General features: G+C 43.8%; 1 protein-coding gene and 1 pseudogene across 1 annotated transcript; both read left to right on the top strand.

Moving 5' to 3' along the window:
* Positions 1-41,441: 41,441 nt before the first annotated feature.
* LOC132581917 (myosin-3) lies at positions 41,442-117,439 on the top strand. The gene is made up of 41 exons (XM_060253385.1): positions 41,442-41,485; positions 41,795-41,850; positions 44,379-44,590; positions 45,848-45,991; positions 46,072-46,228; positions 46,424-46,451; positions 46,545-46,656; positions 53,929-54,021; positions 54,277-54,340; positions 54,416-54,514; positions 55,681-55,784; positions 55,896-56,034; positions 69,177-69,295; positions 71,296-71,445; positions 72,252-72,422; positions 74,839-75,148; positions 75,311-75,387; positions 76,158-76,245; positions 76,337-76,454; positions 79,687-79,810; positions 79,894-80,030; positions 80,913-81,168; positions 82,755-82,997; positions 83,791-83,967; positions 85,214-85,359; positions 85,448-85,538; positions 89,607-89,996; positions 90,304-90,430; positions 91,232-91,350; positions 95,822-96,018; positions 98,289-98,472; positions 105,685-105,850; positions 110,019-110,143; positions 110,507-110,815; positions 110,894-111,097; positions 111,372-111,497; positions 113,836-114,006; positions 114,108-114,212; positions 114,298-114,393; positions 114,519-114,656; positions 117,285-117,439. The coding sequence occupies exons 3-41, from the start codon at positions 44,387-44,389 to the stop codon at positions 117,306-117,308; spliced, it is 5,832 nt and encodes a 1,943-aa protein (XP_060109368.1). The 5' UTR covers positions 41,442-41,485; positions 41,795-41,850; positions 44,379-44,386; the 3' UTR covers positions 117,309-117,439.
* Positions 57,854-64,955, top strand: LOC132581809 (E3 ubiquitin-protein ligase RNF166-like; annotated as a pseudogene).
* Positions 117,440-144,179: the final 26,740 nt, after the last annotated feature.

Below are 144,179 nucleotides of genomic sequence, written 5' to 3'. Positions count from 1 at the left end.
GCGTCTTGATCTGATACTATTAAGTTCTGCACCATACTAGCTCTCAATTTGGAGTAGTTGTAGCATCCTGGAAGCAGTAGTTAACAAAGCATCTTTAGTTGTATTCTCTGTCTAGAGCACTTAAAGTAGCATACAGCTGAATCAGGGAGCCAGTCTTTTGTTGCTGAGAGCTCCTAACTGAGGTAAGTGAGCCTCACAGCTATGGGGGAGAGGGATGCAGTGCCAAACAACTGAGGAGACCAGCATTCATCTCAACACAAAGAGTCGTAGGGCATGCCCCTGGTTGTATTTGCTGTTTTATGCTGAATGTGAAATACCCGCTCCTATCAGATGAGGGAGTGTTGGCCAGAGCACTAACAGCCATTTATAGAGAGCTGGTGGGCTGCTGGAATCTCATCATTTACTGATGACCACTGAATTGAAATATTAGAAACAAAATGGCACACAAAATAGCCAGTCTACATAGCAGTATAACATTACAACTACTACCAGAAAATAACTTTCAAAAGGTTTGTCTTGTTGCCAGTAACAAAATTAGTGGACCTCTGTGTCCAAGGCCCTCCATAGATGACATGCCAGCACCCAGCATGTTTTACAAATTTAATTCAAGGTGGGTGAAAGTGTGTTCTGATGATGATTATTGTTTCTGCTAAAGCTGGAACAGCAAGAGTGGCTCTTATCAAAACCATTCAGGAACTCTGTGAACTGAAGTTGAATGTTAGTATTACTTTTAAGTTCAAGTCCCAACTGCACTGGCATGCATGGCGTGTAATTTTTATAAACATATCTGTATGTGCCAATGGGCTTACTGGTCTTACCTGCTTTCTTATGAGGCTTCAACACCAAGAAGCAAAACTGACCGTAGCAAAAGTAATTTAAAATTTTTGTAGTGGTTTTATTGGAGGAATTTGATCTATATTTTCTAACAATGTCCTTTTATCCAAAAAAGCCTGGCATCTTGAACCTCTTGGTAAAACAGTAGAAAGATAAGAGGAAAGGAGAGGGATTGTGTGAAACTTTGGGTGAGACTGCTACATATATGAAAAACATCTGAAAATGTTGAAAGAAGATACAGGCTCATTGGTGTGGAAAGGTATTAAATACTCCTACGGCCTGTTGTAGAGGAGAAAAACCTCTTTCCGTGATTATGGCAAGTTTGCATCACCAAGGCTGTGCCGATATCTGGAACAAATACTTCATCATAACAGGTGTTATCTATGACAGGTGTGTATAAAGTGCTGTTCCAAAAACAGTTTGAGCCCACTGGCACTCAGATGCTCTTAAAGAGTTCTGGTCGTATAGAGAGACATATGAATCAAAATACTACGCACATAATAACCATGTATGGTAGATCTCTGGCAGTTAAATGGAGAACAAGAAGCTTTCAATCAGGAGTGTCAAACATGCTGCCCGGGAGCTGAATCAGGTCCCCGGAGGGCTCCTAACAGGCCCCCGAGCAACTGGCTCTTGTCTGCTTCCTCCTCCCTCTCTTTTGCTTCCTTCTGCATAACAGTTTGCTTTACAAGGCTTGCTCAATCACTCAGGAGCTACAGAGCAAAACCTCAATTTTCTCCATTGGTTGAGGCTCCTCCCCCTCCTGGTCCCCTGGAGAGGGAGGGAAAGAGCCAGAGCTTCCTTTACCCAGTTCCCTGGATCCCATGGGAGAAATACAAAACACCTTTACAACCAAAGAGTGCTAATGTTTTAAGCATGTTTTAGGGAAAACACCTTTAGTCATGTTTGGCTGTGTCCTTTAAAAAGTTTATATCTCTGCTACCTAATCTTAAATAGGTACACATATGACCCAGCCCAACACGACCTTGCCCAGCCCAGCCCAGCCCGACAAGGTCTTATTTATGTCGGATCCGACCCTCATAACAAATGAGTCTGATACCCCTGCTTTAAATGCCAGACTTAGTGCTGGAACGGGGAAACAGCCGCATGAAGTGTAATCCGAAAGGCACATTGGCAGATGTGTTTAATATTTTAAAATATATCCTCTAAAATGGTAGCTTGTGCTGTTCAAGATGAGAGCCTGTTGGCACCTGACAGTGGTGGGCACAACCACAAAACGCCTGTGACGGGAGGTAGAGCCAACTGCAAAATGTCAGGCAGTGAAGGTGATGCATAACTCCGGTGGGCAGCCATGTTGGTCTGAAGCAGCAGAACAGTTTGAGTCCACTGGCACTTTTAAGACCAATGAAGTGTTATTCAGGGTATCTGAAGAAGTGTGTGCGCACGAAAGCTTTGAATAAAACTTCGTTGGTCCAAAGGGTGCCACTGGACTCAAGCTTTGTTTTAATAGTAACTCTTCAATATTGCATGCGTAAACTGTTTAACAGGATGCCTTTTGAAATCATTGTTTTAAAATGTTTTCTTCTCTACACACCTCTCGCCTCCAGTCACTGTGAAGATTCTTGTGCTGTGGTGGCAACTGTTGTCAAAGCAATTTTTTTAAATAATCTCCACAGTCAATCAGAAGTCCTGCTGGGCAAAAGCCAGTCTGGCCCCACCCACTTCCTAAAAACACTTTGCAGGTGCCAGGTAAGGTTTTGGGCACCCATGGGCACAAGGGAGGCCCTGCTCAAGAGGGTGATCCTAGGGAATGCATGGCGTTCATGGGGCCCATTTCAGTATTATTAAACTTATAAACAGAGCAGGGAAGTCCGTGACGTGACAAGGTATCAGAGATTCCTGTGCAAGATCAGTGCACAGATCTTTTTGAACCACCTTTTGGATTCTTTTGGGGCTAGCTGTAGTAATAGCATTCAGGAACAAATGCGAGTCTGATAAGGCAGAATATTAGTTCTGGAAAACTCAGACCTGACATTACTGACCTGGACATTAACACTATGAAACGGAGTCCAGTTTTGGTTTCTCCCTTACCTATGAGCAGGGAGACATTTTAAAAAGATGAATGTTCATGCCTTTCTCATCTATACCATGATAGGAGGGAGAGAATGTCTAAGTGCAAAAGAAGGCACTATCAACAATGTGACTGTCTTGATAAAGAACGGCTACTTCATCGGGTGTGAGATGAAGTGGAGCCTGTTCTTAAGCCAACCACCTAATTCCTGCTCTCTGCCCTTTAGAGTTTTACTTTTGTCAGCACTTTCTTGGCTTGGACCATTGGGGATCTTCTTACACTAAGGAACAACTGCTGCATTCCAAGGGGAGAAATGAATTCTTCTGGCACGCCTTCCACTTTCCATAAAGTACTGCAAATAACTAGGGAGTCAAAGTCAGTGGGAAGGAGACAGCTCCTTTTCCTGTTCTTTGTCTCCATGTGTCATCCCCTAATCAGTCAGAAGAGGACACTCAAAGCCACCCAGCTTTGCTAATAACAATCTGTTAAAAGTACAAAAGATTTACTTCCTTTATTTCTGCCACAAACCAAGTGAAAAAGTGGAAAGCCTAGAAATTTTCTTAGTATGCCCACCAGGCTGAATTGCTTGGCAAACACTGTGATGTCAGAATACACTGGTATTATTTCTAAGGAATGATAATACCTTGCTACTATTAAACTGTAATCATAAGCAATTCTTGGTATTTTATAAAAATATTTGCATGTATCTAATCTATAATTTGAGCAGACTTTGGAGGATGGTGGAAGACAGGAGGGCCTGGCATGACTTTGTCCATGGGGTCACAAAGAGTCGGACTCGACTGTGCGACTGAACAACAACAAAACCTCTATAAACTTTGTCTTTGAAGCACCACTGCATTAAGAATTCACGAGAAGTTCTAACTCAATTTATGCTAATAAAACTTGTTTTAAAGGCCTCTTATCAGTTTTGTATTTGAATGAGTTCAAGTTACATTTTTTAAATTATCTTTTTAAATGTATCTGAGGGTGAAGGATGAAGTTGAAGAAAGGTAAGGGTAAAGGATGGGGTGAAGGTGGTGGGGACCTTAGGGGGAAGTGACCATGTCCTTCTGGAATTCCTTTAGCTGGATGCGGGGGGGGGGACTCTTTTTTAAAGAATAAAAATCAACATGGAGTGGACATCAATTATAATTAATTTCCAATCAGGGAGAGCAGCAAGTGGATATCAGAGAAGCTTGTGAACTCTTAAAAGCATAAAAATTGGATTATAGAAACTGTCATGATGATATCACCATTTTGACTTTTTAAAGAACTAGAATTAACACCAGTAAACCATCTGAATTGTTGCATTGTGATATGGGACCACCTTTCCCCACATGTCCCCCAGAGAGCACTGCGTTTGGGAGGGCAAAGTCTTCTCTCTAACTCTGGACCAAGGGAGGCCAGACTGAGCTCTTCAAGGAGCAGGGCCTTCTCAGTAGCAGTGCCAGAGGCTATACAAGCCCTGTGGGATCTTTCCCAATTCCATAGGGCCTGTCAAACAGAACTATTTTTATTAACTTATGACATCTGAGTGGGAGAGTGTTGCCACCCTTATAACTGATAGACTTGGGTGTCCCAAGGACCACCAACTGATAATAATCAAAATAACAATGCTGGTTTGCATAGCAATGATGAGCATGAATCAAATATGGATGAGGAAGAACATCAGCCTTGCAACTACATGCAGATTGGACTGTGCTATTGTGTTCCCCATAGCAACCTGTGACTGCAAAAGTTGGCCCATGAAGAAGCAAGACAGGAGGAAAGTCAGCTCATGAGCTGTGGTGCTGGAGAAGGCTCCTTGGACAGCAAAAGTGACAAGCGGGTCATTTCGTAGAAAAAGAGGTGCCGGAGCTCATTAGCACAACTCATTTGCATATGCCACACACTCCTGACATCACCAGAAGATGTACTAAATTATATCAGCTCAGCATCTATCTTAAATTGCTTCTTGAATTATAATTATAATAAAACCTTACTCCCATCATACCTTTTTAAATTACTTTCTCCTACGTGGGCACAGTGGCACGATGATTTCCATCTGTTTGCTTTATATGTTTTGGTTATTTTCCCATTTTTTTGTGGGGGGAAATATTAGAATTTGTCAAAATTTAGAGTTCAGTAAAATTCTCACGGGGTTTAAGCAGTGACGCTCGGAAGCGATTATTTGGGAGGTGGGGAGAAAGAAAGAGCACAATAAAATTTAGAGGTTCGGCAGCTCTGCTCCTGTAAGTTCCTGCCCAGAATGAGACCTGCAAACAAGCAAGTATTGGAGCACATAAAACCAGACACGCCACTGGAAGGAAAAATCACAAAACTCTGACTGACTTATTTCGGCCATGTCACGTGGAAGAATTCACTAGAAATAGCAATTATGCTTGGATTGGTTAGTGGCAAAAGGAAACCAGGCCATCAAAAACACTGGCCTGAGTATGGAACAGCTAAAAAAAACCCAGTACAAGATCAGAAAGTGTGGCGAGAGCTGCTCCATAGAACTGTCAAGAGTCGAACATGTCTGAATGGTTAACAACAACATCTTGTTCATTGGTGGGCTGGAGAGATGGTAGCCCTTCTCCAGTAGATTGTGGGATGGTATATTGTGAAGATGCTGCCTGTTCTTTCTTTCCTGCTCTTGAGTGTGTTAAAACTACTCCTTCAGGTGTAGTTCAAAGTCTTCAAAGTCAAAGGCTTCAAAGTCTCCACTGAACTGGATTATCTGTGTGGATTTGATGGGGACAAATGACAGCCCATGTGAGAGAACAAGATTGAGTCTGTGCAGTGAAACGTTGTTGCTGGACTGAGTACGTACTGTGGAAGGTTGACAATATTGTTGGATGAGGTCTTGTTCCTTTGATGCAGATTAGAGACTTTTTCTGTTGTAGGTCAGAGTTAGAGGCCAGTGGCACCTTCAAGACCAACAAAGTTTTATTCAAGGTGTGAGCTTTCTCTTAAAGGTGCCACTGGACTCTAATTTTGTTCTGTTGCTTCAGACCAACACAGCTGCGCACCTTGGTCGATCTTTAGGTCAGAGAGTGTTTCTCTTTCTGCTTTTTCAACCAATCCAGTTGAGAGCAGTAGATGGTTGTCTTTTGTGGAAATTTTGCCAAGTAGGTTGGTTCCTTATAGAAATGCCCAGTTCAGAGAGTGTCACCTTGATCAGCTTCTGTTTGTAGTACCAGACTGCTCCTGAATCTATATATTTGTCATTTATAGAAGAATTTGTTATCATGAAAATATCTATGGTTCTTCCCTTATATCTTTTCCTGTTCTACCAAGTAATTGTTGAGACAGAATGACTATAATTGCACTCATGTCAGGTCTGACTTCAAGTTCAATCTACACAAGGTCTTATTAAAATACCCTGTATTTTCTGTTCCATTCTTGGTTACCCTTTGTATTATATCTGTATGTGGGTCTTGGTCAGGGATTTAATTAACAATTATCAAAAGTTTTCCTCTACATGAACAGCAAAATCTTTAACTGTCTATTTTCTCCAATATGTGTCCTCCTTGCTTTTTCAATATCTTATTTGTTTCTAATTGTTTAAAACGTCCAAGTGATTGTTCTGTGTTTACCCACCCAAGGCAGCTTATAAATAATTACAAAACAGCATTTTACTTAAATGTGAACAGAATGTCAGTCTTAACACATTAAAATCTGTGAACCATTGGTTTATAAATATTTTCACTGCCTTTCTAAAACTAATGCAATGGTTGGATCCTACAGCAATTTCTGCAGATAGAACAGTGCAACTTCCCTAACTACTACTCCTCATTGTCATCTTAAGTGTTATTCTTGGGGAACAAGTGGCCCCCACAGATCAGCAAGAGGGAAGAACAGGGTATCTGCAGTGGGAGGGGATATTGCAAAAATCACACCCCCTCCACAGAAATCCTCCATGGGATCCAAGCCATTAAATTCAAATGTTGCTGTCTAGAAAGGAAGTAAAGTGCTGCCATAGAGGAGTGAACAGTGTTTGCTTTGCCAGTCTGATGTCCCTTGAAGAGTAGCAAATGAAGAGAGATTCATGGTGGAGAAATTATAACAAAGCAAAACAAAAGTCCATGAATGTAAATAACTAATGCACTGTAATAACATTTCAAAACTAAAGCATCCCAATAATATTATACAATAAACTTGTCAATAGCACAGAGAGCAGAGTCCAGGTAAAGTGCAAAGCTATTCAAATCTGTTAAAGTCTTTATCATAACAAATTCAACACACAACTGTAACCTCTCAAATGAGTAAATGCAACAGTGCTTGTCTGATCCTGTAAAGTTCCAATAAAGTACATGCAATAAAGTGCTTCAAGTCATATGTTCTTAATCATTTCCTCAGAAATTATGATTCCTAGGTGGATTGGATATATTGAAGCCTCTAACGAATACCGCCGGCTTGTGAAGTTGTTTCCATGTAACTCTTCCACAGTGAAGCATTATCTCAATCCATATCATTCTAAAGTGGACAGCACAGTCTCAAGCACCTGTCTTCTGGAGAAAAGTGGCAGATCTGCAACACCCTCTCAAAAGAGTGGGGTTTTTTATGTGAATGTTTATTTACCAGCACAAGTCAAAGAATTAAGAGGGAGATCTTGTTGCTATCTGATACCAAATGAGTAAAAGAAAGAAAGGCTGGAGATTGGACTGGTGGGTAGCAGCTGAGAAAAGAATATTGATTTGTGAATAGTTAGCTTTCACAAAAATGGGCTTGGAATATCTTCCCTCATATAAACTGACTTTGCAGAAGGTTAAACCACATAGTCATTCTTGTGAACTCTGTGTGCAGTTCCATTTCAGCAAGTTTATTGTTTAGTCGATAGTTGATTTATAGGCCACCTTTCCAAGCATAATGTAGCTTAATAAATATAGTACATATCATAAAAAATTTAAAAATTGTACAGCTCCAGAAAAAATATTAACTAGAATACACTGGTTAAAATTACAATCTGTTACCTCGACATTGACTTGTAAGAACCATAAAATGCAATTTGATTGCATGGGAACAAAATTTGGCAACTTTATGCATGGTCTCTGTATTTATATCAGTTTCAGTAGCATTTGTGATGGTATACAGAGTACTCAGGCATTTAAGAAAAGATAAAATACAAGCTTGGAAATATTAAAAAAAACAGTCAGTTCAGGACCCCTTCTTTACATAATCCTCACGAATTCTCCTAGCTGCAGCCATAAATTTGGCACAATTAATTGTGAATTGGGGGTTAAAATTTGATAACAGCGTATTTCTGATTTTGAAATCAGAAAACCCGAGACATCCCTCCAACAAAGAATAAATGTACCTGGCTCATATGCCAGGGTATAGGCCACACCCAAACAAAACATGGTCAATCATTTCAACTTTATCTGCACCACAAGGACAAACCCGCTCAGACATAGGCACCTTTCTAAAGCGGCCCTCAACGACTGCGGAAGGAAAGATTTATTTATTTATTTATTTATTCTATAACTTATACCCTGCCCGTCCCATAAAATGGCTCAGGGCGGCTCACAGCAAACGATAAAACAATAAAACAAAGTACAGAATTATTACAATTAAAAAGTCGAAGCATTTAAAAACCTAAAAACCTTAAATTCTTAACATTAAAACTATTCAATATAATTCACTGAAGTCTAATAAGCTACATTTATCCAGTCAGGCGTAGGCTAACCGGAAGAGGGTTGTCTTACAGGCCCTGCGGAACTGAGTAAGATCCCGCAGGGCCCTCACCTCTTCCGGTAGCTGGTTCCACCATGTAGGGGCCATTGTAGAAAAGGCCATGTCTCTAGTTGTCTTGAGATGGACTTCCTTAGGCCCGGGGATGGTGAGAAGGTTTTGAGTCCCAGACCTCAGTACTCTCTGGGGAACATGTGGGGAGAGACGGTCCCTCAGGTAGGCAGGTCCCAGGCCATATAGGGCTTTAAAGGTAATGACCAGCACCTTGTACCGGACTCAGTATGTTATTGGGAGCCAGTGCAAAGCCCGAAGACCCGGCCGAATGTGCCCCCACCTTGGGAGGCCCAATAACAGCCAGGCCGCGGCATTCTGCACCAGCTGCAATTTCCGGGTCCGGCACAGGGGCAGCCCCATGTAGAGGGCATTACAGTAATCCAACCTCGAGGTGACCGTAGCGTGGATCACTGTTGCCAGGTCGTCGCGGTCCAGGAAGGGGGCCAACTGCCTTGCCCGTCTAAGATGAAAAAACGTGGACTTGGCAGTGGCCGCTATCTAAGCCTCCATCTTTAGGGACGGCTCCAGTAGCATCCCCAGGCTCTTGACCCTGTCCGCCGCCATCAGCGGCGCACCATCAAAAGCTGGCAGGGGGATTCCCCCCCCCCCCCGGTCCTCGACGGCCCAAACAAAGGACCTCTGTCTTCGCCAGATTCAGTCTCAGTCCACTCAGTCTGAGCCACTCAGCCACGGCCTGTAGTGCCCGATCTAGATTTTCTGGGGCGCAGACCGGCCGGCCGTCCATAAGTAGATAGAGCTGGGTGTCATCAGCATACTGGTGACACCCCAGCCCATACCTTCGGGCAATCTGGGCAAGAGGTCGCATATAGATGTTAAATAACATCGGGGAGAGAACCGCTCCCTGGGGCACTCCACAATTAAGTGTGTGCCTCCGAGATAGTTCCCCCCCAATTGCGACCCTTTGTCCCCGACCTTTGAGGAAAGAGGAAAGCCACTGCAAGGCCAGCCCCTGAATCCCCGCGTCGGCGAGGCGGCAAGTCAGTAACCGATGGTCGACCATATCGAACGCCACCGATAGGTCCAACAGCATCAGCACTGCCGAGCCACCCCGATCCAGATGCCGTTGAAGGTCATCTACCAGGGCAACCAACACCGTCTCCGTCCTGTGACCTGGGCGAAAGCCGGACTGGAGTGGGTCAAGGATGGAAGCGTCCTTCAGGAAAGTCTGTAGCTGCCTCGCCACTGCCCTCTCAATAAGTTTGCCCAGAAAGGGCAAATTTGAGACCGGCCTATAGTGTGCCAATTGGGCCGGATCTAACAATGGTTTTTTTAGGAGGGGACGGACCACAGCCTCTTTAAGCGGCGCTGGAAAAAGCCCTTCCGTCAGGGATCTGTTTATGATATCCCATATAGGATATCTGAGATCCCCCTTGCAAGATTTAATAAGCCAGGAAGGGCATGGGTCCAATTTACAAGTTGTTGGGCGGGCAGATAAGAGGATCCTGTCAACTTCCTCCAGGCTGAGGGGGCTGAAACCGTCCAGAATATAATCCGCAGACCTGCTCGGAGCCTCGGTTGCGTTAACTGTCTCAAAGTTGACGGGGAGGTCGAGGCGGAGTGATGCGATCTAGTCCGCAAAATAGTTCGCAAAAGCCTCACAGCCTATCTCCAATTCAATAGAATTTGGTCTGCCCTGGGGCAGCGTAGTAAGATCCCGAATTATATCAAACAATTGTGCCGGGCGCGAAGTTGCGGACGCAATCTGGGCCGCAAAGTATGTCTTCTTTGCGGATTTGATTGCCATCTCATAGGTCTTCAAACTCTCTCTATAAGATGTTCGGGTCACTTCGTCTCGAGTACGCCGCCATTGCCTCTCTAGTCGTCTGAGATCCCACTTCAATTGCCGCAATTCCTGGTTAAACCAGGGAGACGGCTTAAGGCGGGGGCGCAGAGGACGCCTAGGCGCGATCTCCTCGATGGCCCTGGAGAGTCCATCATTCCAGAACTCTACCAGATCATCCAGGGAGTCGCCAGTGGGCCAGGTATCCTGCAGGGCCATCAGGAACCGTTCCGGGTCCATCAGACTCCGCGGGCGAGCCAAAATCCGCTCTCCGCCTAAACAGGTTTGGGGTGACATATCCATACGAGCCTTGAGGGCGAAGTGATCTGACCATGGCACTGCTTCCATTGCAATATCGTTCACTTGTACTCCTGCCGCGAAGACCAGGTCTAACATGTGTCCCGCCTGATGAGTGGGCGTTGTAACAACCTGGGAGAGTCCTAGTGTCGCCATGGATGACACTAGATCCATCGCCTGGCTGGAGGCCGTGTCGTCGGCATGAACATTGAAGTCACCCAAGACCAATAGCCTTGGGCACTCCAGCGCCCAGCCCGCCACGGCCTCCACCAGGGATGGTAAGGCGGCGGCTGGTGCATTAGGCGGTCGGTACACCAGCCAGATCGCCAACCCCTCCCCAAAGTCCCACATCAGGCCGGCACATTCGATGCCTGGGATCTCCGGGGATGGGAGAGCCCTAAAGGAGTAAGCCTCTCGTATGAGTAGTGCCACTCCTCCCCCCCGCCCGCTAGTCCAGGACTGGTGAAAGACCGAGTAACCTGGGGGGGTCATCTGGGAGAGAGCCACGGTCTCCCCATCTCGTACCCAGGTCTCGGTCACGCAAGCCAGGTCCGCGTCCTGCTCCAGCAAGTAATCCCGAAGGGCAACGGTCTTATTGTTGATGGACCTGGGATTGCATAACACCAGTGTTGGAGGCGGGTAAATTTGTCTGGTCCCACTACCTGTCACTATCGGGATGGGATGCAGGCTGGAAGGTGGTCGAGCACTCTCATGTCTCAGCCTCCTTCGCTTGTAAGTCTGCCTGCTCCCACCGTCATACCTTCCCCTCCCCAGGAGTAACGGAATCCCCAGACCAGTCATCTTCTGTGGTGGGCACCAGTTCGTCAACTGATGGTAACAGTAGTTCGGGAAGTAAAGTGCTGCTGTATACAAAATACGGAGTAGAAGGTGCAAGATGCTAAAGTGCAAAGTTCTTCTTTTTATGTTGTAGAGGCTCTAAAAGCTAAAGTGCGGTAGTGTCCAAAGGTGCAAGGCGGTAAAGTCTAAAGTGCGATGGTGTCCAACAGGTGCAAGGCGGCAAGGAGGTGGAGATTGGGTCTCAGTCTTGATCTTATTCTTAGATGGTATAGCTGCATAGTTATTATAATTGCTGGTATTGATGTTCCCATTAATGTTCCTATTGGGGGGAACATTGGGGGAGGGTGGGAGAGTCTGAGAACCCAGGCAGCCTCCACCCAGCTCTAGGGCTCCAGGGGGGTGCTAGTCCTCCCTGTTTCCCACAGCCGTGCGGCCGCTGCCCTAGTATTTCAGTTGCTGGGTGAGGTGTAGTTCACCCTTTCTCCCACTGGGCGTCCTCAGCTCACTCTCCACCCTATGTGCGGACTCCAGGTGTTTACAATTCCGCTAGGGAAGAGAGGAGGAAAGAGGAAGAGGGGGGGAGAGGAGGGGCCGTCATCCCACTGGTAGCCTATCTACCCCGGTACTTCGCCCCCCGGTACTTCGCAGAAGATATTGCAACGAGCCATAGAAAAGTCCCTTCTGTGGGATGGTATTGTTAGAGTTGAGAGATAGGGTGCTGGAGCTAACACATATCTCCTTTGAGGGGTAGCTAGATAATCCGGGACCTTGGCAATATCATTCTGTCTCTCAATGTTATTTATTTATTACTTTCCATTTATATCCCGCCCTCTCCGCAAGCGGACTCAGGGCGGCTCACAACATCATAAAAACAATCAATCCAATAAAACATATAAAACCATAATTTACATATATCAACTTTAAAACCATTCTATAGCGCTATTTCAGTCCAGTATAGGCGGTATTGACTTCTCGACTATGATCGCCAGCATTCTGTAGGATGTCCGGTGGCAGCCCTTTCTCAATCAAACCGCAAAAGCCTGTTTAAACAATTCGGTCTTACAGACAAATCCCGCAGGGCCCTTATGGCTTCTGGGAGGGTGTTCCAAAGTTCTGGTGCTGCCACCGAAAAAGCCCTGGATCTCGTCATACACAGCCTGGCTTCTTTTGGGCCAGGGGCAGACAACAGATTTTTTGTCCCTGGTCGCAGTGCTCTCTGGGGGATATATGGGGAAAGGCGGTCCCGTAGATAGGCAGGTCCCTGACCATAGAGGGCTTTAAAGGTTAATACCAACACCTTGAAGCGAACTCGGAACACAACAGGCAACCAGTGCAGCTCTCTCTTTAACCAGAAAGTATGATCTTTCTCCAATGTGGAGAATTTGGGTTTTACCAGCTTTGTTTATTTTCTGTCTCTCCAAGGCCATTTTTGTCCTTTCCAAGATGATTTCTGTTCTTTTCAAGAAGGTTTCTGTCCTTTCTAAGAAGATTTCCATTCTTTAAAAGTCCCCACCACTCATCCTTCAATTGGTACCCCTCATCTAGCACATCATGGCATGATGGCAGGAAGGAGCCCTGCCCTTTCACTCACTCCATGCATGGGCATGAGGAAGGGGTTTTACCTTGCAATGTGGAAGCACTCCCATGTTTCCCCCTTGGCCTTTCTGTCCATTCACTGTCAACCTGATAACTGGGCATTGCAGAATTCCTGTTGAGTCCATTCTGTGCAGACATACCTTTCCAATGACATTCACATGGTATCCTGTGCCACAAAATGTGCACCGTGGGAAGGAACACCCTGTGTCTTGGGCTCAGTTCTGAAAGGTTAATTGTCTGATAATAATGCCAAACCTTTCTCTGTCGATTAAGTATTTCATTTACAAGAATTTCATTTTGATTTTTTTAAAATCTGTTTTATGATGTTAATTTAATCCTGATGTTTTGAAATTTGCTGTTGTAAGCTGTCCTGAGCCCACTTCCGAAATAGGGCAGGATATATATTTAAAAATTAAATGAAATTAAATTCAAGTGATAATTTGTACCACCGTGCATGGTGATTTTTTTGCTTTCTATTTCATTTTGAAATTTTAGAAACACAATGTTTTCTGCACTACGGCTGTTGGAATGCTGGTTAAAACGGGCCACCTCTCAGGAGCCACCGGGGAGCTGCTGGAGTGTGGACAGACCTGAAACCAGGTCCTGGAGTGTGACTGGGAATGGGTCAGGGGAGGCCTGAGAGTAACACTGCCACCAATGCCCCTCCAGCCAGCTGTGTGGTAATTGTGCAGAGCTAATCTCTCCAGGTGTGGGAGCAGGTCCAGAACTGGGTTCACATGTGCCAGGGAGAATGGGTAATGGTTGATCTGATGAAAACACTGCCGCTGATGCCTTTCCATCTTCCTGCCAGCTATGTGAGAACTGTGAGAGCCAGTCCATCCTAGGGTACCAGGTAGAATGGGCCAGGGGATGCCCGAGGGGAACACTGCCCTTGATGGCCTTTTGTCCTCCTGCTGGGTAGGTGATAACCATGCACAGCCAATCTCTCCTAGGGTGGGGATGTACCCAGAATCAGATCTGTACATCCCAGTGTGTCAGGAAAGACCCAAAGTGAACTCTGTCACCAATGCCACTTCGTCCTCCTGCTGATTAGGTGTCAACTGTGCAGAACCAATTCCTCCTGGGGTGGTTGCAGGACCAGAGTTGGTTCCACACATGCCATGTGGAGTACATCAGGGAAACACTGTCACCAATGCCGCTTTGTCCTCCTGCCAAGTAGGTGTTGTCAAGTGCCTTACCATGAATCCCTGCGCATTGTTGTTCTGATGTTCCCTTGCTCTTTCGCTTCGCTTGCCACTATCTCTTTGCAACAAGTTATCAGAAGAAGACTCCGCCGGCCTGGCGGTTGCCTAAGAGACCAAGGCCAACCACCAGGCTAGATGCACCTGGGAGAGTATGGGCCAAGGGGCTTCCCGCGTTTATTTCCCGCTTGAGCTTCTCGCTTTCCCTTTGGAATTATAACGGCTATATTGAATGTATATAAGGGAGCCAAAGACTGGCCCTGCCAGTCTTTGCAAGACCAGCCATGCCTAATACAGTTATCAAGGTTCAATAAACAGCTATTACACCAATGGTCTGTTTGATGTGCCTGGGAGACTGAGGACTGAGGACTTGACAGGTGTTGACTATGCAGAGCCAATCTCTCCTGGGGTGATTGCGGGGCCAGAACCAGGTCTGTATGTGCCAGGTGGAGTGGGTCAGGAGAGGCCTGAGGGGAACACTGTCCCCAATGCCACTTTCTTCTCCTGCTGGCTAAGTGTTAACCATGCAAAGCAAATCTCTTCTGGGACTGCTGTGGGCCCAGAACCAGGTCCACACATGCCAGGGGAACAGGTCAGGGAGGCCTGTGGAAACACTACCACCAATGGTGTGGTGACAACTGGAAGACCTTCACCCTGGGTTGGCCCTTACATTGGTTTTCCATGGCCTTTCTCCTCCTCAAGGCCGTTGCCCCTTGGCTGCTGCCACCCCCTGTTACTCTTCCTGCTGGCAATGCTACACTAGGGAAAGGAGAAGATGGCAGACACTCCAGCATGCTGCAAAGACAGAGATAAGTTTTCATTTCCTAAACTCCCTTTTTTCTACATTCCTACAATGAAAGACTATTGAATTTACTTTATGAGATTCTTTGCTGGTGGGGGTTTGGTTTGTTTGGTTTAGTGGTGACTGATACTGAGCTTGCGCATGGGAAACATTATCAGTACTGCTAAATAGGAGGAATCCACATTGGCTTAATGACTCAGAAATGTAACTCAATTTGATTGGTGCTAATAAGAATCTAAGTTGGAGCAAGAACAACTTTTATTCTGCCCCCTTCTTGCTGCAATTCCAATGGTCAGATCTTGCTTTTCATTCAGAGGTGGATACTCTTTGGATAGCTTACCAGTTGGCAGGGCTTTCTCAGGTTTTTTAAAGAATCTCCACAGCTACACAAAGGTTGGTTGTTGATGGAAAGTCAATTAACATTTTCTCCTCCTTTTCCTTTCGTTTGTCCAAAGAGGTTCCCACTAGGAATATGACCTTGGGTTCCAAATGGCCAGAAGTTTTTAAAATATCTTCTTTATTCATTTTAATTAGTGGCTCTTTGGATGGAATCAGGGACTTACGGTAACTTCCCCATATCTAGAGAGGGGAATTCCGAATTGCTGCAAAAACTGGCATTTTGCCACTATTAATGAAGGGAGCAATGAAGTATTAAAATACAGTAGAATATGGTCATGATGGATTGTTCCATATATTCTAACAGATCTGATATTAATACAAGACTGCCCCAGCAAATAGGACAGATGTTCTCTCACTTTCCCTTTAGAGGACCAATCCATCCATTGCCCCTGATATTTATAAATATCCAAAACTGTAGCTTTTGGTTCTAAAATCAATGCAGATGCCTCAGGGGCACACACTGTCTTAAATCTAAAGAGTAGAAAGGTTGATTCCAATGTTTGTTTATAAAACATTTGCCATAGATACCAGGAGGGGGGGAGAGCCCAATTCTGCACCCCCCCAGTGCTCTAGGCAAATGCCTAATTTGCATAGTGTGTGAGCTGGCCCTGTCCAGACCTCATAACTGTTCCTGATCTGAGCCAATTCCATTTACAGCAGTATTTCCTCCATCTCACAGATCAAAGATGCTCAAAAAATGACCTGAGAATGGACCTCTATATAGTAGCAGCCAGGGAAGCCTGGGCAGAATAATCCTATCCCCTTGTTGACTGCTGAAATCAGGCAGTCTGTCCCATATCTTTAGTTAGTTGCTCATTCTGTTTGTTTAAGTTGGTTGACTAGTGATGGATTTGGGGGGGGGGGGGAGGGCTATGGTACCCTAAGGGTTAATCTCCTCCTCTGCAGGAGAGATGCCAGACAGTTGTGGGCAGGGTTAAAACATTATTAAACTTGGTTCCTACCAGAATTATGCCTGGGCTCAGTTTTGAGTACTTCTTGTAAGCTATGTCCAGTTTACAACATATATGCTACTTCAGAACTCTTTTTTAAATTAATCATTATATTGTATGGTTGAGTGGGATTGTGTGTATGGAGAGGGGTTATAAATGATGAAAAATGTGTTATAAATGATGAAAAATTATTCTTGATTCCTTAACATTTAGCAGAAATACTGGCAAATAGTTCCAGGACAAAGAACTGAAGTTGACCAGATCCTTTGGAAACCTATAAAGACCAACAAACTCATGGAGGCAAGCACTGGAACAACAAGCTTACAGTCCACAGAAACTGTCATGATCAGGCCCTTCTCACTTTTGCATCTATGACATTTATGCAGCAGCAGAGCCATCCTATGTCGGCAGCACCTTGTCTCACCCTCTGAGCAAATAGACTGTCTGGACACATGATGTCTTGGGTTACAGCAAAAGTGATAAGGTGTGCTCGCCACTTGAGAGGACTTTAAGGAATAGGAGATTATGAGGTGTAGAGCTGCAAGGCAAACTGTCCTAAGTAAAGCAGGATCAAATATGATTATGAGAATCTTCCAGGAGCCAGACAGCATGGGGTAGCTGTGGTTACTTTTTCCAGACAACTGGGAAAGAACAGTGATATGGGAGCCTGCCCTGGAAGTGGGAACAAAACAGTTATGAAACAATATATTGTTCTGTTATTAACAGCCCTTTTTATACTACTGTGTTAATAGTTGTGAATTGTAATGTTCTGTCATCCTTTCTATCAGTTCTAGATCTCTGTATATCTTCCTCTAGTCTATTAGATATTACCTATCATTCATTTGGCTTTTTCAGGTTGCTGGGTTGAATTATTTTTTTTAGTGCAGAAATTTCCATTATGCGCTCTTGAAGGCATGCTCTGTGTGAAAAATTCACACAAATACAGTTGTAGGAACTGATAAGTGGGGACCTGCAAGAAACTTGTAGGACTGGCTATTCCCACTCCCCCCACCTTTGTTTCCTCCCCTCCCCCAACATCTCTGTCTCTTTCCCCCTCCCACCACCCTTTCTCTTACTTTTTCCCCTGATGCTTGTTGGTTTCTCTCTCTTTCTGCCCCACCTTTCTTTCTCTTTCTGCCTCCTCTACACCATCATTCTTTCACTTTTTTCAGCCTCCCACTCCATCACTCTCTCTATTGCCCTCTCTCCCTCTTAGCTCCCTTCTCCCCCCTTTGACAGCTTCTTCCTCCCCAACTGCTACTGTCATTGCTGGAGCTGCCCTGCCTCCTGGCCACACCCCTATTGGGCCTCCCTGTCTCCAGCACCAGGCCCACCACAGCTTCACCCTCTCCAATTGCCAGTCCCCCTCCTGGCCATACTGCTCCTTGGTGTCAGGCCTGGCTCACCTGCCAGTTTCTATCACCAGGCCAGTTGCTGCTTCTCCCTCAGTCAGTTCTGCTGCTGGCCGCACCACCTCCTACCACCCTTATCGCCTGGAGGTGGCAGGTGCATTGTCTGCCCATGCACAGACAATTATTTTGTTTGAGGGGAGATTAAACTCCCCATATATATCTTAATTGTTTTTAGATGCTCCCTCAAACCTAGGGTGAGGTCACACTTACATTAAATCCATCAGCAACCCATCTTTAAAGCGCCGTCATTTCATATGTCAGATAAACTGCCGCATCCTGTTTCCTGATCAGACAGATGCTGCTCCGATGGCATGCCGTGTGGATCCCGTCCCCTGTTCGATCACACAGTGCCCTCCAGAACTTCTTTCAGATGGCGGCAATCCGCATTAGCGCAGGCGCAGTTGTGTTTGTGCTGGCTGGCCAAATTTAAAATGGTGCCAATCCAAAGTAGCGCAGGCGCGGTGCTGCATTCTATGTTTCTTTCTGGTTGCATGCGCATTTGTTTTACCTGTTTGCGCAGGCGCACCGCTGCCTGCTGCAGAGGGTGTGTTTCTGCTGAACGCATGCGTGTTTGCAGTAGCGGGGTTTCCGGCTATTTAAACCTTTTTTTTGTTTGTTTCCCCGGCAGCTCTATCGATATATCGATATATCGTTGTGTCGAAATGGAATCTGATGGCCTTGTCACATTGGCGTGCGCGGTATCAAATGCCATGGCTCTCATTGCCATGCTGCTTTGTGCGTTGCTTTTAAATGTGCCGATTCACACAGATGTGTTGCAGATGTGTTTCTCCGTTTGCACTACTTTTCGAAAAAGATCGCCTCACATACTGGAAATCTCGATACTCACATATCGAAATTTCGATATATCGCTATTACGCAATAAACTAAAACATTAAAAAAAAAAAGCCGGCCACGCACGCTAATAAGCAATTTTTTCGAGTTCCTTCCTTCGATGGCGCAGTGATATGCATTTTGTTTGTGGCGGGAAGCTGGAAGCGGGAAGCGCTGTTGCGACTCAGCGACGATTGCCCGTTCAGATGCTCCAGAGCGCTCAGGAAGCGTCTTGTTCCGGATTAAAAGCGGTAGCAAATTAATCCGCGAGCAAGGCGCATCAGCGTGGGACGGGCACGGGCTAAGCACGCTTGACAGATGCGGACGTGTGAACGTCCGGGTAAAATCCGACATGCTTGCGGGCTCAACTCATGCCCGTAGCGGGGTTTTTGGGACGTCTGACCGCACCCCTGGAGAGTTTTCTAAATTTGGAGGGAAAATTTCCTTTCTGCCATTGCGGGCTTGAACCATGGACTTCGATATCCACAGATGAGACCACAGGTGGCTGCTAGAGATATAGATTAGACACAACAGGCTGCATGGTTTTCTGAGTGATCGATGGAACAGAGAAGCAATTTTTAATTTTAAAAATGATTAAAATATCATTTAATGATACATGGTTATTTGAATTTGGCCAGAGTTCAGTCAAGAGTAAGTGTAGTATCAAGATGGAAGGTATTGACATCATAATAGAACTTCCCTAGGGCATCCTTTTTAAGGGAACAAATGTTAGGAGATCATTTATATATTTGTTACATATGAAATGTGTAGCTCCAGGACCGTAGCTATGAGGGGGCCTGTGGGGGCACAGCCCCCTGACTGCTAGGCAGGGCCCCCTAACTTGGGGCCCCTAACCAGCCTCCAGTGCTTTGGCTGCATCCTTCTCCATTCTGCTGTCATCATACACCGTTGCTTCTGCTTGCTTAGGGGACGTGATCGTACACAGTTGCTTCTGCTTCCTTAGGGGCTGGAAGAATTCTCTGACCCCTCAGCAAGCAGAAACAACGGGGCACTTTCGGAGCCCAGGACAGAAACTTAAGCTCCGTGTTGTTTCTGCTTGCTTGGTGGTCAGAGATTTCTTCCAGCCCCTAAGCAAGCAGAAACAACAGGACTGAAAGTTAAGCTCTGTGTTGCTTCTGCTTGCTTAGGGGCTAGAAGAAATCTCTGACCCCTCAGCAAGCAGAAACAACGGAGCACTTTCAGTGCCCAGGACTGAAAGTTAAGCTCCGTGTTGCTTCTGCTTGCTTAGGGGCTAGAAGAAATCTCTGACCCCTTAGCAAGCAGAAACAACAGGGCACATTTGGAGCCCAGGACTGAAAGTTAAGCTCCCTGTTGCTTCTGCTTGCTTAGGGTCTGGAAGAAATCTCTGACCCCTCAGCAAGCAGAAACAACGGGACACTTTCAACACCCAGGACTGAAAGTTAAGCTCCACGTCGGGCTGATGTTGGGCTGGAGGGCGCCTGCAAGAAGAGGCTGTTCTGGCCCTCAAGTGGGATGGCGGAGGTAGGGGGCGGATGGCTCCATTGCATACAGGGCAAGGTAGGCTGGTGCACACAAGTGGAGGTCCCAGCTGCAGTCCAGGGCAGGGAGGGCGGGGTATAAATCCAATAAAATAAATAACCACTAATCTGAAAATGTAGCCTACTCTGAAATCTGTAGTAATCGTAGAAGAAGACATTGGATCCAAGATCATTGTCTGCTAAGTGATGTCTTCTTCAACTTGGAGGATGGCTTTCCCTGTTGAATCCAATGTTTCTACACCCATGGCTTACAATGAGGGTGGTCTTTTTGTTGTTGTTCAGTCGCACAGTCAAGTCCGACTCTTTGCAACCCCATGGACAAAGTCACGCCAGGCCCTCCTGTCTTCCACCATCCTCCGAAGTCTGCTCAAATTTGTGCTTGTTACATCAGTAACACTGTCCAGTCATCTTACCATTTGCCGCCCGCTTCTTCTTTTGCCTTCTGTCTTTCCCAGGATCTTCTCCAGTGAGTGCTCCCTTCTCAATTGGTGGCCAAAGTATTTGAGCTTCAGCTTCAGCATCTGATCTTCCAGGGAACAGTCAGGGTTGATTTCCCTGAGGACTGACTGATTTGATCTTCTTGCAGTCCAATGAACTCTCAAGATTCTTCTCCAGCACCACAGCTCAAAAGCATCTATTCTTCTGTGCTTAGCCTTCCTTATGGTCCAGCTCTCACAGCCATACATTACAACTGGGAATACCATCGCTGTCAGACAATGAAACTTCAAATTAAGCAGACTTCATTTGTTACAATGTTAAGACTTTATTTGATAGTTCATAGTTTCTGAGCACAGCAAGATTGGAACTGATACTTTCCCCTAGAAGCATAGATATTTTAACTAGTTGCACATCAAAGGTTTTCAAACAAATCTACATTCCCACACTGGAGTGATACATTTCACACATTTGATTTCTCTTATCTCGTTGTGGTTCTCATTCTCACAGGAACAACTCTGCTGGCTTTCCCTGGAGCATTTTATCTTCAAAGGGATGTTGCCTTTGTTAGTATCAAGGACAGGAATTCACACTAATGTTAGTAGCAGCTTCATTTCTACTTTGATATGCAAGGTTTCTACTTGGGGTTAGTAGCATGTTAGAAAGATGGAGTCAGTTGAGCTAAACAGTTCATGACAATTTAGACTTAGCATCATATCATATCATGATAACTTTCCAGTGTCTCACAATTGCTTTGACTATATGGACTTTTGTTGGCAGGGTAATGTCTCTGCTTTTTATTATACTGCCCAAGTTCACCATAGCTGTCCTCCCAAGGAGCAAACGTCTTTTAATTTCATGGCTACAGTCACCATCTGCAGTGATCTTGGATCCCAGAAATGTGAAGTCTGTCACTACTTCCATGTCTTCCCCTTCTATTTGCCATGGTGTGATGGGGCCAGATGCCATGATCTTAGTTTTTTTGTTGTTGAATTTCAAGCCTACTTTTGTGCTCTCCTCTTTCACCCTCAACAAGAGGTTCTTTAGGTCCTCCTCACTTTCTGCCATTAGAATGGTATCATCTGCATATCTGAGGTTGTTGATGTTTTTCCTGGCAATCTTAATTCTGGCTTCTTCTTCATCCAGGCCAGCATTTCGCATGATGTACTCTGCATATAAATTAAATAAGCAAGGTGACAATATGCATCCTTGTCGAACTCCTTTTTCTATTCTAAAGCAATCAGTTGTTCCATATTCCATTCTGACTGTTGCTTCTTGACCCTTATACAGGTTTCTCAGGAGACATGTGAGGTGGTCTGGTACTCCCATATCTTTAAGGACTTGCCACAGTTTGTTGTGATCCACACAATCAAAGGCTTTAGCATAGTCAATGAAACAGAAATAGACGTTTTTCTGATACTCCCGTGCTTTCTCCATAATCCATCGAATGTTGGCAATTTGAACTCTAGTTCCTCTACCTCTCCGAAACCCAGCTTGAACTTCTGGTAGTTCCCGATCGACATACTGCTAAAGCCTAGCTTGTAGGATCTTTAACATGACTTTGCTGGCATGTGAAATGAGTGCAATGGTGCGATAGTTTGAACATTCCTTGGCATTACCTTTCTTTGGAATTGGAATATAAACTGACCTTTTCCAATCCTGTGGCCACTGTTACATTTTCCAAATTTGCTTACATAATGTGTGCATCACTTTAACAGCATCATCTTTTAGGACTTCGAATAGCTCAATTGGGATACCATCATCTCCGCTTGCTTTGTTGTTAGTAATGCTTTCTAAGACTCATTTGACTTCACACTCCAGAATGTCTGGCTCAAGGTCAGCGATTTCACTGTCATGGTTATCAAGGACATTGAGATCTTTCTTGTATAATTCTTCTGTGTATTCTTGCCACCTCTTCCTGATCTCTTCTGCTTCTGTTAGGTCCCTACCGGGAGTGATTCAGGTGGTTAAAGGTGGCGTGAAGGAAGCATGGCTGAAGGCAGCATTCCTGGACCAGATGAATGTGGGTTCAACCACTTATTTTTAGGCAAGGATAATATAATCTAGTATTTCAGTATTCATTTTTCCTGGCAGGAAAATCTAAGCAGATAAGAGACAGTGGATTGGATCCAGACTAAATTTTCCACTCACTCAAGCCGCTTCTGTCAGAGGAAAAGCAGGCTTCTGACTCCACCATCCCATTGCAGGCCACTGATCTCCCCTAAATGCTGCTTCTGAGGGAACAGGGGACCCCCAGGAACAATATAAGAGGCAAATTTGAAGCAGAAGAAGGTACTGGTGGAAATTACTCTTTCCCTTCTATTCTACAAAATGTAATCTGGGTCCAGCTCTGTACTTCTGAGTTCCCTTAAACTGTCTGACAGGGAAAATGGCTTATGCATTTGAAACAAAAATAGTACTTCACAAATATGCAAATATTCAGAAGATAGGCAGATACCCTTTCTAAGATCAAGGATATATCTCAGATGACATGCTGGTGAGGTTTATTTGGTCTGAGGATTTCGATTGGTAAACATTCAAGTTTTATAAGCTAAATACTTGATACAGACAAAAACAAAATTGTATGAAAAAGTTGCTTAACAATGCAGGAGCATTAGAATCTCATCAGCTCAAGATCTTCTGCTGTAAAAAATTGCCAAAGTGGGTGGGGGGGATGGTGGATCCATTTATGAGTTATTTCTATTAGTTTAAAGTTAGGGCTGCTAGGTTTAATAATTTTAATTGTTAGACTAAACAACAAAAGCTTTGGAATGACTGATTAGGACTATGAGACCAAAACCCCCTCACGCATGTGAATACACATTTTCCGAGGCATGAGTACAATTAAAACTGGCAGAGTGTCAGCCCTACCAGTTTGGTTGCCAGCTTTGTGTTGGCAATGCCTGGAGATTTGGAGTGGAGACTGGGAAGGGGGGGGGGTTAGGAGAGGGGGGGAGAGGAGAGGGCCATTAGCAGGTTATAATGCCATAGAGTCCACCCTCCAAAGCACTCATTTTCCCCAGGGGGAACCGATAACTATAGGCTGAAGATCAGCTGTAATTCTGCAAGTTCTCCCGGCGTCACCTGAAGACTGGTAGCCCTAATTCCTGAAGAAGGTGTGCCAACAAATAATGTACACTATCAAAGGAAACTCTTCAAGCAAAACCCCTGCAATTTTATATAGTCAGGCCTCAGATTCAGTGGGAGCTCACAGGAGCACAGCTCCTGAACCTTTCTGAGAGTTCCACCTCCTTGTCCATTGAATAGCAGGTGCAGCTGCATAACAATCCCTGCATGAGCTCCACCACCTATTTGTCTACAAATTGACTCCTGCATATAGTTAAACTGTGCCTAAAATAGTAAAGATCTGACGATGGCTCTAGCAACAATAGTAACACAAATAAGGAGAAGGAACTGAGCATTATCCAAGTGTTTTCCTCCTTACTCTATTTCAAAGCTATTTTTAAAAATCTATTTTGAAGCATCAAAATATTCATGCAAAGTAGCATCTCTTTTGAAAAGCTGGCTCTCACACTCCCCATATCTCGCCTATGCCATCTGAAGCCAGGGCATCATGACAGAGACTCCTCTGGAATGAGATGTTGCTGTTCCATTTGTCTCCTTGAGAAGCAACTGCATTCCTGGTATGCAGTGCAGAGAGCCAAAAAAAGTGCCTTCTCCAATGGAATGACAATGCTCCAGCCCCAGACTAAAGGCTCGAGACATTCCAAAGGAGAGGGACAGCACAGGTGGGCATCTTTGCAGCCAGTCACCCCAGAGGGAGTAAAGAAAAACACTTTTATGGTCATTCCAAAATAGATTGAAGAGGGAGTGCCAGAACTAAATGCTTTGTGCTATATACAACTGCCAAGACAAGGCCTGAAGTGCAGAGTCTAATAGGAAATAGTATTAATTACAACTGGACTGACTAGTTGCTGTGAAAGCAAGAAGTGTAAAAGGCTGAAAGAGCCTAACATTGATGATTTGAGATCTTGGCTTTTACTGTTCTTATGGAAGATTGCTAAACTAAATGACGGAAAAAAAGAAATATTGGAAAAAAAATTGGCTTGGTTGATAGCATCATGTGGCAAGGTCATGTGTCTGTAGATTCCCAAGGGAATAACATGTCTACAAAAAATACTCAGGAAAGTTGCCATGATTGTAAAGAAATATTGGAGATCTTATCACGTACTAAAGATGCTTTAATTATTTCTAAGTCTCAGAGATCTTCAGCACAGATCTGGAGCAAGAGTGACACATCTTCAGCGTTATCTGTAATGGAATCATTCAGGAATTCCTTCAGGTTCTCATGAAAATCCAGCCCTCAAGAAAATTTAGAACTAAAATATTCCTGACAATTACCTCTCCAGCCTTTAATTTAAAACTTCCAAGTAAGCAAGTTATATTCCTTACCTTCTTGTGTTCCTTTGTTGAGCAGCTTTTGGAGTTGGTTTTTTTAACTAGAAGTTGTATCTTATCCTGTTTAAACACTTGCTTTTACAAGAAAAGATAACATATTCTACCTATACAATGGACTGGTAACATAATCTAGGCACCTGATGCTACTTCTGTTGATGTAGAAAATGGCTGCTTTGGAGAGTGGACTCTATGGAATTATCCCCTGTTAAGGTCCTTCCCCTCCCTCAAACCCATCCTTCCCATCCTCCACCCCCTGAATCTCCAATAATTTCTCAACCCAGAGCTGGCAACCCTAGGAGCATGTAAACTATGGATCTCGAAGATTTGTAGAATATGTCTGGGGTTACTAGTATAAGTGATGTCATTTGGAATACAGAGTACAGAACCCAAAGACTAGGGTTGCCAAGTCCCCAGCTTCCTGTAGCTGGGGACATTCACATGAGCGCGACACAATGACGTCACCCGGAAGTGATGTCATCAAAATGGCAGCATGCATGCAGGCCGCTCTAGGCATTTCCGGGGAAGCTATATGGTTTTCCTGGACGCTCTAGTCATTTGGGAGGTACCTATTGTGCCATAGAGTTTTTCCTCCCAAATGGCTAGAGCATCTGGGAAAACCATAGAGTTTTCCCGGAAACGCCTAGAGTGGCCCCATGCCATGCGTGCTGCCATTTTGATGACATCACTTCTGGGTGATGTCATTGCACCAGCGACGTAGGGGGAGGTGGGCCGGCGAGTTGGGAACTTCCCGGGTGGGGGAACCCCCATCTGGACCAGGGTCTTGGCTGCCCTACTAAAGACACAGCAGCACTCCTTTCCTTCAGGCTCTCTTCTGTTGCTCAACATGCTTATTAGCAGAGTTATAATCCAATTCCATATTTGCAGAATTGCTTCCAGTAAAATTTAAAAAGGTAAAGGTAATGGCGAACGCCAGTCATTTCCGACTCTTGGGTGATGTCACATCACAATTTTTCAACAGCAGACTTTTTATGGAGTGATTTGCCATTGCCTTCCCCAGTTACCTAAACTTTACCCCCAGCAAGCTGGGTACTCATTTTACTGACCTAGGAAGGATGGAAGGCTGAGTCAACCTTGAGCCGGCTACCTGAACCCAGCTTCTGCTGGGCTTGAACTCAGATCGTGGACAGAGCTTGGACAGCAATACTGCAGCTTACCACTCTGCACTACAAGGCTCCTCCAGTAAAGTTTAGGATATGCAAAAAGCATTAACTAACTGTAGGCCTTCCAACAATAGAGAGACACTTAGAATATAAGTACTTATTTACAGAAGAAGAGCAGAAGCACAAGCGGCAAGGGAAACAAGAGAGCCATTAAGTAAGCTTTGAACAACAGAGCACATCAAAACTCCCCCTAGAACTGGAATGAACTAAACACACCCAGTGTTAGTGCTTACATTAATGAAAATGCACACACACTGTCACCTGGCCAACAACACTTTGGACCTCTTGTCCATTGTTCCACTGTCCCCCCAGTCGAGATAACCTGTTGCTTGCAAAACTTTTTGTTGCAATGTCTAGCCCAGGGGTGTCAAGCATGTGGCCCATGGGCCACATCCAGCTTGCACAGAGCTCAAATCCATCCCTCAAGCAACTTTGTCCTGCTTCCTTCCCAGGGCTGCTGTTGCAGACACACCATCGCTTGCTTTTCCCCAGCTCCCTCAGTGGCTTTTGGCTTCCTGTTTCTTGGCTCCAAATAAAATTGCTTCAAGAACTAAGGCTTGTGGTGCAGGACCACAAGTTACCCATCTTTGCAATAAACAAACCAGTAAGGGAATAAGATTTTTTAAAACTACACAGAAAACATATGGAAATTGTCAGAGCAGAAATCATTTCCTCTCTCAATCTCTCTCTCTCTCACACACACACACACACAAACACAAACACACACACCTCTGTGGCTGTGTTATGTATGGGAAGTGATGCTATGGTGCTTGCTAGTTCCTGCCAGCTCATTGGAGCCTTGAGGACCGAGCTTGGGGACACAGAGATAATGGGAAGCAGGATCCTAGTCCTCGCTTCCTTGGACCAATCACTAGCCCCTACTGGTTCAAATAATCCAATGGTATAATAGTGCGGGAACTTGAACTGTATATAGCTGGCCTGATTGGCCCCGTTCTCCAGCCTTAGTTTTGGTCTCAGTATGCCATGCTGTAATCACAGAGAAAGTATGCTGATCGCTAAGCTGAATGTCTCCTCATGTACTGAACCCATTATTTAACAGGCTGCTTCCTGCTTTGTGTGGAAGAGAGACAAAGACAAGCCCCTTCCTGTCTCTCTAAGACAGAGAAAGAGAGAGAGCGTTTTCGCTTTCCTTCTCCAGGGCTTATTTTGGCTTATTCTGAAATATTTTTAAAAGATCAGATTTCTTTGTTCCTGCCTGGATTTATTTTCTTTCAAAAAGACCCTGATTAGAAATTAGAACACTTGGAATGGTCCTTATATCTTGGAGAGCGGAGTAATTTCAGATGCCAAATAAACATAGCACACATTGGTGATGAGATAGGAAAAGTAGCTCTCAATTCAGTCCAGGAGAATGCATTGTCTTGAACTTTATTATCAACTGCAATTCAGCAGCCTCTCTTTCTCATCTCCCTTTGAAATGCCTTTGTAAGAGCACTGTTACACTTAAGTAAGCAACTAAATGTTGTAGTTTCTAATATCAGACTTATATCTATTTATACTTTGCATCCTTCTGGACTGAATCCTCCTGGATGGAATTGAGACCTAGGTTTTCTGTCTCAGTACCAACACTGGTCTCCCCACGGCTTCTACCCTCTGCATATCACACCTAATCCAATCAAGCCTGCTATTGTCATTCACCTGCTATTGCCATTCAGCATCTGAAATCTCCTTTATAATGTTTGTATCTCCAATACCAAACATTATATTTTATGGCATGAATGGCCCAGCCCATCAAAGGGATATTTATGTCAGATCTGGCCCTCATAACAAATAAGTTTGATACTTCTGTTCTAACCTAAGATGATTATCACTTCAAGGATACTAAGTACAGTATTGGCAGATCCCATGAAATGTAAAGAGGAAATAATTTATCAGAACTTCAGAGCCATCCTGCATAATATAATGTAGAATTACATTCTGTCCCAGTATATTTTTGTTTATTTAGTTTACATTTTGTTTATTTAGAATAGAAAAATTACATTTTGATCTTCTAAAATGTAGCTAAATGATAGTAGCATGTTTTCATAAAAGATATTCTTGAAAACTTGCACAGGATAACATCAAGAAGTAAACACATTGATGGATACCCTGTGTTCTGTTAATATCTAGGATTGTGGGACCTGGAGTTCTCCTAGAGGAAACGGCAGCTTTGGAGAATGGCCTTTATCTCATCACATCCCTGCTGAGCTCAGTCACCTCCTTGGGGCGGCTTGTTGATACCCCACTTTTCCTGCTGGCGCCTCAAAAGCTGGTGGGATTAAAAATGGGAAATGGTGTGTGAAAATGGCAGGAGGTAACAGACATGAAATGAACGATTAGTGGGAAGTCCCCCACTTCCATGAGGGACCTGGTAACCCCCATGAAATAAATGGTCCAAACTTGTTTATAGTTCCAGCCATCATAGTTTATTTGAGGATGGCAATTGTAATAGCTCAGTGCTGTCATCTACACAAGCGTATCAGCTGATGAGCAAGCCAGAGATGCTTCGCTAAATCCCACGATGTCATTTGTCAAAGAAAGACATGCAATAATTTCTGCTCTGACAATTTCCATATATTTTCTGTGTGGTTTTTAAATATCTTATTTCCTTACTGGCTTGTTTATTACAGAGTTGGTAAACTTGTGGTCCTGGACCACATTTAGTCCTCGAAGCAATTTTATTTGGCCCCTGTAAAATACGCATTTTTTTTTTTTGTCAAAGTACATAAAAAAGGTTTCCCAATTTTATCTGTATGGAAAAGATTTCACACTGGCAGGCAATTTCTCTGTTTCTTTTAGTTTTAGATGTCCTCTTTGGATTTGAAATGTAAATGTATATATTTTATATAATGCAAATGAGTGTGTATGCACTAAGTAGGGTTGCCGGCCTCCTGGAGACTTCCCGCTTTTAGAACTGATCTTCAGCTGGCAGAGATAAGTTCCCCTGGAAGAAAATGGCTGCTTTGAAGGGTGGACTCTATGGCATTGGACCATGCTGAGGCCCCTCCCCTCCACAAACCCTGCCCTATCCCAGATCCACCTCCAAAGTCTCCAGGAATTTTCTAACATTGACCTCTGAGGCTCTGTAAAGTCTGTACAGCGAAACATACCTCCAGTTTTTAGACCAGTGTCCAAAAAATAATAAAAATCAGAAATTGTTCACCTCTGTTTTCTATTAACTACATGATTGATGGTAGAAGAAGAAGAAGATATTGGATTTATATCCCGCCCTCCACTCCAAAGAGTCTCAGAGAGGCTTACAATCTCCTTTACCTTCCTCCCCCACAACAGACACCCTGTGAGGTAGATGAAGATATTGGATTTATATCCCGCCCTCCACTCCGAAGAGTCTCAAAGCGGCTCACAATCTCCTTTCCCTTCCTCCCCCACAACAGACGCCTTATGAGGTAGATGAAGATATGAAGGCTCCTCCAGTAAAGTTTAGGATATGCAAAAAGCATTAACTAACTGTAGGCCTTCCAACAATAGAGAGACACTTAGAATATAAGTACTTATTTACAGAAGAAGAGCAGAAGCACAAGCGGCAAGGGAAACAAGAGAGCCATTAAGTAAGCTTTGAACAACAGAGCACATCAAAACTCCCCCTAGAACTGGAATGAACTAAACACACCCAGTGTTAGTGCTTACATTAATGAAAATGCACACACACTGTCACCTGGCCAACAACACTTTGGACCTCTTGTCCATTGTTCCACTGTCCCCCCAGTCGAGATAACCTGTTGCTTGCAAAACTTTTTGTTGCAATGTCTAGCCCAGGGGTGTCAAGCATGTGGCCCATGGGCCACATCCAGCTTGCACAGAGCTCAAATCCATCCCTCAAGCAACTTTGTCCTGCTTCCTTCCCAGGGCTGCTGTTGCAGACACACCATCGCTTGCTTTTCCCCAGCTCCCTCAGTGGCTTTTGGCTTCCTGTTTCTTGGCTCCAAATAAAATTGCTTCAAGAACTAAGGCTTGTGGTGCAGGACCACAAGTTACCCATCTTTGCAATAAACAAACCAGTAAGGGAATAAGATTTTTTAAAACTACACAGAAAACATATGGAAATTGTCAGAGCAGAAATCATTTCCTCTCTCAATCTCTCTCTCTCTCACACACACACACACACAAACACAAACACACACACCTCTGTGGCTGTGTTATGTATGGGAAGTGATGCTATGGTGCTTGCTAGTTCCTGCCAGCTCATTGGAGCCTTGAGGACCGAGCTTGGGGACACAGAGATAATGGGAAGCAGGATCCTAGTCCTCGCTTCCTTGGACCAATCACTAGCCCCTACTGGTTCAAATAATCCAATGGTATAATAGTGCGGGAACTTGAACTGTATATAGCTGGCCTGATTGGCCCCGTTCTCCAGCCTTAGTTTTGGTCTCAGTATGCCATGCTGTAATCACAGAGAAAGTATGCTGATCGCTAAGCTGAATGTCTCCTCATGTACTGAACCCATTATTTAACAGGCTGCTTCCTGCTTTGTGTGGAAGAGAGACAAAGACAAGCCCCTTCCTGTCTCTCTAAGACAGAGAAAGAGAGAGAGCGTTTTCGCTTTCCTTCTCCAGGGCTTATTTTGGCTTATTCTGAAATATTTTTAAAAGATCAGATTTCTTTGTTCCTGCCTGGATTTATTTTCTTTCAAAAAGACCCTGATTAGAAATTAGAACACTTGGAATGGTCCTTATATCTTGGAGAGCGGAGTAATTTCAGATGCCAAATAAACATAGCACACATTGGTGATGAGATAGGAAAAGTAGCTCTCAATTCAGTCCAGGAGAATGCATTGTCTTGAACTTTATTATCAACTGCAATTCAGCAGCCTCTCTTTCTCATCTCCCTTTGAAATGCCTTTGTAAGAGCACTGTTACACTTAAGTAAGCAACTAAATGTTGTAGTTTCTAATATCAGACTTATATCTATTTATACTTTGCATCCTTCTGGACTGAATCCTCCTGGATGGAATTGAGACCTAGGTTTTCTGTCTCAGTACCAACACTGGTCTCCCCACGGCTTCTACCCTCTGCATATCACACCTAATCCAATCAAGCCTGCTATTGTCATTCACCTGCTATTGCCATTCAGCATCTGAAATCTCCTTTATAATGTTTGTATCTCCAATACCAAACATTATATTTTATGGCATGAATGGCCCAGCCCATCAAAGGGATATTTATGTCAGATCTGGCCCTCATAACAAATAAGTTTGATACTTCTGTTCTAACCTAAGATGATTATCACTTCAAGGATACTAAGTACAGTATTGGCAGATCCCATGAAATGTAAAGAGGAAATAATTTATCAGAACTTCAGAGCCATCCTGCATAATATAATGTAGAATTACATTCTGTCCCAGTATATTTTTGTTTATTTAGTTTACATTTTGTTTATTTAGAATAGAAAAATTACATTTTGATCTTCTAAAATGTAGCTAAATGATAGTAGCATGTTTTCATAAAAGATATTCTTGAAAACTTGCACAGGATAACATCAAGAAGTAAACACATTGATGGATACCCTGTGTTCTGTTAATATCTAGGATTGTGGGACCTGGAGTTCTCCTAGAGGAAACGGCAGCTTTGGAGAATGGCCTTTATCTCATCACATCCCTGCTGAGCTCAGTCACCTCCTTGGGGCGGCTTGTTGATACCCCACTTTTCCTGCTGGCGCCTCAAAAGCTGGTGGGATTAAAAATGGGAAATGGTGTGTGAAAATGGCAGGAGGTAACAGACATGAAATGAACGATTAGTGGGAAGTCCCCCACTTCCATGAGGGACCTGGTAACCCCCATGAAATAAATGGTCCAAACTTGTTTATAGTTCCAGCCATCATAGTTTATTTGAGGATGGCAATTGTAATAGCTCAGTGCTGTCATCTACACAAGCGTATCAGCTGATGAGCAAGCCAGAGATGCTTCGCTAAATCCCACGATGTCATTTGTCAAAGAAAGACATGCAATAATTTCTGCTCTGACAATTTCCATATATTTTCTGTGTGGTTTTTAAATATCTTATTTCCTTACTGGCTTGTTTATTACAGAGTTGGTAAACTTGTGGTCCTGGACCACATTTAGTCCTCGAAGCAATTTTATTTGGCCCCTGTAAAATACGCATTTTTTTTTTTTGTCAAAGTACATAAAAAAGGTTTCCCAATTTTATCTGTATGGAAAAGATTTCACACTGGCAGGCAATTTCTCTGTTTCTTTTAGTTTTAGATGTCCTCTTTGGATTTGAAATGTAAATGTATATATTTTATATAATGCAAATGAGTGTGTATGCACTAAGTAGGGTTGCCGGCCTCCTGGAGACTTCCCGCTTTTAGAACTGATCTTCAGCTGGCAGAGATAAGTTCCCCTGGAAGAAAATGGCTGCTTTGAAGGGTGGACTCTATGGCATTGGACCATGCTGAGGCCCCTCCCCTCCACAAACCCTGCCCTATCCCAGATCCACCTCCAAAGTCTCCAGGAATTTTCTAACATTGACCTCTGAGGCTCTGTAAAGTCTGTACAGCGAAACATACCTCCAGTTTTTAGACCAGTGTCCAAAAAATAATAAAAATCAGAAATTGTTCACCTCTGTTTTCTATTAACTACATGATTGATGGTAGAAGAAGAAGAAGATATTGGATTTATATCCCGCCCTCCACTCCAAAGAGTCTCAGAGAGGCTTACAATCTCCTTTACCTTCCTCCCCCACAACAGACACCCTGTGAGGTAGATGAAGATATTGGATTTATATCCCGCCCTCCACTCCGAAGAGTCTCAAAGCGGCTCACAATCTCCTTTCCCTTCCTCCCCCACAACAGACGCCTTATGAGGTAGATGAAGATATTGGATTTATATCCCGCCTTCCACACCGAAGAGTCTCAAAGCGGCTCACAATCTCCTTTACCTTCCTCCCCCACAACAGACACCCTGTGAGGTGGGTGGGGCTGGAGAGGGCTCTCACAGCAGCTGCTCTTTCAAGGACAACCTCTGCCAGAGCTCTGGCTGCCCCAAGGCCATTCCGGCAGGTGCAAGCTGGAGGAGTGGGGAATCAAACCCGGTTGTCCCAGATAAGAGTCCGCACACTTAACCACTACACCAAACTGGCTCTCGATATAGTGTGATATAGTGGTTATAATGTTGATTATAGTGGTTATAATATAGATAGTGTGATATAGTGGTTATAATGTTGGGTTAGGAATTGTGAGAACCATACATTCCCATGCAGCCATGCAATCTTTGGGTGACCTTGGGTTAGTCCTTAACTTTCAGCCTAACCTAACCTCACAGTAGGGTGATGAGGATAAAATGGAGTTTCGGAAAGGGTAAGATTAAAATGTGAAAGATACACAGGTAAGTAAAAAGACTCTTAAATTACGCAGAATTATCAGAATTTAACATACTAAAAGCAATTGGTTGTCCTGTAATGCTTATAGAGAGGGCATAATGTAGTAAGTGTTTGTGACATAGATCTGGTTTGGATGTGTCTTCATTAGCCTTAGGCAGCAGAATCAGTAACTAGAGAAAAGGGGAAAGCCAAGATACTCACCTAAAGCAGTTCTTTTGCATGTAGAACTAGAGAGACTGCTTCCTTATTCTGTATGTGGTGGGAACCCCCCCCGCCCTTTCCCATATGCCCTTCATACCATCAAATACCATGGCAAAGTTCCTCATGTTTGAAGTCTAGTGTAAAACTGATGCTTCTGGATCATCTCAGCTTTCTGGGGACACCTAATACAAACATGGCAGTACATTCAAAAAGTGCTTAACCAGAGAAGATTGCTGCTAAAAAAAGACAGAGCACATCCTCAGGGCTTAAAGAGGATTCTAAGAATTCATCTTTCATGGGAGATGTGACTGTTTATGACCATTCTTGAGTGACCTGAAGGGAAGGGAAGGACAGGCTGCTTATCGTGCTATCTGGAATCAAACGAAAGCAACTCTCTGGGAATCAGCCATCAGCTCCAGAGTTTCTGTCACCTTCACCTCAAAGATGAAGCCAAGATACAGGGGCAGTGAAACATTCCCGAGACGGGTGAATCACTACCCTAGGTAGGCAGTGATTCACCCTTCTCAGGAATGTTTCATTTGCCATTTGTGATTTTCATTTAATAGATTACAGATTATTTTAAGAATAGCTATATTTCTGGGGCTTTAAAAAAAAAAAACAATAACCACCGCCACCTGTGGCAGCCGGTACCTCCCACCTCCACTCTGAGACATCTTCAGACTTCACCTCTTGGCTCTTTCTAACAGCCTTGGATTTTTCAAAAGTGCTATACTTAAGTGATCCTAAAACAAATCCTCTTTTAACTACTTTGGGGATATAGGAGGGTGTTTGAACAGGATAAGGTATAATTTAAGGAGGGTATTTCATTATGAAAGGAGCCCCGCGGTGCAGAGTGGTAAAACTGCAGTACTGCAGTCCAACCTCTCTGCTCACAACCTGAGTCCAACCTCAGGTAGCCAGCCCAAGGTTGACTCACCCTTCCATCCTTCCGAGGTTGGTAAAATGAGTACCAGCTTGCTGGGGGGAAGTGTAGATGACTGGGGAAGGCAAGGGCAAACCACCCTGTAAGAAGTCTGCCGTGAAAACGTCGTGATGCGACATCACCTCAGAGTTGGAAACGACTGGTGCTCCCACAGGGGACTACCTTTACTTGTATTTCATTATGAACAGCTTCTGAATGTCAAAATCATTGTTCTTATTCTGCTTATTTGTTCTAGCACTAAGAATTAATAGATACACAACAGAGACACGGACTGGTGGTGAGAGGGGTTATGTAAATTTCTGCTGGTTATGAGGAAATTGGGAGGGAAAGCGCAACGGTATAGTGCAATCACAGATGTCAGAAAGTAAGCAGGGTCTGAATTTGGAAGGGAGGCCTCCAAGGAAGGCTCTGCAGAGAATGGCAATGGCAAACCACCTCTGCTTCTCACTTGCCTTGTAAGTCCCTTGCTGGGGTCGCCATATGTCAGATGCAACTTGATGGGACTTTAAAAGGTAAAGGCAAGCTGTGCAAGCACCAGTGGTTTCCGACTCTGGGGTGATGTCGCATCACGATGTTTTCGCGGCAGACTTTTTACGTGGTGGTTTGCCATTGCCTTTCCCAGTCATCTACACTTCCCTCCCACCAAGCTGGGTACTCATATTACCGACCTCGGAAGGATGGAAGGCTGAGTCAGCCTGGAGCCGGCTACCTGAACACCCAGCTTCCGCTGGGATCGAACTCAGGTCATGAGCAGAGAGTCTGGACAGCCGTACTGCACTTTACACACAGATATATGGAAAAAAAAAATCACTGAATCAGTTTGTTTACAACTTGTATATTGTTTACAACTTGCATATTGCATATTGTCTACATGGAGAATTTTAGGCTTTTATGATGATATTGAATAGAATATAATAAAACCTTAAAAAAACAGCAAAAGTTAAATGACATAAAATAGCAGTAGGCTATGCATGAGTAAAAGCCTCTCTGATTTGGATCGCAACCTGTAAAAAGCAAGCAACGTGAGTAGTGACAAAGTTGTGTTTCCTGTGGAGTGAAAAACGAACCTTGGCATTGTCAGAAAGGCCTTGATGATATTGTATTTATGTTTCTAACCTGCCCTGAGCCTGCCTTGGTGGAATGTGTGGGATAGAAATCCCATCAAAATAAATAATAAATTTGTTGGGTTTTTTTTTTAAAAACCACCCACCTCTAAATATGCCAGCTCCTATTTGAGAGGAAGGCTAGCTGCAGCTCTCCCTCCCCCCCCCGCCCCCCTGGTCAAAGCAGAACTGCAGTCCAAGTGCCATTCTGGCTTCAATTTAAGGCTGGAATAAGGAATTGTGTTGTGCAGTAAAGTAGGAGCTCCTGAAAGTTGGAAGTCTGTATTTGAAATGGTTCATTAACCCATGATGGGGCCCTGGGGGTTTGTACCAGGATAACATTTTTACTGGGGATATCCTATTATTCATAGCTTGCATTATAGTTAACAGCTTTAGCCTAAACAGGAATTGTGTGTAGCTCTATCAGTCTACACAATATATGCACACACAGGTCCAATGTATCCAGAAAGGCAGTGGGATTGAGCATTCCGGCTCTGCTTATCCTCATGATTGAGCATACTGGCCCTGCTTCTAGCCTGTACATGTAGACTTCATATGGATACATGCCTATGTGTGTACAAATTGGACATACATTGGCTCCATCCCCGTGACTGGATCATTTCCTTGTGAGTTCTGAGATCATGACAAAATAATAAGAGAAAACAGTGAAGGCATTTTTAGTGAAAATACAATGATAAATGTTGCTTCAGTTTTGTAATAGCGGTGCTTCGGCTGACAGATGTCTGTGACATGGAACAGCACAAATCTAGAAATACTGATCCTCTGCCTATCAATGCTTAATCCTTTCTGACCAGCTGTTATTCAGAACAGCAGCTACACTAGAATGAAGAAGGAAACTTCAGTGTTAAATTGAAAGTCCAAGGAACAGCATTCCATGTGATGGTCATAAGATAAATAATGTCATGCCAGCAGTAAAATGAAACTTAAGAATAGTTTACTAAAATCAATGGGCATTCTGGGCTCTGTTTAGTTTTTAGATGATTCTTTCACTCACTCATTCACTCATACAAGAGGTTCATGATTCAGATGAGGACTGAACTATTTTCAGGTCTAAAAAAAATGGCACAGAATCCCCTTTTCTGCAAACCACACAGTCCCAAAATGAATTAGGCACCCCACATATGGGAACAGAAGAGTCTGATTATTACATAGGAAATGGATTCCAGCTCCAACCTGTGCATTTGATAATAATGTGAAATGGCCTCATGAGAATTTTTCCTTTTAGTAGAAATGGAGAGATGCCATGGCAAGCTTACAGTATATAATAATATTTTAATAAATATACTTGAGTCTTGAAGTTCTACAACCTCTGGGAATTTTCCTTGTTTAATATTTGCCCTTTGTTTCTATGATGGACTCCTGGCACTTCCCCACTATCAGGCAGGTTTTTCTGCCAAAAATTGGTTCCTGTGACTGAGCAACAGCAGCCCCAAGTAATGTGGATTTACTTATTGTTTAAAAAGACTTTGTCTCACCCCCTCATGAAGATCTAATCTGTCTTTTAGCCCAGCCCAGAAACTTGATGGAATAAGCAGGAGCCCTCCTGTTTTTCCCTTTCAAATGGCACTTGAGATAGTATAACATTCAAACAGAAATAACAATTTTATTTAACAGGCAGGGACTGAATAGGTGTAGTCAGGGGTTGGAAGTGCTGAGATAATAATTGTTGATAATACAGATTATACTTCCTTTAACAATCCAAATAGTATTACTGAAGTTTATTTTCATATATTCTTAGACCTTAACAGGGAGAGGTGTTGACTGAATAATTTAATTACAGTTACGTTTCTTCATATAGTTTCCTATGACTCTTCAGGTTTCCTGGAGATGGTCTCTTTATTTGTGTACCTATATGCTCTCCCTTTTGGAAACCACAGCTGATTTTAATATCCTGAGGCATTTAAATCTGATTCCCTTCACGACAGACCAGGGGACTCCTCAGAGCAAACCCGCTCTGCGTAACTGGGCAGGAATTATTCTTCTCCTCAGAAAATATAACTATTTTCTTTTTACCTGAATAGGAGTTTCAGCATACTACCCTATCGCCCTTGCCAAAAATCTCAATCCCAGTTCTGGTGTCTGTATAAAACAGACTTCAACTTTGGCTGACTCTTAGGTGTTCAGTTCTGATACTGAATTCTTCCTCAGAATAGACAGAAAACAGTTAAGCCAAGGAGTCATTTCCTTTTACTCCAAAGGTGAACCTGTCTACTGACTCTGTCAGACTCACTGACTCCAACCACTTCTGTCAGAAGCCAACTCACTGACTGTCTAACTTCCCAAAGATTAAATGGCTGAAAAGACTCCAAAAAAGACCATGCCCTCAGCATTCAGCTAATCATACAGTTCTCCTCAGCTGGCTCTCAATTAGAGGGAAGGGGGAAGGAAGGAAGCAGCCTGTCACTCCAGCTCTTCTTTCCATTGAAGAGTTAACTTTTCACTTCCTAGATCTCTGAAATTATGCAGTAGAAAATCTGTTGTTATGGGCAGTCTGTCACGGTTTCTCATTAGAATGTTTTGCTTTATATAATGGCTGCTTTCATCAGCTGTTACTGATTTCTCTTTGGTATTGGCATAGTTGTAGTTCTTAGTTCTTAGGCATGCTTCATTACCAGGCTGTGCAAGAGAGTATCTAATTAATAATCCCAAATGATAAAGCCTGAAGTGTGATAATGCTGATCAGAAGTAAAAGGTAAAGGTAGTCCCCTGTGCAAGCACTGAGTCATTACTGACCCATGGGGTGATGTCACATTATAATATAGTGGGTTCCATGCAAGGAGGAGATGCGGTTGCAGTGATCATAGTTCTCTTTATTAGTTACAGTTTGGTAATGGCTGAACTAGAAGACTGCCTAACTGGGCCAATGGGGCCAACTATATACACTTCAAGATTCCTGCACTAGGACGCCATTGGATCGTTCAAACCAGCAGGGGGCCCGTGATTGGAGCAGGGCAACAGGGATTTGGATCCTGCTGCTCATTGTTCCTGAGTTCCCAAGCTCAGTCCTTAAGGCTCCAATAAGCCAGGTAGGAACACACATATTACTATTCACCATAGTCCACATACACAACATCCCTCCCCCCCTAGTCTGCAAGCCTTAGCAGACATAGTCTTTTAGATAGGCAGGCTTGCTATGCTCCCGCATAGACCACTGGAGTGCTGGGATGGGCGAGGGAGCCGGAGTGAGTGGAGGAGCAGTCGCCACTTCAGGCACAGTGCTCAGAGGGGCCGGTGATGCTGGCATTTCGGCCGGTGTCTCAGAATTCTCAGTGGCTACCGGCTCGGCCCTGAGCGCAGATGGTGGTGCCGCATGTACTCAGCAGGATGGCTTTTTCATCTCCTGGTTCTCTTCCTCTTCTGGGCCATGAGGTAGTATTTGAGTCATTTGACCTAGGATTCCCACAGCTCAGGATGAGCCTGTGTCGAACTCGGGCAGTGTTCCTGGAGTGGTAGCCATGTCATCTGGCAGGGTGATGCGATGCACAGAGCTGGATGCAGAGAGAAGTGATGCGCAGTGAGGTGCCGGTTGCCAAGGCTCCTCACTCACCAGGATCCCACCTTTGTTGCCACTATAATATAGTGGGTTCAATGCAAGGAGGAGACATGGTTGCAGTGATCACAGCTCTCTTTATTAGTTACAGCATGGTAACAGCTGAATTAGAAGACTGCCTAACTGGGCCAATGGGGCCAACTATATACACTTCAAGATTCCTGCACTAGGACGCCATTGGATCATTCAAACCAGCAGGGGGCCCGTGATTGGAGCAGGGCAGCAGGGATTTGGATCCTATTGTCCATTGTTCCTGAGTCCCCAAGCTCAGTCCTACAGGCTCCAATGAGCCAGGCAGGAACACACATATTCATCTTAGTCCACATACACAACACACATGACATTTTGTTGGCAAACTTTTTATTAGGGGTGGTTTGCCCAGTCATCTACACTTCCCCCCAACAAGCTGGTTACTCATTTTACCAGCCTTGGAAGGATGGAAGGCTAACTCAACCTTGAACCAGCTACCCAAACCCAGCTTCTGCTGGGATCAAACTCAGGTCATAAGCAGAACTTGGACTGTGGTATTGCAGCTTATCACTCTGTGCCACGGGGCTTATCAGAAGTAGATCTTAACTAACATTCAGGATTGGCTCTTTCAAGCAACTAAGTTGCAGGTACATCAGTCCTTTGCTGTCTTCTTTTAATTCAGCCACTTTTTCAAAACATGTGTGATGAATTCAGGCAGTTAGCCTGGTAGCTGGGAAAAGCTTGCACTGATTGGCTGAGCAGCAGCCATGGTTACAAAATGTATCAATTTTGAGAATGCTTGCAGAGTGATGGAAAAAACACCTCACAGAGTTAGTTCTGCTGGAGTACTGAAGCAGTTCAGAGCTGGGAGATAGCTCTGATGTTAGTTCAGTCTGGGGACTGAGGAAAATAGTTGTGAAAAACAACTGGGAGGGAGCTGAAGACAGCCTGTAGGCTGAGTTCCTTGGGAGGCAGAACTGGTTTTGGAGTTCTGTCTAAGAGAGTGAGAGAGTTATTAGTGCTACATCAAGTTCATCAAGGAAGGAGTTCCTACCAATGTCTGAAATGGAACCACAAGTGATCATACTTAGACCAATTCCCCACTAGCCTTGTCCCAGTCTCACACTCCTCTTCTTTGTAGGGCTTCCATCTGATTTTGCACAAACTGCCCTGGGGCTGCAAATCGCTCTGCCTCTTTCAAATGGCAAGCAGAAACTGATTTTTAGAGGATCTTGCTTGCCACACATTAGAGGTGAAGTGAGTTGCAGCCCTGGGCAGCTTGTGTGAAATCGGAAAGAAGCCTCTTGGAGAAGAGGAGCGTGAGACCAGGACAAGGCTAGAGGGAAATTGGTCTTAGTTAAGTAGCAAACTACTTAACATTTTCTTACTACTTCTTTGCATAGGTCTTTGTTTGGGGATATGAGTAACATTTAAAACTAGGTTGACAGTTTTTATGATTGGGGACACTTTACATATTACATCAAGAACATATATAGTTTCACATGTAGATACATGATTCAAGGAGCCATGGTCTGTGACCTCTTCAAAATGAGTGCTTCTATTGCATATATATTTGTTGCATTTTAGCTTGCATTTTAGCCTTTGCACAGGGCTACTTAATGCAAGCATTTTTGCATTGCTGGGTCCAGTACCACTAGTAGTAGCTTCTGAAGATCTTTTGTAACCCCAGACTTCAAGCAATTAAAAGATTATGCAAAATTGCCACAGACTTTCATTTGTCCAAGGGATTTGGGTGTCAGATGCCTCCTGCTGTAGTGAGTTATCTCCATTGGTAAAAATAACTGTGAATTTAACAGAACAAAGTTTGAAACCAGTGGCACCTTTGAGACTAACAGTTTTATTCAAAGTATAAGCTTTTGTGTGCATGCATACTTCTTCAGTTGTTGCACCAGAGCAAGCTATCAGAATTGAAAAATTGCTACTGAACCTAGTCATATCTATAAATACATTTTATGGTGAAAAAGTAAGTGTGAAAGTGGCAAGCAAATCACAGGGTTGGTCTCTGGTTTCCAAATATAGGGAAGGGTTGAGCTAAGAGGAGAATCAGAGCCTATAAAAGCCAACAGAGATAAAAAGATTCTTGGTGACTACAGATTGTCAGAGGTAAGACTGATTCTGTCTCTTTCTCCTTCCACATCTATTCCCCTGTCTTCTCCCTCCTGCAGAGCCTACCAAATGTGGGGACTTCAGAGTGACCAAGTGTAATAATAGAAAATAAGGGCTATTGGAGATAGATAAGCTTAAAGACGTAGGACACTTTTGTTTAGCAAGGAAGTGTGCAGAGGAAGACAGCCCATCTCTACAGTGTATTTTGAGCCTGCATATGTGGGAAGTTTGCAACAAATTCTCAGCTGTTGGGACTGCCAGAGGGTCCTGGATTCCTCAGTACCTATACTGTTTCCTCCTTTGCAGGTTAGACATTTCATCCAGATCATTTCTTCTTTCTATTGGGAGTAGACAATAAAAAGGTAAGGATTCAAAGTGTGGCAACTGATTTTGTTTTAATGAATCACAGTTATTCATGCTATCTTTTGTTCTCTGGTTGTCTCTTCCCAAGTTCGGCTGCTATGGAGTGATGTAACCCACAGTGATATTCATATATGTCGGGAAATTATATCAAATTATAACTGCAACTTTCCTGTCTGGATTCTGCATGTAAATTGTGACCAAAAGAATATAACTACAAGAGATAAAAGCGGACTATCTGTTGGAAACCCCAGCCTTTCATCACCCCCTATTATCAACTGCTGATGTTTAATATAATTCCTTCCCAAATGAGAGTCTAAGTTTTACACTAGCCTTTCATCCTGTTCTTTAAATGTACTAGCAACTAATGCTTGAAATCTGATTTTGTACTATGCACATGAACATATGAAGCTGCCTTCTACTGAATCAGACCCTCGGTCCATCAAAGTCAGTATTGTCTTCTCAGACTGGCAGCGGCTCTCCAGGGTCTCAAGCTGAGGTTTTTTCACACCTATTTGCCTGGACCCTTTTTAGTTGGAGATGCCAGGGATTGAACCTGGGACCTTCTGCTTCCCAAGCAGATGCTCTACCACTGAGCCACCGTCCCTCCTGCATATGAAGCTGCCTTCTACTGAATCAGACCCTCGGTCCATCAAAGTCAGTCTTGTCTTCTCAGACTGGCAGCGACTCTCCAGGGTCTCAAGCGGAGGTTTTTTCACACCTATTTGCCTGGACCCTTTTTTGGAGATGCCAGGGATTGAACCTGGGACCTTCTGCTTCCCAAGCAGATGCTCTACCACTGAGCCACCGTCCCTCCCTATGCACAGCTACACAGCCATCCACCTGTAACTGGAGATTGTATAATTCAAGTCAACATTTCACTGAACACAAGCAGCAGTTCCTTTTCCAGGTTGTCTTACCATTACTTTCAGCCCCTTCTTCAGCATACGCTGGCATTTGCCTTGTATATAATACAGCATGTTATTGAATGGGAAAAACTGAACTTCCATTTATGTTGTCAGCAAAGATTACAGAAGTGAAAGTAAGCCAAGCCTTCTTTCATTTCCTAATACTTCTTATCATTTCCTAATACTCAGAGTATTTGCAGGGTTTAGAAACTAGGCAGTGAGAGGCATCCCACAGCAGATACCCTTCCTCAGAAAGGAGCTATGCCCAAGACCAACTTGAACTATCTATATAAAACTTCTCCATGGCATGCAATGAATACTAGTTGCCTCTTCATCGTTGGCATTGTTGGTGATTTTAAACAGTTCCATAAGGAGTAGTCTGATTGAAAATAATGTGAACAACTTACATTTCCTGCAGCTGATAGACCTTTTTAGGAAAATAAGGATAGTAGTGCCTAAAGGTACCTTTAAAATAATGTAAAAATGTTCACTGCTCGATCTAGAGTTGTTTCAGTGGCTGCTCCCATTTTATGGAATTGCCTTCTTAAAATTGCTAGGAAGGCTCCCCCTTCATTGAGATTCTACAAGCTATGCAAGGCTCAGGAGGGCTTTTGACATTGCTGCCTAAATTTAATTATACATGCTTGTTTGCTGTCATGGATCTTTGATTGTATATTTTAAAATTAAAATTTTGATCTGCACGGAGTCTGGTTTTTGAGAAGGAAGAGCTTTAGGAGAGAGGTAAAAATACTCCAAATAAATAAATACTTCAGACTAACTATATAATCCTATGCAGAGTTACTCTAGTCTCTGGTTTAGCTCACATATTGCATGCTGATTACAACCAGTAATCCATTCAGTAAGCTGTGTGGATGTGTCTGAATGAATCTGGGTATGTCTGTTTGTATAATTATGCTGTTTTATTGTAACTTTCTCACAGGTGATTCCCCTTACCACTCATCTGCCCCCATTAAAACATTGAATAGTAAAAGTAATAAGTAAGTTTTAGACTTTTGAGTTAAGACTTACTACTTAGATATCTCAGTATGCCTTCATTATCTGCCCATGAACCAAGGTAGTCATGCAATTACATCTTGAATAGATGCTGCAGATATGTCAGGTGCAAAAATCAGGCAATGCATCCTATCCAACATCAGCTATTTAAATTTGATTTTAAATAAAACAACCACCTGAAATTGCACCATGCTGCATTCTGTATTGGATTTTGCACTCCAGATTTTGAACTTCTGCAACTACTCATAGGTGCACAGTAGCTCTTGGCTGTTTCTGTTATCATTTCCAAAGCAATGAAGACAGTTATTGTCTACAAAATACATTGGACATAAAATTGTCATGGGGTGAGAATTTGGGTAATTCTGAAGAATAATGGAGGAAGATTCTGCCTAGCGTTTAGCTTTTCAGTGATTACAGAGAAAGAAGCTGTATGGAGAAAATGAGTTTCTGTTTCAGCTTGTACAGAGTCTGTGCACCACTACAAACACTGGTAGTCTTGGGAGATGTAAGGACTGTATCTAGCCTGGCGATGTATAAATACAGTTTTCATCTCAAACATCATAGCCTAAGCAGAATGAAAAGGACTGAACCGCTTGTCTCTCTTTTAGCTGCAACCATGAGCAGAGATTCTGAAATGGAAGTTTTTGGGGTGGCTGCCCCTTTCCTACGAAAATCCGAAAAGGAACGGATAGAAGCTCAAAACCAGCCATTTGATGCTAAGACATACTGTTATGTGGCTGAACCCAAAGAGGAATATGCCAAAGGAAAAATCAAGGGTACCGAAGGTGGCAAGACAACTGTTGAAACAGATGATGGCAGGGTGAGCATCTTCTGGAATGTGGAGAGGGAAGGGGGAAGCTTTTTGCTTTTCAACAAGCATAATTACCTGATTTTCAGTGAAACAAAATAACAGCCAAGATAGATCAGGCCTGGTGCTTCCTGTTATCTCATTTCCAACTGTACAGGGCCATGAAGAGTGTACTGGGTTTTTAACATGGACAGATAGGCTTAAATTCAGGAATGGTTTTGAAGCCTAATGATTAGCTTGGGGCAAAACTCTCTCTCTCACTGGATTGTTGTGAGGTTAAATTGGAGCAACGTTTATAAAGCTCTGCCAGTATGAGCTATAGAAAATAATTCTGTAATAACATGGTTAACCTAGCTTCTGAGAAAATAGCAATTCTTCAGAAAAAAAGCTTTTCTCTTGTCGTAAAGGCAAGCAGCTCTACAAGCTGCGTGATCATTTAACTATTTATTTTAGTGGGGCTTTCCACTCAACTCCCCCACCCCACCCCAGATTATGGGATATGCTAAAGGAAAGTGTGCTTCGGGCTACATCTTTGGGTCTTCTGGGACAATTAAAAACTTTTTTATTCTCAAACCATGAAATGATTAAACTAGTGCTGGTTTTTACTGTTATTTTAGTGACTGTGATGTTTTTAGTTGTTGGGATGATATTTTAAATACTGATTTTATAGATTTTTAGTTGCCTTTGATACTTTGATTAAAAGCAAAGAGGCAGCATAAATATCATATTTCAGCATTTTTTTTTTCAAAAAAGCAGGCTGTAGGTCCTTACCTAGTAAAGGTAAAGGTAGTCCCCTGTGCAAGCAACAGTCGTTTCCAACTCTGGGGTGACGTTGCTTTCACAACGTTTTCACGGCAGACTTTTTACAGGGTGGTTTGCCATTGCCTTCCCCAGTCATCTACACTTTCCCCCCAGCAAGCTGGGTACTCATTTTACTGGCCTCGGAAGGATGGAAGGCTGAGTCAACCTGAGCTGGCTACCTGAAACCAGCTTCCGCTGGGATGGAACTCAGGTCGTGAGCAGAGAGTTCAGGCTGCAGTACTGCAGCTTTACCACTCTGCGCCACGGGGCTCTTCCTTACCTAGTACACAATCTGAAATAAGAGAAAAGTTAAAGGATAAGCTGAAGTACAAAGTAGTTGTAATGTTGGTAAAAGATTTTATGTAATAATAGGCATGAGCAATAACAATCTGTGTTCTAAAAACATTTAGTTAGAATCATAATTTTGTCCTGTTGCGAGGTCCTCCTCTTATGCCCTTTGTATTTCAGACACTGACAGCGAAGTCAGAAGATGTGTATGCCATGAATCCACCTAAATTTGACAGAATTGAGGACATGGCAATGCTGACACATTTGCATGAACCTGCAGTTTTGTACAATCTCAAAGACCGCTACAGTTCCTGGATGATCTATGTAAGTTGGTGTCATCTTGCAGCAAAGGAAGTCTAGCCAAGTGGATAATTCTAATGATCCTTCTGTTTACTTTCATGCAGACTTACTCAGGCCTCTTCTGTGTTACTATCAATCCATACAAATGGCTGCCTGTGTACAATCCAGAGGTGGTGGCTGGCTACCGGGGCAAAAAGCGTTCAGAGGCACCTCCCCATATCTTCTCCATCTCTGACAATGCCTATCAATTCATGTTAACCGGTATGTGCGCTTCATAACTACAAAGCACAATAAGAGCAGTGCAGTAGAAGCATTTATCATAGCATCATTATTAATAAACCTTCTTTGTATACCCTTTAGAGTGAAGTTATTCTAGTAATTAACACTGCTATTCAGCAACTCCTTCTATACCATAGTGAGTTTATTTCTTTATCGCTTTCTCTGTTCTTTTGCCAGATCGTGAAAACCAGTCTATTTTAATCACGTAAGTAGACTCTTCAAGAGAATCTTTCTCTATATTGCCAAAAGCAAATGTATTTTCATTTCTCTGTATCTGATCCTTGCTTGTTCTTGACAGTGGAGAATCTGGTGCTGGAAAGACGGTGAACACCAAGCGGGTCATTCAGTATTTTGCAACAATTGCAGCTGGGGAAGGATCCAAGAAAAAGGAGTCCCAGTCGAAGATGAAGGTAAGATGAGTAGGTCTGGAGCTAGATATGCAAATAAATCTGTGATCATGTGCCTTTATGGACTATTATGCACACATAGCTTACTGCAGAGAATCCGTGCAGTCAAGACTTTAAGCTTGATTTCAGATTCTGTGCCTGCCCATATGCATTGTTCTTTTTTCTCCAGTGTATTTATTCTGCACCCACAGTTTTTTGTAACTGGGGTGGGAACATCACTTGTGATGTTTGTGGGGGGTGTCCCACAGTCACCTGCTGAGTGGTAGTGGTGGTAGTGCTCGCTGCAGGGCTTGATTGGTGACACACAGGTCCGTAGCCAGTAGGGCAGCATGGAGGGCTGCACCCCTATCAAATTTACAGTGCCCCTATGCAATCTTCCCACCTAAGGCACAGGCCTAGCTGTAGGGTGCCGTGGCCTCCTCTTCCTCTCTCCATTTGCTCTTCATTGGGTCTTCCAGGTAGGCTGCTGGAGGACAAGCAAGGAGGTTTGGTGTGCGCATTGTGCCAACCCTCCCAGCACGATGATGTGCAAGCAGTGATTTGCTATTTATTCCTTGCTGCCAGTCCCCTTGCTGCCAGTGTTCACTCTAAGCTGAGTTGGCATGAGCTAGCTCACAGATTTTTAGCCTCCAGCTCACACATTTTTGGCTTAGCTCAGGAAAGATGACCCCAGAATACAATAATTTATGCAGTAGCTCACAACTTTAATGCTCACAACTTTAATACCAGTAGCTCACAAAGTAGAATTTTTGCTCACAAGACTCTGCAGTTTAGAGGGAACATTGCTTGCCACTGACTTACTTGCCCACTTGCCCCATTGCCAAAAAAGGGCCTGGGCAGGAGGGGTGTGAATTGGGACTGTGTGAGAAAGCAGAGCAGCAGAACAGGAAAGGGAGGCTTCGCTGCTTTGCTCACAGGAACCCTCCCTCTGATGGTGTTTGGACTGGCATGAAAGCATTTTGCAACGAGTACTTTAAATTTACTTCAATTTAATTTAATTGGCACGCTCCCTGGTGCCCCAGTGCCCCCTCCCCAAAAATTCCGTGCTACGGAGCTGGTGCCACATAACCCAATGCTAGTCTTTCTCTCCCCTCTTCCTTGCTCCCTCCCTTTCAGAGCTTGCAAAGAGGCTTCTTGGAAAGTTGCTAGAAAAGCACATTTTTTCTCTGTCATTCCCCCACCCCACCCCAGTGATCTGAGATTAGTGATAATCTCATATCGCTAGACTCATACCACTTGATGTACTCCCTCACGCCAAGAGGTTCAAATAGTGGTAGAAATTCAGCTATTGATTCAGAGGCGTTCATGAAGTTTTTTGCAGATAAAGTCCTGTCGCTTCGTCACGACTTGCCTACCAATCTTGAAACAGTAAGTGAACTGGAGGCCCCCTGGCTGTCTTTGGATTCAGTTTTTGACTCTTTCAATCTGCTTTCTTCTGATGTTGACAGAGTCCTGAGTGCTGCTAGGCCCAGCACTTGCCTACTCTACCCATGTCCCTCGTGGCTGGTTAAGGCTGGTGACGAGAGGATCCAGGGCCCTGTGAAGGCAATCATCAACCTGTCCTTGGAGACAGGGGTATTTCCTGAGGGCCTCAAGGAAGCAGTGGTCTTACTGCTCTTAAAAAAGCCATTGATGGATCCTTTAGATCCAGCCAATTACCGCCCAGTTTCAAACTTGCCATTTCTGGGCAAGGTAATTGAGAGTGAGGTAGTTGAGTAGCTTCAGGGCTTTCTGGAGGACAAATCAGCACTAGACCCATTCCAGTCTGGTTTCCACCCTGGCCATGGGACTGAAACTGTCCTGGTCACTCTAACGGATAACCTCTGAATGCAGCTGGATTGAGGTGGGTTGGCGCTGTTGTTATTGTTAGACCTTACGGCAGTGTTCAACATGGTTGACTATGCATTGTTGACTCACTGCCTCACTGAAGTGGGCATATGCGAGGTGGCCTTGCAATGGCTTTCCTCCTTTCTGCACAGTCAGGGACAGAGGGTGGAGGATGTGTCCACTAGTTATCCCCTCTTGTGTGGGGTTCTACAAGGGGCACTCTTCTCCCCAACGTTATTCAATGTCTATATGCGCCCCTTTGCCCAGTTGGTATGGAGCTTTGGGCTGGGATGTCATCAATATGCAGATGACAGCCAGCCATATTTGCTGTTGGATGACCGGTCAGCTCCAGTTCCATCATCTCCGGCTGAGGATTTGGAGGCTGTGATGGGCTGGCTAAGGAAGAGCAGGTTGAAGTTGAACTCATCAAAGACGGAGGTTCTGTGATTGGGGAGAGTGGAGTTGGAGCTGGAGAGCAGACTGCCGACTCTTGATGGGGAGCTACTAACACCAGCGTCTACCATCAAGAGCTTAGGAGTGACACTGGATACCTCACTTTCAATGGAGGCCCAGGTCACGCATATTGCCAAGGTGGCATTTTTTCATCTTCATCAAACCCGGCAGCTAGCTCCCCTCCTATCTTGCTCAGACTTAGCCACAGTAATCCATGTGACAGTCACTTCCAGACTAGACTACGGTAACTTGCTCTATGCTGGTCTACCCTTGAGTCTGATCCAGAAGCTCCAATGGGTTCAGAATGCGGCAGCATGAGTCCTGACAAGAGCACCATGGACGGCACATATTCTACCTGTGCTGCGCCAGCTACACTGGTTGCTAGTTGAGTATCGGGTTAGATTCAAGGTTTTGGTTATGACCTTTAAGGCCTTGAGCAGTCTGGGAACAACATTTCTATGGGACCACCTCCTCCCTTGTGTTCCTGGAAGGGCGTTACGCTTCACTGGTCGAAATCTGCTGGTGATCCTTAGCCCAAATGAGGTCCGGCTGTTCTGAACAAGGGCCAGGGCTTTTTCAGTCCTGGCCCCGACTTGGTGGAACGCTCTGACAGAAGACATCGGAGCCCTGCAGGATCTTGTACAGTTTCGCAGGGCCTGTAAGGCAGAGATGTTCTGCCAAGCCTTTGCATAGACAGCGATGGTTGTCCTGCTGGCACCTTTTTCTTTCCACCCCTTCTTGACGGAATAAGAGCACTTTAAAGATGCCATCAGGGTTTGTTTTTATATCTTTTTTAATATAACTGATTTTATATATATGTATTTTTAAAATGTTGTCCATTGCCCATAGCCTGGCACAAGCCGGGATAGGGTGATTCGTCAAATGTAAATAATAACAACAACAATAATATTTTTAAAAAATGTAAAACAATGAGGGGGAAAGTAATCAATGGAGCTTGCACAGTGATGAACGGCAGAAGGCACAGAGCGGGTGAAATGACCTCGATATGCACAGGAGAGTGACCTTCGAGGGGCAACAAAGGGGCAGGGGAGAAATCCAAGTGAATCTGTATGCTTTTGAATTACCTTTGGCTCAAAAGTGGCTGGCCTGATGGTGGAGTTCTGTTGTGCTCCATGAAGAGCTAAGTTTTCTTTTCTATCTGCTATCTGTTCTTTTGAGACATTCTGGTTTGGCTCCTACTTTGTTCTTTGGGGAGGGACGGTGGCTCAATGGTAGAGTATCTGCTTGATAAGCAGAAGGTCCCAGGTTCAGTCCTCAACATCTCCAACTAAAAAGGGTCCAGGCAAATAGGTGTGAAAAACCTCAGCTTGAGACCCTGGAGAGCCGCTGCCAGTCTGAGAAGACAATACTGACTTTGATGGACCGAGGGTCTGATTCAATAGAAGGCGGCTTCATATGTTCTGTTTTGTTTTGCTTCAAGGTAGCTGTTTTGACAGGCTCAAGCCTACTTTTACTTCCAGAATGTTTTCTCTATGCCCATTGATAAGAAGCTGAGTGTAGCTTCTAATTAGCTCTGGGTGTGAGAGGGGAATAGCTGGCATACAGACAGAGACAGTTAACTTAATTAATTGCCCCATCCTGACTAACGATGGGCTCTGAGCAATACACATCAATAACATAATGGATATATGAATTTAAAACCAATAGAACAATTTAAGCTAAAAACATCTTACAAACCCTGATGGCGCCCACTAATTTCCTTCCACAGAGTTTATTTCATGGGTTAAGATTATTAATCCTTGGGAAAGAATTCAATGTCCATGCTGATGAGGCTGTTGGCTCCACTCAGGCCTCAGACCTAATGTCTTCTATGGCAGTACTGGGGCTCACCCAATTTGTATCAGGTCCCACACATCAGGCGGGTCACATGTTGAATTTGATTTTTGGTTTAGAATAGATGTGGATCTGACTTCAAAGGAGGAAATGCCATGGTCAGACCACTTGATCTTGAAGGCCTAGTTGGGTGTCTCTACAACCCCCATCTAGGCAGTGAGCTGATTTATGCTTGCCCATGGAGATAAATGGATCCAGTTGGATTTTAGAATGTTCTGCGGGATCTGATGCTTTCCACGCATCATTAGATGAGCTGGTAGAGGACTGGAATCTCCATCTTGCTGAAGTCATCAATGAAGCTGCCCCCCCCCCAGTTCTCTGTTCCTGTGGGAAATCATCCCTTTGGTATAACATTGAACTCAGGGGAATGACACAAGATTACTTTAGTGAGTTTGTCAGAGGGTCTGCAATGAAGCTACAAGAACATCTTATAGGATGCTTGTGAAATCCTATGATTTGGTGGTGAAGGCATCGAAGGACTTCTTCTCCACCTCAGTTGCATCCGCTAGTTCACGCCTAGCAAAATTGTTTAGGGTGATTTGGTCTTTGACATCTCTTACACAAGGGAACCAAAATAGTAGGAATTTGGCTATTATCTGTGTGGCATCTGTTTTGCAGATAAAGTCCTGTCACTCCACTGTGACCTATCTGCTGATATTGATACAGTAAGGGAACTGGGGGTCCCTTGGCCACCTTTGTGTTCAGTCTAATATCTTCAACCTGCTCTCTCTCACTGATGTTGATAGAATTCTGGGTGCTGTCAGATCAACCACATGCCTCCTTGATCCATGCTCCTCATAGCTCGTAAAAGCCAGCAATGAGTGGGTTTCGGGCCCATCGATGGATATTGTCAACTTGTCCCTGGAAATGGAAATCCAGAGGGTTTCAAGGAGGGTCTCAAGGAGGCAGTGGTTATACCACATTTGAAAAAAACAACTTCAGATCCTTTAGATCCTGCCAATTACTGCCCAGTCTTGAACTTATCTTTTCTGGATAAGGTGATTGAAAGGACAGCTGCAGGGTTTCCTGGATGACACATCAGTGCTAGACCTATTCCAATGTGGTTTCTGCATGAGCCATGGGATGGAGATGGTGTTGATTGCCTTAAAAGACAATCTCATCAGACAACTGGATCGAGGTGGGTTGGCACTACTATGATTATTAGATCTTACAGCAGCATTTTACACTGTTGATTATGATCTCTTGACCCACCACCTTGTCAATGTAGGAGTCCAGGGATTAGCCCTTCAATGGCTTACCTCTTTTCTTCAAGGTCAAGGACAGAGTGTGGAGCTGGGTGAGAATGTGTCATCTAGATACCTCTTAATATGTGGGGACCCTCAGGTGGTGCTTCTCTCCCTGATGTTGTTTAACATCTATATGGGTCCCCTTGCCCAGCTGGTACAGAGTTTCAGGCTTTGGTGCCATCAGCAAGCCGATGACACTCAGTCTAATTCCCCACTAGGCTTGTTCTGGCATCAGAGCTCTTCCCCCCCCCCTGCCCCGATGTTTCCATCCAATTTCGCACAAGCTGCCCTGGGACTGCGACTCACCCTGCCTCTTTCCTGCAGCAAGCAAGATACTCTGAAAATCGTTTTCTGCTTGCTGCTGGAAAGAGGCGAGGCTAGTTGCAGCCCTGGGTCTCAACTGTATCTGTTACTGCATGTTATTGTTACTACAAAATTTGACTGTGGGTCTGGAGGCCAGGGTTGGGTGGTTGAAGCAGAGTAGGTTGAAACTGAATCCAGCTAAGACTGAGGTTCTGTGGCTAAGGGGAGGCTTCAGGATTGGGGCAAAGGTTGCCTGCTTTTGATAGGCCACCACGGATACTGGCACAGTTAATCAAGGTCTTGGTCATAATCTTGGATCCCTCCTTGAGTATGGAGGCCCAGGTCATGCATATTGCCAGGCTGGAATTCTTTCATCTACACCAGGCCTGGCAATTGGCCCCTTCTCTGTCATGTCCTGACGTAGCCACAGTAATCCATGCAACAGTCACCTCCAGGGTAGACTACTGTAACTCACTGCATGCTGGCCTGCCCTTGAGACTGACCCGGAAGCTCCAAATGGTCCAGAATGCAGTGGTGCAAGTCCTGATGGTAACGTCATGGAGCAATGGTTTCCATCTTAGCTGGAACCCTCTCCTGCCCTCTACATTTGTGTTAATCCTCCCCCTGCCTGCAAAGTGGCAAGCAGTCTGAAAGGGGAATTAATTTATTCATCACCTTTTTAAAATGTGTTGTTTGTTATCCTAATTTTATGTGCCTGTTTACTCATTGTAGATAGCCGAGAACAACTGGTCAATTCATAAATAACAATATAATGATGATGATGTCATCGTCATATATTTGAGTATTTAGAGTATTTTAAATCTTCCTTTATTTGAGATAAAAAGAGAAGTGAATCAGGATTCTCTAACAGTCAAAGGCTTTGCCCCTCATTTTCATTATGTCTCTCTATCAGATTAAAGCTAATGCATATATAGAATAGTGTTAAGAAAATAAACTATAATATAGGAGAACTTGTGTTTAAAGTTTTGTCTCTGACATAAATTCACTCAAGGTCCATTAAGAGCCATCATGGACCTGTGGAAAAAATTCTGTCTGAGTTCCCCTTCAAACCACACAGACCTAATGCAAATGTAATATGAAAACAAATCACGAGGCTGGCTTCCTTCATGGGCCCCAGGAATATTGTCACTCGTCCCCATTGGCAGCCCTGAACTCACTAAGTGGCCCTAGAGAAACCACTCCCTGTCTGCAGAGCACCCCATTGGCAAGGTGGCTGTTGCAACATTGGCCTACCTTACTGCTGTAAAGAAAACAACAGGTAATCTAAAGTGCTCCGAACGTGTGATACATAAACGCTAATTATTATGACCCCTATGATTAGGTAAATAAATTGGAGTCTGAAACAACTTAAGGGGTGATTTTTCACAAAAAGTTATTGTGGACATCACACTCTTAATGGAATGACTTAAATTAAGACAAAGCTGCAGTTTACATCCAGATCTCCCAGTCCAACAAATACCTCTCTGGACTGAACTATCTGCAGAAAATGTGGACAACAGAATTAATATACATGTAATACCAATATTTCAATTATTATGTGGTCTTGATTCTAAAATATTTCTTCAAACAGGGGACACTGGAAGATCAAATCATCAGTGCTAACCCTTTATTGGAAGCATTTGGGAATGCCAAGACTGTGAGAAATGACAACTCCTCTCGCTTTGTAAGTTGCATAATATTTATAGAGGCAGGTAGCCAGCCATGCACTTTCACAGACCTAATAGCACATGTGCATTTGGAAGTGGGGCTTAATTTATTAACATCAACAAATAGCTCTCAAGCCTAAACAAGTCTACTTAGAAGTAAGTCCCCTGTTATTCAATAGAGCTTACTCACAGAAAAGTACCTTCAGGATTGTTCTTCCAAATTCCTGATTATTATTTTTTTTACTGACTGCTCCATTTTTTTACTTGGCCAGGGCAAGTTCATTCGAATTCATTTTGGTGCCACTGGAAAGCTGGCTTCTGCAGATATTGAGACCTGTAAGTAATTACATTGAAATACAGTCTGCATATAACATTTGGATATACAAAAAATAACACATGTCTCTATTTCAGATCTGCTGGAAAAGTCAAGAGTAACTTTTCAGCTCAAAGCTGAAAGAAGTTACCACATTTTCTATCAGATTCTGTCCAACAAGAAGCCAGAACTGATTGGTAAATAAGATTTCATTTATATTGGGAGGTTTGATAGAAATATCTTCTAGATTTGGTAACAGGAGACAAGACAGTGATAACCAAACGAAGAAACAAACCTACGTTACTTTGACTCTTAACAAATGTGCTTCAAACAATATATCCAGTTGTGGCTAGATTTCAATGTACGAATACAATAAATTAAGAAGATTATGACAATTGGGTGCTGAGTAGATGGCGAGCCTTGCTTTGCACAAATTTAGACCCCACAATAAAGTACACAAAGTCAAATCTGTGTTTGCAAGGCACAGATTTATGACTTTTTACCAGGATTCCTGAACTAATGACAACAAGAAGTCACACAAATATTTTTCCCATGGAGACCATTTGTCTTCCTGTCATTTCTACCAGGATGCAGGGCCATCTCTTTGTTGCCTCCAGTAAGTATTTCCCTCTCCACTCCTCTTGGAAGCTGAAGCATCTGTGGGAGTATGGGAAGGGAATAGCTAATTTTGCACTCTAAAGTGCCTAGTGACTGGCTTGCCATATAGGAAAAGCTGCCACTGCATAAGACTACCACAATAGTGCAGTTCCACAAGGCCCGCAAAACTGTCCTCTTCCGGCTGGCATGCAATTGACTGGTGCCGGTATTTAAGAGCTGCGGAAGAAGGCCGTCACCATCAGAATAGCACCAATTTAATAGTCTGTTTTTCTGTTTTAGTTGTTTTAACTGTGTTAGTCATTGTTATTTATTACCGAATATGTATTTTAATACTTATTAATTTTATTGTTCTGGGATTTTATGCTGTAAGCCGCCCTGAGCCTGCTTCGGCGGGGTATAAATAAATAATATAAGTAAGTAGTCATATGATTTCATTATTGCAAAGAAGGAAAACGTGTGTGTGTGATTTTTGCCAGTACCTCACTTCTATTGAAGACCTCTGCATCACACCCATGCTGCTCTTTGGGATTCCTTGAATCCTGGGGGGGGGCCATTTCATAGGGCATGAAGAGGACTACTATGAGAAGAGGAGATGGGAAAGATCTCTTCTGCCAGCAGAGCTCTTTTCATGAGCTCTATGATCCAATCCATTATTTCTTCTCTTATACCTAAACTGTAAATGTTCTGCAATTTTTTATGTAGGAGTTGAGTGCTAGTTATCCAGTATCTTCTGTTTTCATTTCAGAAATGCTTCTCATTACAACCAACCCTTATGACTACCCATTTATAAGTCAAGGGGAGATCTCAGTGCAAAGCATTGATGACCAAGAGGAGCTAATAGCAACCGATGTGAGTACAATGATTTATAAAGGCACACACCATTATTGCAATTGTAATTACAATTATTGGTTTAATCGTTGTAGCAAATGGCTGTATAAACCATCTCGTTGCATGTTACAGACAGCTATAGATATCCTGGGCTTCACTGCTGACGAGAAGGTTGGAATCTACAAACTGACAGGGGCAGTGATGCATTATGGGAACATGAAGTTTAAACAGAAACCACGAGAGGAGCAGGCAGAGCCAGATGGCACAGAAGGTAACGAGCCCAGGGCACTAACCATTCAAGGGAGTCATTCTTCACATCCTGTAGACAGTGGGTTTTAATGCAAGATACACAAAGCATTCCTGGAATGATTCCTATTAACACTGGCAACAGAGATCATGCATAGCTCTTTCCCTGCTTTTGGAAATGAAGTTATAGCCATTCCTCTTTCTTTTTTAGCACAGAACTTCTTGTGATCATCTTCTAAATAGTTCTATGTTCAATAAGATGTAGGGGTGGGAAACTGTACTTACCCGTTTAATGTAGGATTTCATTATTAATCTTTTGCTTCTTTTTGCTGTTTGGTGATTTTAGTACTTTTTGAAATAACATCATTAATATAAAAGTTTGAGTCCAGTGGTACCTATAAGACCAACAAAGGTATGAGCTTTCACGTGCACGCACACTTCTTCAGATACAATGAAATGGAATTTACCAGTCCATACATATATTTTATTTTTATTTATTTAGTTAAATTTATGGATCGCTACTGCACGGCTCTGGGTGAGGTACATCATTTCATAAAAACATCAAAACCATAAAGTAAAATGCAAAACAAAACTAATACAATAAGTCTAAAAAGTTAGATGGTGAAATTACTTTCAGTTTCCTATTCCAGACAATCATTTCATCTCTTCCCAAAGAGCCGAGTAGAAGAACATTGTACTGCGATATTTGAAAACACTTTGAAATGAATGTAAACATTTTCAAGGAGGCAGGAACCTTGAGCTCGACAATTGTTTCATCTCTTTGTCGAGAGCCCTGTTTCACCCTGCACTCCAACTTTGGGAGAAGAGTCTCCAGGTCTAGAGAAGTCAGCAAGCACCTATTAATAGAGAGACGTTGGATTATAATATTGTTTTGGAGTGCTTGGGACATAGATTTTGAGACTATTTTTCTCTACCTGTAGGATGGTGAAATGTTGCTGCATTATATAATATTCTTATGGATATGCATTCATTCTACTTTATAAATGTAGAGGATTAGTCTAGAGGATTAGTCTTTTTGTCACAGTCTGATTTTCTAGCTGGCTTTGTGCTGCACAGACCATGTTCCCTGGTGTATTTTGCTTGTGGAGGTAGTCTGTCAGGGCAACCTGCACTGTCTCCATCCCAAGGTGGAAGCCATACTGGAACAAGTCTAGCACCCAGGCCTTGAATTCAGCAGGAGTTCACAGAAGCGCAGCTCCTGAATCTTTCTGATGTCCCCCCTTCTCCTCCCCACTTCCCTTGTTTATTGAATAGTAGGTGCAGCTGCATACTAATCCCTGAATTAGGAGAGCGGGCAGCCAGCCAGCCACCAGGAGCTTTGCCACACTCCCAGCAGTCCTCATTAACCCCTGGAGAAACCTGCACACCCTTTCTCCACTACTTATGTGATTTTGGGTGGCTGGTGGCTTGCTGGCCTTTTGACTGTGGTGGTGGGGGGAGGCAGCCAAGGAACTCAGAGTGCGAGTGCATCAGCCGCAGAACTCAGAGTCCACTTCATCACCCCCTCTTTGTGCCCTGCGCACAACAGCCCTGTGGGGTCAGGTAGGCCATCAGCCTGAGCAGGCTGAGGGGTGGCACCCCCCTTCCCTGTCCAGCCATGTGGGGGGCAGCATGGCAGCTCATAGCCCACTCCCTCCCAATAACCAAGTCTGCCCACCCTCCCAGGCATTCCCTTGGAAAGGCCACTAACAGAGTGGGAGGGGGCTGCCCAGGGAACACGCAGGAGATGCCAAGCAGGAGAGACAACAGAGGGCACAGCTCAGACTTTATTTTTCCGGAACAGAGTGCAACAGTTTCCCTGGTGCATGCTGGGTAGTCTCGCCATGGGTGGGGCTCCATTCAGAGCGGTGGCCAGAAACAGCTGAGGGAGTGGCGGGGTGGTGGTGGAGCAACACACGCGGAAGCCTCTGTGTTGTTGTTCCACCTGCAAAATGGAGACAGAGATCAAGAGCACCTGCAGGGGTGGAAGCTAAAGGAGCAGGCTGTGTTCCAGCCGGGCGCTCCCTTAAAGGGACAGTCTCTGACGCACCTCCCCGCATCGGGGCAGCTGCCACCCCCGCGTGCCCTGTCAGGGGATGGGAACATGTCAGAGGGCAGACCAAAGGAAGGGAGCAGGCAGCAGCACAGGCAAGCGGGGTCAGCAACTGCCCCCTGCCAGAGCCCATTGCCTGGTTCAAGTGCCAGAGATGCTTGCACACCAAACGGTCAAGAGAGAGGGGAGGGGGAGGACACTGGAGGTGCACAGTGAAACTTACCCAGCCATGGGCGACAGTCCTCGCGAGCAGAGCCTCTGGAACCTGTGGAGACCTGGAAACAAGAGCAGTTAGTCCCAGGGGAGAGACCTCGCTCTCCCCCTCACAAGTCAAAGATACTGTCAAAGCAACCGCACAATGCAAAACCTGTCACCAACGTGCCTGCCTGTCCCTTGCTGTAAGTTCGTATGGTAGGGAGCTCGCCGGCAGAACTTCCCACCATGCGAAGCTGTCCCTAACAACTGAGTTGTGCATGGCCAGAGTGGAAGTATTTCTAGGAGGGGGGACTGCGATTGGATGCTGGGGAGGGGGCTTGTCAGCCCGAGGCTCGAGGGGATTGGTGAGGCAATCACACCGCTCCCTAAGGGGTTTGTGAGCTTCTGCAGTGGCGGAGTTGACCTTTGTTTTTGGTTTCAATGAGTGCCTATTTTGCATGCCAGCATTTTCCGTGGCGCAGGTTTGAGCCTGGCGGCCGGGGGGGGGCATTCCCGCACCAAAAGAGTTCTGGGACCTGACCAGCAGTGGCCACACCCCTGGGTCGGCCCCCTCCTGCACCGACATGCTGGCCTGCACCTTTGCTGCGCCCTGAACTCGGCAGGGCAGCACTCCGCCCTCAGCCAACGATGGCGGCACGCTGCGGTGGCCGGAGAGTGGTGCACGGCAGAGTATCTCTCCCTACCACCGGTGTAGCAGTAAGTCCGCCTCCAGAGCACTTTCAGCCCTCCCCCCGGATTGCGCTGTATATCTTCAAAATATTTTGAATTTTAGTATGTGTTTCTTTGCAATATTTGCTAGGTGTTTTTTTGCAAGACCACATTTGGCAAAAGTACCATCTATGTCTTTGCACTTCCAACACAATCCTTTATAATTTATAATTTTTATCCATTTTCTCAACATTTTATACCAATTTTCTCTAAGTTCTTGGCTTGCTGTGAAGTTTATATCTTTCATTGATAGCTTTCGTCATGGTTGAAATAAAATCTCTTTTACAAAGTTTTGTGACCATTTCACTATACATGTCTTCTTGACTTGTTCTGTTTTTGTATCATATTGTAGTAGGAGTTTATAGATATGACCTAAAATTCAAATTCAAAATTATCCTTTAAATTCAAAATTATCATTTCAAATTGAGTCAAGTTTCTTAGTATATCTCCTTCTTGGTGCTTGTCTTCTTTAAACCTCCACGAAAGCTGAAGACATGTTTTTTATCTCTTTTCCTTCTTCATTAATAACTTGCCAGGACTTGATTTTTCCCATCTTTATAAATCATATTTCAATAAGTTATAAAGCAGGGGTGGCAGGCTTTCGGGTTACGTTGCCTTGAGCTCAGGGGTATCCGCAGATCATCCTCCTGCAGCACCGTTGAATCACCTTTGAATCAGACAGCTGGAGGGGGACCACAAACGTGGCACCCCCATAGGAAGACCCTGGAGGGATTTTCCTTCGGCATGGGACTTTTGCAGGAAGTTAGGGGCACAGCGGCAGCTGCTCCTGTCCTTCTTGCATGTCTCGAGGCTCCACCGCCATGATAGCTGATGCAGCAGAAAAAGGTGATTGCGCGACTGCTTTCTTTCACTCCTTTCAATAAGCTTTTGATGTATCACTTCTCTACCCCAAGCATGGCAATTCTACGTGGCAAGTAAGTGTGCTTCTAATACCACTGGCTAATGGGTTGTTTTACATTACAACAAGTGGGCAGCTCAAAGGAGGGGAAAGAGGTTGACTATAGGCTTACTTTTCCTGTGAAAAGTTAAAGAGCAATCTTCAGTATTGGTAACAATTTGAATTGGACTGAATACAAATACTTAAATCGACGCAGATTATAATTGGATATATGTTAAAGAGACTATTATTTGGCTGCAATATGGTCTGAACATAAACAAGATATATTTTAGAGAGATTTGTCCCTGTCATCCGACTGCAACTGAAATGATAACATTTAAAATCACAGCTGGAGGAGATTCGGAATGACGGGCTAACCGGATCTTTAAGCTACTTTTCAACTTGGATTAAGAGACTGTGTTTGATGACAGAGAAAAATTGCACTGCCAAGCGAAATGTTTTACAAAAAAGATATACTATGGAGTATTACTTCTCTGAAACAGGATCTTGGTTCATTAACGGAGTTGATTAGAAAGCAAATGGGAGCTTTTATGCTGAAAGCTAGCGAAATCTCAAATCTACATGAGCAGAGTGCTAAAGAGATTCTAGTGATGTCTGTGGAATTAGAAGGTGAAAGTGATCCTCTGCGGAATGAACAAAAGAAAACCAAAATGGAATCTTATGGTGCAGTTAAAAAACAAGACCAGAAATCGAGATTGAATGAAGTTCTGCTGAGAGGAACAAATGGCGTAGAATTCTTTCCTCCATTACCGAGAGGGAAGACTGCATTGAGAAGAGAGAAGGTGCATCTCAGCCAATAAATCAAGATGTGGAAATTTTTCAGGAAGAAGGATTTTTGAACTTTCTCTCTCTTTTTGGATAGTTGGGTATGGAACTCTCAATAAGAACTGACATGCGATTTTAAAAGGCAAAGTGTGATGTCTGGGTTATAGTAAGTTGTTTTTTCTGGAGTAATATAGATATAAAAGCTAAAGGAATGAAAAGTTTTTAAATTTTAAGAAGACAGATAATGTAATTAACTTGCAAGTTGGCAGACTTTGTGGGTAGTTGGATATGGAACTCACAGTAAGAAAACATATGATTTTAACAGGCTAGGTGGGATTTCTAAGAAAGTAGACAACATAATTACTTTTCAATTTGGTTTGCATTTAATAGATAAAGATATTTGTCTCTTATGCTCACTGTAATGATGATATTATCAAACTAATAAGCGAGTTTGTATTTTTAATATGGTTGAGTTAAGTAGTAAAAATCAAGATGTAAAAACTTTCCTGGGAAGAAGGGTTTCTGAGTTGTGGTTTCCTCTGTGGGTAATTAAATATGCAATTGTTAATAAGAACTGATATGTGATTTTAAAAGGTGAAGGGAGATTCTAAGGATGGAAAGGTTTTGTTAAAATGTTAGATAAATATACAATTAATTTGGATCAATGGTTAAGAGGGCAGACAACACAATTATTTTTTATCCAGCAGATCTGCTTTTAGTATGTTTGTTTGGAGAAATTGTTCATACTGAGACAGATAAATTATCATATTTTATTCTTAGCCTGTTAAGGATAAGGATATGGGCTCCATATGTTTATTATAGGATGATATTATTAAATTAACAAGTTTGTTGGTGCCTTCATGATATTTCATATGTTTACTCTAACGTTGATATTGCTAAATTAACAGGTTAGTCTGTGCTTCCAATATGGTTCAGTTTAGCCAGCCAGCTTTCTGTTGAGACTGCTCTGATTTTTTATACTTTTAGGTGTTGAAGAATTGTTTAGACATATTTTAAGTAACAGTTTAGTAAAAAAGATATAATGAAAGATAAAGATGGTAAAATATATGGAGAGAATTTATACTTGAAGGTAAAAGGTATTGGGTATTTCATTTGGAGGTAGAACTGCAACTGATATATTTGTATTTTTCTTTGTTTCTGTCTTTCCCATTTTGTATCTACCCTTCCCCCTATATACTGTATCTATGCTCATGCTTCTTTTCTTTGTAGTTAAAATCAATAAAAAATTATAAAAACTAAAACAGGGGTGGCCAAATTGTAATTCAGGAGCCACATGTCGCTCTTTCACACATACTGTGTGGTTCTTGAAGCCCCCCCCTCCCCCATCAGGTGGCATCTCCAAGTGAAGCCAGCAGGTAGCTTGGAGAATGTTTAAAATTAAAGTCGCTCTCTTCCACCTCTCCCTCCACATCTATTTTCCTTCCTTCCTTCCTTGCAGCTCTCAAACATCTGATCTTTATTCTATGTGGCTCTTACATTAAACAAGATTGGCCACCCCCTGTTATAAAGTAATTGTTTTTCCTCTCAGGTTTATCATGATAAGCATCTAATTTTGACATTAAAGGTGATATTGGGGGACTGATTCTTGTATTAAGTCACCACCAATTTTTCAGCAAGCTGTCTCTAATAACATGGGTTATTATACATCGCTATTGGGGATGAGCTGTCCCGGAGGCACACGCTTGACTGTGGGGTGCCTCAGGGAGCGGTTCTGTCTCCAATGTTATTTAACATCTATATGTGTCCCCTCGCCCAGATTGCCCGAAGGTATGGGCTGGGTTGTCATCAGTACGCTGACAACACCCAGCTCTATCTGCTTATGGATGACCGGCCGGTCTGCGCCCCAGAAAATTTGGACCGAGCATTACAGGCCGTGGCTGGGTGGCTCAGGCGGAGCGGGCTGAGGCTAAATCCTGCGAAGACAGAGGTCCTTTGCTTGGGCCGTCGGGGTCCGGGAGGGGAAATCCCCCTGCCAGCTTTTGACGGTGCGCCGCTGATTGCAACGCATAGGGTCAAGAGCTTGGGGGTACTACTGGAGCCTTCCTTAACGATGGAAGCCCAGATAGCAGCCACTGCCAAGTCCGCATTTTTTCATCTTAGGCGGGCAAGGCAGTTGGCTCCCTTCCTGGAGCGTGACGACCTAGCAACAGTGATCTATGCAACGGTCACCTCGAGGTTGGACTACTGCAATGCTCTCTACATGGGGCTGCCCCTGTGTCGAACCCAGAAGTTGCAGTTGGTGCAGAACGCCGCCGCCCGGTTGTTATTGGGGCTCCCAAGATGGGAGCACATTCAGCCGGGACTTCGAGCTCTGCACTGGCTGCCAATACTTTATCGAGTTCGGTACAAGGTGCTTTCATTACCTTTAAAGCCCTATATGGCCTAGGATCTGCCTACCTGAGGGACCGTCTCTCCCCGCATGTTCCCCAGAGAGTACTGAGATCAGGAACTCAAAATCTCCTTGTTGTCCCCAGGCCAAAGGAAGCCCGTTTGAAATCTACGAGGGATAGGGCCTTCTCCGTAATGGCCCCTTCCTGGTGGAACCAGCAGCTGGAAGAGGTAAGGGCCCTGCAGGATCTTGCTCAATTCCGTAGGGCCTGTAAGACAACCCTCTTCCGGCAGGCTTACAACTAACCGGCACTGAAAATTGAAATCGAGTGTAGTTTTATAAGACTGTAGAATGTTTTAATATTTTTATATGTAAATTGTTTGAATTGTTTAATTTTAATTATGCAAATTGTATGAAATGTTAAACTATTATGTCTCATGTTAGATTTTATATGTTGTAAGCCGCCCTGAGCCACCTGGTGGGAAGGGCGGGATATAAATTACCAATAAAAAATAAAAAAAATAAAAAAATAGATTTTTAGATGTTTTCCTGCTTGCTTTAATCCAAAAATGTCTATGTAGTCCATCAGACAAATCTGCTGCTTCTAGTATCATCAGTCTTTCATTCAGATTTTTAATCCAATCAGAAATCCAAACCAGGCAAGCCGCTTGATAGTACAGCTTGATGTTAGGGACTGCTAATCAGCGCTGGTGCTAGGCTGCTGCCCCAGGCAAGCCCCCCCTCACCCTGACTTCCCACCGCCACACATCTTTCCACCCTCCCCACCCAAGAGCAGTGGCAGCAGGCTCCAGTTGGCACACTGGAGTGCACCCATCACCGCACTGTGCCACTGCCTTTACTGGCCACTGGGTGCCCTTACCACTCAAGGCTGGAATGAGAAGGGAAGATGTGGAATGGCAGCAGGAAGGAGCCAAGAATTTCTTTGCTGTCTCACTGCCTCTTGCCTTGCTTCCAGCTTCTTTTATTCGCTGGTGCCTTGCTTCCAGCTGCTTTTATTTCCAGCCTCCCTCACAGGCTGCTAGGGCCGCCTGTGGAGAGGGAGGGGGGCAGGATGGGACCAACCTGGCCTACTCAGACTTGCCAAGCCTGCCATTAATCCTCCTCTTTTTTTATCTTGTAGAACTTTGAATCTGACCCTTGGTTTCTTGCCATTCCATAAGAAAGTGTTTATCTGTTTTTGCCAATCCTTCAGTATCTTGACATGAATCTGAATTGGTAACACCTGGAATAAAAAGTGGGTCTCAGCAGACCTCCCTGGCTGCCCGCAGCACCACCCACCAGCCCAGGGGTGCCACACTCGAGGCCCAGTTCAGCTTCCCCATCCGCCTCCAAGTCTACCAGCTCCCTATCTGCATCACCCCCTGCAGGCCCACATTCTGCAGAGAGTGCCTGCAGCCTTGCCTCCAGATCCTGTCTCCTTTCTGCCCACTGTATTGCATGCCCTGTGACCCTCGAGAAGGTGGAGAATGCATCTAGTGCGGACAAGCAGCTGCCATCCTATAAGGCCCCCAGCTGGGGTTGGACCAAGAAGGTGACACTAGTGAAAATGAGGTCAGACGTCACATCTTGTGCTAAAGTTCAGGAACAGATGACCAACTGTCCAAAGTTTGTTCCTGTTGTCCCAACTTCCCAGTCCATTCCCAGCAATATCCCAAACCGATCCATATATGTGTGCCCTTATTAAAGAGCACAGAATCTGGAGCTCATCAGGAGCTGATGAAGCACTATATGGAAAACCTCTGAAAGGACCCCAGCCAAGTGTTCTGTCCCATCTGCTCAGCTGTGACTTGGGGTAATCCCAGCTGCAAGGGTGCCAGCTTCCTTTATTGTCTTCTCTGGCACAAGTTCTCCTACGATACATTTGTGGATTACAGCACAATTGAGTTGATTTTTCAATTGAATGTAATTTCCTAGAATATATCAAAAATTATTATTTTCCCTTCTTGAAAATCCAATAGCTTCTGGAACAAGTTGTCATAAGACTTTCCTTTGGCATTATTTGGAGCATATAAAGGTACCAATGTGTTGATTTTGCCATCAGGAAGTCTGGTTTGAAAATTAAATTTCTCCCATCCACATCTTTCAAGTCTTCTATAATGTTAATTCTGTAGTTTGTTATAAAGATTGCAATCCCTTTTTTCGTTTCATTTGCAGAGGCAGCACATACTTTCCCCAACTTTTTATTCTTAAGAACATTCTTAAGTCTCTTATAAGCAAATAATACCTGGGGTTTTTTTGCTTTTTTTGTAAGCTGAAAAATTTAGATCATTTAGAGGGAGAATTTAAGTCACTAATGTTTATTGACATGTTAAAATTATCCATTTTCTAAGGTAGTGCTGCTGCTTGATCTAATTTCCCTTTTTCCTCACCTAGTCCTTCTGATGGCTCTTCTGCAAGTTGTTTCACTTGTTCACTTGTAATTATGGCTCTTCTGCCTCTTGGTAGGTGCACCTCCAGTGCAAACAGTATCTTCCAGTGGCATCTCACTTCTTTCTTTTGTAGAATCTACCTTAAAAAGTCAAGGTCTCCTCTTTTCCAAAGGAATGGAGGGGAGATCTTGAAATATTTGTATTTCTATCTTCTGAATCATCAGAGGAGAAGTTCTTTGTTTATTCAGAATGATATCTCTTCTTTTTTTAAATGTGCAGACTTCACCAAAATATCATGTGGAAGCTTATTCCTAATCTGAAATCTGGAATTGATTCTCTATATTTGATCAATGTGCATAAAATCTGTTTGAATGTTATAATGGTCTTGTAGCAGCTGCCAAAGTCTTCTTCAAGGTCCACTTTACAAAACTCCTCTGGAATCAATCAAAATTTAAGATTACAGCCTCTGTTTTGGTCCTCTGAAGCGTCAATCCTTTGGTTGGCTTTTCCCAATAAATGAACTTCTTGATAGTGTTCCACCTTTTTATATTGTCTCTGGGTATGAATAAGCTTTTCAGTGTTTTCTTTAATCTTTTTTTTTTTAGGAGTCCTGTAGTTATTTCTTGTCTCAAAGATAGGAGTTCCTTTTTGATATGGCCAAAAGTATTCTGTTGTCGTTGCTTAACTTGTATGATATGTTATTGAAACCTATTTGTGTCACTTTACAGTGCATTCGATCCTCTAATGTTTCATCTGAGAAAAAATAGTGTCTGTGATGGCATTCAGTTATATGGTCAAATTATCTTGAGGTTTCTCCACCCATTCCAGCATTTTAGAATCTGGTTCTTCTTCCAACTTCTTTTTCACCCTTTCTTTGAGTCGTGTTAATATTTTATATCTATATCTTCTGTAGAGACCTTGCATTAACTTATTAGTTAAGACTATTCATTTGGTTACAATCACTGCAATAAAACAATTGCAATTAAACTTAGACCTTGGGTTCTATTTATAATATAAAACTCAATGTCAAGATTGAGCTCATTACCCAACAACAGAGAACTTATATTTCAAATATTCAAAAGCTGGGGACTAATATTTCAAATAGTAACAGGAAATGTATATATCAAACACTCATAGCTTACATTAAAAGAAAGAATACAGAAATGTTAGAAATTATAAGAATGGCAAGACTGAAATAATAGGGCTAAAAAGATGTGAAAGTTAAGTTTGTTAATAAAAATTAATATTTGTTAATTACTTTATTATTCATAAGTGTTTCATATAAGAGATGAGCCAGATTAGTTGTTAATATTATTAAAGAATTTGCGTTCTTATGATGAATTCTCTTCATCAATCTTCACTGAACTTTTTCAGAAAGCATCACAACTTCACTCGGCAGCCCAAGATTCCAATAAAAACTGGGCAGTAGTTAATTCCATGGTGTTTATTAATCTCATTGCAGGGAATTGTAATTTCCACTGGATAGTTGTAAAAACCACTGCATAAATTGAAAAGCCATTTTTTTTAGGTTGAATATGAGCTCAAAGAAAACTTTCCATAGTGTCCTCCCCCCCCCTACTGTTCCCCAAGCAAAATATAAATGCAGCAAAGATGATATAAAATTGAAAAAAGATAAATTGTTATTCAATTTAAGACCATTAATTAAAATGTTTTGAAAATCACAGTTCATTCCACAGGCTCAGATGTCTCAGAGAGAAATACTGACTTCTTAAAGATAAAGAGATAACCGTAATGAGTGGAATAGTACTAATAAAGTTTAGGTTATGGAAGTCTTCTGATTAGTTTAAAATGTGGTCTGTTAGCTTGAATGAATGATCTGTTATAGTCCCAGTATTGTCGTTGGCCAATGTAGAGTTTTTTAGACAGAATGTCCTTATATATATAAACATAAATTGAACGAATTGTCTGGAAGTCCAGAAGAAAAACAAGATTAAAAATGGAGGGGGGGGGGAGGAAGAAAAAAGCAAAGTAACAACAGACCCTTCTTGTTGACACAAGGCACAAAGTACACAGCTACCTTAAACTCACTCACATATCCTGCTGGAATCCAATTCTGTCAGATCAGCTCCAACACAGATCATTTGTGAAAGGCCTCAGATGCGGAGTGAGCTGATCTTATTTCTCACCAATGATTTCAAATGCCTCTAGGGAGTTAAGGTCTCGGAGCCTAATGAGAAGACTCCTTAACAAAGGGCCATCTTGTCAGAGGTCCCCTGTTGGTCACCCAATGATTGTGCTGTCTGGTTCTATGTGACGGCATAAACCCAAATGCCAACTTTGCTGCCACATATACACAGACAACACAGTCACTGGATCTAACATCAACTATACCAGCTCGGGCTTATTCACATGCTCATCTTCTAACATTGTTTATGCCATTAAATGCCAACAATGCCCTTCTGTTCTCTACATAGGTCAAAGCCTATGCCAAAGGATAAAAGGACACAGATCTAACATCACGAATCACAAGACTGAGAAACCTGTAGGAGAACACTTCACTTTACATTCAATTGGTTACCTCAAAGTGGCAGTTTTACTGCAAAGGAACTTCAGGAGCAGACTAGAAAGGGAAATTGCTGAGTTGCAAGTTATTACAACACTCAGAACAATGGAATTTCCAGGACTTAACAGGGATATTGGTTTCTTATCTCACTACATATGCTAACCTCATTCAGCCTTGACATCTGTATTCTCACCAATTCCCCAGAAGGGCCATACATCCTCTTAACTTTATTTTATTTCTTATTTAGAATCATAATTAGAGTAGTAGACTGTAATGTAACCTAATGAGTAGTAGGATGCAATGTAATTTGGAATGGTAGATCAAAATGTATCTCTCTGGTCTGGGAACAGAGGAGATAACTCTACACAGATAATTGTACCACTACAAAGAAGATGATGCTATAATCACCTCCATGTTTGAGAGGAAATGGATGGAGCATAATGTCAGGGTCTCAGTTAATTGCATTCAGCATACCACAATTAAGGATACACCAATTTCCAATTTCGACATATTTATTTCTTTCATTATGTTCTGTCCCCCCCTGGAATTGAACCCAAACAAATAGTAACCATATAAATTAAGCTTGTTATTCCTGAATTTCTTAAACATTCTGTGCCTATATGTATGGGATGGTAGATTCCATTTCATTTTATCTGAAGAAATATGTGTGCACACAAAACATCATACCTTGTGTAATGTACTGGGTTTGGACACGATTATCAGTCAACATCCTTAATTAGAAGTACATCACAAAGACAATATGGCGGGGCCGGGTCATATACATTCACCCGGAACAACCCCCTTCCTAGTCAGGTCCAATCCTGACCAGTTAAACTTCGCACCACAGATCTTCATAGGCGAATTACCTCTATCCCTTACAGTCAGGTGACCCGCAGTTTGCCACTGGTCACCTCAGCGTGCATAGCCGCGCTGTGTTGTAAATTCGGGGACCAAAATGCAAGACACAACACCTTGTATAAAACTGTGTTGGTCTCAAAGCTGCCCCTGGACTCAAACTTCGTTTTGCTACTTCAGACCAACACAGCTATCCACCTGAATCTATCATTAATACAAAAAGCAGTTTTTCAAGATGTTCTTATATCTAATTTGGCTCATCCTTGTGACCTGACCAGAAGTTTGAATGGCTTTCTATCACTTCCCGCCAGTTCCAATAATACTGACTGTGCTGATTGTCCTGAAAGTACTTCTCATTTATTTGCTTCCTATATGTTTGTTTTTTAGAGGCTGACAAGGCAGCTTATCTAATGGGTCTGAATTCTGCTGATTTGTTGAAAGCCCTGTGCTTTCCCCGAGTGAAGGTGGGAAATGAATATGTGACCAAAGGTCAAACTGTAGACCAGGTAAGTCCATGAAGCAGGCCAGAAATGTTTGCTAGTTTGTATGAGGAACTTGTATTTTAGGAGTGGGACCATGGCTCAGTCCATGACAGCATCTGGTTTGCATGTAGAAGGTACCCAGTTCAATTGCCTGCATCTCTCATTTTAAAAGGTCAGGTTTGAAACATTGCCATCTATACCACAATGGTGAAAGAAACTATGGGACCCCTTCATTCTAGGAAAAATAGCTGAGAATCCTTATATGACCCAGTCAACAAAGCAACAAGACATTATCAAAGATTTCAGGTTTTCATGGCTGGTGACATCATTAGGGTTTGTAGAATCTTTTGGGCTCAAGTGCCGTATTCTAATATTTTCCCCCATAAAAAATGAGAAAATAGCCAAAACACATAAAGCAGACAGATGGAAATCTTCATCATGCCACTGTGGCCACCTAGGAGAAAGCAATTTAAAAGTATGATGAGAGTAAGATTTTATTATGACAATTATAATTCAAGAAGCATTTTAAAGTAGATGCTGAGCTGATATAATTTAGTACAAATTCTGGTGATGTCAGGGGTGTGTGAGATATGCAAATGAGTTGTGTTAATGAGCTCTGGCACCTCTTTGTTTACAAAATGACCCCTGAGTATAAGGCAGCTTCATGTGTTCATGTATTCTCTCACTCAGGTAAGATTTATTTATTTATTTATACATTTTGCAGATTTATAGTCCGTCCTTTCCCATAATGGGCTCAGGGCAGATTACAACATAATAGAACAATTAAAAATCCAACAATAAAACAATTAAAACAGTTAAAACGAGCAGATAAGACTGCATGGATGGTGTAAACATATTTTACAGATTAGGACACAGATGTCATAGGTGTCCGAGACATCAGAAATATCAGCCCGATCTGTAGCAGTCAGGATGGTAGATCAATGCAGATCAGTGCAGGGAGGCCAATTAGATGGTATAATCAATAAAATGAAATGAGGACGCCCATTTGCCTCAGCCTAAAGCCTGGTGGAATAGCTCCATTTTACAGGCCCTTTGGAATGGTAGTAAATCCGATAGGGCCTGAGTCTCCATGGGGAGCTGATTCCACCAGGTCGGGGCCAGGGCTGAAAAGTCCCTGGCTCTGGTCAAGGCAAGCCGGACATCCTTTGGGTCAAGGATAGACATAAGATGTTGATTGGCCAATTGTAATAATCTCCAGAGCTCATATGGGGAGAGACGGTCCCGCAGGTATGTCGGTCCCAAGCCGTACAAGGCTTTAAATGTCAGTAGTAGAACCTTGAAGCGGATCTGGTACTCAATTGGTAGCCAGTGCAAACTGTGCTGCATTGGCCAACTGCTTGTCTTTCTCTTTGTATATTTTCAAGTTTAGAATCAACAGTTTGGAGAAATTGTATCTCAATGGCTCCAGTGTCATCCATTCTATCTGGACTAACATTAGTGGGATGCAGTTTAGACACATTACACTAACATGGAGGCACAGAGTGGATTTCAGGAAAGCAAGATTTAAATAATAAATACATGACTATGGGTTCTTACACACACTAAATAATGCACTTTCAATCCACTTTCAATGCACTTTGCAAATGGGTTTTACTGTGTGAAATGCCAAAATTCACTTGCAAATGGTCACTGAAGTGGATTGAAACTGCATAATTTAACAAGTGTAAAAGCACACAAATATTTACAGATAATTAACATAAACCGTGGATTCAAAGTATCTATCATCTTCCAGGGGGACCTTTCTTTTTAAGTTTCCACTTACTTTTTGAGTGAGATATCTTTGGCAGCCCTGTGATAAGGCAGTTTTTTCTACCACATCTTGGAAGAAGGAACTCAGCGGAAAATACTCTAATGCCTCCTGACCTGGTGTTACTGAGGTCTTATTTAGCACTGTTATTGTTGGATCATCCCTTCTACACTAGGTAGAATCACTAACTTTCATACAATTCCCCCCCCCCCAGTGGTAGTGATACTGAACTAATTGTTTGGACTGTGGTCTGCAGGTACATCATGCTGTCAATGCCCTTTCCAAATCGGTCTATGAAAAGCTGTTTTTCTGGATGGTAGCCCGCATCAATCAACAACTGGACACGAGGTTGCCTAGACAACATTTCATCGGGGTCTTAGATATTGCAGGCTTTGAAATCTTTGAGGTATGTAGATCCATTGCAACTTTAAGGGTTTTCTTTTTGCCCTCTGCACTCAGCCCTGTTAAATATGGTGGCATTTTAATTATGTCTTATCTTATATACTTACTAGGAATAAGGTCTGTTGTGAAGAAAAATAGAATGGGCCCTAGAAAGATGCTCTTGGCGAGTGCCCCCCACCCTTGCTGTCCTCCCACCCAAGTGAAGTCCCCCCCCACACACACCTCCAGGGGAGCTGATCTCTGCCATCTGGAGAGCAGTTGTAATTTTGAATGGTCTCCAGCCCTCACCTGGAGATTGGCAAAAATGGTTCCCCAGGAGGAAATGACTGGTTTGGAAGGTGGAATCTGTGGGGTTGTACCTATCTGAGGTCCCACCCCTCCTCAAACCCACCTTCTCCAGGCTCCACCCCTCAGATCTTTGAATTTCCCAACTGGGAGTTGGCAACTGCTAAAACTCAATGGCTGTCATAGGGGGGCTGCTGCTGAACAGGAGCAAGCAGTTAGGCCTAGTTCAGTCATGCCAGTCAGAATAATAATTATGAGGGGGGGTCATTACAATGGTCACACAGAGGCTGAAGCTTAGCATTCCTTTTGTTTGCAGTACATTGTTGCTACCTTTTCCTGTCATATTCAGCCTTGCGGGGTTTAGCATCAGTGTGAACTTGTGGCATGATCTGAATTTTTTTGGCCTGGCCTGGTCGTGTTATGGTATACCATAGAGTATGCACCTCAAGGTGGCCATTTTCTGTAGGGAAACTGATCTGACTGCAGCTTTCCATCTCTTCCCCACTCCCTGCTGCCTCTACCTAGTACAATAGCTTGGAGCAGCTGTGCATCAACTTCACCAATGAGAAACTGCAACAGTTTTTCAACCACCACATGTTTGTGCTGGAGCAAGAGGAGTACAAGAAGGAAGGAATTGAATGGACTTTCATTGACTTTGGAATGGATCTAGCAGCCTGCATTGAGCTTATTGAGAAGGTAAACATAAGTACTGACTCATAAATAAATACTAATTTCAAAGAATACTGTCAAGCATAGGAGTTTCAAAAGAACCAAGCGATGATTTGGATACAAAGTCTTAGTTTATTGATAATCCATTGTGCTCATGGATGGAACAGGTTAAAAGTGATACAGTATAACACATAGCAGCTGGCTTTAAGGGATACATCAAAGAGATACTAGAGATCGCTAGGAATTCTAACATAGGCATGTGAAAAGCTACAATTATGGGTTCTGCTATCGTTTGCGGTTAGCAACATCCTGGGTCCCAGGTTCAGGCCTGGGAATTGTCCCGGGGAGGCACTATCTTCAAAGCAGGCATTCCTGCATCTGTTACAAGAGGTGTGAACTAGAGAATGGGTTACATAGCTTTGATATGCACCAGCAAAGTAAGAGACTAAACAATACAGCTTTATATTAGGAATAACTTGTATATTTGACAAGCCTCGGCCCAGGGTTTTTCTGGGTGCAGTAGGTAAAACTTCTTTAGTAACATTGGATGCTTCTACCCACTCATCGTGACTTGGGGGGAAAATGTTTCCACCTTATTAGAAAGTAGAGCACTCCCCTTTTTAACCTTGCATCCAGTATCTCCTGCACCTCATGGTGACTCTGCCCCTCCACTTGACTCGGTTGTGGCACTGGCAGACGAGGGTGCCAATTCGTAGCCCCCGGGTTCCGGCACAAAAGGCTGCAATGAAAGACAGGATGGATTTTACTAAACAATTTTGGTAACTCTAATTCCACCGTCACTTTATCACCTTTTTTATTTTAAAAGGCCCCAGATATTTATAAGCCATTTTCTTCAATGTCTGTGGTAAGGGCAAGTTCTTTGTAGACAGAAACACCGTCTCCCCCACCTTGAAGTCCCACACGGGAGTGTGTTTTTTATCATAGTGTTTTTTGTAAGTTTCTTTGGCAGTTTCCAAATTCTCCTGTAATACCTTCCATCCTTCACCCAAGGGCCCCCACCATTGTTCGAATGAGGAGGGGATTTTAGTCTAGCCATCTCCTGGTAGCAGAGGGAAGGACTTCCCCTCATAGCCATTCACTATTTTGAAAGGGGAGGTTTTGGTCGAACTGTGGATGCTGTTGTTATATCCATAATCAGCAAATGGCAGGAGTTCCACCCAATTGGACTGCTGGTGGTTCACATAACACCATAAATACTATTCAAGAAGCGCATTCACCCTATCAGTCTGCCCATCAGTTTGGGGGTGATATGCGGTTGGGCCGGTACTACTGGCGGTGCGGGGAGCAGCAGGGCCGGGATCGGGGGTGGTGGTATCACTGGCTGAGTGGGGAGCTGGGGGGGGGGGCTAGAGGTGGCCTTCCCCCCGGGATCCCCGGTATCCCTCTCGGGTCCCCCAGTCTCAGCAAGCGGTCGATCTGCCTCCGCATCTCTTGGGCCATAAAGGCGGTGTTGGCCTGGATTTCATCCCTCAAGTCTCTCGCCATGGTAGCCATCTCTCCCCTCATCGTTTCGAGGATATCCGGCTCACCTGGTCCCTTGCCTCCGTCTTTGTCCTCGGAGTCGGAGCCCCCTGGCACTCTGCCGCTGTCAACAGGTCAGGGCTCCCTCCGTTCATCATCCTCCCCGGGTGAGTTGCCCTCTCGCTCACCTCCTGGGGCTCCACCGCCCCTTCCTCCACGGGTATGCCTCATCATGATGGCATCTCGTCGGGCTGGGGCTTCCTCCATCAGGGTGGTTGATGTTCGCGGTTCCCACTTCCATGGGGTGATGAAAAGTTGTTGTATATGTAGAGGGGACCCACGCCCCACGACTCTGCTCATGTCCAAGACGTGCCACAGGGGGCTTCGCATCTCTATTCTGTCTCCCAGTCCTCTCTCCAGTGGATTAATAGGTTCGCTGTTATCTGGAATGCCTTCAGCCATTCGGTTCGAAAGTTGCCAGATCAGCTGAACTTTAACATGGATCGCTTTTAAAATGTTAAGCATAAGAGTTTCAAAAGAACCAAGCGATGATTTGGATACAAAGTCTTAATTTATTGATAATCCATTGTGCTCATGGATGGAACAGGTTGAAAGTGATACAGTATAACACATAGCAGCTGACTGTAAGGGATACATCAAAGAGATACTAGAGATCGCTAGGAATTCTAACATAAGCATGTGAAAAGCTACAGTTATGGGTTCTGCTATCTTTTGTGGTTAGCAACATTCTGGGTCCCAGGCTCAGGCCTGGGAATTGTCCCGGGGAGGCACTATCTTCAAAGCGGGCATTCCTGCATCTGTTACAAGAGGTGTGAACTAGAGAATGGGTTACATAGCTTTGATATACACTAGCAAAGTAAGAGACTAAACAATACAGCTTTATATTAGGAATATATGCTTGACATTTACTTGACATTAAAGTATTTGTTTTTCAATTTAGCCAATGGGCATCTTTTCCATCCTGGAAGAGGAGTGTATGTTTCCTAAGGCAACTGACACGTCCTTCAAGAACAAACTGTATGACCAGCATCTTGGAAAATCTGCCAATTTCCAGAAGCCAAAACCTGCCAAAGGCAAGGCTGAAGCTCATTTCTCCTTAGTCCACTACGCAGGAGTTGTGGACTATAATATCACTGGCTGGCTGGAGAAGAACAAGGATCCCTTGAATGAAACAGTTGTGGCACTCTATCAGAAGTCATCAATCAAGATTTTGGCTAATCTTTATGCTACCTTTGCTTCTCTGGATGATGGTAAATTATGCAATCACTTGGTTTGTCTTTAAGTTCTTTTATCATATTTTGGTTTAGGACTCCATGGCCAAGGTTAGCAGTGGAGCTGGCCTACAGAGAGACAGCATTAGTTCTTTTGCCTAAAACAATGAATGACTTGTGTACTTGTGTCCTGTTCCCTAGGTGAATCAGGTGGAACGAAGAAGAAAGGCGCCAAGAAGAAAGGGTCTTCTTTCCAAACGGTGTCTGCCCTCTTCAGGGTAGGTAGTATCTTCTTAGATAATCTTTTTAAGATTAGACAGATGATAATTGTTTTACCAGAAACCATAGCATAGTTGTATATGTGAAAGACCTAGGTCATTAAATGCATTTTGTCTACCCATGAATTGGGTAGACAAAAATTTATATAAATATCAACAACAACAACAATTTTTTTGGTATTTTTGTAGTGTGAGTGAGGGTGTGTCTGCACCTTGAGGTAATGTCAACCTACTGGAGGCCTAGAGGATATTCAGGGAGGTGGCTGAATAAACCTGCCCCTGCCTTCTGACTAGATATTTCAAGGACAGTCTCCCATCCAAGTACTAACCCACAGTTGACCCTGCTCAGCTTCGGAGATCTGACAGGATCAAGCTTGCTTGAGCTATCCAGGTCAGGGCATCGTCAATAACATATTGCTGAGGAATGAATCTGTAAGATGTCTGGAAAAGGGACTCTACCTTGCTCCACGATGGGATGTTTTTCTCCTAACGGAAAAGAGGAATGATGGTAAAGATCTGCCTGAAAAGAAGGGTATTAGCACCCTACTCCTCTTGGAACATAAGTCTGAAAAGGGTGCAGATCCTTTCACTTTTAACATTTTCTTTTGATAAAATAAACTTGAAAATGTCTGTAAACAAATACATACACACACCCCAAGACACTTTTGTTTAGTGGACAGTTTGGAAAACACTATGATTGAGCTACAGAAGAATTTAAAATCTATACACTTAAGAAATTACAGATAATTGAAATTGTGTCCAAATTACAGGAAAACTTAAACAAACTGATGTCCAACTTGCGGACAACCCATCCACATTTTGTGCGCTGCATCATCCCCAATGAAACCAAAACCCCAGGTACTTAGAGAATTTGTCATGTGAATTTTCAGAAAGGCGTCAACAGACTATAAGGAAAGCTTAACTTCTGCTATGTTCTCCCATTTCACAGGTGCCATGGACCACAAGCTTGTCCTGCATCAGCTGAGGTGCAATGGAGTCCTTGAAGGCATTCGGATCTGCAGGAAAGGCTTCCCAAACAGAATCCTGTATGGGGATTTCAAACAAAGGTCTGTCAGCTGAGTTTGTTGTGACTGTGCCAATTTGGGTTGAATTTTGCTAAACCAAGCCCGGCAGCAAATAGTCCTTATTTAGAAATCTGTTCTTTTGCCCAAGAGCTCCACAAAGAATATATAAGGGCAAGAAAGATCTTGCCGCTGTGGTACATCCTCTTGTGACATCTAGATTAGATCACTACAATGCGCACAACATAAGGCTGCCCTAGAAGACTGTCTGGAAATTTCAGTTGGTACAGAATGCTGTGGCCAGAATGCTGACTGGAGTGGATCCAATGTATTGAGTTAAATAACAAAAATCATTTTCCTTGGAAGCACAGAAGCTTTTTCACAGTATCCCTGATTCTCCACATCTCCCAGTTAATGGGGAAATGCTGTTTAAACCAATTACAAAGATTATCTGACTCCAATGGTGACAAGAGAAAGAAATTTTACTTACAAAAATAGAAGCACATCTTAAGAACATAAGAGAAGCCATGTTGGATCAGGCCAACGGCCCATCCAGTCCAACACTCTCTATCACACAGTGGCCAATAATTTTATATATATATATATATATATATATATATATATATATATATATATATATATATATATATATATATATATATATATATATATATATATATACACACACACACACACACACACACACACACACACACACACACACTGTGGCTAATAGCCACTGATGGACCTCTGCTCCATATTTTTATCTAACCCCCTCTTGAAGCTTGCTATGCCTGTAGCCTCCACCACCTCCTGTGGCAGTGAATTCCACATGTTAATCACCCTTTGGGTGAAGAAGTACCTCCTTTTATCTGTTCTAACCCGACTGCTCAGCAATTTCATCGAATGCCCACAAGTCCTTGTATTGTGAGAAAGGGAGAAAAGTACTTCTTTCTCTACCTTCTCCATCCCATGCATAATCTTGTAAACCTCTATCATGTCACCCCGCAGTCAACGTTTCTCCAAGCTAAGAAGCCCCAAGCGTTTTAACCTTTCTTCATAGGAAAAGTGTTCCAAACCTGTAATCATTCTAGTTGCCCTTTTCTGCACTTTTTCCAATGCTATAATATCCTTTTTGTGGTGTGGTGACCAGAATTGCACAAAGTATTCCAAATGAGACCGCACCATCGATTTATACAGGGGCATTATGATACTGGCTGATTTGTTTTCAATTCCCTTCCTAATAATACCCAACATGGCGTTGGCCTTTTTTATTGCAGTCGCACACTGTCTTGACATTTTCAGTGAGTTATCTACCATGACCCCAAGATCTCTCTCTTAGTCAGTCTCTGCCAGTTCACACCCCATCAACTTGTATTTGCAGCTGGGATTCTTGGCCCCAATGTGCATTACCTTGCACTTGGCCACATTGAACCTCATCTGCCACGTTGACGCCCACTCACCCAGCCTCAACAGATCCCTTTGGAGTTCCTCACAATCCTCTCTGGTTCTCACCCACCCTGAACAATTTAGTGTCATCTGCAAACTTGGCAACTTCACTGCTTAATCTCAACTCCAAATCATTAATGAATAAGTTAAAGAGAATGGGACCCAGTTCTCCCTTTCTCACAATACAAGAACTTGTGGTCATTCAATGAAATTGCTCAGCAGTCGGGTTAGAACGGATAAAAGGAGGTACTTCTTCACCCAAAGGGTGATTAACATGTGGAATTCACTGCCACAGGAGGTGGTGGCGGCTACAAGCATAGCCAGCTTCAAGAGGGGGTTAGATAAAAATATGGAGCAGAGGTCCATCAGTGGCTATTAGCCACAGTGTGTATATATATGTGTGTGTGTGTGTGTATGTATGTGTGTGTGTGTGTGTGTATATATATATATATATATATATATATATATATATATATATATATATATATATATATATATATATATATATATATATATAAATAAAATACATTCTATATGTATCTTCTCCTTGCAGACTAGCCTAATGAGACAACCTCTGAAGTGGTCAAACTGTATGACAAGGTTTTGTCCATAAGAAAGCAGATATTCCATACCTTTTAATAACTTGTATGCGTAACTGATTACACCTATATGGCTATGAGTTTTAATCTCTATATATTTTATGTAGGGGTGTGCATTCAAATCTACTGAAGCTGGAAATGTACCCCTAAAATACCTTATCAGTATTTTTCAGGTATATTTCGGCATTCCAAATGTATCAACATTTTCTAGGGAAAACTAGAAAAAGTCCTCAAAAAATCCTGCCTATATTTGGGAATTATTGGGTAAATCTGAAAACAGCTGAGAGGTGGTAGCATTTCTACTGCAGTCCCTTTAAAGTTTGAGGAAGAGGAGGAAGAAGAAGGAGCTATTGGATTTATACCTCACCCTTCACACTGAATCTCAGAGCGGCTCACAATCTCCTTTACCTTCCTCCCCCACCCTGTGAGGTAGGTGGGGCTGACAGAGCTCTTACAGCAGCTGCCCTTTCAAGGACAGCTCTGCAAGAGCTATGCCTGACCCAAGGCCATTCCAGCAGCTGCAAGTGGAGGAGTGGGGAATCAAACCCAGTATGATATGAGTACACACACTTAACCACAACACCAAACTGGCTTTCAGAAGACTGCAGAAGACAGACCAAGGATCAGGTGTGCCTGTGGGGAGTGCTCAGCTCCACTGGTTCAGATTGGGGTTGGCATCTCCTGCAGCTCAGTTTAAACTAGGCTGCAGGAGAAACCAACCCAGGATCAGCTGTGTCAATGGGGAGCAGACTGCCCCCCACTGGCACAGCTTCTGTGTGCAATTTTACCCCTGGGCTTGGGGGGGGGCAGGATTTGAATAGCAAACGTCTTTTAAGGGGGGAGGTAGGAGGAATTTGGGCCTTGTTATTTTATCTTTGGTTTTTGCTGGGCATGTTTTAACTATTATTGTAAATCACCTTGAACCAAGAGGAAACATGGGATATAAATGTTTGAATAAATAAAAAAAAACAATGGGTGACATAGAAATGTTTTATATAACAACTATTTATTGTAATGCTGCATTGCACTGGATTTGTTGTTGCATACAAGGTTTTTCTTTACCAATGAAATATCTAGATAAAACCAATCAAGCCATAATCTTGTTGCCTGCCTCTATCTAAATTATGGCTTGAGCTGTTGGAGGATATTAAAAGTGTACCAGCGAGACAAAGTTTCTTCCTCTTCCTGATTTTAGTGCTGCAATGGATTGTTTCTATCTAACTGAATAGGTACCGGGTGCTGAATGCCAGTGCTATCCCAGAGGGCCAATTTATGGACAGCAAGAAAGCCTGTGAAAAACTGCTGGGATCCATTGATATTGACCATACTCAGTACAAATTTGGACACACCAAAGTAAGCTGCTCGCTGTGTTGAGACCTCAGGTGCAAGTGTTGGACAACGCAAGGCTGCTCTTCTACCTGATATTTTCATTTTAGGTCTTCTTCAAGGCTGGGCTGCTGGGCCTTTTGGAAGAGATGAGAGACGATCGTCTAGCTTTGCTCATCACTCGTACACAGGCTGTGTGCAGAGGGTACCTCATGAGAATGGAATACCAAAAAATGGTAGAGAGAAGGTACAATGCCTTTCTCTTCTATGGCACTTATTTGTTTGCTTTGTTTACACTGGAAATCTCTTACCTTTTTTTTTTGTATTTTCGTATTTGTGTGTTTGTCTGCACCTGGAAGTCACGGTGACTTCTGGTGACTGACCCCTACTGAGGGCCTGGAGGATATTCAGAGGAGCAACTGAATAAAGTCTGCCCCTACCCTATTGACTAGGTATTTCAAGGCAGTCTCCCACCCAAGTACTAACCAGAGTCGATCCTGCTTAGCTTAGGGGAGGGACGGTGGCTCAGTGGTAGAGCATCTGCTTGGGAAGCAGAAGGTCCCAGGTTCAATCCCTGGCATCTCCAAAAAAGGGTCCAGGCAAACAGGTGTGAAAAACCTCAGCTTGAGACCCTGGAGAGCCGCTGCCAGACTGAGAAGACAATACTGACTTTGATGGACCGAGGGTCTGATTCAATATAAGGCAGCTTCATATGTTCATATATATATGTTCAGCTTCTGAGATCTGCCTGGGGTATCTTGGTCAGGGCTGGAATCTCTGACCTTTTAGATGTTCAGCCTTCTCTCTTGTTATGCAACCTCTGAAGGGAAAAATAGGGTCAGTTGCAAGAGCAATGGAAAGTACTGGAAATAACACTTCATTAAATTTCCATTCCTCCTATCTTCTCTGTGTTGTACCTACATGATTGAATCATGTCTGTTCAAACAGAAGCATTTGTACATTTGCTCTTCAGATCTGAGTTGAGGGAACATGTTGGTTTCCTAATCAGTTGTGTGTTTATTGGCGCCCTCCTGTGCAATCAAGACTTATGATGGAGGGTCTTACTTTTTTTAAAAAATCCCAGTGTTGTATCCATAGCAAGTAATTGCATGGGCTGGTTCCTTTCCAGGGAAGCAATCTTCACAATTCAGTACAACATTCGCTCATTTATGAATGTCAAGCATTGGCCATGGATGAAGTTGTACTTCAAGATCAAACCACTGTTAAGGAGTGCAGAGGCAGAGAAGGAGATGGCTAACATGAAGATAGAATTTGAGAAAACCAAGGAGGAGCTTGCTAAATCTGAGGCCAAAAGGAAAGAACTAGAGGAGAAAATGGTGTCCTTGCTGCAAGAGAAAAATGACCTGCAGCTTCAAGTGCAATCTGTGAGTAATTGGTCAACATTCTTTTAATGGTGACCATCTAGAAGCCCCAGGGAATGTCATGAATAAGGCACGATAGCTCCTGTTGCAAGTCTTCAGTGTCACGTATATAGTCTGAACTGGGCTATCTGTGAACATGAAGGTGCTTTGCTAACTATTACAGCTGGGCACCATTGAGAACCAGTTTGGTGCAGTGGTGAAGTGCACGGACTCTAATCTGGGAGAACTGGGTTTGATTCCCCACTCCTCCACCTGTACCTACTAGTATGACCTTGGATCAGTCATAACTCTCCCAGAGCTATTCCTCTCGAGAGTAATTCTTGAAGAGTTTTCTCAGCCTCACCTACCTCACAGGATGTCTGTTGTGGGGAGGGGAAGGGAAAGGAAATTATAAGCCACTTTGAGACTCTAAGTGAAGAGTGGTGTATAAATCCAATCTCCTCCACCTCCTCCACCACCTTCTCCTCCTTCATCATCACCATCATCATCATCACCAGCAGCTGCAGCATCAGCCGTGTACGCTAGAAAGCCATTTGTAACATCCTGTGGCAATGTGTTCCATATCATTTCTTGATCTCTTGATATTCCTTCATCCTTCACATGGCTCCCTGTCTCAATAATCATGCCAGTCTAGGGATCCTTTGCTGAGCATTTCAGCTTGCTCTGACCCTTTCTCACTTGTCAGTAGGCTTTGCTGTTTGAATTCTGACACACTGCTCCTTATCCATCTGCACTACTCACAAACAGCTATGGGTATTTGGGGTGGGCTTGGTTATTGTACAGATATTAACATTTTTATTATTTCAGTGTATATATACCCTAAGCCACTTGGAGCTCCCTTTAGGGGGCAAAGGCAAGGTAGAAATCTGTAGAGCGACAACCAATAAAAATTGTGGAAGTCAAACTAATATTATGAGTGGAAAAACTGACACAGCCAGCAGTAACCCACTCTCACACGTTCTCTCTTTCACACACACTGCACATCCCAAGAGATGCTAGAGATGATCTACAAACATATTTCTTATATTTGAAATGTTATGGAGAATGTCCATGCTCATGCTGGCACCCAACACATTCCTTTCTATTCTTTACTCTTTTTATTTTAGATTTCTTATTTTCTTCTGTGTTTTCCTTTCCTTTTGTTTCTTTATTTTCGTAGCAGGGATAATATCAATCTTAATCAGCATTCTACTGCCACTAATATAAATATATTTTTAAAAATCACCAAAGTTTAAGATGGAAGAGGGCGGCTTAGTAGTAAGACAAGAATTGGATTACCATGTCTGGAAGCTACAGAATGATTTAAAAACCCCCCAAACCTAAGGTCTGAGTTAAAAAAACTACTTAGGAAAACCTTGGGCTTGTGTGTACTCAGTATGATTATTTATTTGTTAATTCAGGATAGGAGACGGCCATGCCTTATCACAAACCATTTTTGATGCTTCCCATGAGATGCTCTTGTTTGAGAAACTTCTTATGGCCGTCTTGAGCACAAAAAAATAATTTGATAAAGTAAAATTTAAGCTATCTGCCTCTAACATTAAACTTTAAAGACAACAGAATACTATGATTTTATTTTCTCTGTTAAGGAAAGTGAAAATTTGGCAGATGCTGAGGAGAGATGTGACCAGCTGATCAAAACCAAAATCCAGCTGGAAGCCAAAATTAAGGAGCTGACTGAACGAGCTGAAGATGAAGAGGAGATGAATGCTGAGTTGACAGCCAAGAAGAGGAAGCTGGAAGATGAATGCTCAGAGCTAAAGAAAGACATTGATGATCTTGAGTTAACACTGGCCAAGGTTGAAAAGGAAAAGCATGCCACTGAGAATAAGGTATCTAACATTGCTTTAATAATTTCTGGTTTACATTTTTCAAATGGTTAAGTATATGAAATAATAGGCCAAGGTATGCATTTGCCTTTAAGACTGGAACTGAGACCTAGGTTCAAATCCTCATGCAACCATGAGGCTCACTGGGTGATCTTGGGACAGTCACTGTTAGGCTAAACCACCTTACAGCATTCTTCTGAGGACAAAATGGATGAAGGAAAGAACAATATATGATGTCCTGACCTCCTTGGAGGAGTTCACAACAGCATATGTTGATCTACATGTCCCAAATGGCCACCTTTATTATCTAAAATAGCGTAGTTTTTGTGTCTTCAAGCAGTCAACAGACCCGGCACATCCATTAGGCAACCGTAGGCTGCCTGGAGCGCCGAGCTGGGGAGAGGGTGCCAGTTTGGGCCCTCCCTTGCTTCTAAGTGGATGGAAATAGGCCGCTCAGAAGTGGCAGCAAGGCTCCCGGTCACGGTGTGCACACTGCTGCTGCCTGCCATGTCACAGGCATGAGAGGCAGAGCAGCGGTGGGCAGCAGTGTTATGAATGCTCAGACCAGGAGCCTGGCTGCCACTGCACTTGCCCTCTCTGGTGCTGGTGTCAGGGTGGTGGCAGTGCCTTGACTGGGGTACCAGTTTTGAGCTGGCACCCTAACGTCACCGCTGGTAGTCAGTAATTGTAAATTAAATGCATAAGAATCTCTTAATGGACTTTGTGATGGACTTGACGTTGATATTTTTAACTGTTTCCCCAGGCTATGAACATTTCTTTATTCTGTGTATTGCAGGTTAAAAACCTAACAGAAGAGATGGCAGTTTTGGATGAAGCTATTGTGAAGTTAACGAAGGAGAAGAAAGCCCTCCAAGAGGCTCATCAACAAGCTCTAGATGACTTACAGGCAGAGGAGGACAAAGTCAACACACTCACCAAAGCCAAAATCAAATTGGAACAGCAAGTGGACGATGTGAGAAAATTTATTCCACTGGTCTTGGACAGCATCAAACCATTCTAAGTTAACAAAACAATTGTTTGAGCCTAAGGCCGTTTTCCCACAGAGCTTACCTCGGAGCGACGTCCCTCTTCACCGCGCAGCGTCTGCGCGGATTTCCCACCAACTGCTCCGCATAACCAGGAAGAGCCGCGGCTTTTGTGTCGCTAACGTAAACTGGTTTTTTAGTGGTTTACATCTGCGACACAAAAGGTCTGGCACTTCCTGGTTATGTGGAGCAGTTGGTGGGAAATCCGCGCAGACGGTGCGTGGTGAAGAGGGACGTCGCTCCGAGGTAAGCTCTGTGGGAAAACACCCTAAGTCTATAACCAAGTGGAACTTGTATTTTGAATTCAGATAACTCTCCTGGCAGCCTGAATTCTTGCCTAGAAACCACCATATCAAAAGAAAGGGAGGGGACGGGAGACATTTGGGGGGGAAGTATACTTTAAGATCCTTGAACTGGAAGTGGATCCCAATATGGAGTCCTTATACCAGCAGGGAAGTAGTAGAGGAATAAGGCTATCTCTAGTTTTGCATTGATTATTTGAGCAGGGGGATGGTGGTCTTGCTTTTGTTTCCCAGTCCTATCAACAGGCCTTGAATTCAGCAGGAGCTCACAGGAGCACAGCTCCTGAACCTTTCTGATGCCCCCCTCCTCCCCACCTACCTTGTCCACTTAATAGTAGGTGCAACTGCATAACAATCCCTGGATTAGGAGTGGGCAGCCAGCCAGCTACCAGGAGCTTTTCCACACACCCTAGCAGCCCTCATTAATTCCTGGAGAAGCCCATGCCACCCTTTCTCCACTTCTTATGTGATTTTGGATGGGTGGCTTGCTGGCCTTTTGATCGGGTGTGAGGGGCGGCTAAGGAGAGCCCAAGGTCAGTGAGGCCCGCTTGGGCTGGCTGGATCTCTAGCCAACCCAAGCAGGCCCCGCTTGCCTGGGGCTTTCCTTCCTTGCATTGGGTTGCTTTTGTCTGGTGGGGTGATGGCTTATGCTAATGAGTTCCACCATCTATTTTTCTACAAAGTGACCCCTGCCTATTAGTATATAAACTTGGTATGTAAATGCTTATAAGCATGTAAATGCTTTTACCTCTGCTGGCAAGTGTCTAGTCCTTCCTAGGAAAGCTCACTTTGCAGTTTGTGGATTTTGAATTAAACACAACTAATGACTATCATTTATAACCTGGGACTGTCATTATGCTTGTGTTTGCAGCTGGAAGGCTCTTTGGAACAGGAGAAGAAAATCCGCATGGATCTGGAAAGAGCCAAGAGGAAGTTAGAAGGGGACTTGAAACTTGCCCAGGAATCCATAATGGATCTAGAAAATGATAAACAGCAACTGGATGAAAAACTGAAGAAGTATGAACTATATACATTGTATAAGCATGTAAAATTTATCTTTAAAAGGCAGCCTTTTAATTATGCTGCCTTTCCTGTTCCTTTTCAGGAAGGACTTTGAGTACAGTCAGCTACAAAGCAAAATTGAAGATGAACAAAATTTGGGCATCCAACTACAGAAGAAGATCAAAGAACTGCAGGCATGAGTTGCTTTTCCTTCATACTTAAGTTTTCACCCCAGGTCATTTTTACTGGGTAACAATTAATTTCATTTAGATGATGCAAGGTGTATGAATATCATAATGATATGTCTTGCTTGTAAAATGAAATGGTTGACTGAAGAGATAAAGACAAAAGTTTGAGCTAAATATTGGTTTTCACCAGCTCCTAAAATCTGGGCAGCAAAGGCAAAAAAAAAAAAAAAAGGATCACAGAGTTTCTATTTTCCGTGCAAAGCAAAGGAGCTGCAGTGCTTTAAAACAGTCTGGTTTTAGATGATAGATCCAAGTGGGTAGCCGTGTTAGTCTGAAGCAACAGAATAAAGTCGCACCTTTAAGAGCACTTAAGTTTTATTCAAGGTATAAGCTGTTGTGTGTTACACACACACTTCTTTAAATACAATGAAATGGGAGAAAAGCATTCAAATGTATAGACAGAGTTGAAAAAAATGATTTAGCATATAACATGATGTAAAGATTTTGAGACAAAGCTGGAACAACAACATAATTATCACAGTGGAGTGAACAAGAGAATCCCCTGAGCAGTTTCAGGACACAGAACCCCCTTATCTACACATGCAAATAAATCAAGTTTGTGCTAATCTGGGAGGCATAACATTCCAATTAATGGTTTTGTGGCAGATACCAGTTCCTTGTAACCAGGGGTGGATTAAGGCTCACTGGTGCCCTAAGCACTGACCAATCTTGGTGCCCCCCTCCTTTCCACACTGACTCAGTCCATTTTAGTTGTTGACCTGTCTGACCAGATATACAATGCAGGTTGCAGCAATAAAAAAATTATTCATATGATAACACAATATACTGTACAAACTAAGTCAAGCTTGGGCTACATAAAGTTCTACAAAAATGCAACACAACATCTATTTTAATATTTTACAAGTTAAATGTATCAAAGTTTCAATATTCATGATCTGAAAGGCATTTTTCTACATTTCATTTTCGCAAAATCACTGATAACATCCTCGAAATTAATACTTCTCAGAATGTCTGCTTCAGTTGTTAATATACACAGTGAGTTGAGTCTTTCTTGAAGCATAACTATCTATTTGGGTTTTTTTTACACGTTTCATTTGTGAGAAAGACCTCTCTGTTGTGCATTTGGTGACCATTAATGTTAAAAATATTCTTAAGGCAATTTCAACATTTGGAAAGGCACTCTCTAGTTTGTCTTCTGTAATTGTGTTGTAAAGTTCCATGTGAGTGAAAAATGTTTTCTTGGTTGTTTTAAACTTATGAAGAACATATGAATGGAACTGCTGAAGCTCTGTAGACAAAGTGTTGTTCATGTCATCTGGATAAGCATCAATTAGTGTCTGACAAGTCTTTGAGTACCTTTCACTTTCTGATAATTGGGAATAGCACCTTGTTGGGTGGCATTAGGAACATCTGTCAGACAAGAGAATCTGTCTGCTATTTCAGTGTACACCTTTCGTCTCCTCATTTCCGTTTCTAACTTTTCAACAATTACATAAAAAGTGGAGATACGGAATTTGAGAATGACCTCTGGTGCATTTCCATCATTGGGCATTATCTTTCTTATATGCTTACGTGTTTGAGTTGCTTTGTATTCTACATCAGGGAGCATGTCCTTTGCAAATGATTCAATCTCTCAAGCTCATCTCTTGATGTGTGCAACTGGTCTGCCAACGATGAATACAAATCTGCACATGTTTGCAAGATCACATTTTCACTTTGAAGAAGTTGACTTGTTCTATGAAACTTTTCTAAAGTTTCATTCCAAAAATTCAGCATGAACACAAATTCCAGTTCTTGCTTCTTGTTTGCAATATTCTTTGCCTCCCTTCTAGTGCCACCTTTTTGCAACTGGTCATCTGATAAATCTTCCAAAACTTCCAGAATTTTGAAGAAAGAGTCAATAATTGCTGCAGTTGCCACAGCATGTGCTTCCCATCTGGTGTCTGAAAGTGATTTTAACACTTTTTCATTTCCAATGCAATCTTTGAGAATTCTCCACCGAGCAGTTGAGGCTGAAAAGAATGTGTAGAGCAGTTGTACAGTGGAAAAGAAATCTACTGCAACATGACAGCAATCCACAGCACTCCATCCAACTAAATTTAGTGAATGAGCTGCACAGGGTACATAAATGGCAAACTGATTTGCATCCAAAAGTTTTTGCTGCATGCCATTGTAACGTCCAGACATGTTAGCAGCATTGTCGTCAGAGCTGTCCGAGATCGAGGCAACAGCGGCCTGGTTCGCAGAAGGGCTTGTGTGCGTCTGTTCGAAGGCAGTTGCCTGTCAGAGTTCTTTCACGAGGTCAATGTCTTTGTCCTCGTATGCTAGCAACTTTTGGCACATTTTCTCCTCCTGGATGCCAACCGCGAAACGGTCCAGCAGGATCTCTTCCAAGTCCCCCATGAAATTGCATCTCAGGGCTAATCCATGGAGCTCTGCAAGATACTCTGCAGTGGACTCAGCTTGTCTCTGCTGTCTTGTGTAGAACACTTGCCTGCATGTGAGATGGGATGGCTGTGGCGCTATGTGGTTCGTCATCACCTTGACCAGCTGGTCGTAGGTTGCCCTTGTGAGGGTGGTCGGCACGATGAGTCGCTTCATCAGCTGGATGGTCTCCATCCCGCACGAACTCAGGAGAAGTGCCTTCTTCTCTGCCTCCATTTTGTGCAGCTCTATGTAGTAGTTGATCTGGTTCTCCCATGATTCCCATAAGTTGGCCGGGTGACGTCGAATGGCGGTATGGTTTGTCCAGGAGCAGTAGCCATGACCTTGGCCATGAGAGCACTAGAGCTCGGATTGCAGGGCTTGCGGGCAGCTGGAGGCTGCTCTCTACTCACTGAAATCCCACCTTCATTGTCAGTGTAATGTACTGATGACGGAGACATTCAGATGGCAACATGCTTTATTAGCGAGTACATCACAAAGACAACATGGCGGGGCTGGGTCCTCTGTTATATACATTTCCTGGAACAACCTTCTTCCTGGTCAGGTCCAATTCTGGCCAGTTAAACTTCCCGCCACTGATCATCATAGGCAGGCTGCATTCGTCCCTTCCAGGCACCGCCCACAGGTGCAGCGTGCTGTACTTCCCAGGACAAACACCAGACACAACAAAGTCCATACTCCAAAACAGGCATTTTCTCCAGGGGAGCTAATCTCTGCCAGCTAGAGATCAGTTGTAAAAGCAGGAGATCCCCAAGCCCCACTTGGAGACTGGCAACCCTACCTGGAATCAAGCTTCAATACTTGCCAGTAAATGTGCACGTATTCATAGGCTGCTGTGGTTATGTCTCCCTCCCTGTTTTCTATGGACTAGGGATGTGACTTTAAATACCACCCCCCCCCCCCCATTATTTGGATTCAGATTTTGAGAAGGGCATAAATACCAGAATTCAACAGTATTTGCGTCCCCCAACACCATTTCAAGATTCAGTTTTTCTGGAATTATTCAGATTCCATTCTTCTCTATGGGAGATTTGGGGGGGGGGGGGGCTGGAATGGCTATTAACTATGGCACTAAAATACAGGGAACCTAATACTGCCTGTCCACTAGCACTGCCTCCCTCCAGTTTCAAACTAAAAGGCCCCTGGTAAAGGGCCCTTCCACCACAAATGAGGAAGGGAAGGAGGGAGGGAGAAGGAACCCTCCAGACTTCCAGCTTTGCAGGGCCCCATGCCCGGCTTGCCTGGGCCAGGAACTGCCTTCCCAGGGCTGGGGGAGATGCCTTCCTTTCCCCTCCCTTCCATTGCCAGGGAAACCCATTAAAGGGGGGGTGGGGTAAGCAGGCCTCAGATCTCTAAAATATCAGCCATGGATATTCCCAAATATTCCCCAAAATGTACAGGACATGGGTCCTGGTATCCATGAGAATCCTGAATACCACTCTGATTTTATCTCAGTGCACATCCCTACTACAGTTTTCCCCACCGCTAATTTTGAGTTCCTTGGGGGCAAAGATTTGTCATCTTGAAGGTCTGCTTTATAAAGCTGTGTAAAGTTCTCTATTACAAATGGCACTGAGTAAACCATAAAACCGTCTTTCTCCTTTGTAGGCTCGCATTGAGGAACTGGAAGAAGAGATTGAATCTGAGAGAGCGACTCGGGCAAAGGCAGAGAAGCAGCGGGCAGATTTGGCCCGTGAACTGGAAGAGATCAGCGAGAGGCTTGAAGAGGCTGGAGGGGCTACCTCTGCCCAGGTAGAAATCAATAAGAAGCGGGAGGCAGAATTTCAGAAAATGAGGCGTGATCTGGAAGAGTCTGCCCTACAGCATGAAGCCACAGTAGCAGCTCTCCGAAAGAAGCATGCTGACAGCACTGCTGAGCTTGGGGAGCAAATTGATAACCTGCAGCGTGTCAAACAGAAACTAGAGAAGGAAAAAAGCGAGTTGAAGATGGAGATTGATGACCTGGCCAGTAACTTGGAGTCTGTTTCAAAGTCAAAGGTATTTGGAAATGAAAGATAGAAATCCAGACCTACATGAAAATTAGCATTCTCACGCCCACTGTATAAACTACGGTTGCCAGCTCTAGGTTGGGAAATACCTGGAGATTTTGGGGGCAGAGCCTGAGGAGGGATCTCAGCAGGATATAATGCCATAAAGTCCACCTTCAAATGTGGCCATTTTCTCCCAGTGAATTGATCTCAATTGTCACCCCTGCATATCTCCAGCCACTTCCTGGAGGTTGGCAACCCTAAATACAAATATATAAATGCATCATACAAGCATATTGTTACAATTCCCTTCACAGGCTAATCTAGAGAAAATGTGCCGTACATTAGAGGATCAGCTCAGTGAACTGAAGGCCAAGTCTGAGGAAAATCAGAGGACAGTGAATGATCTAACCATGCATAAAGCTCGTCTGCAGACTGAAACAGGTACAAAAAAAAAGAATGGATTTGGTATAGGAGCACTAACTGCATACAGCTACAATGGCAGAGGCTTTGAGCATGCATGTTCTGTGAAATCTGCAGGTGAAGATGCACTGCAGAATGCATTCTGAGTCCAGAGCCTGAAATGAACCTAGGTGACAAATCAGTCTACACAGCAAACGTTTCATGATTAAACTGGTTTAAATTCAAACTGGCTACGGTTAGTGAGAATCACTGGGGCCAGCAGTCTAAGGTTATTGCTGGATTAAGTTGAATAAGGAGTTGTGAAAAAACATAAAAAGAATGCAGAAGAGAGCAAATTATTCTGGTTTAGCTCTTAATTGGTACCAGGGCCAATTCTAGAACATTCATTGTGAATGCCAGTAATTAGTAAAGGAACATCTTGAATAGTAATAAAGAAGACTATTTATCTGGGGGCTGCGTGCATATTAGAAAACAGTAACATGAATGACTTGCATTCTACCAATTCGCATTTCTGGCGTAACCTGAAAAGTGGGAACTTTTGTTCTTCTCCACAACAAAACATATGAGCTCTCTTCACACTCCAGGCACAGTTCTCTCATTAGGAAGTTCTGCAAATTCATCTTTGCATGATGCATTGGTGCAACCCCCAAACAAAACTGCATGAGTGGCAAAGGGAACAGTGTTTGCAAGACAAACTTTGACAGAGCTTGTTTTATAGGTTATACCTGTGACGTAGCTATACCTATACCTATATCGACAGACAGATAGATAGATAGATATTGCATAAAGAAGAAAAAGAGAATTTCTCATCTTTGATCAAAGGTGAACTGGCAAGACAACTTGAGGAAAAAGAGAGCATAATCTCACAGCTTTCCAGAAGCAAGCAAGCATTTTCCCAGCAAATAGAAGAACTGAAGAGACAGCTAGAGGAAGAGACCAAGGTATTCATGTGAGAAAAGTATATACCAGCTTGTTTGGAAACATGCAAAAAACCCCACCACCAGAGCATAGTTGTTCAGATTTTCAGCACCTAAACAAAGATAGCTCCCAGAACCATGTGTAATAATGTGAAGCCAAAACTCTCAAAATTTAGGAAGAATCAGTCAAAGTTAACCAATAATTCATTTTAGTTCATTATTCATTGAACATATGAACATATGAAGCTGCCTTATACTGAATCAGACCCTTGGTCCATCAAAGTCAGTATTGTCTTCTCAGACTGGCAGTGGCTCTCCAGGGTCTCAAGCTGAGGTTTTTCACACCTATTTGCCTGGACCCTTTTTTGGAGATGCCGGGGATTGAACCTGGGACCTTCTGCTTCCCAAGCAGAGGCTCTACCACTGAGCCACAGTCCCTCCCCGATTGTAGTAGTACGTCCCTCAGGAGTTCTTTGAGGAGGTTAATAAGCATGTGGAAAGGGGTGATCCAACAGACATCACATGCTTGCACTTCCAAATGGCTTTTGACAAGGTACTTCACCAAAGACTCTTGAGTAAATTTAGCAGTAATGGGATAAGAGGACAGGTCCTTTTATGGATTAAATTGGATTAAATGGCAGGAAGCAGACAGTAGGGATAAATGGAAAGTTTCTGCAATGGAAGGATGCAGTGGCATTCTACAAGGATCAGTTGGGGATCAGTTGCTATTTAATTTATTCATAAATTATTTTGAATTGGGACTGAGTTTGTGGATGATACCAAATTATTCAGGGTGCTGAAAACCAAGGTGGATTGTAAAGAGGTACAGGAGGTTATCTCTAAATTGGATAAGGGGGCAGCTACATGTCAAATGAAGTTCAGTGTGGGTGAGGGCAAGGTGTTATATACTGGAACAAAAATACCAATTTAAATATATGTGTATTGTGTCTGAACTGGCTGATAATGAGATTGAAAGAGAGCTTTGGGATGCTGTGGAAAGCTCAATGAAAATGCCAAACCAGTGTACCATGACAGTGAAAAAGGCAAATTCCATGATAGGAATTATTGGAAAAAAGCAATTGAAAATAAATTGATCAATAATATAATAATGTAATGGAGGTGTAAAAAATTATGATGTGGCCTCATTTGGAATAATTGGTCCAGTTCTGGTCTCTATATCTCAAAAAGAACATTTCAGAACTCAAGGTACAAAAGAAGGCAACTGAGATTATTAGAGGGTTGGAGCAACTTTTCTGTGAGGAAAGACTAGAGTCTGGGACTTTTCTGTCTAGAAAAAAGACAGCTGAGGGGAGATATAATAGAGTTCTATGAAATTATGCAAGGGATGGAGAAAGCAGATAAAAGGAACTTTTTACCCTGTCTCATAATATTAGATCTCTAGGGCAACTGATGGAATTGTTGGCAAATCGGTTCAGAACAGACAAAAGGAAATACTTCTATACTCAATGAATAATTAAAGTGTGGAATTCACTGCCAGGGAAGGCAGTGATGGCCATGAACATACATAACTTGAGAAGGGGGTTAGACAGACCCATGGAGGAGGGGTCCATAAGTGGCTACTAGCCAGAGGCAGGAAAGTTCCAAATATAAATGCCGGGAAGCAGCAGGAGGGGAGGGCTTCAGCCTCTCTGCCCTGTTGTTTGTCTTCTGAGCAGCTGATTCACAATTCTGGATTAAATGAACCAGAGTAGTGTGTTCGTGAACTGGTCTGATCTAGCAGGCTCTTCCTATGTTCTTAAATTCTGGCGTTGCTGGGCAGCCTGCATATTATTAGAACATTGGTTGTGCTGTTCTTATAGTTGCCTGATTCATTAATAGAAAAACCGAAAAGTCTTAAATATAGGTTTGGAGATCTACTAGAAGATTGCTGCATGGTCGTTATGCAAGTGAAGCTGAAAAAACCATCACGCTTGCAACTTGTGCTTAGTTTAACGTACAATATCCTGAACTGTTTTGTTCTGCTAGTGGAAGACATCATGCAAGCAATTTCTAGGTATTATAAAATATGTTGGCAGAGTAATTAACACAGCAACCATACACAACCTGATTAAAGTGTAGATAAAAGCTTCTTTAGACCGATTCCTCACCAGCAGTTGCTCCACCCCTGAGCGTCTGCATTCTCTGGCTGACGCAATCAATTCTCCACCAGTTGCTGTGCAGGCACATTGTGATCCATGGCTCCCTCCAATTTCCCTCACGGTTTCCTGCTCTTGTTTTTAGAGTTCCAGAAGCCGCAAGGGAAATTGGAGGGAGCCACAGATCAAAATGAACTTCCTGGGGAAGGCTGAGTGGGCACGGCATGGTGGCTGGTGCACTTGAAGGTGCTGGGTGCTTGCTGCCCGCTGCCGCTGTGCTTGCCCTCGCTGCCACAGGAGCAGGGAGAGCTGGAAGCCTAGGGTACCAGAAACCCTAAGGCTGGGACTGGATGGCCCAGAAATGCTCCATGCAAGCGCTTCAGCAGTTTACCACCAGGAAGTACTGGCAGCTTTTAAAAAGTGCATGGGAGGCATCACAGGACAAGGTAGGGGTGGGAGCAGCACAGAAGCCAGATATGCATGTGTGAACGTGCCTTTTTGATCTGGAGGGGAGGGGTGGCTATGATGGGCCAAATCACTCATCTGATCACACCCTAAGTGTGGAACTTCCAAGAAGAAGCAGGATATTGCCCTAAGAGTAGCAATCTGGAGACAGAAAAGGAATAACACTTAAAAGGAGAGAAGGTATTGACTTCATTATCCTATCTAATTGTCTTCTTGCTGCCCCCCTTCAGGGTCTTCTTCCCCTTTCAGAGCCAGTTTGATGCAGTGGTTAAGAGCAGTGGACTCTAATCTGGAAAAATGGGTTTGATTCCCCACTCCTTCACATGCAGCTACTGGGTGACCTTGGGTCAGTCACAACTCTCAGAGCAGTTCTCTCAAGAGTAGTTCTTGAAGAGCTCTCTCAGCCTCAACTACCTCACAAGGTGTCTGTTGTGAGGAGAGGAAGGAAAGTAGATTGTAAATCACTCTGAGACTCTGAATGAAGGGTAGGGTACAAATCCAAGTCCTCCTCCTCCTCCTCTTTCCTCCAGACATTGTCTATTCCAGGAGTGGCCAAACTTGCTTAATGTTTGAGCCACATAGAATAAGCAGATGTTTGAGAGCCACAAGACATGAACCAATATTACACAAATGTCTATTAAAACTCTTAATAATTCCTTTGAACAGAAAGATAATATAAATATGTATGTACTTTACAACATTACCATGCTAGGAGATTTAAAAAAAAAAAACCCAAAAGCTGGGAATAATAGTGCCCATAAGATCAGTTTAGGGAAAGGTTATGGAATTGTTTTTTGGCACCTCTGGGAGAAGGAAACACACATGTACCATATATATCATTGACTACCATTTGCATTATTGTGCATCTCTTTTTGCCTTGACACCAAGTTTAGTAAATACAGCTCCTATGAAACTATGGGGGAAACCTGCACCACCCTCTTTCATTCCATCCCTCCTTCCAGTGACTCCCTCAGTTCTTGCACTCTCTTTTCATACTCTAGGTCTCCTGGCAACCTCTGGGGTGAAGGAGAAGAGTTTGTAAGCCTGCCTATTTTCCCCTCCTTCCCTGCTTCACACACGGCAGAAAGTCACTTTGTCAGAGTTCAGAGGCTGACTGAGGTCCCAATGCTAAACATGCTCACTTGAGAGTAAGGTGGCATTAAGTTCCTCCTTGACCTCTGGGAGCTGCACAGTATGTGTGAAAGAGCCACATGTGGCTCCCCAGTTTGGCCACTCCTGGCTTGTTCCAACAACATATAGGGAGAAAAGTACTAGGTATTGCACATGATCATGCACAAGCAGAACTGTGTTAAGTCCATTTACATTTGCTGGATCCAAGCCATGCTGTTGAGTATATATTGTAAGCAGTACATACTCTTTATATATAGTACAATTCCCCAGTATCAGGAATGACTCAGTTCACTCAAAGGATGAGTTTTTAAAAGATACTGGCCTCTGCCTCACAATATTTTGGCTGGGATTAAGAACATAAGAACATAAGAGAAGCCATGTTAGATCAGGCCAATGGCCCATCCAGTCCAACATTCTGTGTCACACAGCGGCCAAATATATATATATATACACACACACACACACACACTGTGGCTAATAGCCACTGATGGACCTCTGCTCCATATTTTTATCTAACCCCTTCTTGAAGGTGGCTATGCTTGTGGACGCCACCACCTCCTGTGGCAGTGAATTCCACATGTTAATCACCCTTTGGGTGAAGAAGTACTTCCTTTTATCCGTTTTATCCGGATTATAATTCAAGGTGTTACACAAAATTCAAGGTGTTACACAAAATTCAAGGTGTTACATATAATTCAAGGTGTTACACAAAACACCAGAAGCATTCAGGACTGTTAAATGTGCAAGCGTTTATAAACTGGGCTCAGCTGCAAATGAAAATGTAGCATGTTATGAATTCTTAGGCTAAGAATGCATTGGCTCATGCCTTACAATCGGCTCGCCATGACTGTGACTTGCTCCGGGAACAATATGAAGAGGAACAAGAAGCCAAGAGTGAACTCCAACGTGCCCTGTCCAAGGCCAATAGTGAAGTGGCCCAGTGGAGAACCAAATATGAGACAGATGCCATTCAACGCACAGAAGAGCTAGAAGAGGCCAAGTAAGTCTTGCAGGAGGAAAGGTAGGATTTGGATATTTTATTGTATTAACTGGTATTCACACTACAGTAATTTATACCTCACATTTAGGAATGGGCACATCCTTGAAGATGCAACATTTATCAATATACTGATATTTGAGGGTACAAAACCAGGAGAGTGGGGAGAAGATGGCGTTTGGAAACTCTGTTTTCACACAGTTTAGACACACATACATGTCACTGAAGCTGATGTAGAAGAACATTCACCACAATTGCAGCATACACACTGCCTTCTCCCCAGGTTCAAACTTAGGTGAGGGATGTGTCTGTTTGAGGAAGCTGGCTTTGCATAATGTTGGGTGGCTGGTTCTTGCATTAGTCATGATAATTCCTCAGAATAAGGCTTTTCCCATTTGTGTCAGCCATGAAACCTATGAATGTATTGGCCCTTTTTGCTGATTCAACAAAGTGCGTCAGAAGTGCTGTTGGGAACATAAGAACATAAGAGAAGCCATGTTGGATCAGGCCAACGGCCCATCAAGTCCAACACTCTGTGTCACACAGTGGCAAAAAAATTTATATACACACATACACTGTGGCTAATAGCCACTGATGGACCTGTGCTCCATATTTTTATCTAAACCCTTCTTGAAGGTGGCTATGCTTGTAACCGCCATCACCTCCTGTGGCAGTGAATTCCACATGTTAATCACCCTTTGGGTGAAGAAATACTTCCTTTTATCCGTTTTAACCTGTCTGCTCAGCAATTTCATGGAATGCCCACGAGTTCTTGTATTGTGAGAAAGGGAGAAAAGTACTTCTTTCTCTACTTTCTCCATCCCATGCATTATCTTGTAAACCTCTATCGTGTCACCCCTCAGTCGATGTTTCTCCAAGCTAAAGAGCCCCAAGCGTTTCAACCTTTCTTCATAGGGAAAGTGCTCCAGCCCTTTAATCATTCTAGTTGTCCTTCTCTGGACTTTCTCCAATGCTATAATATCCTTTTTGAGGTGCAGCCTTCATGCAGCCTTTTTGAGGGAGAAGTGCAGCCTTCATGTCAGTACAGGAGCAAAAGTGCTTGCTGTGTAACTGACTTTACCTCCCTAATCCACATCTGCTCATGTAGATATCTATGGAGCTTTGGTGGTGGAAAGTGCTGCCAGGCTGTGACCAATCTATGGTGATCCTGTAGGGTTTTAAAGGCAAGAGACAAACAGAAGTGGATTGCCATTGCCTGCCTCTGAAGGTATAAAGCAGGAGTGTGAAACTAATTTGTTATGAGGGCTGGATCTGACAAGAGACCTCGTTGGGCTGGGCCATGGATGTCATAAAATGTACTGCCAGGTAGCGGAGATGTAAACTTTACAAACAGTGCAAACACAATTTTTTTTTAAAAAAAAAAACCCTTTAAAACATGCTTAAAAGATTAGCACTCCTGCAATATTTTGTTTATTTAACCATCTCTGATAACTGACGCCACTTGCTCTGAATTATTGCATCAAAATCTGGACACAACGTCTGTGCTCTAGCAATCTTGAGTATGCTGTTCAGGTGTGTATCTGTAAGTTGCAAACCTACTTCTGATTTATTGACATTCATTACAGCAATCTCATGGTCAATGCTTTGAACCTAAAACCAGGGGATAACATGAAATGACTGGGCGTTGTGAGCTTTTGTAAATAAATCGCTCCATGTGCTGGTCAGACAATGGAGAACATGGAGATGGTGTTCTGTAGCCTGATTGAGCAAGCCTGGCAAAGCAAGCTGTGATGCAGTACGAAGCAAAAGAGGGAGAAGGAAGCAGATGACAGTGAGTTCTTGTGGGCCTGATACGAGCCCTCCGTGGGCCTAATCCAGCCCACGGGACATATATTTGACACCTATGGTATAAAGGCTAGCACAAGACAGAGTTACTGTCATTTCATGCAACATTACTATCTTCCTCTCCTCTGGCCTCTTGCGTTTTATAAGTGAACTTTGATTATCCTTAGTTTCCTCATCAGTCTGGTGCAGCATCTCTCCCCTAAACCATTGTGCAATGGCAGTGGAAAAGGAAAACTGCATTTTCTTCAATTCAGGATTGCATTTGCTGCTATACAGACATTTGCAATGTGGAGATTTTGCTCTTTGTTTTGAAATGTCTGCTAGAAAAAGCATACCAGATGGCACAGCAATAATTGTGCAGTTCTGCAAGCACACAGGTTTGCTTAGTTTTAATCTCCATTTCCCTGCGTAACATGACTGAGTTCATTCTGAGGCATGGTTATTCTTGTAATCCTAACATCTTTCAGGAAAAAACTTGCCCAGAGGCTTCAAGAAGCTGAGGAGCAAGTAGAAGCTGTGAACTCCAAATGTGCTTCCCTGGAAAAAACAAAACAGAGGTTGCTAGGCGAAGTGGAGGACATGATGGTGGATGTTGAGAGAGCAAATGCACAAGCAGCTGCTTTGGATAAGAAGCAAAGGAATTTTGATAAGGTATGCTTTGAATACTGTTTTTCTCTTTCAGGTAGCTGTCACTGATAAGAAGGGTGTAACCAAACTGACACTTTCATTCTCAAAATAAGTGTGAGTCTATGACATTCCTGAAGTGTTAGCTCTTATTTCTGAATCCTGGCCCTCATGTCTGTTTTCCTTAAAACACATTTGAAAATTCCCGTTCTTAGGACCCAGTAGGACTCCATCAGGTCAAGCCAGACTTCTGGAATAAGGCTGCGACACGTAGATCTAATTTGCTGAGAGTCTCCAGAATTTAGTGCCCAGCTTGTAGGAACAAGGACCAGCTTCGTGCCTGTCCCAATTTTAAATAAGGCATGAGAACTCTGTTGGCTCTTGGTGGGTCATCTGCTGCCTCTTATGGAGCAATGAATGCAAAGGTGGGTAGAGAAGCTATTTGAGCTCTGTCTTGCTGTCTATAGCAGGCTGTTTCTGCAAGCTGGTCCTCCCTGTAAATACGGCACAAGTTGGCTGGGCAGGCATTTTTTTAGTCTTCTTTTAAATTAACCAGAAAGGGGGCCTCTTTTGCCTGCTCCACTGTGTCCTGGGGAGTGGTGCTATTCTCTGATTAGTCCTGGTTTTTTGACTGGTTAGGCCATAACTAGTTTTGGCAAGAATAGTGTATGTTGCTACACTATAGTTAGGGATAATTGGCAAGCATCCTGAGCCATGTAAGGATGGGGGATTGTTCCCAAACTAGTCCACTATTGGCTCAAGTGGCCTGATGGTAGGGAGGGAACACCACTGGTAGTTGAGCAGCATCAATCCTTAGACCCTTAGTTGCTCAAGAAGTAGGTAGGGGATGAGGCTTAAAATCTCTTAGTACAGTTTTTTGTACAGGTGAAGGTTAATGAAGCCAGAAATAACTGTCTAAGTTTGCAGCCAGGATAGGGTTGCCAAAAATGTTGGTAGCTGTGACAGTCTGCTTGTTAGTAGCAGATCCTTCCAATTCAGGGATGTGTGATGCGTCCCAGCCATTAATAAACTAGTTAACCTGAATTCTGGGATCTCATGTCCTTATTTGGTGTATAGGTAACGGTATATTTTTTCAAATAGATGCAAAACAAATCAGGCTGTTTCAGGTATGATTGGCATATGAACACACAACATGCAATGTATTATTAACAATTGACTATTTGGGAGCCCGTTTGGTTCAGCGCTAGAACACCTGCCTTGGTTTTGTTTCTTTTTTTGCACATAAATCAAACTTTATTGAAATAAATAGAGGTTACAACAAAAGGGATAGCAAAATAAAGAAGTCATTTCAATGAAAAAATTTAAAAAAACCCCAACCATATACATCAGAGTATCTTCATTACAGTAATACATAAGAATGAATGAAAAGGTCTGGTTTGCTAAAATAAATACAAAGCTTCATGTCAAAACATTAGAAGTAAAGCAAATCTTGATAGTAAGCATTTTTTGGAATGACATGATTTGTCAGGTACTCCACTACGGGGTACCAAAGAGCTTGAAATTTCTGTTGATAAATTACTAGATTTGGCCTTAAGGCATTATTTGAGATCTTGCCATACACAAAAGATTCCCAGAGTTTACTTTGCCATTGTTGGATTGTAGGAGGTTCTTTGTCTTTCCATTTTGTGGCTACAACTTGTCTAGCAGTAGACAATAAACATAAAATTAAGGCAAAGGTTAGTTTGTTACCAGAAAAGGAAGGCAAGTAAGCTAAAAGAACTGATTCAGGCTGGTCTGGGACTTCAACTCCAGTTATAATATGGATATCAGACAAAACTTGTTTCCAAAAATTCCTGATAAGCGGACAGTACCACCAGCAATGCATGAAATCACTGAATTGGCCACAGTTCTTCCAGCATTTAGGACTAATTTTAGGGTCTATTTGGTGTAGCCTGCTAGGGGGCAGATACCATCAGTGGAGAATTTTGAATGAGTTAAAGCGTATTGTGAAAATCGGCGATGTTAAATTGGGAGACATATAAATAGTATCTCAGTCAAGTTCCTGTAGTCTGTGATTGCAATCTTCATTCCAGATGATTTGATAGTAAGGCTGTTTAACATTGGGTAAGGAAATTAGCAATTGATAGATTTTAGAGACCAAGCCTTTGATCCTGCCATTGGTCTTTAATAAAACCTGCTCTAGGTGAGTGAGTGGGCTTTTTAATGTCTGCAAAATTCTCCTTGTAAAACATGTGCTGAATTTGTACCATGGAACTTGGATACCTAATTTAACTTCTAAATCTGCTTTGGAAATAAATGAGTTTTTATTAGTTACGTCTATTATGTGTGTTACTCCCTTATTTTTCCAGACCTTGAAAGTTTCCTGATCTTGACCACGGGCAAACCAACGTTGGTTCAAAAAGGTGGTTAATGTTGATTTAAGTGGTAAAAGGTGTTTTCTAGCTTTATTCCAGATCTTTAGGGATGTTAGTACAAATTTAAAAATTTGCTGGCCTGTGAGTTGGTGAAGTCCAAAACAATTCTAGATAGTTGAGAGGTTTTGCAAAGTCTTCCTCTATAAATTGCCAGGTAAATGCAGAATGACTTGTAAAACAGTGAATTGTAGAAGCAAGATTGGCTGCTTCATAGTAAACTGAGAGGTCAGAAAAACCTAAACCTCCCTTCTTGCTGTGGCATCTTAGTGATGAGAAATTAATCTGAGGTTTTCTGAATACCCCCCAAAATTGGTTTATTGTTTTTTGCCATTTATCTAATTTGGCTTTGGAAACAGAGACAGGGAGAGCCCGAAAAAGAAATAGGAATTTCGGAAGAATGAAACTTTTAATTAGGCTAATCCTATCAGGCCAGGAGAATCCCATAGTGTTCCAGGATTTCAGTTTGTTATTTATTTATTCATAGACCTTTCCAAAATTGCATGAAAGGAGATTATTGAGATTTTGCGGGATCTGAATACCCAGACATCTCCAATGATCATCTTTCCAAACACACTGGGAATTTTTCCAGAGTCATCCTTTTACCTGGCTTTAGACATATCAGAATAAGACTGGATTTGTTGATGTTTACTTTTAGGCCAGAGATAGAATTAATGGAGGCAAAAATAAAGGATAGTTTTGGCAGGGAAGTTTCCGGGTTGGACAAAAAGATTACCAAGTCATCTGCATAGAGGCTTACTGTGTGAATCTCATTATTTATGTTGAGTCCTGTGATCCCACTATCAGAGTGGATAGCCTCAGCAAGGGGCTCTATTGCTAGAGCAAACAGTAAAGGGGACATTGGACAGCTTTGTTTGGTCCCTCTGTAGAAATGTATGTTATCACCTAGGTAGTTATTTGTTTGTATTTTAGCCATGGGATTTGAATAAATTTGTTCTTATTGCATTATGAAATTTTGGGCCTTATGAAATTTTGGGCCAAAATTCATTTCTGAACACCCAAAGTAAGTATGGGAGCTCAACACTGTCAAAGGCTTTTTGCAAGTCTATGGTTAACAAGATGGATTCCAGATTTTTAAATTTACAGTAGGAGATCACATTTAAAACTCTTTGAATATTATCCATAAGCGAGTGATTGGGCATAAAGCCAGTCTGATCTGGGTTTATATAATTTGTTACGATAGTTTGTAAATGATTAGCCAGGATTTTAGAAAAGATTTTGGCATCACAATTTAGTAAGGTGATGGGTCTGTAATTGGCTGGATTTTATAAATTTTTACCCTCTTTAGGGATTGTTACTATGTTGGCCTCATTCCATATAGAGGGCATATTTTATGAGTCTAGTATGTGACTACATACTTTGGTAAGATGAGGAGTTAGTTCAACTTTAAAAAATTTTAAAAATCCAAGGAAAATCCATCCCGGCCTGGCGCTGTTTGACATTTTAATTGTGAGATGGCATTAGATAGTTCTGCTTCAGAGATAGGTCTGTCCATAAAGTTCCAATGTTCCATGGACAGTTTTTTGACCAAATCATTTATAGAAAAGAGTCAGATATATACTCATTCATTGGAGCCGAAGAGGTATACAACAACTGATAGTAGTCCACAAAGCACTTACTAATGTTTATAGTAATCTGTGTGTCTTACATTATTAAGAGAAAATGCGATGTGATAGAACTAGCATGGAGAAATGCGATGTGATAGAACTTTTTTCCGGACTCTCCAGGCTAATATTTCGGGGGGATTTTTGCCACAACTGCTGTTTTAAGTACAACAGTTGTTTTTGGATGTTATTGGTCTCTAACGTTTCTAAAACTTTATGTTCTGCTAATAAACGTTTATAGATTTTTTTAGATCCAGTGATTTTATGTTTGATTTTAAGGTCATGGATTCTGTCAAGTAAGCCTTTAATCTTGTGGCTTTGTTCTTTTTTTAAGTGAGATGTTAAAGCAATAATCTTACCCCTCATGACTGCCTTAAAGGCATCCCAAACTACCAGAGAATCTACCGTGCCATTGTAATTTTCTTTAAAATAATTTGTTATTAGTGTTATTATTATCCTGGGTCCAGGCCTGGCTGGGCCTGGGAACAAGTCCCAGGAGGTCTTATCTTCAAAGAGGACATTCCTGCATTTGTTAGTAAAAGCGAAAGAGGCAAAGGAGGGGGTTTGCTACTTTGATGTGCCTGAGTTCAATTCATGGTTAGTAACAATTCTATGATCTGACAACTACAATAAAGAATGAATATACAATGCTTGACAGCAGGTGAGAGGTTCTGTGTCAGGCAGGTGGCTGTGGACGAGGCGGGTGGTTGGGGAGGGAAAATTGATCACCTGTCCTGTGACCCGGTTGCCAACAGTCTGTGGACTGTGGGGTAGTAGCAGTCCACAGACCGGGGGGTTGGGGACCACTGGTGACAATACTGATCTTGATAGGGCGATGGTCTGACTCAGTGTAAGGCACCTTCATGTGTTCAATATATGAACATCCCCCATTGTAAACGAGTATGCAGGTGCCTGAGATAACTTCAAGTGATACAAGAGTTCTGTCCATTAAGTTTGATCTGTGATGGCTGTTTCACACATGGAGTGACTGAGACATCTATGTTGGAGTAAGTGAGGGATGAGCAATTTGTATTTATTTATTATTTACATTTATATTCCACCCTCCCCACAAGCAGTCTCAGAGCAGATTAGATCAGACTCTAAAACATCAAATAAATTACAGATTAATTAAACAATTGAAAACAGAATATTTTAAGACAGATTTTAATATTTCTCCATATGCATGGTTTCCAGTTGGCACCACTAGTCCTCTAGGGGTCTTCTGGTTTGGACGTTGTGAGATAGTAACTTCAGCTTCAGTCAGGGCTGGTGCTGGGGGTTTTGCTGTCCTTGGCAAGGCCCCACCGCCGCCCTTCAGTGGGGGAGGGCCCCCAGTGCCTGCCCAAATGCTGGCCCCATTTGCACAACGCTGCAAACGGTGCCCCGTTCAACCTTCCCAAGGCGCAGGAAAGCTGAGTGGGGCCAGATGGCCCCATTTGTGCAACGGGCTCCTCTCGAGGAGCCCAATGTGCAAACGCTGCCCCCCTGCTCAACCTTCCTGCATTGTGGGAAAGCTGTGTGGGGAAGGATGGCCCTATTTGCACAACAGGCTCCTCTCAACCCCGCTTGACTTTCCTGCATTGCGAGAAAGTCTCAGGTGGGAGGAAGAGGTGCTGCCTCTGCCTCGCTCACAGGCTGCCACCCTGCTCAACCTTCCTGCATTGTGGGAAAGCTGTGTGGGGAAGGATGGCCCTATTTGCACAACAGGCTCCTCTCAACCCCGCTTGACTTTCCTGCATTGCGAGAAAGTCTCAGGTGGGAGGAAGAGGCGCTGCCTCTGCCTCGCTCATAGGCTGCCACCCTGTGAGGGAAGGCAGCCTGGGAGCAAGGCCAAGTTGCTTCTTTCCTCTGCCCGAAACTTGGGCAGGCAAAAGAGGCAGTGCAGAGCCAGCTGGCGTGGGGGGAGGGGGTGCCTAGTGGTGCCCTGTAGGCCATGCAATGTCCTAGGCAGCCGGCTACATGGCCTATTCCCATGCGCCGGCCATGGCTTCAGCAGGAGAGGCCTGGTGTTTTATTGGATGCCCACTGCCTCAGCCCAAGGCCTGACAGAACAGCCCTACAGGATGGTAATAAGTCCCACAGGGCTCTGATCTCAACTGGACATATGTTCCACGAGAGCACAGCCTGGGCAGCAAAAGCCCTGGCCCTGATCGAGGCTAAGTAGATGTCTTTGGTCTGCAAGGACCAAGATGTCAGATCTTGGTCCACAGAGCTCAAGGCTCTTCCAGGCAAATATGGGAAGAGGCAGCAGTCCTTCAGCTATGTCAGTCTGAGGCCACACTTGGCTTTGAAGATCAGTACCAACACCTTGATGTGGATCCAGTACTCAATCAGTAGCTGATGCAATTGGCATAATGTCAGTCGAATGTGTGCATCAGCTGGAGTTTCTGGATCAGTCGCAAGGGCACGTCCATGTAGAGTGAGTTACAGTAATCAATCCTGGAAGTGACCATGCATGGGTCACTGTAGCCAAGTCCTGTGGGGAGAGATAGGGCGATAGCTGCCTGATCTGTCAAAGATGATAAAAGACAGACCTGCCAACTGTGATCCAGGATCACCCCCAGGATCCTTATCTTTTGGGCTGGCACAAGTACAGTACCATCCAGGGTGGGCACCCTGATTCCAGATTCAACTCCTAATTTGTGAACTCATCTTCTGTTCTGGTTGCAGTGGGCCAGCCACAGTGTCACTGAGAAGAGAAAAAAAAGTTAAAGGTAGTCCCCTGTGCAAGTACTAGTCATTTCTGACTTTGGGGTGATGTTGCTTTCACAACGTTTTCACAGAAGACTTTTTATGGGGTGGTTTGTCCTTGCCTTCCCCAGTAATCTACACTTTCCCTCTCCTAGCAAGCTGGGTACTTATGTTACTAACCTCAGAAGGATGGAAGGCTGAGTCAAACTCAAGCTGGCTACCTGAACTCAGCTTCCACCGGGATTGAATTCAGGTCATGAGCATAGTTTAGGACAGCAGTACTGCAGCTTTACCCCTCTGCACCCTTCATTGGGAAGAGAAGGCTGAATTATTTCTTGAGAGAAGAGAGGGAAGAGAGGGAGAGCACTGTGGGACAGAGAGAAGTGCTTTTTTAAAAAAATATTTATTTTTAAATTATTATTGTGCTTTTGGAGAAAAATATCAGGTATAGAAGTTCCGTTAAAGCAAAAGAAAAAAAATAGGCAAAATAAATTTGGTTATTCATTAACCTGATCATATTCAATATTAAGATTCTGGCAGAATGGAAGTCAAAATATGAAGAGAGCCAGTCCGAACTGGAAGGGTCCTTAAAAGAAGCCCGTTCCTTGAGCACTGAACTCTTCAAAATGAAGAATGCTTATGAGGAAACGCTGGATCAGCTGGAAACAATCAAGCGAGAAAACAAGAATTTACAGCGTGAGTACCCTGTTTTGGTCTTTTACTTGTTGGTATTTTGACTCTAATAATAATTCATAATGCAGAGGGGTCTCAAAAGCAACCAAAGGTCCCACCTTCCTTCTGAGAACCTCTATGCCATTGTTCGACAGGCAGAAATTTCCTATCCCCTACTCTGTGCCATGATTCATGGTACTTACTGGATAATTGCTCATCTTGGTTTAACACAAAGCTGGATTAGGGTCAAGATGCAAGAATTAAAAAGGGACTCAAGGCCTAAACTAGCCATGATCTTCAAAATGTTTTAAAAAGACAAATAGGAGCACTGTGGAGTCCCATTCAGATAAAGGCGAAAGCAAGGAGGGAAAAGGGGACTTGAGCCATTCAACTATTCATAATTTTGCTCACCAGAACTGCTCCCTCCCCACCATCTTGTTGCAAAACCTGACAGTAAAGGAAATGTTTTGGGTTGAAATAGTGGGCCCAAAATGAAGCTTAACTATGGGAGTTCATTTTTGCCCACCAGATCAAAAGACAGAGGATGATTATAAAACAATGAAAGAATTAAACACAAGAACTAAACACAAGAACTGTGACATAATAGGTGATTTTAATTGATTGGGTCAATATGTGTTCAGGTGATTTTAATTGACTGGGTCAATATATGTTCAGGTAGGGAGAAAGAGATTGAGTTTCTAGACACTCTCAATGACTGTGCTAGGGAGCAGATGGTCACAGAACCTACCAGGGGTGGGGTGATCATGGACTTGGTCCTAAGTAATGCCCGAAACCTGGTGAGAGATGTAAAAGTGATTGCACCGCTTGGAAGCAGTGACCATAATGTTATTGATTTCACCATTGGTATAGATAGGGAGTTGCCTCAAAAGACCAACACAACCACTTTTAGGGGCAGAGGGAGTGATCTCACCACTCGTCTCCCAGCTAGGCACTCAGGCGCGGGGGAAGCACGCCGCCCCCTCCACAACCGGCGCCCGCGAAACGCTGGGTTTGCGGAGGGGGCGGGTGCTTTCTCCGTGCCTGTCTGCCTGGCTTCAGCTCTGACGCTTACAGCAAGTGCCAGGATCGCTCCCTCCGCCCTCCGATCCCAGCGCTTGCTTTAAGCATTAGCTGAAGCCAGGCAGACAGGCACGGAGGAAGCACCCGCCCCCTCCGCAAACCCAGCGCTTCATGAGCGCCGGCTGTGGAGGGGGCGGTGTGCTTTCTCCGTGCCTGTCTGTCTGGCTTCAGCTCTGATGCTTAAAGCAAGCGCCGGGATTGGAGGGAGCGATCCTGGCGCTTGCTGTAAGCGTCAGAGCTGGAGCCAGGCAGACAGGCGCGGGGGAAGCGCCGGGATCAGAGGCAGAGGCAGCGGATCGCCCCCCCCCCCGGAGGAAGGTATGTACCTTCGCTCCATAAGATGCACACACTTCCCCCCCCACTTTTTTTGGGGGGGGGGGAAGTGCGTCTTATGGTGCGAAAAATACGGTACTTCAGTTAATTAAAAAAAAAACACCAGATAATGCTTGGGATATTATACTATGATGTATTTCACGATAAGCTATGCCAGGGGTGGCCAACGGTAGTTCTCCAGTTGTTTTTTGCCTACAGCTCCCATCAGCCCCAGCCAGCATAGCCAATGGCTGGGGCTGATTGGAGTTGTAGGCAAAAAACATCTGGAGAGCTACCATTGGACACCCCTGAGCTATGCCATATATTGTTAATAGTGATTTTTATTTTATTGTTTTTATTTTAAATTGTACTTATTGCATTTTTCTGTATTGCATTTTTTATCAATAAACCTTATTAAAAAATAAAAAAGAATTGTTTTCCCTTGCTCCTAAAGGTCGAATCAGAACCAATGGGTTGAAATTAAATCAAAAGAGTTTCCGCCTAAACATTAAGAACTTCCTGACAGAGTGGTGTCTCATTGGAGCAGGCTTCTTCGGAAGGTGGTGGGCTCTCCTTCATTGGAGGTTTTTAAGCAGAGGCTAAATACCCTCTGACTGCAATGCCAATTCTGTGAATTAGGCAAATCAAGAGAAGGAAAGCAGGAAGTGTTGCATCAGTGCTTAGTTCTTCTGAACTTTTCTTAAACACCCAGGGAAATGCTGAGTGCCACTTTGGGGTCAGTCAGCAATCTTTCTTTAGGTCAGTTTGGCAACACATCCTAGAGGGTTGTGGGGTTTCTTTTGCCATTTTTAGGTATGAAGCAGGGGTCACTGGGTATGTGTGTAGGGGGGGAGGTATCTGTGAATTTCCTGCATTGTGCAGGGGGTTGGACTAGATGACCTTGGAGGTACCTTCCAACTCTATGATTCCATGAAAAAAATAAAAATTGAATGTACACACACACACTTCCAGCATGAGTGTATATAGGTTTGAATTGGCCAAACAGTTCTGGAGCATAATGGTTAAATGCCTTCCATTCCACTGCTCCAGCTCTGGTTTGAATCAGGGCTAAGGTTGCCAGGTCCAACTCAGGAAATATCTGAGGACTTTGAGGGTGGAGCTGGGAGACTTTCCCATTCCCTATAAAAAAACAAATCCATAAAAATATAGCAATGCAGTTCTCCTGAATACAGGCTTCATTTCTTCCTCCTCTTTTTTGCCTTCTTCCAGCAGCTGCATGTCCACTAATTGAAAGTGAAAACACACACTCACAAAGCAGCTAAAATAAAAAGTTTGCAAGCCCACACTTTTGTGATCTCCCTGGGACAATTATATAGATCACTATTCACAGGAGTTGCTAAATGTAACAGTCTGTTGTTTTTCAACCAACTTCTTCAGTCTAATAAAGGCAATTAATGTAAGTAAGGAGAGAGAGGTCTAGGGGGTAGAGGTCTAGGGAGTAGAGAGCCAGTTTGGTGTAGTGGTTAAGTATGCGGACTCTTATCTGAGAGAATTGGGTTTGATTCCCCACTTACAGCTGCTGAAATGGCCTTGGGTTAGCCATAGCTATCACAGGAGTTGTCCTTGAAAAGGCAATTGCTGTGAGTGCCCTCTCAGCACCACCCACCTCACAGGGTGTCTGTTGTGGGGGGGGGGAAGGTATAGGAGATTGTAAGCTGCTCTGATCCAGAGAGAAGGGCGGGGTATAAATCTGCTGTCTTCTCCTCCTCCATCCATACTATAATGAGGTTCTAAACTCTTTACTATCTTTTTTTTTTAATGCATTGTACTATACCACATGCAATGAATGCAAAACAAATAGAGGGATCATGCTGTCTCCGTCTCTCACACAGTTACCAGGAAGATCCATGGAGCTCTGCCTGTTCTCCTCCCCAGCTTTAGTATTGCTGAGATTTAAAGGCACACAAACATTCCAGAACACAAGCAGTTTGCAAGCTTCTAAAGATCAAAGGGCATGTCATGGCTGTTGGGGTGGGGCTTCCCTCCACTGGCCAGGTGGCTGGTGGCAGCGAGGAGCCTGCAAAACTAGGGGATCCCTCACTCGGACCCGGGAGCTAGCAAGCCTAATCAGGGCCCAGAACTGGTGCTATTTCACTTTTTGAATTGCTGGGACCTATTGCTGGTCTCCCACCTAACCTCTTGTTCAGCAGATCCAGTGTCTTATCATGAAAGAGTGCCCTCTAGTGTTGAGTCCCTTGAGATAAAAATGTTGAATTTCTCATGCTATCAATCAAAAGTGACCGTTCCAAACATGGGCAGTTCAGAAATAACCAGATATTGCTAATGGCTATTTTCAGAAATGACCATTTTGTTCAGAGAGGTTGTGAATACTGGTATGACAACAAAGAACTGATTATCACAATACAAGTTTCTCCACATGGATACAAGTTTCTCCAGGGGAACGTGTTCTCATGGTCATATATCATGCACAAACCAGATAATGATGGGTATAATAGGCAGAATTTGCTAGATTTCAGTGACTAGAAAAATGAACTGCAGGATTTGCTACTGATTATGTCTGTGATTCCATGGTTCACACATTATATTTGCCTATAGAAATGCATGCCTGAGTATGGCTGGGAATCCCTTTATGCAAAAAAAAAAAAAAAAGTACAAACAGAGCTGGTGGGGCAAAGGGAATTTTTTCTTAAACTGACTTTCAATCCTGGTTCTGTGCAACAGCTTTTCACATACGCATTTTTCAGCGTTTGCGCAATCTCAGTAACTCTAGAGGCATTTAATTTTTCAGCCATTTCTGTGTATCTTTTAAATTATCTAGAAGAAATAGCTGATCTTACAGAGCAAATTGCTGAAAATGGCAAAACAATCCATGAACTCGAGAAGGCCAAGAAGCAGATAGAAGTGGAGAAATCTGACATGCAGATGGCTCTAGAGGAAGCAGAGGTAAGGTATCAAGTGAAGGAAGGGAACACATATCGTCATTAGCAACCATGCTTCTGTCCGGCCCGTTTGGTTCGATTGGAGTTATTGATTCATTGCAGCCACATTGGACCTGACCTGAACCTAGTTTCTTCCCATTAGCTCAGTAGATGGGCCCCACAGAATGACTTAGCATGATTTTAATGCAGCATGGACATCTCCCATGCCTCATCATGCCTACTGTGTTGGAAAGCGTCTCCAATGAACTTCCAGTTAATATTAATGCATTAACTATCTAAGTAAATTTTCCACATTATGGTAATTTCAAGAATATGCCTGGAACCAAATCACACTTCTTAATTTATTTTCCAATGTTTTCTTCTGTAGGCAGCTCTTGAACACGAGGAGGCCAAAATACTCCGCATTCAGCTTGAGCTGACCCAGGTGAAATCTGAAATTGATAGAAAGATTGCTGAGAAAGATGAAGAAATCGACCAGTTAAAGAGGAACCACCAGAGAACTGTGGACACAATGCAAAGTGCTCTGGATGCAGAAATACGGAGCAGGAATGAAGCTATGCGGATTAAGAAGAAGATGGAAGGGGATCTGAATGAAATGGAAGTTCAGCTGAGCCATGCCAACCGCCTAGCAGCTGAGACGCAGAAACACCTCAGGAATGTCCAGGGGCAGCTCAAGGTAATCTTTACTACAAGAGGTATGCAGTTATTTTCCTAAAAGACTGACACCAGTGAACATGTTGTTGTTTGTGCTTAGGATACTCAGCTGCATCTGGATGATGCCCTCCGAGGTCAAGAAGATCTGAAAGAGCAATTGGCCATGGTTGAACGAAGGGCTAACTTGATGCAAGCTGAAATTGAGGAGCTCAGGGCAGCTCTGGAACAGACAGAAAGGGGCAGGAAAATAGCTGAACAAGAACTCCTGGATGCCACTGAGCGTGTGCAACTCCTACACACACAGGTATGTATTATATCTTTAGTGATCTAAAATGTGCATTTCTGGATCAGACCAAAGGTCCATTTGCTCCAGCATTCTGTGTCCAGCAGTGGCTACCCAGATGGTCCACAGAAGTCCACAAGCAGGGCATAGTTGTGATAGCCATCCTCTGTTAATAGTCTTTAACATCTGATCACCTGAAGTATACTGCCTTTGAGTTTGTCAGGAGTAATTTCATCATGATTGCTACAAATTGCTAAAAAGACACAAAAGTATACTCATTCTGTCTCTCCTTCAGAACACCAGCCTGATTAACACAAAGAAGAAGCTGGAAACTGATATTTCCCAACTTCAAAGTGAAGTAGAAGATGCCATTAAAGAGGCCAGGAATGCAGAAGATAAGGCCAAGAAGGCAATTACAGATGTAAGGCTTCATGTTTCTCTTTTAGTGTTTGCCAAAACGTTTCCTCTTATTAGCAAGTTGGTGGTATGAGCTTATTCAAAGATGAGCAAAAAACCCCAGACTACTGAGGCATTCATCACAAGACAAGCGAGTTTGTATGCTGGTGAGAATCACAAGTGGCCAATGTTCCCTCTAAGCCCCACAGTCTTGTGAGCAGAAATTCTACCTGGTTAGTGAAAAAAGCTAGTAGCATCAAAGTTATGAGCAAGTCTACATTTGACTATCGCATAGAATAGTTTTTAGAAGATTATTTCCATAACTTTGTAGCCTTTGGGGACCATTATAGTCAGTGGGCCCTATAAGCTATAGTGAAGAACCAATCTGAGTCTCTGGGGGGCCTTTTATTTTAGAAGAAGCACCAAATTTGCAGCATAGCTGCTGGTGCCTCTTTTCAAAAGGTTTCAAAAAGTTTGGAACAGGGGGGCCAATTCTCTGGACCTCAGAAGGAGGTGCCCCATCCGCCATTGTTTCCAGTGTTTCCTTGTAGGCAGAAGTAAAAATACCTGAGCTTCCTGTGAAAATCTTGAGCACCAGCACCACCTAGTGCAGCTTAGAGGGAACTATGCAAGTGGCCTCTAACCATTCAAATCTTGCTAACTTAAAAACCAGCCTAAGATATTAAAACAAAAGTATGCTTGCAAAGACAGGGGACAAAGCAAATAACATTTTCAGGCTGCAAGAGAGAAATTCTAAATACAACACTGAGCTGAAAGCCTAAACCCCAAAGCAACCTTGGTAAAAACAGATATTCTACTATGAAGAAGTTTACAGCCAGCGATCCAGAAAAATGAAATGCATGGCTTATAATGAATGAGTCTTGTAGCTATAACATTGGCTTCAATCAGACAAGCATTTTGGCCCATCATAGTCACCCCCGGATGTAATGTGCATGATCACACATGCACATCTATTCCCTGCAGCCCACTTATCCTTACCTCATGGTAGGATGGCCTGGGGATGGGGTAAATACCCACTAGGAACTTCCCAGCGGCAAAGTCCTTCTGGCACTTCCATGGCATGTTCCCAGTCGTCTGATTGGCCCAGGGATGCCATTCATGCACAGGAGTGGTGTAATCACTCCACCCTGCATATACGCAGCCCATGCTTCAGCTGCTGGGTAGGTGGCCATCTGTTCATCACAGTGCATCCAGGATCAGCTTTTTTAAACCTGAGAGACTACCGTGGCTAACTTCCCATCTGTTTGCACCCATAGACTCATGAGTTAAATTCTGTGCAATTTGCCTCTTATTTCTTTCACTTTTGGCTAACATGTTGGGCCCAGTGTGATTCTGTATACTTTGCTAGCCATACTTTCAGCCCCTTCCTTGGGCGAGAGTGCCTGCCCAGACTGTATAGCAAATAAATTGACAAATTTCAGCTTTACAAGACAGTCTTTTAAAAAGCTCAGTCTTGTTACTCAGAATGCATACATTTGAAAATAGTGGGGACACTGTTAACATATCCGGTTGAGAAAAACTATGCCTGTTGAATTTTTGCCTTCTGTGAGGAAAAATGGAGACAAGAGTACTGTCATTCAAATATGGGATCTAAAAATATCTTATACACTGGTATAACTTTAGCCATAACTCTTTTCCGTGAGGCAATTACATGCAGTTGGGAAATTCATGTGAATGACTTAGCAGATTGCCAATTTCATGATGGCTATTACCACTTACATGGAACTCCCAGCCACACTGAATCACCATACAGAAAAGCTGTTCCCTTACCTGTCTTTCTATCTGTACATGCTTTTGAAGTGTGCCACACACTCATACTATGAAATGTGATACTATGCTTCTACTAGAGCCAGTTTGGTGTAGTGGTGAAGTGCGCAGACTCTTATCTGGGAAAACCGGGTTTGATTCCCCACTCCTCCACTTGCACCTGCTAGCATGGCCTTGGGTCAGCCAGAGCTCTGGTAGAGGTTGTCCTTGAAAGGGCAGCTGCTGTGAGAGCCCTCTCAGCCCCACCTACCTCACAGGGTGTCTGTTGTGGGGGGAGAAGATATAGGAGATTGTAAGCCGCTCTGAGTCTCTGATTCAGAAAGAAGGGCGGGATATAAATCTGCAGTCTTCTTCTTCTTCTACTATTATAAAGGTACTCTGGAAATGTTCCTATACCATATTATATGGTTAGCCCAGCAGGTTGATAGCTTGATTCAGTTGGTTCATTCATTAGACCTTGTTATATTGTTTCTGGGATCAAAACTTAACCTTTCAAACTGAGTTGAGTAAAGCCTTTGTTCTTACTATACTTCTTTTGACACTTGTTAATTCAAATCTATTGTGTATGTTTCAAGGCAGCCATGATGGCAGAAGAGCTTAAGAAAGAGCAAGATACCAGCGCCCATCTGGAAAGAATGAAAAAGAATCTGGATCAAACAGTGAAGGATTTGCAGCTTCGCCTGGATGAGGCAGAACAGCTTGCCTTAAAAGGAGGAAAGAAACAGATCCAGAAAATGGAGGCCAGGGTATACACTGGAACCAAAGGTGGGAGGGTGACACACAGCTCTCCACTGTTCAGGACCTCCTGACTCAGATTTGCCAAGCCATGTCTCATTTGACCTCCTAGATCCGAGAGCTGGAGTCTGAACTTGAGGGAGAGCAGAAGCGAGCTACAGAAGCCATCAAAGGTATTCGCAAGTATGAACGGCGAATCAAAGAAATGACTTTCCAGGTAACAGGAATACCAAGCATCTTGCATCGTAGTACCCCTTCCCCTTGACAGTGCTCAGCATCACCTGATATGCTGCTACTTCTAGGGTGAAGAGGACAGAAAGAATGTGATCAGGCTACAGGATTTGGTGGATAAACTTCAACTGAAAGTCAAATCTTACAAGAGACAAGCAGAGGAAGCCGTGAGTTATTCAAAAGACACAAGTGTCCTTTTTTTGCCATTTGAAAAATATGACTTTGATAATAGAGGGTTTTTTTTTTAACTTTTGGGGCTGACTTCTTTTGTATGGTTCCTTTCTGGTTGTAGGATGAACAATCCAATGTCCATCTGTCCAAATTCAGAAAAGCACAACACGAGCTGGAAGAGGCTGAGGAGAGGGCTGATATTGCTGAGTCTCAGGTCAACAAGCTCCGAGCAAAGACCAGAGAGGTTTCTACCACAAAAGTAAGTGTGTTTGTTCACATCAGACATGAAACAGTGTTTTCCATTGGCAGGATGCGGTTGTTGCAGTGGAAATCTGAGACTCCTAGTGAGGAAGCAGAGAGCATCCTCTACTACAAGTATTGCGCAGAGTGAACCCATGAAGTTGCTTTGTACTGAATGAGATCATTGGAGTATCAGTAGTGTCTATTCTTACTGGCTAGGTCTCTCTTTCTCATCACCTTCTACCTGATCCTTTAACTGGAGATGTGGGGGACCAATACTCCCTCTAAGCTGTGGAGTCTGACGAGCAAAAATTCTACTTTGCGAGCTACTGGTATTGTCTAGAGTGAGTGATTTGGCTACTACATAAATTAGTGCGCTCTGGGGCCATCCTTCCTGAGCAAAGACAAAAATGCGTGAGCTGGAGGCTTAAAAACTGTGAGCTAGCTCACACTAACTCAGCTTAGAGGGAACATTGCTGGGGACAAAACCTGAGACCTTTGGTATGCAAAACAGATGCTCTACCACCGATTTATTTATTATTTATTTTATTTTATCAAATTTATATCCCGCCCTCCCCTGGCGGGCTCAGGGCACCTAACAACAGCAAATTAACCATATAAAATATTAAAAACAGATTACACAATAAAACCAACCAATACGGTTTACAATAATTTAAGACCAAGATGTGTGTTTCCAATTGCTCTGAATGATCATGCTTCACTTATGGCGCTTCAGTGGGATTATCGGTGCTGTGGGGTAACAGCTACCTCCCTTCAGCCTCTAAAGGCAAGTTTAAATATCTCAGTTTTACAGGCCCTGCAGAATTGCGGCAGGTCCCGCAGGGCCCTGATGTTTTCAGGTAAGGCATTCCACAGAGCCGGAGCTACTACTACTGGGAATGCTCTGGCTCTGGTGGTAGGCAGTCAAGCGTCTTTTGGTCTGGGGATCTTGAGGAGATGTTGGGACCCCGAACAAAGTGCTCTCTGGGGCACATATGGGGAGAGGCGGTCCTGAAGGTAGGCAGGTCCCAGGCCGTATAGGGCTTTAAAGGTTATAACCAGCACCTTGAAGCGAATCTGGAATGCCATGGGCAGCCAGTGCAATGCTTCCAGCACAGGTTGAATGTGCACCCGTACAGGTAGCTCCATTAACAACCTGGCTGTTGCATTTTGAACCAGCTGCAGCCTCCAAATTTAAGTCAAGGGCAGCCCTATGTAGAGGGCATTACAGTAGTCAATTCCACTGCCCCTTCCAATGGGGTAAGCAACATGCCACACTAACATTTGGGGGTTTGCTCTCTTTATGGCCTCAGCACTTGTGGAAATAATCAAATTAGGCCAGAAAGACCGAATTATTTATTAATTGTTTATTAATTAAAACATTTATACCCTGCCTTTCCTCATGGCTCAAGGCAGCTTACAATAATAGTTAAATCACCCCCAGCTAAAACCAAAGTTCAAATAGCAAACCCTCCCCTGCACCACTCAACCCCCCCCCCCTTCCTGCCTTAAAAGTTGCCTGCGCTCTAAAGTCTTGGCAAATCAGAGGCCTGATAACTGCCTATTTCAGGGCTTAGGGAGACCCCCTCAATCAGAGAGGTTGGTGCTTTTCAGTAATGGTTCTGATACCTTTTCCCAGCAAGATGTTAAAAGCCAAGATGGGCAGGGGTCCAGAGCACAAGGGGTGGCCCTCACACTTGCAAGGATCCTGTCAACATCCCACACACAAACCTGCAAACTCGGCAACCGGTCTATAAACTGACTGTAACATGAGAATAGCCCAGGTGTGCAGGACAGGCATGCTGAAGGGGCCTTCAGGAGTGATTCTATTTCATCCCCATATGGAGGCTCTGCACACATTTGTGTGAATAAGGCATCACAATAGCTGAACTTGAATTAGTGTTAAAGGGCACCATGGAGACTCCGGAGACGGGTTGCTGATGTTTATATGATGTTTATAAAACTGTTATGACAAGTGGCTTTTCCCTGTTTTGCCTTGGGACTTTAGATGGCCTCGCTGCTGAAGCAAAACAGGCAAAACTTCTAGTCAAAATGTGGAATAGCTCCACGTCAGCTCGGGGAGGACAATAAAGCGAGCCACTAACAAGTTTCGCCTCCCAAGGGACTCTATTATTTACTCTATAGCTGAGTGGTCTGCCCTGACCAAGCTTCTGTCCAGGTTACTTTTTTTTTTTTAAGTACATGGGAAAGAGAGGGGAAGAAACAGCAGACCACCTCTCCCTACAGAGGCATGGCTGTGCTTTACTGTGTAGAAAAGCACTGGATTGTCAAATTCTGATTTATTTTTAATCGATTGAATGTAAACAGCCTGAATATTCTTATTGAAGCAAGAATAGTGACTTGCTAGTGTGTGATGTGCCATAAAGTTGCAGCTGACTTATGGCAACCTCAGCGAGGGACTTTCAAGGCAAGTGGGAAGCAGAGGCGGTTTGCTGCTGCCTGCCTCCGCAGAGTCTTGCTTGGTGGTCTCCCTTCCAAGTACTGACCCTGCTTAGTTTCTGATATTTGACAATATTGGGCTATACCCTGGCACTGTCTGTCACAAGAATAGTGACTGCTCCTGCGTATTTTCTCCAAAAATATAATTTGAATCAAACTGGGATTTTTTGTTTTTGTGTTTTGGCAGGTGGTGATAGAAAGTGAAGAATGAATCTACTGCGGTATCAAACCTGGGAATGTATGCAAAATGTATATGTCCCCTGATTTTTTTGAATGCTATCGTAGTCCTGTAGTCTTTCCTTACTGATTCCAGTAGAAAATAAATTGTGCTTTGCTTAAAAACGCAGTGAGATTGTTCTTTGTGATACTGCCTGATCCAATGCTCCTACAGCACTGTTTTTCAGAAGAATTAATTGTTTTCCTATGTTTCTGCTATGTTTCTTTAAGGAGAAGTATAATTTTGATCTGTGAGCAAACATTCAGAAAAGGGGAGTGTTATATTTATGACCAGATCAGTTAACTCATCTATGTTGTGAGTCATTCCTTACTGTCTAAACTGCAAATGTTGGTCAAAAGACTGAATTTGTAATCTTGTTACCAATTCAGCATATCTGAGGAACAGCAGAGATCGCCAACAGGGCATGATTCACATCTTTGGTGCTGAATTGTAGACACTCTACAGTGTGGAAAACCAACATTTTCTCTCTCTGTCTCTCTGTCTCTCTCTCTCTTCCCTTCCTTCCCCTGGGCCCAATACACTTTCCCTTCAGTCATACAGCAGCTGAAGGTCAAGGGAATTCTGAATTCCCCAGGAGCCCTGATTTAGCTCAAAATAGTAGTGTGATGAGAGGAGAGGCCTTTCCTTCCTTGGCATTTTCCTGAGCTGTAATTGCCCCAGCAGGAAGTAATTTTCATAAATCTGGAGCTGCATGCACTTGGAGTAGTCCATGTGTAGATTCAAAGTTATGTGCAGTTCCACAGTTATGCAAATAACTCCCTGAAGCTGTTTCAGCTTGAGTAAATGCCATTTAAGGGAAGGTGGGAGCCTCTCTGCCCTTTATGATGCAGTTCTGAGCTGAATCAGGGCTCTTGGAGAGCCTAACAATGCCTTTCTCCATAGCTGCTCTGTGACTACACATGTCAGTTCTGGAGAACCCCAGCCCAAGTTTAGCTGCCATTCTAGAGAAAGAAAAAGGCTGCACTTAATTTCAACTGGATCTTCTAAACTTTTGAAGTTCATTATATCAATATATGTATTTCTCAACATGGCCCCATCTACGAACACTTATAAATGTGCATCAGGGCCATGTGGAGAGAAGGGATATTATTCTACAAACTTAGGAGACTTCCAAAAGGTGCAGGAAAATCTGATTTTTTAAAAAAAAATTGAAGAGATTGTTTAAATCCCACCAAGGAGAGGCAAGTTGTCTGTGTTTGCATACACTCCACACCACTGTCAGATGGTACAAGTGGGAGATGGGAGACACTGGGCGTTTTCGCACTCACCTTCAGCCGGCGCGACCCCCCTCTTCACCGCGCAGGATCTGCGCGGATTTCGCACTAAACGCCGCGGAGCAGCCGGAAGAGCCGAAAACTCCCGGCGCTTTTGCGGCGCAAACGGAAACCGCCAAAAAGCAGTTTCCGTTTGCGCCGCTTTTGCGCCGGGAGTTTCCGGCTCTTCCGGCTGCTCCGCGGCGTTTAGTGCGAAATCCGCGCAGATCCTGCCCGGTGAAGAGGGGCGTCGCGCCGGCTGAAGGTGAGTGCGAAAACGCCCACTGTTTCCTGAGCCAGATAGCCACAGGGGGCAATGATGCTGCAGGCAGGAGGAGGAGGAGGAAAGTGGGAACTACCACTCCCTCACTCCCCACAGAGTGGCTGGGCAGACAAACATGTAGGCAGAGTTGAGGAGGGCAGACAGAGGGGGGTAGCAAAGGTGGTGATCGGCATACCAGTAGGGAGTGGCACCAAGTACCAGTGTCTTGGGGACAACAATGAAAAGGGTGGGCATAGCAGTGGCAGTAGATGAAGTGGTGGAGTGAGAGGCAGGACAGGTGGACACAGTGCAGAGAAAGCTGGACATGTTATATTCTCTCACTCCCATGAGTTCTTTACTCCCTCTCTCACAGCTAGGAGGGAGGAGCCAGAGCTGCTGCTTGAGCCAAGCCAGAGGGAGCTGGGGCACTGTAGGCTGGTAGACAGCTGAGCTAGTGAGGAGGTGGGTATGGGATTTCCCACATATACAGGAATAAAGTAGGAAACAACTGCCAATATCTTTTATATATAATTTCCCTTCTGTGGTGGCAAATCTTAGCTGGATGTGGGATATCAACTATTGGCTAATCAACCATCCGTTACCATCTCTGACCTCCCATTGGCTGACTCCCCACCTACTGCAGGCCCAGAAATGTTGAACAAACCACCAAAACAGTCTTACCTCAGACAGACACATCTCTGATGCTTCTCTCTGTCGTCTCTGTCAACCAGCCTCAGAAAGTCTGCCACTCTACTGTGGCCTCACAAAAGGCATCATGGCCGCCACCGGCAACAGATCTCTGCCACCCTATCAATGGCCCATGCAGCCTTCCAGCACACACAGCCTCCAAAGGTCACTGAAATAGCCAGGGAGCCTGGCACCACCGGGGGTGTTTCCTCAGAGGGAATGGCTGTCCCACCTTTACTGTCTTTCCTGCCTCTTTCCTGTCACTCCCTCTCTCCCTCCTCCCCTCAGCATCACCCCTGGATGTTTGGCTGAGAAGAAGATAAGGTTGCCAACTCCAGGTTGGGAAATTCCTGGAAATTTAAGGGGTGGAGTCTGAAGAAGGTGAGATCTGAGAAGGGGTGGGACCTCAGACAGGTACAATGACATAGACTCCAAACCAACAATTTCCTCCTGGGGAACCATTGCTGCCAATCTCCAGATGAGGACTGGAGATCACTCAGAATTACAACTAATCTCCAGATGACAGAGATCACTTCCCGTGGAGAAAATGGCTGCTTTGTAGGGTGGACAGATAAGCAGGGTGCTTAAGACCAACAATGTTATCAGAGACAGACTTTTGGTCTTAAAGGTATCACTAAAGGCCCCTGAGGTAGAACTTATCGGGGCCAGTCCTGACTAGTCAGAAATTCCTGGAGATTTTGTGGTGGAGTTTGAGGAGGGCATAGGAGTTAGGGCTTCAGAGCAGGGTCTGCCAGACACAGGTTCTTATGGTGGAAGCTGACTGAGTGATTTCAGACCAGTCACAGACTTCCAGCCTTACCTGCCTCACAGGGTTGTTATTCAGATCAAAGGGGCAGAGGAGAAAGACTGTGGAGAAAGACTGTGCTTTTCCTATGTAGAGGCTGCAGGGAGAGGGAAGGTGATGGAAAGCTGCAGTCAGAGGTGCAGATAAAGGGTAGGATAAAGGGTTGCCAACTCCAGGCTAGGAAATTCCTGGAGATTTAAGGGGTGGGGCCTGGAGACAGTGGGGTTTGAGGAGGGATGGAACCTCAAACAGTTACAATGCCATTTCCTCATGGGGAACCACTGTTGCTAATCTCCAGGTGATGGCTGGAGATCACTCAGAATTACAACTGCTCTCCATATGGCAGAGATCAGCTCCCCCTTTGATGTGTATGGGGGGGGGGGGAGAATGAATGCCTTCATTTGGGTGGGTGAAAAGACAGCAAGGGGCAGCACTCTCCCAGAGCCTCTTTCTAAAGCTTGTATTTTTTCTCCACAATGGGCCTTATTCCTAGTAAATGACTAATCCATCAAAAAGTGAACAAAAGGAGTAAAAACATGATAAACATATGAATAGTCAGCCAAAATCTATTTTGAGTGAATCTTTCTCTGTTTTCCTGTTTATTCAGACCACTTGTCATTTTAAAGACAGGCACCAATTCAAAACAAGAAGCCACAAAAGGTCTGTCACCTGCACTATGTAGGAAGAAAAATAATATCAGCTGTGAAAATATTTCAAGTAAAGGAAAATCATGTTGCATTTTTTATCTATCTTCAATTGAAAAAAATTGGTCATCTGAATTGAAGATATGGATTACTGGTCTTACAGCAACAACTACCAAGAATGATTCCTCACACAAAATAGAAAGTAACTACAATACATTTTCCTGTGTTTTATGTCATATGGGGCTTATTTATTCTTCATAGCTGTAAAACCTTTACATCTAGAAGGGTCACACACAAAAGAGTGAAAAAAGCTCCACTGAAAGCAATGAAAGAGAGCAGGTCTCTCAAAAATGTCTGCCCTCACGCCACAACTGCTAGTGGTGGTGGAAGGGAAGTGGCAAAGCCAACCATTTGCAAGGCTCCATGTACAGAAGCAATACATTTCAATTTTTTTTTTTAAAAAAAGCATGAAAGTAAAACTATGTTAATGTTGCATTTTGCAAAGCGAATAAAAGCTTCTAGAAATTATTTGGCATTATGCCAGTGTTCAGAGGTCTATGCATGGCATAGCTATTCAGAATAATCCTTTTAAAGTGGTAACACAGTTGGAAGAACATATTTAGAAACAACTTTACACCATATAAAAGTTATCCAACCAATCATCCAAAATCCACATCTGTACTGTTTCTGTGGCAGAGGCTTATTTGTGTGTCTAAATGTCTTAATCCTTCCTGTCCCAGCTGGGCAGATTTCACATCAACCTATCCTGAAATTCAGAGTGTGTCCTATGTGTACTGCTTTGCACCTTCTCCAATTCAGTGAAGACATACATCACAAAACTCTTTGGCCCAGCTCAGGATACCCAAAGAGCCATCTGTCTTGCCTCCTCCTTAGCAGGTGGGCAAATGGTCATGTCTATCCTGCCTGTTCCCATATAGGAAACTCATTTCTTCTCAGCCTGAAATCTGAGGCGTTCATTGCTTCATTTCTTCCCCTGAGATCAGGCCCTATTTGAGTATTAATCAAAGTATTCTGCATTTCTCTGCCATAACACAGGCTACCTGGGGCCTTTAATAGTGGAAGCCCATTTTTTGGCACCATCAATAGTATTTCAACTAAGGTGTCAGATCAAACCCCTGAATTTACAAATCCATTAAAGAAAGGTGATGATGAGGGATTGTGATCTGTTCTGTGTCATCACACCATTGCAAATTGATTAAGGTCCTTGTCTTTGGTGTCTGAGTCTACAGTATATAAAGCCAATGATCTTAAGATGGCTTACCATTTCAGCAAGCTGAGATATATTGGGCAAGACACAGAGGAGGTGAATGAAAAATGATACCCTTGGAAGGGTCTGGGTACTGCTTCTCTTGGGAAGGTCATGTGCTCATGCCAAAGACTATAGGGAGTCTTAGAAGATTCTTGTTGTGGTGAGTCTTTCCCCTAATAAACATAACAGGCATTCCACAGGGACTAGTTTGTCTGAATTATTCTGTTAAAAAGCACTTTTGACAGCTGTATGAAAATTAAAAATGCATATCTCTGCAAGGTTTATTTACCAGATGACATGAAAAGATAATTTTCACCCACAAGTTATCATCAAGGACTATTTGGACTTGCTCTGTGCTGGATGCCTGAAATCAGTTTCTGTGTAATAAATACAGGACAATTGTACAGTCTGGTATTGGTTGGCAATAGTATCCCTGATGACAAATATTGCACTATGAGTGGCAATTTCCAGCCCTTTAATTGCTATGAATGGCAATTAAAGGGCTGGAACACTTTCCCTATGAAGAAAGGTTGAAACGCTTGGGACTCTTTAGCTTGGAGAAACGTCGACTGCGGGGTGACATGATAGAGGTTTACAAGATAATGCATGGTATGGAGAAAGTAGAGAAAGAAGTACTTTTCTCCCTTTCTCACAGTACAAGAACTCGTGGGCATTCGATGAAATTGCTGAGCAGACAGGTTAAAAAGGATAAAAGGAAGTACTTCTTCACCCAAAGGGTGATTAACATGTGGAATTCACTGCCACAGGAGGTGGTGGCGGCCACAAGCATAGCCACCTTCAAGAGGGGTTTAGATAAAAATATGGAGCAGAGGTCCATCAGTGGCTATTAGCCACAGTGTGTGTGTATATATAAATTTTTTTGCCACTGTGTGACACAGAGTGTTGGACTGGATGGGCCATTGGCCTGATCCAACATGGCTTCTCTTATGTTCTTATGTTCTTAATTTCTGGAAGAAACATTAAAATGTTGCTATCTTCTTTTTTTTGCTGGGCTCCTTTGCAATTAACAGCTGCAGGAGGAGCTAGAATTTAGAAGGTAACGTTTTCCAAGTATGGACATATTGTGATGGAGAAGAAGGCTTCAGGGATTCAATTTTTTCCTCTTGTTCAGCTGTTCCAAGTTACAGTAACCATGCCTGAAACAAGTCAAAAACTAATTAGCAATAGGCTTGATGGTGTTTTTCATACAGCTGTCAGAATCTACCCTAGTAGAGATCAGCTGAATAGTGCTAGTAAATGTTTTCAGCATAGGAAAGCTTGTTTTGTTCTACATAGTTGAGCATAGCAGAGAAAGCAAAGGTGAAAGGACTAGTTAATGGATATAGATAAACCACTGCTTAAGAAATGAGGAGGAGTCATTCTGGATTCTGCTGAACAGTTATGCCCTGGTTGCTCCCTGGCTGCGAACTGTAGTCTGCAATAGCAGAAGTCACCAGATGGGGTCTTCGTGGGCAATGGATCAGCAGACGATGAAGTGGTTTCAAAAGAGCCAACATGAGATCGATACTAGACATCTATTTTGCACAATAAAGTATGAACCCAATTTCACCTTTAAGACCAACAAAGTTTTATTCAAGGTATAAGCTTTTTTGTGGAAGTACACTTCTTCACAGAAGCTTATACCTTGAATAAAACTTTGCTGGTTTTAATGGTGCCACTGTACTCAGCCTTTGTTCTGTTACTTCAGACCAACATGGCTACCCACCTGAATCTGTTTTGCACAATGTCCAACACTATTTTCATTACAGCCCTGGAGGCTCAAGAGACTGGATAATTGGGGTGTGTGGCATTGACACCATAGAAGATGGCCACCTAAAGGAGAGGCTCCTACTCTCCTTCTCCTGTGAACCCTCGTATCCATGGCAAATCTTAAATGAGCATCTATATTATGGGCAAACAAAGCTCTGACAAAGCACCATCCAACGTGACTAGTGGAAAAGACACTGAAGAGTTTTTCACCAACTCTCCTCAACAAGAGCTCTGAAAACACCCTGGACAACAGCACTAAAATGGCAATTAAAGAAGACCCTCCCCCTCAACCCTCCGTGACACTCTCCAACCCAGCGATGTCTACTCTGCTAGCTGCTATGGAATCCAAGATTGGAAAAAACCTATGGGTATGCTAATTCAACCCCTTGCAGACCAATTCGTTGGTTTTTAAAATTGCCCTGACCAATGTCCATCAAACTGCAGAGGGTGCAGAGGAGTTAAGCCTGTCTCTCAAAGAACATATGAAGCTGCCTTATACTGAATCAGACCCTTGGTCCATCAAAGTCAGTCTTGTCTTCTCAGACTGGCAGCGGCTCTCCAGGGTCTCAAGCTGAGGATTTTCACACCTACTTGCCTGGGCCCTTTTTGGAGATGCCAGGGATTGAACCTGGGACCTTCTGCTTCCCAAGCAGATGCTCTACCACTGAGCCACCGTCCCGTGGTCTAACCTATCAAAGATATTCAAAGACAAGAAGATGTAAGTTCTCTCTGAGCGGAAAATGGTGTACTCCGTGATTGCTTTTTACATCTTGAGGTTTCAGCGTGGCATAATAGCATTAAGCTCAGAGACTTTCCTGAGAAGTTGAAAATAAATACAGACTTAAACATATCCGTGGCAGAATGGCCAGTGCATGAACTGCAAAATGAGGAAAACATTGTTGCTTGTGTGGCCAATGCATTTCACCTCAGCCCTCTGAACAGCCCCTCTAGACAAGGCCCTTGGGACATTCTAGCAGACATACCAAATCTGCATGTTTGGGGGAGAAATCTGGATCTAGCCTGTTCAAATGGTCGTCTTACATTCAAAAATGAAAAAAAAACCCATTATTTCCTGACCTCCCACAGGAGGTTCTAAGTAAACGCCAAGATCTTAAACCAATACCCGACCCCCTGAGGCGAGCAAGAATCTGCTACAAGTGGTCTAACCTATCAAAGCTTCACATAATCTTCAAAGACAAGATGTAGAGAATCTGCCTTTGGGAATCACCTTTATCCAGTCTCTACATATCCTGGTGGTCTCTGGCCCTGCCAAACTGTTCCAAAAACAGAGATTATTGCTGTCATCTTCCATGGAAAACAAGGTCATAGGCAGATAATGCTGTTAACATGGAACTATTTCTTATTGCTGTGTTTTACAAATAATCTTTTTCATTAGTCTAATGTTCTAATTTCTCTTGCATTGCTGTTATGTTAATGCATTTACATCTCTAATGGTTCAGGGAGAAGTGGGGGGTTACCTCCTTTGCTGCTCCTACAACTTCTACAGTTTCTTTCTGTTGGGTCATACCCAATAGTCTTCAGTGCGCTTTGTCTGCTTTAGGCTAGTGAGACTGTTTCTTTACAGCATACGCTACAGTTTCTTGCATAGTTTGTTCCTATTCACTTTTACCCTTTTCCCGCAGCATATCCTTTATATGTAACTTTTCTTTCTTACTCCATTTGTTATCTTTAACGTTCGGTACTGCTTCTTCTCCTCTAACAATTGTCACCACTCACTCCTGAACATCACATTTTCCATAGTTTGTTCTTGTAAGACAATTTTCGAGTACCTATCTCTCTCCTTGCCTTCATTTGTAACGGGGAAAAAGTGGAAAAAGTACATCTTCTCTCTTCCCTCCCAGGTTTCTTATTGTAACCCTTGACACAGCTTGCTCCACTAGAGGGAGTCTTTCCATTATACTTCACTGTGTTTTAAATTACTATTACAGGCTCCATTGCTTTCCATGACATCTATAGTGTTCGCAATGGCTTATGTGATTTTAAAGTGATAATTCAATTTTGGGTTTTTTGGTACTTCACACATTTTAATCAATCTTTGCAGCTTGACTCTTCCTAATTAATTATATATACTGAGAGTTAATAAGTTAAAGTCTTCAGGTTGTCTTTTTAATAAGAAGGCATTTTCGCTTAAATCAGCTCACCTTAATCACTCATTATAATAATATTTGTTTGATTATTCTGATTGCATTGATATTAATTATAGTAACAATACTTGAATCTAGTGGAGTGAGATAGACAAATTAACAAGAACTTTAAGAGACTATGATTTGGACATGTTTAAAAAGGAGTGGAAGAAATTTAGAGGATATATAGAGCAAGAGTGGAATGTAAAAAGACATTGGACAATCTTTTAATATGAATGTGAGAAAAGAAAGACATTGAACTTTGATTGGTTAAGGGTACTTTTATAATTGAACTTAAGTATATAACCTCGGCGGGAGTCTAGTAATGGAGGGAGGGGGGATTGAAAATATCATATGGGTTAGAGATAGTAAGGATATAATCAGACATTGTAACCATATGTTATCAATAAAATTGTTTAAACCCACAATACTTGAATCTATTAAAAAACCCAGAAAAAATATTGGTATAAAATGTATTTTTTGTTATAGTCAATTAATTCTGAATCACTAATAATTAAAATTGTAATTCCTTAATTTATTTTTATCTGGTTTATCTCTAATTATACTTTTGCTTGTCTGTTTTGTACTCTTCCACTGCAATTGCCTTAGTGAACTTCCTCGATTCTACATAGGTATTTTCCACTATCTTTGTAAGATTGGCTGTAATAAATATTATTGTTATATTGTTGAAAAATTCAAGAAGTGTCTAAAACTTGTATATATAGGGATCTTTTGTATAGCACCCGCCCTGAGCCTGCTTTGGCAGGGAGGGCAGGATATAAATAAAATGTGTTGTTGTTGTTGTTGTTGTTGTATTGATCACTGGAGGGCTGGCAGCCCTGCTGATGAAACTTTACCTAAACTAAAGCAACATGCTTAAGTCATCCCTTGCTGGTCAGATTCACAACTTCAAGCTCCCCAATAGGGGTACTTTTGTTTAGTTCTCACCTGCTTGTTAATTTTCTATTATTGTACTATTTTTATTGCTACGTTAATGTGATTGTTGTTGGATTCAGGTGGGTAGCCATGTTGGTCTGAAGCAATAGAACAAAATTTGAGTCCAGTGGTACCTTTAAAACCAACAAAGTTTAATTTTGGGTATAAGTTCAAAATTAAACTTAAATCTTGTACATTGCACTTGTACATTCAGCTTTTATCTTGCAAAAAGATAAAAATCCTCAAGAAGTTTTGAGCATAATGTTATTAACAAAACAAAATAAAAACTACTTAGCATTTTGGAGCAGTCTGCAGCCGTCTGCCGGGAACTGCCGGGAATTCCGCCGTCTGCAGCCTCTGCCGGGAACTGGAAGCAACTCTGCAAGAGTGTTAAGCACGTTTGTATTTTAAGTTAAAAAATAATATCTTTAGTTGTGTTTATCTGTGTCCTATATAAAGTTTATATCTCTGCTACCTCACATTACATTTTATGACACACATGGCCTGGCCCCACAAAGTCCCATTTGCATCGGAGTCAGCCCTCCTAACAAATGAATTTGACAGATGTGTACAAATTTCCATATTACACAGTTTTAGGCATGACATGGCAACTGGTGGGAGATGGGGGAGGTGCAACAGTCATCTCTGCTGTAATTTAAATTAATTTCCTGGAATAGCCAGGAGATCCCAGAAGGGATTTTTTGGCAGCTTGCTCATTCATTCACCCACTCACTCACTCACTCACTCACTCATTCATTCATTCATTCATTCATTCATTCATTCATTCATTCATTCAACTTTATATTCCATTCTCCACCTCCCCAGAAGAGGGCTCATGATGGAGTACAGCAGTAATTCCACAATAACAATTAAAACAATGTAACAAATAAATTGTTAAAACAATTAAAACTAAGGGTTTAGGTTAAGAAAAGATGGCACTGTAATTTACAATACAATGCTGTCAAAAAACTGGAGCAACATAAACCAAACTATGAATCTTCTCAGATGGGCCATGTTGAATGGGAAGCTTCAGCAAGGGAGGCCAAGTAGATGGAATGAATGGATGCCTGCTGCCTCACCCCAAAGCCTGACAGAACAGGCCCTGGGGACCTGTAATAAGTCCCACAGGGCCCTGACCTCAGGCAGGAGCATGTTCCACCAGGTTGGGGCCAGGGCAGTAAAGGCCCTGGCCCTGGTCAAGGCTAAGCAGCTGTCCTTTGGGCCAAGAGCAACCAGCAAAAGCTGGTGTGCCGAGTGCAGAGCTCTTGGGCACATATGCTAAAACTGTAGGTCTTTTTGGCACCTCTAGGTGGTGAGCTATGCTTATTTTTAGACTGAGAGTGCTGTGACTTGCCTAAGGTCACCCAGCTAGCTTCAAGTGGGGAATCAAACCCAGTTCTCCAGATCAGATTCCGCTGCTCTTAGCCACTACATCAAACTGGCTGTTATTCCTGACAAGATGATGCAGCTTCCAGCATGACCAGGAAGTGACATCATCATGTTGGGGGAGTACTCTAGAACAGTGAGCCACAACCTTTTGGCCCCAGGGCCGGCAGGGTGGGGGCACAAAATTCAGCCTCCCCCTCCCCTGTGGCACTTAGGCAAGGAGGTGCTTCACTGCCCCCTCCCTGGCCTTAAATCTGTGAAAATGGAGGGAGGAGGCACCGCGAGGGGGGCAAGGCAACGTGGATGTATGGCCCAGTTGCTAAAAGACCACGGCCCTGCTGTAGAACAGTGATCCCCAACCTTTTTGGCACCAGGGACCGGTTTTGTGGAAGACGATTTTTCCAAGGACCAGAGGGTGCGGCGGCGGTGATGATTTCACAATGATATAATTGTGCACTTTCTTTCTATTATTACATTGTAATATATAATGAAATAATTATACAACACACCACACATTCACACTGGGAGTTTGCGGGGGGAGGGGGCGGGTTCTATTTTTCAGTCCCATTTTAGGTGTGATGCCTCAGAACTCTTTCTGCATAACCCATCCAGAGTCCAAAACAGACTAAGAATATAGCACAAAGTGACTGTACCCAAAGGAAGTCCTTGGGAAGAGGGAATAGATCGGCAGGCAGCACCTCCTAAATTGGCTGCAAGGAGTTTGCAAGATTTCACAACTGCATTGGGCAAAACCCCACCTTAGGCTGACCAGACCTTTCTCTCTCTGCTGGCTGAGTTTGCCCCTGCCCTGCCACTGCTGAGCCTCCCTCCCTCCGTGGAATGAAACGACACCTCTAAGAACAGCCCCGTCTGTCGCACTAGCTAGGCCCACCCAGCCAACAACGCTCCATTTTCCCACAGCTCCTTTGCTGCAGTTCACTCAGTGCCTGGGCCCCGGGCAGTGGGCTGAACAGATCCACAGTTTCCACCCACTCATCCGACTTTTCCTCTGCTGGAGCTGCCCTGCCACCACTCTCCCATCCCTTCCCTTCCCTTCCTCCCCATCATGCTGGACCAGATCTCCATGTCAGAATTTGTTTCACCCACCGCCTCCAACCTCCGGTTGGTGCATTGAGGAAGTGAGCGGGGGAGAGCAGCCAAAACAGGCAGAGCCCAGCCAGCCCGGCCCCTAGGGTTGCCAAGTCCAATTTAAGAAATATCTGGGGACTTTGGGGGTGGAGCCAGGAGACTTTGGGGGTGGAGCCAGGAGACATTAGGGGTGGAGCCAAGATCAAGGCTGTGACAAGCATAATTGAACTCCAAAGAGAGTTCTGGCTAACACATTTAAAGGAACGGCGCACCTTTTCAATGCCTTCCTTTCATAGGAAATACTGAAGGATAGGGGCACCTTCTTTTGGGGCTCATAGAATTGGACCCCCTGGTCCAATTGTTTTGGAAATTGGGGGATATTTTAGGGAGAGGCACTAGATGCTATACTGAAAATTTGGTGCCTCTACCTCAAACAACAGCCCCCTCAGAGCCCCAGATACCCGAAGATTAAGTATCCATAATTTTCTATGGGAATAAATCTCCATAGGGAATAACAGAGTCACCAGCAGACATTTCCCTCCCCTCCCCCCGCTTTCTGACCACCCTGAAGCAGGGGGAGGGTCTCCAAACGGGGGGATCCCCTGCCCCCACCTGGGGGTTGGCAACCCTACCGGCCCCACCCCTCCTTTTCTCTTGCGGTTTCTGCCTCAGGGAAGGCAAGAGGTGAGCTGGAGCAAAGGCAACTCTCTGAAGGAGGAAAAAAAATCCTGATATGCATCAAGTGTCTTGCTGCTGCTGCCCTCCCTTTTGCTGTGAGGCCCCGTAGCTAACAGGCCATGGACTGGTACTGGGCTGGGGCCCGAGGGTTGGGAACCCCTGCTCTAGAACTCACCCAAGAACTCTATGCAAACCACAGAGTTTTGGGCCAGTGCTGGAGTGTCACCCTCCAGCATGATGACATCACTTCCAAGTTTCACTGAAAGTTACATCATCGTGTCATAATTGTTGCTCCCTATCTTGCTGGCCAGTTTCCTTTTGCTGCCCAGGTGAGTGGCCACAGGCAGAGATGATAAGGGGGCAGGAAATCATCCATAGGGAATAACAGAGTTCCCAACAGACATTTTCCTCCCCTCCCCCCACTTTATGATGACCCTGAAGCAGGGTAAGGGTCTCCAAACCCGGGGATCCCCTGCCCCCACCTGGGGATTGGCAACCCTACTTGTGCAAGATCAATGTATTTTAAAGAACTCACAAATACCTAACATGAGGCATGGAGCTCTTTGCGGAATAAAAAGCAGCAACAAGTGCTTACTTCGTGTGGTCACGTCTTACATGCTCAGGGAAACACTGATTGCCGTTTTGGAGTCAATTAGCAATTTTTCTCCAGGCCAGTTTGGCCAGGGATCCTGGAGATTTTTGCCATCTTGTGGGCATGGAATACGGTGCGTGTGTTATTTCTAGTGTGGGTGTGTGTGAGAGAGAGATCTGTGAATTTCCTGCATTGTCAGGGGGTTGGACTAGAAGACCCTGAAAGTCCCTTCCAGCTCTATGATTCTAACTGCCCCTGAAATGGATAAACAGGAGTGCAAGCAGAAATGAGGGACAGGATTTAAGCCACAATTCTGTTTCTCATAAAGTAAAGTACTGTGCAAAATCATGACTAAAGTTAATGTGGGGCTTCTTCATTAGGCAATGGAAATGGAATTAATCAATTACTATAAAGTCACAATCTCATAATTAAAGGGTGCCTTGCTCTTTTATCAGATATGTGTTCTGGAATAGCACAAACCGCCCAGAGCCACTGGGCTAGTGGGCATGGATGGAAGCCCAGTTATGGTGAGGAGAGACAAAGACAAACCACAGTTTTCAAACAGATAAAGAAAAACTATTTTTGTAGTTCTATTAATAAAGATTTTTTTTAAAAAAAAAATCTCAGATCACCAAATTAACACTAAAAGGTGAGCGTGCCAAAAAGAAAAGAAAACAATGCGATTCATAATTACAATTCAGGGGAAATGGTTTCCTCACCACCAGAGGGACACAGAGTCCCATGAGATATTAGCCTGTTCATTTAGTACCTTTGGAAGCCTCCAATTTTTTGCTCTTTCTCTTTGTGCTGAGTGGGTTTGCTCTTTCCCATTGCAAAATGTGATTGGTGCTCTTCTTCGTGGAATAAAAAGCAGTGACAAGAGAAACTATGCCAGGTGGGTAAACCACACTACTCTGTTGCTGCAAAATAAAACAGGCACCCCAATGACACTTGAGGTTTAGGCTAATCAAATTTATTCTGGAATAAGCTTTTGTGGGTCAGAGCTCACTTCATCAGACACACTAAACATTGGAGAAGCTAAACATCTAGTTCACGGGTGACCAAACTGCAGCTCGGGAGCCACAAGTGGTTCTGGAACACATATTGTGCGACTACTGGAGGTCAAGGAGGAACTTAATGCAGGCTTACTCTGAAGTAAGTGTATTCAGCATCAGGACCTCAGTCAGCCTCTGAGCACTGACCCTTTGGTAGACAATTGTCAAGACAGTGTGCGTTTGCAATAAAAAAGGCCAACGCCATGCTGGGAATTATTAGGAAGGGAATTGAAAACAAATCAGCCAGTATCATAATGCCCCTGTATAAATCGAATGGTGCGGTCTCATTTGGAGTACTGTGTGCAGTTCTGGTCGCCGCACCTCAAAAAGGATATTATAGCATTGGAGAAAGTCCAGAAAAGGGCAACTAGAATGATTAAAGGGCTGGAGCACTTTCCCTATGAAGAAAGGTTGAAACGCTTGGGACTCTTTAGCTTGGAGAAACGTCGACTGCGGGGTGACATGATAGAGGTTTACAAGATAATGCATGGGATGGAGAAAGTAGAGAAAGAAGTACTTTTCTCCCTTTCTCACAATACAAGAACTCGTGGGCATTTGATGAAATTGCTGAGCAATCAGGTTAAACGGATAAAAGGAAGTACTTCTTCACCCAAAGGGTGATTAACATGTGGAATTCACTGCCACAGGAGGTGGTGGTGGCCACAAGTACAGCCACCTTCAAGAGGGGTTTAGATAAAAATATGGAGCAGAGGTCCATCAGTGGCTATTAGCCACAGTGTGTGTGTATATATAAAAATTTTTTGCCACTGTGTGACACAGAGTGTTGGACTGGATGGGCCGTTGGCCTGATCCAACATGGCTTCTCTTATGTTCTTAATTATTTCTTGCCATGTGTGAAGTGGGGAAGCAGGCTTTTCTCCGTTATATAGGTTGCCTGGAGACCTAGAGCCACTGGAAGGAGGGATGGCAATAAAGAGGGCAGCTCAGGGTTTCCCCAAAGTTTCATAGCACCCTGGCGTCAAGGCAAACAGAGATGCATAAGGATGCGAATGGTGGTCAGTGATTTATATGGTACATGTGTGTTTCCTTCTCCCACTGATGCAAAAAAATAATTTCTTAACCTTTCTCTATGCTGGTCTTATGAGGACTGTTTTTGTTTTTTATAAAGTCTCCTTTTAGCATGGTTGTGTTGTAAAGTGCATACATACATATTTTATCTTTCGTTGCAAAGAAAGTGTTAAGAGTTTTAATAAAGATGTGTGCGTGCTATTTGTTCATATTTTGCGGCCCTCAGATACCTGATGCTTATTCTATGTGGCTCTTATGTTAAGAAGTTTGTCCACCCCTGGTCTAGATAACATAAATACTGCTGAAAGTGTAGTTTAATCCACTTATATCCTAGGGGAGCTGTGGAACATTATCTAGAGGTCAGAGTTTACTTAATATTTTCTCTTGCAATTTACCTCCCATTGCTTTCTCTCTCACATCTGTTAGTATTTGTATTCTCAAGGTCTCTCTGCTAGATTAGTGACCTGCAGTCAGTTGTCTTTTTTCAGAATCCTGTTGCTGTAAAAGTCATTGAATGCAAACTCTCACATGTGATTTGGATTATTTCTCAAACTGCCAACACTGAAAGGCATCAATGTAATGGATTTATATCTCAGAGCATCTGATGAAATCAGCTCTGACTCATGAAATTTTATGCTGGAATAAATTCTGATGCCTGTAAAGTGCTACTTGAACCCTGTTTTATTATGTAGAATTATTTAAATTGAGGGGGTCACCCTTCTCTGTTGAGTGTGATAGCCTATCAAACTAAAGAAGTCTTCTAAATCCTATGGATATTTGAAGTTTGTTATCCATGTTCCAAAAATAAAACTATCAAAAATTTGCACCGTCACTTCACTACTTTCTGACATTCTGCAAGAACCATGAATTTGTCTTATAACCAAATCCATGCAAGACAGGTCCATCAGTGATTAATCAGTACGATCGTCCATCAGTACGAAAAGGGAACTTCCAGATTCAGGGGCAAAATACTTCTGAATACCAGTGCTGGAGAGGGCAACAACAAATGGTAGCTTTGGCCTCCTTTCAGAAGCATCTGGTAGGCCGCTGTGTGCAACAAGGTACTGAAGGACAGATCATTGCTTTTTTTCGGCATATCTGGTCTTACGTTCACTGTGCTGTTGAGTGCAATGGACTATTGCACCCTTCTTAAATCTTCGTTCGCGAAGCCAAGCCGAGAGAGAGAGAGAGCTGTTGAGTATTGGCATTCGCATTGTTGTGTATTGGTTCTTGTTACACTTCCAGCCCTAGCTTGTGTTCTAGAAGGTAGGTCTACGCTACAGTTTTAGTGTGGTTATGCTGATCAATGTTCTTTTATTTGAGGAGGAGATTTAAGCTCCCCCATTGTTTTTTGTAAGTGTTCAGATTTTCATGGTACCTTTCTCTGTTTGCTCTGTTTATTATTTGTTAAATCTTTTTTCAAATGGGAACTGTCTTACAAAGGATCATGGAAACAGTAGCAAAATTTAAAGCCATCTTAACTTAATGGATACTGCAGACTTTAATTTTTATGGTTGATATTTACAAGTGGGAGCCCTGTAGGGTTGCCAGGTCCTCCCTAGAAGAAGAAGAAGATGATATTGGATTTCTATCCCGCCCTCCACTCCGAAGAGTCTCAGAGCGGCTCACAATCTCCTTTCCCTTCCTCCCCCACAACAGTCACCCTGTGAGGTGGGTGGGGCTGAGAGGGCTCTCAAAGCAGCTGCCCTTTCAAGGACAACCTCTGCCAGAGCTATGGCTGACCCAAGGCCATGCCAGCAGGTGCAAGTGGAGGAGTGGGGAATCAAACCCGGTTCTCCGCGATAAGAGAGCTCTGGCTGACCCAAGGCCATTCCAGCAGCTGCAAGCGGAGGAGTAGGGAATCAAACCCGGTTCTCCCAGATAAGAGTCCGCACACTTAACCACTACACCAAACCGGCTCTCTAGCTACCAAGAGAGGATGAGGGTGGGTAGGTTTGCCAGATACAGGTTGGGAAACTCCTGGAGAGTTGGGGATAGAGCTTCGGAAGGATAGGGACCCCAGTGGGATACAATGCCAAAGAGTCCATCCTCCAAAGCATCCATTTTTTTCCAGGGTAACAATCTCTGGAAATGAGCTGTAATTCTGGGGGATCATGAGGCTCCACCTGGAAGCTGGCATCCCCAGGAGCATGCAAGATTCATGGGGTGAAATACTCTCTCCCTCCCACCCCATCCCACTGAGGCCAGTGCAGCTCCAAGCTTTACCACCCCCCTTAGAGCCCAGCTGCAGTGATGGCAGCGTCTGGGAGTGATGGCCAGGCCCGTCGTTGCTCCCAGAGTCTGCCATTGCCACCGCTGGGCCCAGCACTGAACTGAGAACTCAGCTTAGGCAGTCATCTGACTGCTTCAAGAAATGCTCACAGAACCATTTGCCAGATGTACCCAACATGGTGCTTAGAATATAGTGAGCTCCATGCAAGGAGGAGATGCGGTTGCAGTGATCATAGCTCTCTTTATGAGTTACTGCATGGTAACGGCTGAACTAGAAGACTGCTCAACTGGGCCAATGTGGCCAACTATATATACCTCAAGGTTCCCTCGCTAGGACGCCATTGGATCGTTCAAACCAGCAGGGGGCCCGTGATTGGAGCAGGGCAACAGGGATTTGGATCCTGCTGCCCATTGTTCCTGAGTCCCCAAGCTCAGTCCTTCAGGCTCCAATGAGCCAGGCAGGAACACACATATTACTATTCACATTGGACAACATACACAACAGTGCTTGTGGGCACCATGTCACCCACCAACAACTTTCTTGGTGCCTGCCAAGTGCTTGTAGAAAGTGAGCAAGGCCGAGAGGGCTTTTTCGAGTTTCGATGTTTCTGGTATAATGATGACAGTGGTGGACAGTGATTTTATGTGACACTAGGAGTAAGGCCCATTGTGAAAAACAAAAAATACAACGGGCTCTAGAAAGAGGCTCTGGGCAAGTGCCGGCCACCCTTGCTGCCTTCCCACTCACCCAAGTGAAGGCATTAACTTCCCCCCACTTCAAGGGGAGCTTATCTCTGATATCTAGAGAGCAGTTGTAAATCTGAGTGATCTCCAGTGGTTCCCTTGGAGGAAATGGCATTGTACCTGTCTGAGGTCCCACCCCTCCTTAAACCCCACCCCTTAAATATCCAGGTGAGCTGATCTCTGGCATCTGGAGAGCAGTTGTAATTCTGAGTGATCTTCAGCCTTCACTTGGAGATTGGCAACAGTGGTTCCCAGGAGGAAATTGTTGTTTTTCATTCGTTAGATGTGGCTTGCACAGGATTGGCTCACACTGTCTCTGCCGTGCCATTGGCTGATTCTGCTCTCTGAGGTCCCACCCCTCTCAAACCCTGCCCTCTCCAGGCTCAACCCCTTAAATCTCCAGGAATTTCCAAAGCTGGAGTTGGCAACCCTATCTCCTTCCCTTTATTTGCCCCTCTGACTTCAGCTTTCCATCACGTTTGCCTTCCCTGCAGCTTCTTTATAGGAAAATTAGTCATTCTTCACAGTGGGGGGAGGAACCAAAGCAGTTTACATCATTCTATCCCCCCATGTGATCTGAACAACAACCATGTGAGGCAGGTTAGGCTGGAAGTCTGTGACTGGTCTGAAATCAGTCAGTCAGCTTCCACAGCAAGGACCTGGGTCCAGCAGACCCCACTCTGAAGCTCTAACTCCTATGCTCTAACTCCTCAAATCCCACCACAGAATCTCCAGAAATTTCTCATTAACCTGGAACTGGCAGCTGTAGTCAGCACTGGGCCCAATGGGTTCTGCCTCAGAAGCCTGTAGTGAGACCTTTCAGACCAACAGTCTTTCTCTGTCAGACGGTTTAATAGGGAGGAGTCATCAGCTTACATCATTCTCCTCTCCTCTTCCCCCTTTGATCTGAACAGCAGCAACAACAACCCTGTGAGGCAGGTTAGGCTGGTTTGAAATCACCCAGTCAGCTTCTACCGCCCTCACCTGGAGACTGGCAACGGTGGTTCCCCAGGAGGAAAGGCCTCCCTCAGAGGGCTTGGGAAGTTCTGACCAATGTGGAAAGGTACCACTAAAAGCCTCTGTGCTAGTGCTCCCGCCAGCCTTGTGTCTTCCCACCCACCCAAGTGAAGGCATTCACTCCCCCCGCCCCCAATGGGAACTGATCTCTGCCATCTGGAGAGCATGTCTAACTCTGACTGATCCCCAGCCCTCACCTGGAGATTGGCAACAGTGGTTCCCCAGGAGGAAAGGCCTCTCCCTCGGAGCCCATTCTGTCATGTGAGCCCACTGTAGCCTCATTGGAATAGAAAGAGTGAAGACTATTGGCAGCTGGAAAGGGTCCCTCCCTGCTGTGAATGAACATTCCTTTTGCCTCAGTTGAAGAGAAGGAACCCTGCTGTTTTCTCATGAGCACAGGCCCGTAGCTGGGGGGCAGTCTGGGGGTCCAGGCACCACAATTTTCCCCCCTGTTTTACACCCTCACACCTCCTTGCCTACTCTCAGACAGACTGTCCTGGACTTCCTACAACCAGGCCCTGAGGAGAGGCAGTACTGATCAGGAAGCCGCCAGTCAGCAGAGAACTGTCTCTCTCGAAGGTCAGTGGGCTTATGCTGGAGTTATTGCCTGATGGGGCTGGTGGTGGGCGGGGAGAGCAGAATCAGCCAATGGCACGGCAGAGACAGTGTGAGCCAATCCTGTGCAAGTCACATCTAATGAATGAAAATCCTCAGAATTGCCACCGTGGTTGGGCTTTTATTTATATAACTGATACTTTAGATGTGCAAATAACAAAAGTGAATATTCTGAAACACAATAGGACTTCCTTCTGCCTAAAAGCAATAGGTCAGCATGGCAAAAATGCTTATTGCTCCCCCCCCCCCTCATTGGAAGAAAGAGGTGGACCCAGGATTGGGTTTAAACAAGGGCCACTTTATTAACTATTTGCAGCAAGGGCAAACCCCAAGTGTGGAAACAGACCAAGGCCAGAGGTTGCCACAACTACCCCCTTGCCATTTACCTTTGCCCCGGATGTGAGCCATTCCTCTGTCTCACAACTTGCCTGCATGGCAAACAAGGTGCCACCCTGGAGCTTCAGATGGGAGGAGCCCAGCCAGGGCGGTCCCAAAGGCAGTCACCCTTCATGCCTCGTCTGTGGAACTTGAAGGCTGAGCCTAATGGACCCCTTGGCCCCCAACAGGGGAGATGCCATATGGTGTTCACCAGATCTCCCCCCCCCATCATTCTCTGCTTAGAATCTTGCACCCCCAGCAGCCTAAAGTTGCCTGCACACTTGCCACAAGTCCTCCAGGAATATATCATTGCCCTTGAGAGAAAGATGTACCCCAACACCCCTGTAAAGATTGACCAACTCAGTCTGTATCCCACAGTGAGGCAAAAATTGACTCAGTCCACCAACCATCATATTCTTCATTTCCCAGCTCATCTTCCGTGAGTCCTGTCTAAACATTCAGGATCCTCCACTGCATCACACCTGGCAGGGCAATACAATAGGCCATAAGATCTGCACATCAGGCCACCCACTCCTGATGAGTTCCAGGTCAGCCATTGCCTGAATCACCAGGCCTCCCTTCCACAGGGCTGAGATCCTTTCCACTCAAATGGATTGACAGTACATGAGGCAGAGGACTGCGTCTCCCCTGGCCACTGCAAGCCCTGTTGGCATGGCAATATAGCAGACCACATGATATGCACATCAATCTAACATCTTGATACCACCGGCACCTGCACTTTAACACCACCGAGACCATCACCGGGACTAATTTCGCAAATGTTATCAATGAAGAACATCCATGGGCAGTGTGCAATAATTACCCAACAGACTATCTGGACTCACACCCCACAGATGAACGAAGGCTAGCTCACTAATAGAACTAATTATTATTACTGTTAATTAATTATTGATTATTTTATCAATCAATTAGTGACTAAATTAATATCTAGAAAAAAATTTCTTAACTTATTAACTAGGACGGGGTGGGAGGGATTATTTATTAATAAGTTTAGGAACCAATGAATTTATAGAAATTTAAACTAATTGACTGTAAGGTGGATTGGGAGGGCTAACTAAATTAATTAATTCAAGATACAAGTAGTGGGTTATTAGCCGGGAATCGGAGGGGCTGGTGAGGAGGGTAATTGAAACTGCAGGTGGAGACAAATCGGGGGAGTGACACCGGTGACTTTATCTTGGGTTGCTGCAGATGTTCGGCCAGGGGATCCCAGTGCTCCTGGGGAGGGGAAGATATGACGGTGGGAATAGACAGAAATATAAGGGAAGGAGACAGAGACAAAACAGTGCGCAGCCACCTTCCAGTCTACTTCCCATCCCAATGGTGGCAGGTAGTGGGACCAAGAGGAAATGCTCGCCTCTGTCATTGGTGTTATGTAACGTCAGGTCCATAAATAATAAGACCGCGACCCTTAGGGAGTTTCTGCTACAGCAGAATATGGACCTGGCTTGCGTGACCAAGACCTGGGTGAGGGACGGGGAGACAGTAGCTCTCTCCCAGATGTCCCCCCCGGGATACTCGGTCTTTCACCAATCACGGATCAGCGGGCGGGGGGGAGGCGTAGCGTTACTCATACGGGAGGATTACTCCTTTCGGGCTCTCCCGGACCCAAAGATTGATGGGATTGAATGCGCCGGTCTGGCGTGGGAAGTTGGAGAGGGGTTGGCAGTTTGGCTGGTGTACCGTCCGCCTAACGCACCAGCTAACACCTTACCATCACTATTGGAGGCAGTGGCGGGCTGGGCGTTGGAGTACCCGAGGCTTATGGTCTTGGGCGACTTCAATGTCCATGCCGACGACACGGCCTCCACTCAGGCGATGGACCTAGTGTCGTCCATGGCGACACTGGGACTCTCTCAATTTGTCACAACTCCCACATACCAGGCCGGGCACACATTAGACCTGATCTTTGCATCCGGGATTTTGGTGAACGATATCGCCGTAGAAGCGGTACCATGGTCGGATCACCTAGCCCTTAAGGCCCGTATGGGGACGCTGCCCCAACCCTGTATGGGCAGAGAGCCTATTTTGGCTCGCCCTCGGGGCTTGATGGACCCGGAACGGTTCCAAACAGCCCTGAGGGATCCCTGGCCCACTGGCAATTCCCTCGATGACCTGGTGGAGATCTGGCAGGGCCAGTTGTCCAGGGCTATCGACGAAATTGCACCCCGGCATCCTCTACGCCCTCGTATGAAGCTGGCTCCATGGTATACCTTGGAGCTGCGCCGGCTGAAACAAGGGCTCAGACGACTAGAGAGGCAGTGGAGGCATACTCGGGACGAAGCAACGAGAACATCCTACAGAACGTTTATGAAGTCTTATGAGATGGCAGTCAAGGCTGCAAAGAAAGATTACTTTGCAAACAAGATTGCATCTGCAAACTCGCGCCCAGCACAATTATTTAGAGTAATTGGGGATCTTATAACGCTGCCACAAGGCAAACCAAACGTTAGAGAATTAGAAATAGGCTGTGAGGCATTTGCGAGATATTTTGCAGATAAAATCTCGTTGCTCTGCCAAGACCTGCCTACCACTTTGGATACAGTGAGTGAAATTGAGGCTCCGTGCCTGTCTTCGGGTTTAGTGCTGGACCACTTCGACCCGCTCAGCCTGGAGGAAGTTGACAGAATCCTCTCTGCTGCTCGCCCGACAACATGCGATCTGGACCCTTGCCCCTCTTGGCTGATTAAATCTTGCCAGGGGGAGCTTAGTTGTCCTTTACGGGACATCATAAACAGGTCCCTCTCAGAGGGGCAGTTTCCAACACCTCTGAAAGAGGCCTTGGTCCGCCCTCTCTTGAAAAAAGCTACAGCAGACCCGGCCGAATTGGCGAACTACCGGCCAGTGTCTAATTTACCGTTTTTAGGTAAAATTATTGAGAGGGCCGTGGCGTCGCAGCTTCAGAGGTTTCTGGATGACGCTTCTGTCCTAGACCCATGTCAGTCTGGCTTCCGGCCGGGCCATGGAACGGAGACGGTGTTGGTCGCCTTGGTAGATGACCTCCAACGGCAACTGGATCGAGGCGGCGTTGCGGTGCTGATGCTGTTAGATCTGTCGGCTGCATTTAATACAGTCGACCATCGGCTACTGACGCGCCGCCTTGCCGACATTGGGGTTGAGGGGTCGGCCTTGCAATGGCTTTCCTCCTTTCTCCTGGGTCGGGGACAGAGGGTGGCCATCGGGAGTGAACGGTCCCGGAGGCGCACACTGGACTGTGGGGTGCCCCAGGGAGCAGTGCTCTCCCCGATGTTGTTCAACGTCTATATGCACCCCCTTGCCCAGATTGCCCGGCGGTTTGGGCTGGGTTGCCATCAATATGCAGATGACACCCAGCTCTATCTACTAATGGACGGCTGGCCCAACCCCGCACCAGGGAATCTCAACCGGGCCTTACAGGCTGTTGCGACATGGCTCAGGCTGAGTGGGCTGAAGTTGAACCCAGCGAAGACAGAGGTCCTTTGCGTGGGTCGCGGCGCTCTGGGAAGGGAAATAGCTCTCCCGGCCTTCGATGGTGCGCTATTGAAAGCAGCGCACCAGGTAAAGAGCCTGGGTGTTTTACTGGAGCCTTCATTATTGATGGAGGCCCAGATAGCAGCCACTGCCAAGTCAGCATTCTTCCATCTGAAGCGGGCAAGGCAGTTGGCCCCTTTCCTTGAGCGCCGGGACCTTGCAACAGTGATCCACGCAACGGTCACCTCAAGATTAGACTACTGTAATGCCCTCTACTTGGGGCTACCTCTGTGCCGGACTCGGAGACTGCAGCTAGTGCAGAACGCGGCGGCCAGGCTGTTGTTGGGACTCCCAAAACGGGAACATATACGGCCGGGGCTACGTGAACTGCACTGGCTGCCGATCATATACCGGGTCCAGTACAAAGTGTTGGTCATTACCTTTAAAGCCTTATATGGCCGAGGACCTGCCTACCTGAGGGACCGTCTTTCCCCATATGAACCCCAGAGAGCACTGAGGTCAGTTGGGAAAAATCTAATGACCATCCCTGGGCCGAAGGAGATTAAATACCAGAATACTAGGGCACGGGCATTCTCAATCGTGGCCCCTACCCTATGGAACCGACTCCCCGAGGAGGTGCGGGCCCTGCGGAACCTTGATCAGTTCCGCAGGGCCTGCAAGACCGCCCTTTTTAAGCTTGCACACCTGGACTGCTAAGAAGATCGGCAATTAAGGATCCGCCAACGCGGTTTGAAGACCTATACCGCTGAATAACCGTACTCATTGGATTGGTTTTAATGTTGTTAAGTAGTGTTTACTGTTTTATATTGCTAAATTTAAAGGCTTTTAACTACTGTATGTTTTTATAAAATGTTGTTAGCCGCCCCGAGCCTGCCGAGGTGGGGAGGGCGGGATATAAATAAAATTATTATTATTATTATTAAGCCACTCACTCCGGATGAGCTCCCAGCCAGTGCTTGCCTGAATCACCAGGGCCTTCCCCTTCACCAGGCCAAGATAGTTTCCACCCAAGTGGATCAACAGTACATGAGATGTCTCCCCTCAAATGACAGTGGGATGAGGCCAAATCTCTATGCCTTTTTTGAAATTGATTCGTTTTTGATCACCTGACCATGATGTGGACATTGCTCCCGAAAGGCAGACATCCTGTAGATGGAGCAACCTATCTGATGTCACTATGTGATAGAAGAAACATCAGGACAACCCATTAATACTTACTATTCTAACAAAGCATTTATTACGAGAACATTATAATAGGGTCATGTGAAAAACTTGTACATTTTTCAACACATTCATAGGACGGAGCCCACAGCAAGAATTCAATCAATATTCCAAAGCCTCTGCTTCTAAACAGTCTGTAATTGGATTCACAAGAATGCACACAGGCCCTTCTTAAGGGCTGAGAGTCTGCAAATGACTCATTAACAAAAACAGTCTGTAATAACTTCTTTCACCTAGAATGCATGCAGGCACTACTTATGGTTCCACATGAAATGGCACAATATCCTCACATCAAATGGATTTCTCAAATCAACAGTTATGCAAACTCAGTCCTCTAGTATTTCAGTGATGTGTAAGGATAAAGAATAAGTTCATTCACACAAAGCCAATCCATTCACACAAAGACAGCCTACCTTAGGGACCGTCTCTCCCCACATGTTCCCCAGAGGGTACTCAGGTCAGGAATACAAAACTTCCTATCGATCCCTGGGCCGAGGGAGGCAAGACCGAAAACAATTTGAGAAAGAGCCTTCTCAATCGCCTGCCCCCCATTGGTGGAACCAACTGCCTGAGGAGGTCAGAGCCTTGTGGGACCTTGCCCAGATCCACAAGGCCTGAAAGTTAATATTATTTCAGTCTGTTTTTAACTGAATGACGGCCATTGCCCAGATATTAGATCAAAATTGATGTTTAAGATCACTGAATGCCATCCTTAAACTGTATGGAAATTAGCACCAAAATGTTTTAAATTTGTTTTAATCTAAAGTTTAATTTAACTTTTTATTGTTATTCTATTATTTATTTGTTGTCTACTACTACTGCTGCTAATAATAGCAATAATATTTGATTTATATCCCGCCCTCCCTGCCGAACAATGAAAACAATGCATATTATAAATCATACCTACATATTATAAATCATACATTAAAACCATCTAAGTTGATTTGCTGCTAAAATCTTGATGCTCTAGTATATTTCTATTCCGCCCATTCCCCGTTGGGCTCAGGGCGGAGTACCACATATAATAAAACAATAAAATACAATAAAAACATTTTATAATAACTCAACAGCACTCAAAAGTTTTTCCATATCATCACATTATGTATTGTGAGTCGCCCTGAGCCTGCTTCAGCAGGGAGGGCTGGATATAAATAAAATAAACTAAACTATGTTAGCCAGTGTCATAATCTTGTAAACCTCTATCATGTCACCCTCAGTCTCCAAGCTAAAGAGCCCCAAACACTTTAACCTTTCTTCATGAGGAAAGTGTTCCACCCTTTAATCATTCTAGTTGCCCTTTTCTGGACTTTTTCTAGTGCTATATTATCTTTTTTGAAGTGGGGTGACCAGAATTGTACACAGTACTGCAAATGAGTCCGCACGATTGATTTATACAGCATTATGATGCAGGCTGATTTGTTTTCAGTTCCCTTCCTAATAATCCCCAGGACAGCATTGGCCTTTTTATCTCAGTGGCACACTGTCTCGACATTTTCAGTGTATTATCTACCACTACTCCAAGATCTCTCTCTTGGACCCAGTTTG

Source organism: Heteronotia binoei, chromosome 13 (genome assembly GCF_032191835.1).
Source record: "Heteronotia binoei isolate CCM8104 ecotype False Entrance Well chromosome 13, APGP_CSIRO_Hbin_v1, whole genome shotgun sequence".
Lineage (NCBI taxonomy): Eukaryota > Metazoa > Chordata > Lepidosauria > Squamata > Gekkonidae > Heteronotia > Heteronotia binoei.
The sequence above is the reverse complement of the archived record's forward strand: the minus strand, read 5'-3'. Positions and strand labels throughout refer to the sequence as shown.

Excerpts from the sequence above, each read along its gene's own strand:
- LOC132581917 (XM_060253385.1), top strand. The coding sequence starts at position 44,387 with ATGAGCAGAGATTCTGAAATGGAAGTTTTTGGGGTGGCTGCCCCTTTC. Across the intron at positions 45,992-46,071 it reads ACAGTTCCTGGATGATCTAT|ACTTACTCAGGCCTCTTCTG; the intron begins GTAAGTTGGTGT and ends ACTTTCATGCAG. Across the intron at positions 46,657-53,928 it reads AGTCCCAGTCGAAGATGAAG|GGGACACTGGAAGATCAAAT; the intron begins GTAAGATGAGTA and ends TTCTTCAAACAG.